Raw genomic sequence first — 105105 nt, 5'->3', positions numbered from 1 at the left:
GCAAAGGTGCTGTACCTAAAACCTGTTCGAAATCGGTTCGACCTGCGAAGGAGAGGCTGTCTTTATTTATAACCAAGCCAGCCCCCGGGAACGTGAATCCAGAAGAAAATAGAGAAACCAGTACTAAGCGTAAAGAGCAAAACCCCAGAGTAATCCCGTCAGAACACCTCTCCCCAATAAAGCAGTGAAATGCTACTAATGCACCGCAGCAACAACGCGCTCATGGGCCGCAGATCGAATCACTAGCAGAAAGGGTGAGAACCGCACCTTCGCCAAAGGTAGACAAGCTGGAAATGATAATCGAGTTTGGTACTATGGTGCAGGCACTTTGCGATCATATTATCGCTGCACATCTATACGACCATCTTGCGAACCCCACTTTGCTGAAAGATTTGGTGGAGAAACTACCTGCCGAGTATCGAATGAGGTGGGCTGGACATCGTAGACAGCAAACGGAGGTAAATTTGAAGACCTTCAGCGATTTCATGGAGGAGATCGTCAGCGATGCCTACAGCGTGTCGAACGTAGCCACTACTTTCGAACGATACAGCAAACAGGATCGCCCGAAGCCACGAGATCGGAATTTAATTCACACCGAAGCGGGGAAGGTGGATTGCTTGGTGTGTAAAAGAGAAGGACATCGCGTAAAGGATTGCAAAATATTCTCCGCCTTACCGGTCGACGACCGCTGGAAGAAGGTGCAAAGTTTGCAATTGTGCCGAACCTGCTTGTCGAATCACGGGCGAAGAGCGTGCCGCAGTACGAAACGCTGTGAGGTCGACGGATGTCAATATCGGCACAATCCACTCTTACATGCTTCCGCTTCGAAGTACAAGGGACAAACCAGCGAGTCGCATGTACAGTATCACCTCAACGAAGCATCCATACCGTCTTTACTTTTCCGCATACTTCCGATCACATTACACAATGGTCTCAAAAGCGTGAAAACGTTTGCCTTTTTAGACGAAGGATCATCCGTAACCATGATCGAAAGCAGTTTGGCAAAGGAATTGGGCGTTACCGGGTACAAAAAGCCACTCTGCTTGAAGTGGACCGGTGACGTGACCAGGGATGAACTTGACTCACAGCGCATCTCGATCCTCATCTCCGACTGCGGAAATTCTAAACGGTACAGAATGAACGACGTTCGCACAATCCAAGCTTTGGATCTTCCTATGCAGAGTCTACCAATCGACAAGCTGATGAATATTTACCCCCACCTCGCTGGACTTCCTGTTCGAGGTTATCACAACGCAGTTCCCAAATTGCTCATCGGTGTCGATAATCTGCGACTGGCGCTTCCGTTAAAAACTCGGGAAGGTGTTACGGGTGGCCCTACGGCCGTCAAGACACGGTTAGGCTGGTGTGTCTACGGAGGTCAGCGTACTCAAGAACATCCAGAATACAGCTATCACATCTGTGAGTGTGGGGGAGAAGAGGCCTTTGACGAAGCCTTGAAGAAGTACTTTTCTTTTGAGGAGGCCGGAATTAAACCAACGGGTGCGGTAATGTCTGAAGAGGACAAACGATGTGCCCGAATATTAGAAACTACTACTAAACGAGTCGGCGAGAGGTTTGAGTCGGGGCTGCTGTGGAAATATGATAACTTTGAGTTCCCAGACAGTTACCCGATGGCGGTCAAACGACTCCAGTGTCTCGAGAGCAGAATGGCTAAGGATCCGTCGCTCAAGCAAAACATCTTGCGGCAGATTGACGAGTATCAGCAGAAGGGCTATGCGCACCGAGCGACAGCGGAAGAATTAGCAGAAACGGACCCTCGTCGCACATGGTATCTCCCCCTCGGAGCGGTGACCAACCCGAACAAGCCAGGGAAAGTTCGATTAATCTGGGACGCGTCCGCAAAAGTGGATGGCATATCCTTAAACTCGGTTCTACTAAAAGGACCCGACATGGTAACTCCACTGTGCTTCGTAGTCTTTCGGTTCCGACAATATACTGTAGCCGTAAGTGCAGACGTGAAAGAGATGTTCCATCAGGTCCGTACGAGAGGTGCGGATCGTTCTGCACAAAGTTTCCTGTTCCGTGACGACCCTTCGGAAGAACCTCAAGTGTTCCGTATGGACGTTGCTACATTTGGTGCGACGTGTTCACCAGCCATCGCACAGTACGTCAAGAACGCTAACGCAAGATCTTTCGAGAAGGAATTACCACGAGCTGTTGAGGGGATAGTTTTCAATCACTATGTTGACGACTATCTGGATAGCTTCTCCACCGAGAATAAGGCGAAACAAGTTGCGTCTGAAGTCCGAGAGATCCACAAACGAGGAGGGTTCGAAATTCGGAATTGGTGTTCGAATAGCCCAACGGTTCTTCAGCATTTGGGGGAGAGTCAACAGCATCCGGTGAAGCAAATGTGTCTCGATGAAAAGGAGCAATCTGAACGCGTCCTGGGAATGCGTTCGATGACAAAGTCCGATGAGTTATGTTTTTCAGCTACGATGCGTGGAGATGTCGCATCCATCATCGAGAACGGCCACAAGCCAACAAAGAGACAGATTCTTCGGTGTGTGATGTCTCTCTTCGACCCACTGGGATTCCTCGCCCCATATTTGGTCTTCGGCAAGGTACTCATTCAAAGCGCTTGGCGTTTAGGAATCGGCTGGGATGAGAAAGTAGACGATCGGTTGTTCGAGCAATGGCGCAAATGGACTGAGATGATCGATCACATCAATAGCGTTCGGATTCCAAGATGCTACTTTCGAAAGACAGGGGCCACAAATTTAGCAAACGTTCAACTACATACCTTCGTCGATGCAGGCCGGGACGCTTGTGCCTGCGTGTCGTACCTTCGAGTTGTCAACGAAGATGGAGAAGTGGAAGTAGCGCTAGTTTCCGCAAAAACGAAGGTTGTTCCGCTAAAACCAGTCACTATTCCGAGATTGGAGCTTCAGGCCTGCGTGATGGGAACGCGTCTCGCAAAATACATTATCGACGGCCATTCCTACTCGATCAAAAAGCGGGTATTTTGGAGCGACTCAAGTGCAGCCCTCAGTTGGATTGGTGCGGATCCTCACAAGTACAGTCCCTATATAGCGTACCGAGTGTCCGAAATATTGGAAGCGACCGACCGCACCGAGTGGCGCTGGGTAGCATCGAAAGATAATCCAGCTGACGAGGCTACGAAGTGGGGAGCTGGACCGTATTTCAATTCCAACAGCATCTGGTACAGCGGACCTGAATTTCTATACTTACCTGAGCGAGATTGGAAGAGAAGTGATCCGGAAAAATCAGGAGAAGAAGAGCTACGAGCTTGTTACGTTCATCGGGAGATACATGTTCCCGAATGTATTGTAGACATCGAACGATTCTCGAAGTGGACGCATTTGCAACGCGTCATGGCATACGTTCACCGTTTCACCAACAACTGTCGCAATGTTCGCCTTAACACCAAGGTTCTTACGAAGAAGGAGCTGAAAATGGCCGAAAACTCAATTTTCCGACTAGTTCAGTGGCAATCCTTTCCTGACGAGATTATCACCCTGTCTACAAATCGTTTCCTCCCGTCAGAGCAACAACGACCGTTAGAGAAATCCAGCACTATCTACCAGGTCACACCAATGCTGGATGAATTTGGAGTTCTACGCGTGAACGGCAGAATCGCGGCAGCGCAATGTGCTTCAACTGATGCCAAATACCCCATCATCCTTCCGAGGAAACATCGACTGGCAGCGCTTCTGGTGGATCACTATCATCGTCAACTCAAGCATGGCAACAAAGAGACCACAGTCAATGAGATTCGTCAACGTTTTCATATTCCGAAGCTTCGCTCTTTCGTGAATTTCGTCACAGCTCGGTGCAATCTTTGCAAGATACGGAAAGCACGACCGAGCATTCCACAGATGGCCCCACTTCCGCAAGCCAGATTATCACCATTCACCCGTCCATTCAGCTACGTTGGACTGGACTATTTTGGTCCCTTTCTTGTGAAAGTTGGGCGTAGTAAAGTGAAAAGGTGGATTGCGCTCTTCACTTGTCTGACGATACGAGCCGTCCACCTGGAAATCGCGAGCAACTTGACAACTGAATCCTGTGTAGCGTGCGTTCGTCGATTCGTGTGCCGTAGAGGATTTCCCGTTGAAATCCACAGCGATAACGGCACCAACTTTCAAGGTGCAGAGCGATTACTACGTGAGCAAATCAATACCAAGCTTGCGACTACGTTCACCAGTTCAACAACAGTTTGGCGATTCATTCCCCCGGGTGCACCTCACATGGGCGGCGCCTGGGAGCGAATGGTCAGATCCGTGAAAACAGCGCTGACGGCAGCCTATAACACGATGATTGTAGAAGCAGAATCCATAGTCAACAGCAGGCCGTTGACCTACCTTCCGCTGGACTCTGCGGAGCAGGAAGCAATCACCCCTAACCATTTCCTTCTAGGGAGCTCAGCTGGCGTCAAGCAACCAGTCGTGCAGTACGAAGATAACAACGCACTCTTGAAGCGATCGTGGGCCATGATCCAAGAACGGCTGAACTCGTTTTGGAAGCGGTGGGTACGGGAGTACTTACCCACACTAACTAGAAGAACGAAATGGTTTGGCTCGGAGAGGAATGTTGCAGCAGGGGACCTAGTAATAATCATAGATGATACCAGAAGGAACGGATGGACGCGTGGTCGCGTTTTGGAAGCCATAACTGCTGCGGATGGCAGAGTTCGGCAGGCGATCGTTCAAACGAATGGAGGTATACTCAGAAGACCGGTCTCCAAGCTTGCAGTTCTTGATGTGGCCAAGGAAGATGGAACCAAGGAGGCTCACTGGTTCCACCGGGGGGAGAATGATGCCACAAAGACAGACCAGCTGGGAGCCCGGCCACGCAACCGAGCATTGAAGCTGCGTTCTTCATGCGTGACGGTAGGACTAACTGTCAACAATGACAAAAGGAACGACGAACAATGATATACGGGCAGACGCCAATGAAACTATTAATATAACGTGTTCTAAGAGAAAATATTGAATTTACTAGTGAAATTTGTTGGATACTGGAATTGAAATATTACCGGTTTATTGCAAATAAATAGAAATTTGGAATAGGTAATATATAGGTATTAACGTAAAAATATTACTCAATTACTGAATATGTTTAGGTCCAGGACCATCTGTAAAGCATAGTTGAAGTGAGCAGTGGATTCGAGTAATTGGGCTACTGAATCGTAAGTAAGGTTATGGAGGAAATTAACAGTTTATTAATTATTGTACACCTATTTTAGTTTTGAAACAACCGATAATAAAGCTGTCGAAAGTCAGAACAAGCTCAAACGGATATCCTGCTCTCTCTGATAACACCGAGCTCGAATCACAAACCAATGCATTAATGAGTGTTTTTTCTAATACACAGAAAATTACATATATTCAAAAAGTACGAACTTAATACATTACTACACAAAATACACGTTTATTCGATAAAAAATAATTGGGTTGTTTAGCTTCGAAAAATATACCGATTTTTATACATCATCTGATAGAGGTTCGTTTTCTGAGCACAACGATATTTTTATCGATCCCGTACACGAAACGAAAATCAATTATTTTATTCATGTGTTTCACTTATACATTTTTGCCAAAACATCAGCCTTATACATTCTATAAGACAAACCACATAGGCCCTATAAGAATGCATAAAAGGTATGTGTGACCGCTTACACATTTCATTTCACACATTAGCTTCATTAATTTTTTGCAAGACGTCTGCTTATTAGTTGACTTATTCATTTTATAAATAATCAGCAATAGAAATTTGCCAAAAAGTATAAGGAGATTTCTATCCGTGTAACATTCATCTCGATTTTTAAATCAAGATTTAAATTTTTGATCGTTGACACTAAATCTATTCGTTGACAGCTCGCTTCGATACAAAGTCCCACCAAGGGGCGCTAAGATGGTGATTTTTGCTAATGTAATCACTCTTATTTAAAATAGTTCCAAGTGTACCAAAATTGATGAAATTTTGGATTTCGGTTCCATTTTTAATAGAGTTCTCTAGCACCGTTAGTATTAGTGAAAAGTTTCACTAATACATGCATTTTACCTGTTGAAAATAAAAAAAAACAAACCGCTGTCGAGTCTAACACTTTAACAGCTGATTTAGTCGTTGAAAATAATAAACAAATCGATTTTACACGAATACACTAGCAAGGTTGTGTTAGTGAGATCTTACGTCGAGAAGGCAATAAGTCAATGCAGATAACGAATATGTATTTACCCCAAGACCCCTAAACAACCCAATTCAATACGTTCATCAATACGTTGGCCTGAATCGAAACACACAAGTGAATAGCCCCTCGGGTAAAATTGAATAGTATTACTCGCTTCGCGTGTCACGTATACACAGAAAAAAAGTTGTTGATTATTACATCCAAACCAGGTCAATCCATCGGTTGTGTAATATAACGTTGTACGATGTACATCGATTTTGCGAACAAAATTACATCCATTGATGTAATATTGTATCTGCTTTTTGCTATTACATCATTATTAAATGAAATTGTCATACAATCATAGAGGTAACTCTAAGACAAGTAGGTCCCGAAGAAACGTGCTCAACTTTTTGGCTCACCTCTGGTACTATCTTCGGTCCCAAGCTTGTCGAATCACCCCTCGAAACATAGGAAAAACCAATAACCCCTCATTTTATCTGTCAAACTTTCATAGCGAATCAAAACACACATTGCGTAGTACTAGAATTTCGACTAGAATAGGGTACGTTAATCGTTTGCTTGGGACCAATAGGCTACTAAAGTGGTGAGCCAATTTAAAATCGTTAGTTTCGTATTGATTGTTGATACAATTGGGTTCTTTAATTTTGAAAAATGTATCGTTTTTTATACATCATCTGAAAGAGCTTCGTTTTCTGAGCAAAGCGATATTTTTTTTCGAACCCACACACTTTCATCTCGATTTTTAAATCAAGATTTGAAGCAAAATAATAACTTCACTGTTTGACGCTAAACTAACAAACTGACAGCTCGCTCCCATACAAAGTGACACCGATGGGCGCTAATAAGGTGATTTTTGCAAATATAATCGTGCTTATTTAAAATACACAGAAAAAAAAGTTGTTGAATATTACATCCAAACTGCTGCAACCAGGTCAATCCATCGGTTGTGTAATATAACGTTGTACCATAGAGGTAACTCTAAGACTAGTAGGTCCCGAAGAAAATCATCATTATTTTTGGCTCACTCAGTACCAGAACAACGGTCCCAAGCAGTCCCAAGCTATTTCACTCACCCCTGCATGTTCTGCATGAATCCACACACCCCTGATGTTATCTGTTAAACTTTCATAGCGAATCAAAACAAACATAGTGTAGCAATAGAATTTCAACTAGAATAGGGTACGTTAATCGTTTGCTTGGGACCAATAGGCTACTAAAGTGGTGAGCCAATTTAAAATCGTTAGTTTCGTATTGATTGTTGGTTGTACGATGTACATCGATTTTGCGAACAAAATTACATCCATTGATGTAATATTGTATCTGCTTTTTGCTATTACATCATTATTTCATACACCAGCTTGAATTACATTGATCGATATAACATTTTTTTTTTGCTGTGTAGTTCTAGTGTACCAAAATTGATGAAATTTTGGGTTGGGGTTCCATTTTTAATGCAGATTACGATTATGAATTTACTTCAATACGCTTAAAGAACCCAATTGAATTACATTGATCGATATTACATTTTTTTTGCTGTGTATGTACTCTGGCCGCTGTCAAAAGCTGGGTTAATTGGTGCGAAGTTTGAATGAAAATTAACTGTGTATACGACAGTGTTTCTGAAGGGTTGTGAGACGTCATCATTTTTGTATAATGAAAAGACGTCAAAAATTACAAAAAGTAAATAAAGGTCGAACATTCGATACTTCAAACACCAGAGGCGTTTTATTTTTGTGGTATTGGTGGTTTCTGGTTTGTGGGGCTCTTGTGGTTTTCGTATTTCGTTTAGTGTTGCTATTTCCATGTTTCATGGATCTGTTTGCACGTCTCATTCGTTTAGATTGGCAGACAACCACCGTGAAAGATTATTACATCTTTTCAATAAAGCCGATCGCACGAGCTGGGGAGACTTTCAGTAAAGTGAATGCATCCGTCTCGATCGGTTCGGATTTCCGTGTGGCTCCAGTCGTTCCGATTAGTTATGGTTTTCGGTATCGGTACGGGGTGAATAACAACCAGTTTCGTTGCCATTCAAGAGTGTCCGTTCCATCGCCGCTGTCTGTGTTTCATGTGCAGTTCATGGTAACAAAATACTTAACAAAAAGTGCACAGTGGGAAAACAAAAGTTGCCTAAATGAAAGTGCAAACGAAAGGAAAATTAATAATAGTGTTCACAGATTGTTTTATAAACAAATTCTAAGATTTTGTTGTGTGTGCCCTTCAAACAGTATTTCAAGAAAGTTCAAGAAGTTCAATAACTTCGTTCATCTGACGATTGAGATATAAAATTAAAATAGTGAAACACTTCGCGTTTGCTAGTGGATATAACAAAATCAATAAGAGCACCATGGAGTGTACTATAATGGGTCACCAAAGGAAATACATGACTCAGTTGGTACAAATGCACTCTTCGACAGCATCTAAGTTGTTCTTTGTAATGTCATTGTTCATCATAATTCAATTGGTGAAAGGAGAACATTTCGCAAAGCATGGACATAGCGACGAACTTCATGCGCTCGACCACAAGCATTGTAAGCATCAACACCCTAAAGCACATGAGGTGAGTACCCTATGGCTAGTACTTTTGCAACTTCTATAAAACTGTCATCCGTTGAAGTATAATGAAGGATAAAATAAAAGTCTCGATAAGTCAATTATAAGGCCAAATTTGAACGAATTTGGTTAGTTGCGATCAAGCTTTGCGGGAGAATTTTAATATTTGTATGGAACACGGATAGAAAACTGATTTTGCTTGCCAAAATCTCACATTGCAATATATTGACCACACCTATACATAAATTGGGCAAATTAGGCAAAACAGTTAACTCCAGTGCGTCTGGGTTCAATCCCAGCCGAGGTCGTTTTGATTTTTCAGAGGCGAAAAAAATCTCTGGTCACGTCTTCTTTTGGAAGGGAAGTAAAGCCGTTGGTCCCGGCCCATGTGTTGATGGGTGCGATATTTACTCAAGTGTGGAAGCCCTCTCCGTTGCCATTCGATTACCGTCAATAAATGGCAATCGATGCTCGTCGGTGATTGGAACTGGACTGCGGAACAGAAACCACGTTAAATCAAGAAATCAAAAAGAAGAAGAAGAAGGCAAACCAGCTTTGTCCGAGACCGCAAATCGATTCTACTTCTGTGCACAAAGTTATTAACCAGTTTGTATTCAGCATTTATCAATTTATCATTAATAACATTTGATCGAAAAGTGGTCTTTTTTAAAGTTGAGTGATATGGTGAATTTGTAGAAAAATATAAACAAAACATGTTTTCCCATAGTAATTTTTATATAAACTTCAAATGGTTTGTGCTAAGTCATTTTCTTACCAAACGAGTTCGAATTTTGGAAGGCTAATTAGGACCCTATTTGGGACCGTTTGAGCACTGTGGAGCGAAAATGTCAAATTTTACATCAGTCTACTGGGCCTCCTTAGCACAAGCCCGATGATCTCATATACACCAGGGTGCACTTGGTCAAAAAGTAATCGTTTAATAACTTTTTGCATTGTATATATTTCTCAACCAAATTCTCTGGTATATATCCAGGATTTTTGAAAATGTCTCTGTATTATGTATATTTAAATAAAAGCACTGAAACTTATGATCGCCGCGAATTATTGACAATGATATTGCTCTCGTACCACCAATCCGTAGTCGCGAGTGAGCTGTGATGCGAAGCTAGGCCGCGGCCAGAGTAGACGCGACGCGACAGATTCAAAAGAATCGTATTATTTATTATTGCGTGAGTCGCGTCGCGTGTCGCGTCTACTCTGGTCTTACACTAGCGAAGGAAGAGGAAAAGTGCTGCCGGCCAAAACTTTGCATCTGGTTAAAGTCGAACAGGCAATATAGCTGTATCATGAGAAAAATCTCAATCTGCCACACCTTACCTAACTAACTAGGATGGAGAATGGCTTCGGCCCCCCGAATCCCTATTCCAAGCAGGAGGTAACAATACATTTTAACGCTAATTTTCTGCAATATGATGCTTCACATCATAGAGCATCTTTAAGAAACATTTATGATGAATTTTCTTCAGAAATACCCCAATAGGAATAGGAGCTTCAGCTGTCCCCAACCCTTCCTATTTTTTTTTAAAATAACTAATCACTAATTTTCTGTTGCTCCTCGATCTGCTGACGATTGCCCCCACAAAGTTGGTGCCGTTATTCGAGTGCATTTCGAACGGAGCTCCCCGTCGTGCAACACATCTCCGAAAAGCCATAATACAAGATTGTGATGAAAGGCTGTGGGTAACTTCAAGGTGAACAGCTCTCTGTAAAAAGGGCTATCCATCTCTTCACCAAACTTCGACCGTCTTTTACTTCCAGTGGACCGAAATAGTCCATTCCGACGTATGTAAACGCTCGTATGAATGGTGTGAGTCGAGCACTAGGCAGCGGAGCCATCATTGGGGGCTTGGAAGCTGCATTCTTGACCTTGCAGATCTGGCATTCTCGCGAAACTTACCGGGTTAAGCCACGAAGTCCGGAAATGTAATACTGTTGTCTCATTTCGTTGTGAATTGTCTCATTGTTCGCGTGCAGAAATTGGTTTTTTCCTTGATTTTGTTTTCCGTCGATCTTGTTTTCCATGCTGAGCACCAATGCTACCGACGCCAGAGAGGCAGCTCCCACACCTGGACCCTACCACCTATCGACTCACCAACTCATGAACCGGGGACCAACGGCTTTACTTCCCTTCCGAAGGAAGGCGTGATCAGAGATGTTATGTCTCAGAACATCCTGGCGGCGCTGACTGGGATTAAACCCAGGCCTGCTGGGGTGAGAGGCAATCACGCTTACCACTACACCACCGGCGCCGTTGTGCAGAAATTGTTGATGAAAGCTGTTAATGATGATGTTTTCTGGGAAATATCACGTGATACTTGATTGGAGTAAGACGAATCTAGAGCCGCTTCTACTTCCCATGCGCTCATCTAAGAAGGGAGCCAGCCGTTTAAGGGAGCTTGATTTGGCAATCGTTCGATGATTTTCCAGAATCGCTAGATCATCCGGGTACGCCTCGGCCTGCGCTTGGCTTCCATTATTCTATTTAGTATTTATTAGTATTCTCGGCTTTCTGGATTTCACAACGTTGTAGAGCAGAACCTCGTTCTTGTACTGGAATCTTTTCTTCAGTACGGCAACCACTCGGTGTATGTAGACCATAGCTCTAACCAGACGATTCCAATTGGAAAAACGGATTTCGTTTATCAATTTCTTCATTACACTGTGACGGTGCAAAAGGGCAGGACGAAGTGCTTCACTTGTGATGGCTCCATTCTCAGCTTCCACGGGTCATTCGAAACCCTCTTTCTTAAGAAACTCCGAGCCCTTGAACCAGTGGCTATCAGGATGATAGGCTGGACCAGATACCCACTTAGTGGCTTCGTCAGCAACATTCAATCCTGATGGCTCGGAGATGAACTAGTCAGTTGGCTAAAAATCTCCCAATAAAGCTGTAAAAAATCCTGATGGCGCCGTATTTCCATTCATCCAAGCTGCTCAGAGCTAGTAAAGGGTGATAGGTCAAAATTTGGTCAAGGGAAAACGCGTGTAAATCGGTGAAATCGTTTATTTAAAAAATCAAATTAAATTTCTTTTTCAAGTTCAATTAGTATAAAATTCAGGAAAAATATTCAGTTAGGCTTCCGCTTTTCCAAATCAGAATTGCCGGGCCTTACGCTTGACCCCTGCCATCAGATTTTGTACAGCCACCTTGTCCACCTTCTTCGCCGCAGAAAGCCAGTTTGCCTTGAACTGCTGCTCGCCCTTAGCAGTTTTTTTGGTCTTCTTTAGGTTCCGCTTGACAATAGCCCAGTATTTCTCAATTGGGCGGAGCTCTGGCGTGTTGGCAGGGTTCTTGTCCTTGGGAACCACCTGCACGTTGTTGGCGGCGTACCACTCCATGGCCTTTTTACCGTAATGGCAAGATGCCAAATTCGGCCAAAACAGTACGGAACAACCGTGTTTCTTCAGGAAAGGCAGCAGACGTTTATTCAAACACTCTTTCACGTAAATTTCTTGGTTGACAGTCCCGGAAGCTATGAAAATGCTGCTTTTCAAGCCACAGGTACAGATGGCTTGCCAAACCAGATATTTCTTTGCGAACTTTGACAGTTTCATGTGCTTGAAAACATCTGCTACCTTTCCCCTTCCTTTTGCCGTATAAAACTCCTGTCCCGGAAGCTGCTTGTAGTCGGCTTTGACGTAGGTTTCGTCGTCCATTACCACGCAGTCAAACTTCGTCAGCATCGTCGTGTACAGCCTCCGGGATCGCGCTTTGGCCGTCGTATTTTGTTTATCATCGCGATTTGGAGTCACTACCTTCTTGTAAGTCGATAGTCCGGCTCGTTTTTTGGCTCGATGCACGGTTGTAGACGATACACCCAGCTTATTTGCGGCATCTCGGAGAGAGAGGTTAGGGTTTCGCTTGAAACTACCGGCAACTCTCTTTGTCGTCTCAGCGGCTTCCGGTTTTCGATTTCCCCCCGATCCAGACTTCCTGGCTGTCGACAAACGTTCCCCAAACACTTTAATTACATTTGAAACGGTTGATTTGGCAACTTTTAGCGATTTTGCCAACTTTGCGTGCGAGTAGCTCGGATTTTCGCGATGCGCGAGCAAAATTTTGATACGCTGCTCTTCTTGCTTGGACGGCATTTTGACAACTGAAGAGTGAATTCCAAAATCAAAATAGGAGCAACATTCTACACACACACACCTTCAAAATGAGGGGTGTTCAGGTTTTTTAAATGCAAAATTTAAAGAAATACGTCAAGTTGATATTGACCAAATTTTGACCGTATCACCCTTTATCTCCCCTACACGGAATCCCACGAATTGGTGATGCACAGTTGTTGAGCCCGTCTATATGAAACGTTTACTGATCGGAAGTGCTAGCGAAGATCAGACTGTTTGCATTAGTCGGGTTCCAATCATCCCGGAAAAAAATAACCATACAATTACCATAAAATAAAATACAGTTACAAGTAAATCTATTGCCAACAATCGATCTTATTGTGTGTATATAGTACACGAAGTTTTAGCATATTGTTATTACAATAGATGTACAATACGTCCCATATAGTAAGAGTTTTCAACAATAGAACAACAATACAATTAATGGTAAATGGTTCAAGTTTGTTCGGGAAAAAGTGATTTTTCGTATGGTTAAGATACATAACGACCCCCTTAATCTATTGTATATTCCCCAATTTACCATAGATTCTATTGTAGAACCAATACATTCTATTGTTATTTTATCGTTGTGGATAATACGATTTATTGTAAATACCATAAACTCTATTGTATGGTTACAATACATTTCATTGTACCTCTACGGTTCTTTTTTTTACGGGATAGCTGCCTGTAGTTCCAGCCTGGGAATCGAAAGCGGTTTCATATTCTTCTGGAACTTCTGCAGAAGAGTCGCTGAGTTTCTTCTGTTGGTTCGGATGTCTCACTACTATCCGCAGCGATATCCTGGTCCACGGAATCCACACAGTATATGGAACTTTCTAAAACTCTGCTTCGCCACATGGCATACCCAAGTAACAATTTGAACAATTTGAAGATCTATCACCAACCACCGGAGAGGGCATGAAAGAGTTACCAGTTGTTGCCAGGTTGAGGGAATCGCTTTTCCTAGAATACGCAATGAAAATATCCATGGAATTCGGAATGCTGTTGAAATATAAACTAATTATGTTTTTATTACTTCATGCGTGATTTTTTTCCTTTGGTTTGTTTTCCGTCGATCTTGTTTTCCGTGCTGAGCACCAATGCTACCGACGCCAGGGAGGCAACTTCCACACCTGGACCCTACCTATAGACCCATTTTCATCACGACAACAACAGGCTTGTTTATCGTTGACATATAACACATATTAAAGTTTGACGGTATTCTGACAACTTGAACCAAAAATTAAACGATGGTAGTGAACGTCAAAAATGTCCCATAGTGATTTTTCAAACAAACTTCAAACCCTTTACGGCGACTTTTAAACATTTCATCATTCTTTTCCATTTTTTGAACTGGCTCATATTGTGGGATTATGAATTAAACTGGAGGATGCCCTATTAGATTGCAAATACTTTTTTCAAAGTGAATCACCGTAGTTTATTGTTTATTGTTTATTAAAAAATTCAACTGACAATTACTGTCTAAATGAATAAAACTTAAACTAAATAGTTTCGGTCAACGGTACGGAAAAGACCAAGTAGCCGATGACGAAACACGTCAGCTGATACATTGAAGTCGAACATATAAAAAAAGTTGTTGAATTTGATTGCTCGAATTGGCTCGTGTTGTGTATAATTCCGGCTCCGTGGTTCCAAAAACAGAAAGTCGCGTTGACGAAGAGACCTCTCAGGGACATACATATTTAGCTGTGACAGCAGTGTTGGGCAGTCAATGTCACCTGTAAGCAGCTTTCCAGCGAACATAGCTTGAGCGACCGTCCGTCTCACCTCTAATGGCTCGATTCCCAGGAGACGGCAACGCTCCTCGTACGGTGGCAAGTTCGTTGGGTCACGCCAGTTGAGGAAACGAAGAGCATATCTCACAAACTTGCGTTGAACGGATTCAATTCTAGTGATCCAGCTAGCATGGAAAGGGCACCAAACAACTGAACTTGACTCCAATAAGGATCGCACAAGCGAGCAGTAAAGTGACCTGAGACATAGCGGGTCACGAAACTCGTCGGCAATTTTGAAAATAAAGCCCAATTGTCGATTAGCTCTGGAGATGATGTCATTGTAGTGGATTCTGAAAGTGAGTCTGCAGTCCAAGGTAACGCCAAGATCCTTCACACTTAGATTTTTTTGCCGAGATGGGCACCACCGAGCAGCTCGGCATTTTATTTTGCTGGAAATTCAGCAAAAAATATGTTTGTTAGCTGAGATCTCGGCAAAATTCCCGTTTGTTAGCTGAATCTCGGCAAGTTTTTCACTGAGATCCAGCAAAATAAAATGCCGAGCTGCTCGGTGGTGCCCATCTCGGCAAAAAAATCTAAGTGTGTTTATGTGCTCTACACGTGCAAGACAGCGTCTGTAGAGAACATAGTCAAACATGATTGGTTCGATTTTTCGGTGATAGGAAATAATGTTACATTTTTCTATGCTTAGACTCATCAAATTTCTTGAGCACCAGTCAGCAAAAATACCTAACATATTCTGGAGATCCCAGCAGTCCGAGAGGCTTTTAAAATTTAAAATTTAGTAGATTTTCGTATCGTCTGCATAGAAAACGCGGCATCCTGATGGTATCAGCAAGGCGACATCGTTTAAAAAGATCAAAAATAGTAGCGGTCCTAGGTTACTGCCTTGCGGGACTCCCGAGTTTTTTGAGAAAACATCCGATTCCGACGCGCCAATCTTGATATGTACATAGCGATTCACCAAGTAAGATCTGAACCAATCCACAGCAGTTGACGAGATGCCAAGTATCTCCAGCTTGGCCAGCAAGATATTATGGTCCACCGTGTCAAATGCAGCTTTTAGATCCATATACGCAGTATCGACTTGCCATCCTGAATCCATGCATCGCAGACAGTTAGAAGTGAACTGCACCAGGTTCGTGGACACGGAGCGCTTCGGGTAGAAACCGTGTTGTTCTGTATCGATATAATTTTTGCAGTGTGTACCAGTTATGGCTATACGTTCCTATTATGGTAATGAGCTATGGGAATTCCGTAGGCCATAATTGAAACACACTTTAATAGGAACGTATATAGCCATAACTGGTATATTCGTCTTATTATTCCTTGTGGTTTTTTTTTTAAATTTCAATTCAGGTCAGAATCACATGAGATCTAATGAATAAGATTAATGGCGCTCATATTAAGTTCCCAGGCCCATATTAGTAACACTCAGATATGTTCCGGGTACCTTCGGCCATAGATGTATCGCTCTTTGGAGCATCGCTCATTACTTTTTTTTTATATAGAAAGCTAATGTTAAGTCCAATTAAATGTTCAGTTAATCCATCTTAAAATAGCAAGATTAATGCTGGTATCCTCCCAATCAAACTTCAAAACATAGTGCACATTATTGCGCATCATTGTGCGACCAGAACAAAAGTAAAACGATTGCGTGTGGGGTTTTCCGGTTAGTAACTGTACCGATAATACTTTAAGATGAATTAACTGAAAATTCAATTGGACTTATCGTTAGCTATCTATATCTGCTTCGGGGAAGCTAAAACCAGATACAACTAAAGCCAGTCATACCCAACCATGTCTCAGGAGTGGTTTAGGGACAAAAGGTCGAAAGACAGAAGATCCAAACGACAAAAAGTTGAACGGCAAACGATAGAGGAAATGAATGTAATGTCGGCCTAAATGCCCCTAATTTGGGCCCATACATAAATTCAGCAATGTGTTAAAATATAAGCAATTATAACGGAATTTAAAGGAAATAAATCAATACTTTCAAAAAGCTCATCATTTATTGGGCAAGTTAAGTTTTCTTTATTAGGGAGGCTTTCAGCCTAGGGCTGGTTTGCCTCCGGAAAATTTATGGGTATTTTATCTTCTCTTAATCATGAGAATTAGTGTAGATACACTTCGAACTTTGGAATATTTGTGAGTTCTAGGATTTGAAAAATTGATGAGAAATCAAAATCTAATATGTTAACAAGATTTTTACTTCTTTTATATATGATCAGTTCTTTTCAGAAACTACGAAAAACTTAGATGAGAAGTAATAATCTCTTATATTTCAGAGATTTTCATTTCATTTATACGCGAGCAGTGCTTTAATGAAAACATATGAATACTCTTCTTTAAAAATGCGCTAATACTTAAAAAAAAAACAGTTTTGGAATTTCGCCTTTTCGTCCCATCGACCTTATATCCCTTTGGATGTCCTTTCGACCTTTCGTCGTTTGAACTTTTGTCATAGACTCCTCGAGCGCCCCTCACACTCAAAAAAATCCACACGTCATCATATCATTTAATTTTGCACTATTGTGAAACACATCCATTTCATATGTGAATATCGTGCTATGAACCATGCCTGTACACTACTGATTTGAATTGTGACACACTTGGATATCAATAGCTTTGTACATCATAGTTCAATGTTCTTCAATATTCTACTTGATCTAATTCTACTTTACCGACACTAAACATGAATCAAAGCTGCCGGAGGGCAGAGCTTACGCATGCCTTTTTTAATGGGTCTGATTTGGGATTAGATCCTGGACTGTTGGGGTGTGCTGCTGTCGTTGTCTTTGTTCGATCTCACTAGGCAACGGTTGTTCTCATATAGCGTAGAGCGCTACTTCGTCGCAATCGCCCATTTCCGTTCTATCGATCAGAAAAGATCAAAAATATCAATGATTTCACCGTACACAAATCAATAATAGGTTTGTATCGATGCGTTAGTTCATTAGCTACAACATAAATCCTATTAGAGCGCATTGTATGAATATTTACGCTCATTGTTCTCAAAACAAAAGAAGCGCTCCTAGCGAATCCTCCTTTTCTACGTTTATCCGTAGGACGAAGAAAATCTAATGGCGTTTCAATGCGTTTGGACGGAATTGAAACTCGGAGGATGAATTTAGAATCAAGAAGCAGTATTAGTTTTTAAAAAATTTCTTAACAATTTGTGACTCTTTATCAAATCCAACGTATGGAAAGGTGAATCTTTGATAGAAATATTCCAATATTCGTTCAAACCCGTTCAAAAAAGAGAGATAAAGCGGGGCTTGTGCTTAGTAGGACGGAAATTAAATCAAAAACCCTATGAGGCTGGGATGAAGTCACAATTCATGTTTTAGATGTTTATAACAAGCAATTCACATCGCATTGAAATGCAAAACACTTCAAATCCATCTGTTGAATTGTTAATTTCAAAGTGTGAAACATTAGAAATCATTGAACCAAGGTAAAATACATTTAAAATAATTGTGATTGTGCATTTTAAAAATTTCGATCAGACGTGTGGATTTTTTAAAATTCAAGTTTTCATTTGCTGTCATTTATGGCGCCGAAAGTCACATTGATGACACCCGGGCACGTTCCGAGTGTTGTGTGGCCAAAATCTGCCATGAGCTAAACTGAAATTAACGCTTCTCTGAATGCGGAATTGAACAATTTTGTCAAAATTTAAATATAGTCAGAAGGGTCAGATCTGTTCTTCTTCTTCTTTGGCTTTATTACATTCCCACTGGGAATTTACGCCGGCTGTCAACTTAGTGTTGTTTTGAGCACTTCCACACTTGTTGGTTGAGAGCTTTCTAAGCCTGTGCCATTTTTGATTTAGTATATATTGTGTGACAAGTGCAATCGAGCAGTGAAACTTTGCATAATTGTTTGTTATAGTCAATCATTCACATTTTTGCTAAAATTTTACCATTTTGAAAAAACTATCGGCGTATTCCAGATTTTTCAACAAATCATAACAGAAACACGTCATTTCCAATCGAAATGTCGTCTGAGACAAAGCTGTAAGAAAAAAATATTACTTTTCATGAAAAATATATACGAGTTTCGTTGGAAAGATTCTGCTAGATCGTTTTATAGCATACTTGGAAACAATCATTTTGTTCATACAAACGTTCCTAGGTATATTATCATAAAATGCTGTATAGAAAAGAAAATCAAACTAACCGTGAAATATTAATATTCAATGTCTGGTAGGAGCATTCCCGCATCTAAAAACTCTGGGGGTAATAATACAATGTACGTGCCAGTTTGTATGATCGTAAATGCATTATGTCCCCAGTTGACGTGTATCGAGCTTGATGCACTTTGGTAGGTATATATTTTATACGTATTATGTCCGCATCAAAAAGATAAACTAGCGATAAGTAAACGAAGAACATGTTGCCTACAATTGCGGAAACGTTCTGTCTCCAAGTTGCATGGTGTAGTGGGTTTAGATGACTGCAACCTCTCTATTTTAGAGAACAATCATCATACACAATGCGATGTAAACTACACAGGGTTAAATCATGAGAACCTGGAAAACTGTTAAGTACCTGGTCTTACTATTGTGGAATGTGAATTAGATAATCAAACCATGCGACAACTTTGAATGGATATGAAGTGATCGACGTAGAGATATAACATGAGTAGTAATTAGCTGGAAATGTCATATGTTAGGGATAGTTCAAGTAAGTCGTCATTGTATTCACACGTTCTTCGCAACCAACATGCTAAACGCAACTTAATGAAATAGTATTGTTGCGTAATTTCAGTCATGTAGTCGTTTTTTCGCGTTCTTTAATAAACAATTACTAAATCTTATCATACATATAGTATGTGCTATGCTGGGAGTATTCAACTTGCTGTGTGCAAAAAATAATCAGTCATCTTTGTCTAGCTATAGTTGTTTTTGATTTTGAAACTGCCATCCTGATTTTTTTTAAGAATCATCATTCGACTGCAGTTGAATGCGGTTTTTCAATCAACCACTTCGATCCGGATCGGTTGCCTTGACTACGCAAAAAAGTATCGTTTGAACAGCTTCGTTAGAGGGTTTGTTTGAGGTGTAGCATAATATGAGCGTGACTTATGATCACGACAGTGTTTTTCCCTTCCCCTTCGCTGACTAGTTGTCTAAATCCAGTCGTTGCATTAGGCCAGTCGTTTGAGCACAGATCTGCTGCTCAGTTGAATTTCAAGCTTTCAAATAATCTCTTCTGAGAACAGTGAATAGTTTACTAAAACGGTAACCACGATCCACCCAAATTTCATAATATGAATCGAATACGCTACAGAAACAACGTGCATGCAACAATGTTGTGTAATGCCGAATCAATTTGAATAGTATGATGATTACCAAGTTAAGTCGCGCACCTCTGGACATGTTAAAGTGGTGTTGTATCGTTATCCGGTTTTGACCAATCCAATGAATAATTAATAGACTTTTCATTCAAGGTGCTCAATGCATAGCTTTGGATCTACTAACCATCATGAGATTGTGTTTGTGCCTTAAATAAATAAAAAATGAATTCGAACATTCTTCCAAGCTTGTGTCAAAGTTTGTCGGAATGAAGTTGGCTGTATTCGACTGACGTTTGCCATAAAAAAATGCATACCATTAGCTTTGTTTGATCACCCTGCTCGAATTCGCTCGTTGTTGCTCGGCAGACCAACTCGCGATTTATTGTTAACAACTGTCAACCTGCTTCGAGCTAGTTTGAAATGAACACCCGTTTTGATCTGATTCTCAGTTTTCTTAATTTTTGTAAGAAAATTCCTACAGAACATTCCATCGTAAGTAGATACGTCTTTTTCTTCTTTTTTCAAAAATGAAACTGGTAAAAACGATAAAATATCAAGCCTGTTCGAACTACTAGAACATGCTCGAACTAAAACTAGCGAACTGTTACTAGCAGTCGCTCATATTTGGCTGAATGAACACCAAGTAAGGCAGCAATTCGGAGTAGCTCAGATCGGCTGAATGAACGTCAAAACCGAGCTCGCAAGTTGTTGCGAAACATTCTTATTCTTTCTTAGATGGCTAGTTGGAATAAATATTGCCCTTCACTACCTCCCTTTTTTATGGATAGTTTACTCTATTGTCTTGCTATCGAGAGCTCGCAATTCAATTTCGGAGTTCACTCATCCTTGGCCCCAACAGTGTGCTTTTGTCTAATAGGCCACTATTGAAATTCGCTGACTTGCCTTCATCGGGTTGTTGATTTTCTAGTTAGGCTTTTGACGATAGTCATTGAAGCACATCGGATAACCGCATCAAACAAATTAACAGCTTGGCAAACATCGTCAAATTAATAACTTTTCGCTCAATCCAATTTGGGGTTTGCAACTAATTTCCTTTGCATTTTTGCACCAGCGCACAGTGGTTTGAAAGCGCTAAAACGTGCGTTTTATTATTTACGCGAAAACTGATCATTTAAGCCATATAGTGTCTTTCGAGAAGCTCGTTCTTTTGAACTCAACTTTTCCATGATTAATCTACTGCATGTCATAAATCATCCTATTTCGCGTAAATAATTAAACGTATGTTTTAGCGCTTTTAAACCACTGTGCAGCCATAGGCTAGCTTTGAGTTGGTGGCTGTGAGACTTTGTGTGGTTCCTCAGCAAACCACAAAATTTTGCAAAGCAACGTGTAAACTAATTCACTTTCTAATCCGCACACTATGGCTGCTGACGTCTGGTTGCTCTAAAGCGGTCCAACGGTCGAAGCAGTAAGCAGTGTGTGAATAAAGTTTACTGAACGCCCTGACATTTGGAAACATGCTCGGTTAATTTGCAAATTTGATGGTGTTTGTGGGGTTTGATCGAAGCCTGTAGACATCATAGGCCGTAGCAAATCGATCGTTTAGCTGTTGAGTTGTGCTGTTCCTAGTGCAACTTAGCAGCACGTTTTAAGGTATGCATGATTGCACTCTCAATCCTCATCGGTTTATAGTGAACTCATTGTTGGTGTTTTGAAGGTAAAGAACACAATCACATACAACTGGGAAGTAATTTTTTAATGGCTTATTACTTTTCTTCAACAAAAGAATTACCTCTCCTTATGGGGGAACGAATATATACAACAGATATAGCAAGGTCAAAATAACCTTGAAACGATTTCAAACCTGACTAGCTTAAAAACACCAAATAGCCAAAAACTGACAAAAATCCTTACACACGTAGGCTTTTTACAAAACGTCAAATGGCCTGAAACTAAGAGTATATGATATAAGATTGTCCATGGCTGATACGAAACAAAACGGAATTTTTATCATCAAACATATTCCGCAAAATAACCGAAACTAAATTTCCCAAAATTGCATCACGAATGGGAAACGGATGGGTCCAGGATGAGATTTGAACTCGTGTCTATCGTGGGTCGTATGGATGTTAACGTAACGTAACAGTAATTTTTTGTACAAACTGATGCAGTTATAGAGAGTATTCTCTGAACTTGTTAATCGTAAAAGTTTTATAAAATCATTCTTTCAGTAGAATTTAAGACTGCACAGTGGTGCCAAGGATATAAAAAAACGCATTTTTAAATAACTCTGAAATTGTTGATTGTCTTCAGAAAAGTTTCTCAGTATACTTAGTAACTCCTTCTTATGGCATAAGCAATTAAACGATAAATCCCCATAACATTGAGCTACAAAATTAATTTTTTGATCAAGATGAGATAGAGAAAAACTTTGTTTGGTAAACCTGAACATTTTAACTTTCTAGCTCTAATTGTTCAAACTTCGTGAACATTAGTTTTTTGTTTGTCACCCCTCTACTTTCTTGTATTTGTTGATGGTTTAGATGTTTGGATTTCAAGTTTAACAGATGTCTCTTCTCAGCTTTAGTTGTTGAGAAAATTTTAATTATTATGTACGGTTCAAGTCCTAGCAGACATGTTTGGAGAGTAACCACCTTGGTGGAATTTGTTTGTTTTAGAAATGTGGAAAAGGAAACTACTTAAAACTAATATTTGCAACCTACAACTAAACTAATCTACTTTATACAAATCAAAGCATTTCTGCATTTCTGTGCAAATCTAGTCTTAATGTCGGCAATTTTAAAACACATTTTTTGAGTGTTCGGTAGACGTCAGATATCCTTGTGTCAAATGAACGATTAAGGATCATCCTCGAGGTTCTGTTCTGCGCTACCTGAAATTTATTCCTATGAGTTTGTGCACATGATTCCCACACTGGAGCTGCGTAGAAGATCGCAGGTGCACTAATTTCGTTAGCGCCCTTCGACCATATGCAATGCATTCAATAGTTTTTGTAAGGGACCTTCGAGTTATAGAATTATCGAGCACAACATCCCATAGGAAATAACAATCACAGTAGCCTTGACGTTTTACTTTGACTCTATAACACGATATCGTTGACTGTATTTTCTTAGAAATTAGCTTTGACTGCTCTGTCATCTAAATTTTTTACTCCGCGTTTTGAAAGAACAAACATAGCTGAGTCCAGATCTAGAATTAGATTTTTTCAGCACGTAAAATTGTTGAGAAAACTGGGATTCAATTCACAAAAGTAGGGGAAAGTAGTCAACAATGAGACAGTTTTTCTTCAACAATTTTTCAAATTTTGTCCATGAATGCTATAAGCAAGCCTTTGACTGCATTCGAAAGGTATAGGTTTCTAGTTGATTTAAAAAAGTGTCAGGCGGATAGGTTGTAATTTAATTTAGTTACAACTACACATTGAGACACATGTTTTAATATGGTTCTAATCATAAAATTATTATTCGACGACACGTTAAATGATATTTGAGAGATCGTATGGTTTATCGAGTATGGGAACGATAATAAATTACGTTACGCTTTTAGTGGGGAGAGGGGAGGATTTGGAAACCGTGACGAACCATACATTTTTTAAAGTCCATACGAAATAACGTGACAAAGGATGAAGATATGCTTGAAAATGACGTAATTAATTGAAGAATACTTTTTATCATTCTTACAAAAATGGTATACATATCACTGACATGTCTCACTAATCTCCAAAGGTATGTTTTCTGAAAAATAGTAAAATAGTGGTACTAAGCAAACAATTTCATTTTCATCACTTATGATAATAAAACCTTATTGCTATGCGATAGTAATTGTTGATTGTTTTAAATAATACTAAATAACACATTAAAAAAAAAGATTGGTATATGTAGTTTCCTTAAGTACGTGTTTAATCTACAGCATACTGATATTAAAAGCAAAATGTTGTAATTGACGATAAACAAATAAATTTACTTAAGGTTTAAGTCTTAACCCAGTCTCATAGGAGAAATTTGTTGTAGGTTCCATGTACTGCCCTTTTCAGCATAGTCGTCTCAGTTCTAAAAACAGTTAGATAAGAAAGACGCAGTTGAAGATATTTTTCTCCATGGGCTCTTATAAATGGGATAGGAAAATTTTCTCAACAAAGTAAAACACTTTTCGTGTACCGTAAGACATTGTGACATTGGGCTAAAATTGTTCATTGATGCAAACATCTTGAATGTACAGAAAATGATGACTAGAATATGTTCCATGAATTTTAACACTTTTATGTGGATAGTCGAGGGTTACACGCGATCTTTAGCCATGCATACAAAACGTTCCTAGGTTCCTACATTGTGATCATAACCAAGTGTATGGAAACTGGGGGTTAGCCCGGCCCCTTAAGCATTAAGACTGTTTTAATCTTTCTCAAGCAGAGTCCATGCCTAGACAGTTTTGAATAGGAATTGTGTGATAGCAAGAGTTAAATAGGGTTATTGGACCCTACCTATTGACCCATCAACTCATGAACCCGGGGACCAACGGCTTTACTTCCCTTCCGAAGGTAGGCGTGATAAGAGATATTATGCCTCAGAACATCCCGGCGGCGCTGACTGGGATTGAACCCAGGCCTGCTGGGGTGACAGGTAATCACGCTTACCACTACACCACCGGCGCCGTTAATGAACGCTAATGATTAAGAAAGCATTAATTAGAAACATTACACTTTAACCTGGTAACCTAATTCATCAATACTCCTCCATCTCTGGCTCGCTATCCTTTTATACGTCTGTATATATGTGGTTCCATGCATGATTCATATTTAGTTAACTTTTTGTACAGTAAAGCTCGATTCACTTAATATCTGGACGCAAGAAATCAGCTCTATATAGGGAGTTCTTTATTGCGTTTGAGGAAAAAAAAATAAGGAAAATTCGGATTTGATGAAATGATGACTTTTCTTGAATACCTGGCATCATCTTTTGGACACTCTGTTCGTCAACTTGAGCGGTCATTTTATTCCACCATCTCTTGATCTCTGTAGCATCCCGAGTAATTTTTCCAGTCATTTTCAGCTTTCGCTTAACAATTGCCTAATATTTCTCGATTGGGCGAAATTGAGGGCAATTGGGTGGGTTGAGGTCTTTTTCGATGAAATCCACTCTGTTGTCACCGTACCACTGAAGTGTCTCTCGATTGTAGTGGTAGCTAGCCAAATCTGGCCAAAACTTCACAGGGCCTTCGTGTGCTTCGATGAATGGAGGAATGTGTTTTTTCAGGCACTCTTCCTTGTAGAGCTTCCCATAAGGTTTTACATTTGCCTATTTCTTATTTAATTTTAGTAAAGTAAGATATCGATTTCAATCAACCATTTCCATGACAGTCATGAATATATCATTAGTGAATATATGCTTAAACTTGTTTTCCTGGTTAAAATGTGAATGTTGTAAGGTAGGGTACGAAAAAAAAATATTTTTGACCCTTACGGGGTGCATTGTAAAGTAATGGTACTTGACAATCGATTCCAACATATCTCATTTTCGTCAAAAATGGTAATGGGACTGTTATGTCGTGTATTAGTGGAAATTTAATCAACATTAATTTAGACGACCAAATTACGTTATCTGTACTAGCGTAAATTTTCCTATATTATGCATATCTTTTATGAAGCAAGAGGAGAACGGATACCAATCCTGTTGATACATGAAGATTGTTAATGATCTTGAAAATATGACAAATCAGTTTTCAACAGCTAAAAGTTCTGTTATAAATTTGCGCGGCTTTTTGAGTTTGATTCGATGAAGCACACGAAATGAAAAAAAAATAAAACCCACACCCATTAATCGCATTCTGTCAACTTCTCAGATAGGTTAGGCAAGCGACAACTGAGGAGAGTTGTTTTATTGCGTCATGGGTCAATAGCCTACGGAAATTAATCATGAAAACGGTAAAATACTACCATTTTGCGCACCATCAGAAGAGCCTTCATTTAAAATATGACTATCGGAAAGCCACGAATTCGATGGAAAAGGTTGCGATCATCTTGTGTTTCGTGAATAGTGAATGCATTCGCTAGAAGAAATCATCTAATAGCGGCTGTTCGAGCCATCCACCATGATTTATGATGAATTGAAATCAAGGTTTTGCATAACGACTCATGATTAGTCAAATTGCCGGAATGGGCCGAAACCTAAAGGTGAGGTGTGAATCGTACGAGGGGTTTGTTTGTTTGAGCGAATTGCAAATTGTACTGTAGTCAGAGATGTTATCGCGCCATAAACTGGTCCATGGGTCTGTTTTGTGTGTCTAAGGCTTCAAACTCTTGGTGGAAGGTCGGAATGGTTTGTATTTAATTTGAGCAGTGTTTGTGTTGGACTTACTATAATGAATAAGGTGTGCTTGCCGTTACTGAATATTCGAATTGCAGAGTTAGTTCTCAGTCTTTTGTCATATTGCGCTAAAGTAATGTTCAACTCGCAATAAAACGGTCCGATATTCGTGAATAGGCGACGACAAAATGAAATTTTGGGACACCCTTTAATGCATATGTGTGAGAAGGTTTAATGTTATTCGTTCGATATAAGATGTGTTACAATTTTGATGCAAACAAATATTTTAAATAAAAATGCTTTGTAATGCAAATAAATTACAAATTTCATTGTTTTATATTTTGTCTAACGTGCAACGCTGGGTTCAATTTTGCGACGCGTGTGTGGCCTTTATTCGTGGAACATTGATTTCTAAAACCCAGGCTCTTTCCATCATCCATCTGACATTGGCCGTAGTTATACAGTATGTATTCAGCACATCGTTTGCCCGAATTTGTCAAAACAACCATACGCCATTCTACATAGTAATCGTATATTCCCTTCTCTCTGTGTGCCTACTGTGAGCTCACATCAAGGGTAAATTCCCATCGGGTACAATTGCATCACAATAGAGCACCCATTGGCGAAGATCACGCATCAGATGGTCAGTCAGCATCATCCGGAAATGGCGCATTTTCGGTGTTTATGTGTTCTCTGGTACGTTGTTTGTTTTGATCGTAGTCAATTTCGTCAATTGAATGCGTTGGTCGGACTTGGTGTAGTTCTCATTACCCAATGCTCTACAAAATTGTTTATGCTAATGTATCGGGCGAACAAATAAGCACCAGCACGCGATGCGATACACCCAGTGCACTAACCTCATATACTGGCTTGATGAAATATTCGCAATTTCCATTCATCCCCACAAACACAGCCATACATTAATGTTAAACTGTAGACCGAAAATGGTTGTCGGTAGAGTAAAAAAGAACGACATGTGCCACTGCAATTGGTTTTACAAATTTCGGTATTTCATTGGCTTAAAAGCGAGGTCGCGGTGGCACGAGTCTCACGATGAACTAATGTGGTGATATTCTACGCTCTAAAAGGGAGTGAATTTCAAGTGTCGATTTAAATGCCGGCAAAGCATTTAGAGACGCGTGTTCTGATGAATATTCATGACCGGTGTTTGAATTTCTAAATCTGGGGCCACATTATGGAACCTAGCCGAAACGACTGTTTTCATAAAACCGTTCATACAATAGATTTTTTGTTTCGACTTCCCCAATGAGGTCCCAGGTAAGATTTCGACACTCGTCTCTACAGTCGATGAGTATTTAGTGTTTACTGTGAGCATGTACAATGTACATCGACTTTATGTTGAAATCGGGAAGGCCCTGTTAGATTCGTGTTATTTTGAACAATAATTTAAAGGAAAAAATCAGCAAATTTAGCAAAAGTATTTCTTTACAGCATTTAAAAAGAAGGCCCTGAATTTATATTTTCATTAAAATTCACACCATGTAGGAAAAAGAAAAGAAGGTATATAACGGGTTAGGATAACAGTAAGTACTCATGTCCCGATTATCAGACGAAAATAGAGTAGGGATTAGATCTGGGCATACTTAGAACAACTCGCACTTTATCCTCTTTTTTCAAGCGAGTAGCTACACAAATTGGAATGTTTCTACTACATTTCCATTGGATTTGATAAAGAGCCACAAATTGTTTATATATTATTAAAAATAAAACACAGCTTCTTGATTCCAAACACTTGCCTCGGATTCTGATTTCGTACAAACACATTGAAACATTTGGATTCACTTTAGCCTACAGATGAAGATAAAAATGGGTGTAAATACAGACTTTGTATAGTAGCTTTTGAACTAAAGTATCATACCAAACGTATAATGGGCTCGTTAACGCTGAAATCATGGATATATTTAATGTTTTCTGCTCGATAAGTCAAAAATGGGCGATTAAACTGAAGAAGTTCTCTACCCTATTATTAAAAAAAGTTGGAAGGGTTGTATACTAGATACGACCGCAGGGTTGGCGTTGGATAACGTCTGTTATGTGTTGTATTTAATTGTGTATATTATATTTTAGGAATATTCCTTAATAACTCTTTTGCGATAGTTTGGTGGCCCTGAAAAGGGCCGTTTTGTTGGGCTGATGTTGTTGGGTTTGCTCTACTCTGTCGCCCTGGAGGAGCTTTGGAATGATGTTGGTAGTTCGAAGACAGACCGCATCTCCCCTTCCAGCGTTCCCACACCCCAGTATAGTCCCCAAATTTAAGTGTAACTGTGATATTCTGGATAGAAATTGTCTTCAAAACTAACTCTTTGTCGAATTATTGGTGGCCCTGAAAAGGGCCGTTTTGGTTGTCGTTTTGGAATGATAGACTGAATAAATGATTATGTTTGAAAAATTTAAGTTTTTGCTCCGATCAACAACCATACGGGGCAATATGAGCACCCTAGTAAAAGTTAAGGTTTTGACAGGTTTTCACTAGAAAATAACATGCAGGAATCAAGTGAAATAGAAACATAAGTTCTTTTAGCAACAGTTACGTGTATTGCTCGCTGTAGAACCAGCGGATCAGTAAAATGTAATATAGTGAATGCGATGCTTGTTTTCTTGACTGCATATCTTATAATATTCTAGAGATTTTGAGCTAATGTTACATTTCCATTATTATCTTAGACATGTAATTGAATTTTGATACGATTTTCATGGAGATGCATATTAGAGCATTTTCAACAAGTTTGTAAAAAAAATAGATTGAGTTAATAGGTATTATGCCCAAACGAACGGTGGCCCATCTCGCCCCGTATGGTCTTCTTGCCCCCATCGCCTCTATTGGACTGAATTCGGAAACGCTCATGTCCAACCGGTTTTCGTTTTGGGCTGGAAATTCTCTAAAGCAACATATTTAAAAAATCTGGGAAAATCCGGAACATAATTAAAAATTCTTGAAATAAACGTAATAACATATAAGTGAATTATATCTGGGTAAGTATCTGGTAAGACGATTGAAAATCTGGAAAATCAAATAAATCAGGAATACTGACAACGCTGTCTCGTTTCATGCCCATAGAGACAACCGACCCATTTTCAGTATTTTGCTACCCTACCAATTTATTGTACCATCCCTGTATTCATAATATGCTACTCGACGCAGGTATAAAACCACCCTCGACGGTCGAAATGTCATCATTACAGTTTCAGCATCGAACTGTTCGTGTCGTTCGTTGCATTATGTCTGGACGTGGAAAAGGAGGCAAAGTCAAGGGAAAGGCAAAGTCCCGTTCGAGCCGCGCTGGATTGCAGTTTCCAGTCGGTCGTGTTCACCGTCTACTCCGAAAGGGCAACTATGCCGAGCGTGTTGGAGCCGGTGCTCTAGTCTACCTGGCTGCCGTGATGGAGTATCTGGCCGCTGAAGTTGTCGAGTTGGCAGGAAATGCCGCTCGTGACAACAAGAAAACCCGAATTATCCCACGTCACCTGCAGTTGGCCATCCGCAACGACGAAGAGCTGAACAAACTTCTTTCCGGAGTGACCATCGCTCAGGGTGGTGTCCTACCAAACATCCAGGCCGTCCTGTTGCCCAAGAAGACCGAAAAGAAGGCCTAAATTCGATCCAAGTTCCCACCCTTTAACAAAATCCGTCCTTTTCAGGACGACCAATTTGATGGTAAAGAGTTTCGTTTTCAAAACAGTTTCCTTCGTGGTGCGCAAGGAGTGATAAAATGAATCCATTAAAAACATGGTTGAATCTTTCTGTCATGATCTCCCTAGTTAATTGATATCCTCATTGAGTAGGTTCGATGATGGTTGATTAGTGTAGCGTGTCTTGAATTCCAAATAATTAACCAGTGCAGTGTTATCATTCCATCCAATCGACTAAATTTTCAATAGCGCCCTAAAATATCCATCAGTACCGTCCCAACGACGCGTTCATATAGATAAGATAGGTAAATAGCAGATTTTTAGCGATGGGCCCAATCTTAGATCCATTTCCCCTACCTTGCAGAGCTGCGGTGGCCCTGGACTTATGGCCAACATTGATGCAGCGGAATGAAATTCATTAGCAAATTACGGTTGAGATTTCAGAAATGATCGTGGTGTGCGTCCAATTTGAAGTGTGGTGTGATTTCTGATAAGGTATTAGCATAGAGGTAACTCTAAGACCACTGGGTCCCGAAGAAAATCATTATTATTTTTGGCTCACTCAGTACCAGAACAACGGTCCCAAGCAGTCCCAAGCTATTTCACTCACCCCTGCATGTTCTGCATGAATCCACACACCCCTGATGTTATCTGTCAAACTTTCATAGCGAATCAAAACAAACATAGTGTAGTACTAGAATTTCGACTAGAATGGGGTACGTTAATCGATTTGCTTGGGACCAATAGGCTACTAAAGTGGTGAGCCAATTTAAAATCGTTAGTTTCGTATTGATTGTTGGTATTAGTACCTCTGGAAGTGAATTAACTACCTACGTGACATCGGTTTACTGGATCCCGATAAATGTACCTTACTCTCCGCTTTGGACGTGAACTGCTTGCCTTCAATAAATTGAGTGATTTGACTATTAACTTCAAAAGAGGTTTTCCTCGGACCGCTGATTCTGAACTGTATTGTTCCTTCATTGCTCAACATTTACCGTTACCGTTGGGACTTCCGGTCTTCTTTGGTTAGCCAACCGGTTAATCGTATTGAAGCGATACTTCTAGATTATTATTACGCCTATACTGTGGGCTCATAGAACAATAAAACCGAGCCTGGTTAGTAGGTGAACACAAAATACTAAAGTAGAACATTCTACCAACATATAGAGTCCAAGAGATTCCTTCAAAAAGGCACAATATATGCGACCGAAACTTCGGATGAAATCCAAACAGATATTTTGAGAGCAACCAGTCGATCACAATCCTCTTATTTAGTTTAACCAGTATTAACAGAGAAATAAGACGCGTTAACCACGAATCCTTGGGAATGATCGTGACACGCTTCATATGGATGACGAATCGTCCTCATCTCATCCTCAGAAAATGGTACCATTATTTTAATCGGCATCCTTTTGAAAAATTCCCCTCACAAAAAGGCTTTTCATGTACTGCCAGAGCCTACCCTAAGGATAGCTAAAAATCCCACCACAAAATCACATGAATATCAGGAGGACGATGAAAGTCATGAAAAAAGTGTCGGAAAGGCATTAGAAAATTAATCGTTAAACTCTTTCTTGATAATGTTGTGGCCCTGAAAAGGGCCATTTTTCCAACGCGCTCGGCGTAGTTGCCCTTGCAGAGCATACGGTGAATACGACCGACTGAGAACTGCAGCAGCTGGGCATTCCATGACGGCGGCCCAGTATACCGGAGCACTGGCACCAACGCACTCGGCGTAGTTGCCCTTTCGCCCCAGGCTCTGCTGCCGCTGCTCTGCTGCCGTTGCTCTGCTTTCGCTGCTCTGGTACTGCTGCTCTGCTGCTCTGCTGCTGGGTCGACGATCGGATAGACAGTGATGGAACGGGCGATCTTGTTGGACGCTTATATAGTAGAACAGAAAATATCAGAGGTGTCAGATACTCGCATCTGATGTCTCGGTTGGAGAAAGTATAAGAATATAAAAAAAATCAATCGTATTTCACCATCTTTAGACAATGGTTTACTTTTAACAATTTTTCAATAGTTTACAGAATGAAATCAATAGTTTTGAAACATTCAGCTAGAAATATTTCCAATCGATTGATGCCATTATCTCGTAAATCTATCGAGATACGGTTGAGTTATTATCGTTCAAAATCTTTTAATTTTTCGTAACTCATCCAAAATGACTGTTTTCAATTTTGTACCCCCGTATGTTGCCGAAAGACGTTATCCAACGTCAAAAAATATTTTAAAAGTCTTCTGACGATCACTTTACTGAATTGAATCGTATATTATGTAGTGCAGATATGATATAATAAGCTTTTGCATATCTTTTATACGAATCTGTAAAAAATATCTTTCGTTTTCTAGTTGGGTACAACTGAATCTTTCTAAAATTACATGAACTCTTTTGAAATTTCCTTGAAAAGCGTTTCTAAAGCTTTTCAAATTTCTCTATATTTGTCGAAATTTTTCTAAAATTTTGAGTAGTACTCTTAACTGCTTTGGAGTTCCATTATTATTATTATTTTTCAAAATTTCATGAACTTCTCTGAAGTTTCCAAACCTTTAAAAAAGTTTTCTAAGTTACTCAGCTGCTTTATAACCTGATCTATCTATTGCATGCACAAAGTATTACTTTCGTAAACAAATAGTGCAGTCATTTTAGAAAGCTAGAACATGAATGCAATGGAGCAGGTTTCTTCAATCCTTAATGGTTGATTAGATGTTTTGAGAAAGCTTCTTGAAAAATCGAAAATTTGCGTAGCAATATAAATCAATGGATCACATCATTTTATCAGTTTAAAATGACGTATCCTACCACTTGAATTTTGCCGTGGAACAATATTTGGTGGTTTTGTCTTCTAGAATCAGGGTAGTCACTGCACTGATAAAACCGGTAAATAACTGGGAATTCGAAAAATAACCGGGAAGCTGGGGATAATCCGTGAATTTAATGGGAGGACCGGGAACAATATGCAAACCTGAAAAATGGCTTTACAACTGACAATTTCCCTCAAAAATGGCTTTTAAACACTACAATGACCTGCAATTAGCTTTTAAAATACGAAAATAGCCCTAAAATCACTAAAAAGGCCTGAAAACAACTTTGGAATGTCAAAATGGTCCAAAAACCCATTTTAACCTTATAATACCAAAAAGACATTTAGTGATAGAACAGCCTTGAAAACGTTAAATCAACCTTAAAAACGGCCAAATCATCGATCACAAAAATGGCTTTGAAATTAATTTATGATATTGAAACGCCAACATATTAAAAGATTTGAAAAATTTAAATTTGTATAAGAAATATTCTATGGCAGTTTGTTTTAAATTCTGCAATTTTTTATAGTTTGGAATACAAGCCATTTTAACTAGGAAAAACAATAGGTAGCTATTGTATAAAATTGACTGCTTAGTAATTGTAACTGTTGTTCAAGGCAGAAACTGTTACCTCACCTCACCCTCTTTCGAAAAAGTGCCGTGAAATTTTTTGAAAGACCAAGTTCAACCATATAATGTTTTTTAATGTACGTATGTCTCCATCTCATCAATCTCCACGGCGCGCACTGTTCGAATTTAAAGGCATTTCCAGTTTGCGTATGTACTGTACCGTATAATGATCGTAATTATAACAACACATGGCCTCCCATAGAAATTGGCCATCTTATTAATTGTTCACTTTCGTCACAGCTCATCGCAAGCTTCGCCAATACGTTTATTTCGAATCATCGCTCCAATAAAGCTATTGAATAAACAATCAATTATATTTTTATGCTGTCCTCTCGTCTACTCTGCACGCTAAGATGCACATACCACAAAGTTGGTAAAGAATACCTAGACGTCGGTGAAAATTACCGATAATCGAAGAAAGTGCCTAAATTATCGGTAATTATGGATTACCAAAAATTAAGATTAAATATGTCCTTATTTATAGTTAAATATAGCCTATTTTAAGTAAACAGTAAAGTAAGTAAAAAATACCGATACTTTTAGGTAATCGTAGCTTAGAGTGTGCTCACTGTGCTAGTACACTGGAGACGCGAGTTGACTTGTGATTGTAAATACAATTGCATTGGTGCACACCGTGAGAAAGTCCCCGTGGCGATAGGGGTTTCTGAGGAAGCATAGAGCCTCAGCATGCGTCTCAACTTGTTGCTCTATCGAATGAATTAGAATTTTCCACGCTGAGATAAATATGCTCTTCTAGGAGTGACTTGAGGCACTCCTTAAAAATAGCTAAGCCAACCGGTTTCTTGGCGGATGCTTGTAGGAAATCTTCGTTCATGCACTGGGAGCAATAAAAAGCTTCGTTGTATCCACTTAATCTCGTTACCGGTATAACCTTCAATATCTCTTTGTTGGAGCATTGGAGAGGCTATTTATAAAACCGATGGTGAAAAGGGAAAGGTAATGTCGCCCGCACATAGATCGTAATAAAAGGGGGCATCAAAGTATTTCGACCAAGTCTGACGTCATTGTCCTGTGCTCGTACAAATTTAGTTGTACGTGTGACTACTTCTCCCATTTTAAAACCAAAGAAAATGTAACTGCTACGTACATCTCCGATGATGGTACTGACAGTAGTATGTTGACGAACGGTAAAATAAATTCCTTACAAGTTTTCAAACCAAAGTTATTTGAATTACAACGTAGAGCTGTATGAATCTTCAGTTATGTTACTTACAACATAACATAAACATACTCTATTTTTTTGATAATATATGCCGGCAAAGGACCTGGTCCTGAGGAAATACTTCATTTTTATGGAAACAATTAGCAACTATTTTTTTTAAACCATTATTTTGGCTTTCAAATTTATCTCTCAAGACAGGTGATTTCATGCATTCCTAAAATTGTTAACCAGAAAATATTTTACCAGGTTAAGCATCGCATTTCAAATAATCAACGTGGTTTTTTTACAGGTCGGTCAACGTGTACTAATCTTTTTGAAATTGTAAATTTTTCTATTGAGGTAATGAATATAGGAAAGGGAAAACGTCCTCGCCAGTTAATGTTACCTCGGGAGTTCCACAAGGATCTCATTTAGGCCCTTTATTATTTATTTTATTTGTAAATAACGTTAAGTTTGTGTTAAACCGCCTAAATGTGCTCATATATGCTGACGATATGAAACTGTACATGTAAATCTTTAACAATTCTGATTTGCTACATTTAAAAAATAAAATGAATGTTTTCTACAATTGGTGCGTTAAAAGTCTGCTAGTTATTAATGTTACAAATGCAATACTATATCTTATTCCAGGTAACACACTACTCTAGATTTAACATGTACTCTAGGAAACCAGCTGGTTGTAAGGTGCAATACAATTAGGGACTTAGGAGTAATTCTTGACTCGAAGTTGACATTTGTAGATCATGTGAATACCACAATTCACAGAGCAAATAATATGTTGGGATTCATAAAAAGTTTAGTTATCATTTTAAGGACTCATATATCATCGAACCACATGATATAGCTTACGTGAGATTCATTCTTGAATATTGCAGTGTGGTTTTTTGATCTCCATACCATGAAACTTATATAAATCGTATATAAACAGTTCAAGCCCCTTTTTTTTTTGCTCTTAGGAAAATATGCTGGACCCCTTTTCCCCTTGCTTCTTATGAGTCCCGTTGCATGTTGATAAACATTGAAACTTTTAAGAAACGAAGATTTTTTTTAAACTTTATTAGGGAGATTTTTAACTTTTGGCTAGTTCATCTCTTGAAGAAACGAAGAGAAATTTCCATGATTTTCTTTGCTAATGATATCTCACAACGCGTAAATTAAAAAAAAATATATTAGCAAGCTTAAGTTTTTACGTACCATGACGCATTTTTAGATTAGAAATTTATTTTAAATGTCACCTCACAGAACTAATTATTGTAAAAATAGATTAATCAATAGAATGATGAGAGTGTATAATAATTATTGCGAGAGTACTGATCTAACTATGTCTAAAGCTACAGCTAGGAGAACACTAAATGTTCTGAGTTTTATCTCGTTAAGCTTAAAACAATTTTTATTTCCTGGATGTATGTATGTGTAGTCTACATTAATTGACAATTTTAAATAAAATTTATTTTTTAAATAGCATGTAAGGCAACAGCACTATTATAAAACGGTCTACACTGATGGATAAATTAATAAATAAATTGGCAAGGTGAGGTAAATTGAGATGTAAGAAAACGGAACGCTCCCCTAAAGGATAAACAGCTATATTTTTACCGTTTTCACTTTTACTGACGGAATAATCACGTATATCTGTTTGGGAATTAGAAATAACCTGTAAGTATTTATTTTTCTTCAGTTGCAGTTAGAAGCAAAGACTTTTTTTTCGTTTTTCTCAAATATGCTGAAGGGTGCTTTTTAGGATTTTTTTTTATTATTTATTTGCGATAATTGACAGCTGTGCAACTTGCACAGACGAGTGATACCATTAAGTACGTGGATTGCTCATCAGTATTGTATTTTAGCCTGAATTTGTAGATGGGGAAAGTGGGGCCTTTATAAATTCCTACCTTAAACAAACGTTTTCTTTCATTATCGCCTGGCGCACTCTACATTGATGGTGCATCAAAGAAGCCTATTGAAGTAAAACGCTAGCACATAGGATTAACATGTCGGCTAATGTCGGCCAGTTAGTCCGTAATATAATTTCGAAGGAAAGCATTTTTTGACAATGTTTCACTAAACACTTAGAAAAACTCATGTGACATTGGGTGCTCTGAGACTGACATATACGAGCGTCAATTGTGACTTTTTTTCTTCTTATATTTGCTGACTTTTTTTCAGAACAATTACACAATTCTTCATGAGAATGATCGCGATTATCAATATTTTTCATATCTTCCGTTGCTAATGACGGATATTACAGTTAATAATTTATCCCTAAAAGAAATCTTACATGCTCTTGAGTCCTTGGATACGTCAAAAGGGGCTGGTCCAGATGGTTTACCACATATTCTTCTAAAAACACTTTCAAAGGAATTAGTAAAGTATTTATTTTGGTTGTTTAGTTCATCATTAAACGACAGCATGCGCCTCCAATTTGGAAGGAATCATTTAAATCCCTATTTTTAAAAATGGGAAAAAATCGGATATCACAAACTATCGCGGGGTTGCTATATTATCTACCATTCCCAAACTTTTCGAGTACATTATTAATGCCAACATATTTTCCTAAGTTAAATCTCTCATACTAGTAAACAACATGGATTTGTTAAAGGTCGATCTACAGCTACAAATTTGATACATTTTGTAACATATGCTTTAAATGTAATGGAAATTACGTAGAAACATTACATACTGATTTTAGTAAAGCGTTCGATAGAGTGCACTGTTGATTTTCAAGTTATTGTTAGGTTAGGTTTTAATACCAGGTACTGCAATGGAGACTTGTCAAGGAGAACGCAGAGAAAAAAAGATTTGAAGGAAAATTGTCGTGTTCGAACCTATAGGTGTATGTGTGTATGTAATACCTATATCTATTTGATAACGGTGATGCATACATGCAGGGTTTATTCAGAGTTGATAATATAAGAGCTACGCAGACTGAAACCAAAATCAGCCTATCGAACTGTCAAACCGTCTACCTATCGAGCATAGTAGACAAACTGACTCTGTTGCCTTAAAAGTATTGTTATCGCAACTATAGGAAACTTTCACAACCCAGGTGAAGTCGTCCGAGGTGTAAACAAAAACAAAGGTTGCAAAAAAAGGTCCATTGATCGACATCAGTGTTGCAAGCTTCACTCTGCGTAAATCTTTTACCACAGACAAACAGACGTAACTCTTTGAAAAAGTTTTTCTTGAAAACATAGTATCTCAAAACATAGGACCTCAGTAACGACATCTCTCGGCCTTCTCGTGGAAAACAAGCTTGCTCGCTAGCTAGCAAACAATATTGCATAAAAGTTCTATAGAATGTATGGAAACGTCAAAGTGATCCGATTCCAGCGCTGCGGCGAGTAGTTCGCGGAACTGATAATATTCAAATCAACCGTTAAATGCGTGAACGAAGATGTACAATGAAGTGTTACGTCTGTTTGTCTGTGCTTTTACTATCAACTCTGGGTTTATTGTGAGTGAAAGTGACATCGGAATGGGCTTGACTCTCCAGACATTCTGAAATGGGTTGCTGGATCTGCAATAGAGCTATCATCTTCTAAGTCCCGGACTAAAACTCTGGAGTGCATTTTGAATAGGTCGTATGTAACAAACGTAAACAAATTGAGATTTTAATGCTACCAGACACTACTTACTTTACGCTTCCTCATCTCTGTTTCATTTTCATCAAAAAACTATTTGTCGTAAGTGCAAACTGATCAAAACATAGCTCAATGTTACATACGACACCTAACTTCTATGGGTGTGTCAATCGTCGGATGTAACAACTTTGACAGAAGCGTAAAAACTGTCCATATGACCTGTTGTTTTTCCTAATAAAAGTGCAATTTCAGCAAATCTTCAATGTAAAACGTTTGTTGTATAAAATGTTAACTACGCTTTCCGTAGAATGTAACACCACGGCATGCAAAAGGACGTATAAGATTGACTGGTTAAAAAACGTTTGTTTTTTAACAGGAACGCTATCAGTACCTTGCAGCACTCCTGAGATGTTAGTTAATGGGAATTTTGAAATAATTATGTATCTAATTGAAAATGGAAACAATTTTTTGTTCACCAAAACAAAACACCTCGTTTCTCTAGTTGACAAAAATGTTTCATACGACCCAATCAAAAAGGACTCCAGAACTGTCTGCAATTACCGCATTTTATCAAAGATGGATTACGTCACGTGTAAAATCAGTAGTTACAAAAAATATCCATTTGTATTGTCCAGATGGCACATTGTTCTAATAGAAATTGAAGATCAGGAGATGTTCATCGATGGGCTCAATCTTTAGATCCATAGGTTAATATTAGATCATTTACCTTATGTGTTTGATGATAACTGATAACAAATAAACGTGCGAAACCAGCCCTTCATACTGTGATGGTGAAGAAATAGGTAAAAAATCGACGATAAATGGAGAAATCACGATAAAATATATGGGTAAATAGTGTGTGTACATGTACGTGCCATCACGCGGTAGCAATCATTGTTGAATTTCTTCAACGTACCTAAGTAGGTACGCTTGCACATTCTTTTTAAGCCTTGGCTAGAGAGCTGCACATAGAAATTAATCATTCCATAGAAGCGTGTCGGCGAAAACCTTTAGTAACAAAAAATGATTTGGATGAAAAGCGACAGCTTCAAGATGCGAGGTTGATAAAGTTGTGGAAACTGGATGATGGAGTGAAGGCATTTTTGAATGATGCTAATCTAAAACATGAACAAATCTCATGGTAACAGATTTCATGAGTACATCAGTGATAGGTGCAGCAATTAAAATATCATCATAGCAGAGCAAATCAATCACGGTCAAAATGTGTTTTGTGAGGTTGCATGATTGACCGCCCACGGTTGCTACTCTGTTATTGCCAGACCAGCTATAATTACACAGAGAACCAATAGACGATGCTTGGGACTAGCAATTATCCTCAATGTGTAAAAACTGGTGATCTCGAATTAGGCAATACCAGCGCCAGCCGCGCCTGAACACAGGTCAAGAAAGGAATGGGTAGGAATGTGTTGACGTGACAATCGCTTTGATGGAAGCCGAGGAGTCCTCTGCACTTCCACGAGGAATCACAGGGATGTTGGGTAAGAGGGTTGGGTTAGCAGCAGGGCAGCGTTTTTGGTAAACGATAAGCTGAATTGATGTCCTAACGATCGTATAACGCGAAGGAGCTTGGGATTGAACCCACGGTCTTCTGCGCAGTAAGCAAAAACGTTTGCCACTAGGCAGACGAGCTCCTTTTTAATCATTGACGAATCTTGAATGTGGATGGGCTTGAGATTAGACTCATGATGTTCTGCTCAGTAAGCAAAAACGGTTGCTCTAAAGCCACCGAGCCTCTCATATCACATTATAGCGTTACTCAAGTTTTTATAACTATTCAAACCCGGCACCGACGACAACGAAAAGTTTTAAAATACACGATAAACAAGCGATATTTTAATATTTTTAATATGAAAGGATCCGGGACCGCGTTTTTCTCCTCAGTAAGCAAGCCACTGCAACCGACGATCTTTGAAATCCTTAAACTAAAAGCTACGAAAGAGTACCTAGGCCTTCATTAAGATCCACTTTCACGTGACGTTCAATGTTTCGATTTTCTCTTTACGCATGGTTCAGGCAATCATAACAAGCTATGACCGACGTGACGATTGTTTAAGACCTAGTTAAACAAGCTATTCAAATGAAATTACGTTCTCGAATTTCACTTGGAATGTAATGAACAACAGAAATACGCGATAATTCATATTTTCAGCGGTACTGCCTACGACTACGACGGCGCATACGACAACGACAACAGAGAATTTGTAACTTACCATTTGTCCCGGCACCTCCACTGGCTCTTCACGTCCGCCATCCGTCACTGTTTGCAAAATATCCAATAGCAATTACCTCTGTTGTGATACTTCCTGTATTGCCATGGTGATCTGGGAGGAGGTTCGCATCTAGTGCTTTCCCCAGGAACCGTTCAAGGCCACCAGCTACCGTCCGTCCAGACTTGGGCATATCCAGCGAGACATCCTTCAGCTAACTCACAATCTCCGACACTCAATGCAAATCGCAGGCACACTTACGCTAGCTACAAAAAAAAAAAAAAAAAAAAAACACCCGTGCAAAGAAACGGATCCAATAAACGTCACTCTTGCGAAAGCACACCCGTCGTCGTCGAACGGCAAAAAAAGGAATCGGTGGGCAATTTTGTGATACGGATTTCCAAAATCAAACGGGAATGCACGAATTTCACCACACCCAACTGCGAAACACGTTCAGAAGCACTTATGGTACACTTTCGTCCGAAAACACTTAATTTTGTCAAAAATAGTTGCGAGTGAACCAACATCATCACCGCGTAAATAAACTAAAATTTAAATTATCACTCGCGATGCCACAAATTTCTGGACCGGGAGAAAAAATCAAACAACGCAGATAGCGTTAAATCTTCTGTTGCTTGCAAACATGATGAATCATGTTTTCTTTCTCGATTCTAAAACTTCTCGGAAAGCGAGAAAACCACCACTCACACACGTATAACCGTCCGGGAGGCAGAGTGCCAGCGCTAATCCGGCAAATGCAGCCAAAACTATGAAAGCGAATGCGCGCACAAAACAGAGAACACACCTAATACACAACCGTATCCAAAGGCGTTCGAAACTCGACTCCTGTGTTTTGTGAGGTTGCTAGGAAAATTAAAAACCATGCATGAAATAAGAACCAACTCTACACTAGAAAAAATTACTAAAATTAGTAATGTCCAAAAAATTGATAAATTGTGCTTTGTACACAGTAAAAAAATAATTTTGATACCACATCAAAGTGGATGCACTTCAATCGTGTCAAAAATATTGTGTAGTATTGTTTGCCAAAAAGGTCAAAATAATCATTAATACAGTGCATGAACTGACATTACGCTGCTTTTACTGCATTTGTTTATTGTTGTGTTGTGGTCATAAAAATTACATGAGATTGTCGATATGATTGAAGTGCATCCTCTTGGATGCAATATTAAAATTTATTGTTTGCTGTGTAGGCAAATGTATTTTAAACCTTCTTACATAACATACTGCTGTGTACACATAACATACTGCTTCTTAAAAAACTGACTTTTGATCCGAAGCCCGCAGCTCAACGAGATCGGAAAATGTTTGTGTTTTTTTTATAAACAGTAAGGATACAAAAAACTTTAGAAGTCTGGCCTGTAGTGTTGTTTTGATGTGCTGTTAACCAGTTTATATCCACGTGTTGTAACCCTAGCACGCACGGTGTGGGATTCTTAAGCCCTAAAAACGATTCCTTAATCTCTGCTATAGCATGGATCCCCTCGGGACTACCAGAATGCACTACCTTGAGGTGGTGCTGTGCTCATGTACTGCTCATACACTCAGCGCTAGCTGGTGTTGCTAGATCGCTGCTCCCTCTCCATTTACGCTGCAGCTCCGACATAATTTGCGTGACTGCTCTGTTGACGGCATTCCAAGTGCCGTCCTCTCGACACATTTCATCAACGACTTCTCCACGTTAAGGACGGGCATATCCCTTCGCACCCAACCTTGGACAGTCGAAGACCACATGCTCCGGCGTTTCGTCCACGTTGCCACACTCCGGACAGGGAGGTGGTATTTCTTGAAGCAGCCGTGGTCAGGCAGGAACTGCGGTAGGTTAAAGTTGACTTCTCCGTGTTTTTGTTCACCCAGGTTGAAAGAATCGGTATTAGTCTATGAGTCTCCCCCACTCCTGTTACCACTTAACCAACGACTCCGCTCACACCACTTTCCGTACTATTTCGGCTTCTCTGCGCTGGTAGCACTCACTGTCCTCCGCCAGGGTGATGGAGATAGGGATCATTCCGGCGATAACACATACTGCTTCCGACGAGATGGCTCTGTACGCACTGACATGGCCATGAGCCGGAACGTACTGCTCAGTTTCCTTTGGTTCTTCTTTGTTTCTTGGCTGGACCTCCATACTCCATATCGACGACGACACACTGGCAAGAAGACGCCTCTTGCTACTGCTGGGTTGTTCGGCATGTTGTTGATGGCATTCGAAACATTCTCACAAGCATTTTCACAGATTTCCGAGTGTATCAGGCAGGCATATAGGCCTGTACAATAAGCTATTTTACGTGACGTCTCGATGACAGCTCCTGGCGGGCCGCTCGAACGCGCTCGAGGCATTGTTATTGTTTACGTCTGATGTTTTTGTTTTGATTTTGGTCGTGGTATGTCAACAAATCGGCCCGCTGATAAACGTCAAAATAGGTAAACAGAAAAAAAACAGCTGACTCGAAACGTCTCGTAAAATGCCTTATGCTGGATCCCCTGGTTTTCCTGGTTTCGGCAGCAACACTAGCTTCTGCATTTTTCACCTGTCAGGGATTTCTGCAGCACCATCCTGAACATGGACGCCTGGATCGCTGCTTTCAACGCCACGTTGGGGATTCCATCCGGACCGGAAGCTTTCTTCACCTTCAATCCTTTCGCCACTGCTACAAGTGGTGACTTCAACGTTATCTCCCTTCCCTCTCCGTACGATGTAGGAGACCAGGTCGTTGGGTCGTGCTTCGGGAATACTCCTTCCACGATGACTGCTAGCTTCCCTGGGCACATTTCAGCGGGCATCGCGAATTTCTTGAAATATGCACTAGAATAGTATCTCTCCCAGTAAATATTCCTCACTCATCAATTTTTGTTTCTTTCTTTTCTTACAGGTATTTCGGGTTCCGTTCAACTATCGCAATGATTATAGGCAAGGCAGATATTTCTACACAAAATATAACAACTGAAATTTTGATGATCTCAGCTTTTATTGGAAAGATGTCTGACGGGTTTTGGAACATGTTTATTAACTCTAATGACATAGGGTGTCGTAAGTCTTCGTCAGTTGCTGTACCTATTCTCGGTAAAATATTTCACTTAACAAAAATGTCTCAATGTTGACCAAAAGATGAAAATAACTAGCGTTCAAAGACATGATACTCTCCGGCAAAAATTGGAATAGAAACTGACGAAGACGTAAGATTGCCTATTAGTGTTTTTGAAAGCTTTTTGGCTCTGAATAAACAAATTCAGTTGTGTGGATTTGGAGCTGTGTATTCTCAGTTAATGTCCATATTTTGGGTTTATCTTTAAATCTTTGGCCTGAACCAAGTTTTGGTCTCGTTTATCAAAACAATTAGCACAGACAAACAGGCATAACACATTGCATATTTTCACTATAAAACATCGTCGCTAAAACACTACCGCCATCTGTTGAGTATACTGTGATGGGCAGTACGCGCGCCACAGGTATGCGTGTCCAATAAAAAACTTGCGAGTGTTATGTCTGTTTGTCTGTGAAATTAGAATTTTTTCCAGGTCTTACAGTGACTTACTAACTTTATTTGCTATGTTATGCATAAAATGTGCTAGAAGGTGTTACAAAAAGTACGGGTTTAGACATGCGAGGTACGATCTTCAAAAAATCCAGCCAGCTCATTTGCTTCACTGACGACGCCGTGGACCTCGTCAGAAAGCGTAAAGTGCCAGGCCGAAGCGTGAAGTAAAAAAAATATGTCCGACTGAAGGTGTATACGTCAAAGAAAAAGTACCGTAATTTGTAATGTATACGTCAAAGACCAAGTACCGTAAATCAGTAGGTATTTATGATGTTTCCATCGTTCTGCATGATTATTTATAAATTGAGTGTTTTGTTTATTTTTAGCAATGCAACATTAAGCAATGACACTGATAATGACCATGCATCAGATCCTTAGTCTTAACCACTTCAAAATAGGGAACAACGAATAGAAAATTAGGAATCACATAGATTAAGACTAACTCACTCAATGTTTCCTTGTTTCAAGATCATCTTCGGTCCAGGCAAGCCGAGGACTTATCACTATTAGATTTAATAAAATATGTTATTTTAAGATTGTTCGGATGCAAAAAAAAGTGCATTTATGCAAGCTACCAAAGGTACATGTTCACACTTTGGGGAAGTTTTAACGAATATTCAATTGCTGAACGTTCGGTAAAACGTTGACTCCCACAAACTTTATAGTTTTTTTTAGATTTTAGATATAGCAAAGCAATAAATCTGTTTTTTGCATGTAGGAAAAATGACGGCTAAAACTTTGACCAAAAGTTCTTGTTCAAAGTAATTGCCCAAAGTTTCGTGTAGACCGGAGAAGGTCAAGTTTTTCCGATTCGTCATTTGGCGTGGAACTGCTCATCATCATCAAAGCCGTAAAGCATGATAGTACTGTTTATCGCCACCGGTCAATCGATGAATACAGACGAAAAAAAAATGCTAAATAGACTCAGTATAAGAACGTACCTATCGCCAAGGGATTTATCTCTCTTTTATATTTTTTTTGCCATTGTCGTAATCCTGTTCTATTGCGAATACAATTAAATTCGACCTATCGGTCATTTTCGACACATACACTATATAATATGTGTTTGTATGTGGTAAGGAAAGTGCTTTGATGTTTCACGCCCATTTGACCCAATACCGATCTAACGAACTAGGGATGGTGTTGCATAATTTGTGAACAATAAAATCAGATCGGCTGTTTGATTGATTCAAAGAGCCTAACACAAGAGCGAGCGTGATACATTTGTAAATCGTGTGAATCAGGCATTTAAAGATAGCTGGAGGTACCCAAATCTTAAGATGTTATGTTTTATGTACCGTGCAAGAGAGTAACTTTTCTTGTTGTGATGAAATTTTGATGAGCGCACCTCCCACGGACGGGAAGCGAAGAATTAAATTACTATCTTCTCAATGCTGAATTTGAAAGCATACTCCAGTGAGAGACGTCTGGTCAATTAATAGGAATCAGCTGTAGATGGGTATCCATTCAGTACGTTTGGCAGATTTACTCCGCTGTGTCAGAAGTGATGAACCATGAAAATGGAACTTGATGTACTTCTATACAATACACTCATTCCAAATTTGAATATGAATATGAATAAGTACCTACCTATTCGACGTTATATGGCTTGCCTGAAAAATAATAGAACGTAGATACGCTCGTTATTCATTCAACCGGCTAGAATTATCCTTCATCCATTGAGTCGTTTTTTTTGCAAGATGTAAATGACACTGGAGAACTGGCCTAATATGTATGTAATGGTTGCACTTATAAATTCGGGGAGCTAGGAAGTGATTAACTACACTTCAGCTGGCAGAAATAATTGAAAAAATAACCGTGTTGGTGTAATGAGTGATGAAGTATAATGACCGTCGTTCCGTTGAATCGGCTGTCGCTAGTATGAAGGTCTCGACAATGGGAATCAGTATATGAATCAATGCCGTTTTACATCAAAATTTGACTAGCAGTTAAGGGGGATTGAAGAGTATCGATTCGCTATGTCTGTCTAATCAAGTAAAAATTGTTTTTGTTTTATAAGCAACAAATGCAACTGAAATTTTATTTGGAAAAGTATCAATACGTCTGCTTCTAATACAGTTAATCCGAGATTCTGAGTCACGTCTTCCTTCGCAAGGGACATAAATAAAATCCATTGGTCGTGACATTGGAGAAACAGCCCTATTGTTGCGGTGCGTTAGCAGCGTTAGAAGCCTATTGTTGTGTATGGAGACTTCCATACACAACAATAGGCTTCTAACGCTGCTAACGTACCGCAACAATAGGGCTGTTTCCCCTACGTGTTGATGGATTCGATCAGTGGAATCTTGGGGACGCTGCCACTTTGGCGTCCATAGTTGTAGTTGAACAGATATCGACGAAAAGTTACTAGGTATTGTGTAATAATAATCCGGTGGAAGATTATAAAAAATGGCTTACATGATTGAATATGTTTGACGAAACAACACATAAACTTCCGAGAATTTTAATTTTCCATTTTGTCTATATTTTTGCCAGGGGAATATGTAACATCCATAGACATTTAGACCATTTTGCATGAAGCGCCATACACCGAAAAAATACAAATATTGATATTCGAAGTTGTTCTGGCCTCGAGATTTCAGGAAATATTTTCATGGCGGGCAACATTTACTTGATACTGTTTCTATTAAAAAGGTGCATTGAAGTTGAAGATTCCAAGTGAAGGCTGTTTGTTTTGTGTTTTACCTTTATAAAAATTGAAAGCACGAACTATTGACTGCCTATATTAGTAATATCAATTAAGCAACATTGAATAGCGGCGCCGATGATGTAGTGGTAAGCGTGACTGCCTCTCACTCCAAAGGGCCTGGGTTCAATCCCAGTTGGCGCCGTCGGGATTTTCTGAGGCATACAATCTCTGATCACGGGAAGTAAACCCGTTGGTCCTCGGTCCATGAGTTGATGGGTCTCTAGGTAGGGTTCAGGTGTGGGAGCTGGTAGTGAATGCAGTTAGTTTCATGTAGTTGAATGTTAATTTATTTTGAACACGTGTGGCGTGACCAACCTGTTGAAAGCGTTTTGTTAGCACTTTTTCATTATTCTCCAAGGTCAGATAGCCGGAGTTCCAGTGTAGTTGGTATATAAAATATGTCTGTCTGTTGTACACAAACCGAATAATAACTGTATTCATTCCACTTTAATGTTACGTCATAATACGATTCAATCCCACCTACCCGACATCAGCTGTGGATATTTTGTGATTTAAATCAGGTCATCTATATAAGCCAGACGCAGGCATGTGACCTGTGAAGTACAGTGCGAGATTGATATCAAGCAACGCGGTTGGGTATAGTCGAGCATGAGTTACCACCTTTTCGAGGAATTTTCGTCCAGCAGAGGATTATGTCAGCTCGTTTAACTTTTATCTGTGTTAACTGTGGATAGAATGTGTAATGAACTAGTGTGAAACATTCAAACTTCCATTCCTCATATCCGATCGATGCGTTCGAACCGACTCGACAGTCGACGTTCGTGCTATAAATCAACAGCTATTGGCATGCTAGGATACTAATTAATATGACTGACGCTTAGCGTCCCACACCTTGTTTGTAAGCGACTGGCAGGACAGGTTACTTCGTTACTTCGAGCTGCAAAAGGCGAACAAACAAAGCTATGGTGTTTTTTTTTCTAGGACATCTCATCGCTGACCGAACGCACCGCCACGCTGACGTGGTTGGACTTGATCTGGCGCAGTCCAAGATGAATTAATTTTATTATGCATAAAGCTTTCGTTTTCACTATGTTATCGGACTTCTACGCATTCAAAGTAGTAGATGCCATAATTTTCTTTGTCCTAGTTTGAATTTAAAGCTGTCTGTGTGCTGACACTGAATCCGCTAAACTGTACCCAGGCCAGGCTAATCTAAACTTTCTGGTCACTTTTTCCGGGAAATAAATTATAAGCAAAACCACAATTATTAATAAAAACAAAAGCTTTTGCGTTAATTCCCGCACCAAAACTCAAATTTCAAAAAAAAAATTCAAGGCATATGCGATGATATTATGTTGGTGAATTACACACAACTGACTGTAAAACATATCTGGTACCTCTATATATGCAATTAGATTATCACCCAAAGTCCATCCATTTTACATATTCTGCACAAAAAAACTTTCTGTCCCACCTCATTCATAAAAAAATGGCGGGAAATCCTGTCAGGTTCGATTGTACATCGTTCTGCTTGAACCTGAAAAGATATTAAACAGCGCTGCTGTCGTGCCACTGCTCATTACCGCTTCGGACGACGTGGCACTTTGGACCAAGTCAGCGGATAAAAAGGTGGATCACGGCATGACCACCAAATTGGAAATTATGTATGAACCCCCCCCCCCCCTTTCTTCCCCGCCCCATTTATAAAAACGGCGGGAAGTCCTGTCAGTTGCGTGGCTTAGAAAGTATGTATTTTTATTATAATTACTTTATTTGTACAGGCTCAATCGAATAAACTTTACAGAGCCGAGTTATCCTTTGCGTTATACATTATTACTGTCTTAAATTTAAAGTTAAAGGAACTGGACCGAGTACTCGCGGTTGTCTCGAGGTTAGTGGAGATTTACAATTTTTTGGATGGGAAAAGGGAAGAAGGAGGTTTGAAATGTGGTTTACGATACAACTATTTAATTAATCCTAAAGCATGAAATTATTTCTATTCATCTTGAAAACAAACATTGAAAAAAAACCCACACGTACAAAATACAAACTAAACACAAGGTTAATCAAACTTACAATCTAAGGTTAATATCCTTAAAGTAAACATATATGAGTTTCATAAACTCCAGATCGCGTCTAGCCAAAATATCCCGAACTGGAACATTAGGTTGTCTACCTCGAGCCCGAAGGGAATCATAAAAATGTGATCTGACTCCACGATACTCCGCACAAGACCAAAGGATGTGATCAGCGTCCTCGTAACCTTGTCCACATTCACAGAGATTGCTGTCTCCCAACCCCACACGGAACAAGTGAGCGTTTAGACAATAGTGATTGGACATGAGACGAGACATCACGCGTATGAAGTCTCGACTCAAGTCCAACCCTTTGAACCATGCAAACTTCGACACCTTAGGGATAATTGAATGTAGCCATCGTCCCAAGCTCCCTTCACTCCATTGATGTTGCCAGCTAACGAGCGACTGCTGACGATAAATAGAGAAAAATTCACTATAGGCGATCTGTCGATCATAAATGTCGCCTTCCATAGCGCCCACCTTCGCAAGTGAATCCGCCTTCTCATTGCCCAAAATTGAGCAATGCGAAGGGACCCACGCGAAGGTGATGATGAAAGAGCGCACGGATAAAGTACTAAGCAGTTCTCGTATTTTCAAGAGAAAATACGAGAAGTGCTTTACCGGCCTAATGGAACGGATAGCCTCGACAGAACTGAGACTATCCGTAAAAATAAAGTAGTGGTCTGGAAGAAGTGAAGCAATAGTTTCCAAAGTGTAGTGAATTGCTGCCAGTTCAGCCACATACACAGAACAAGGAGCTTCAAGTTTTCGAGAGGCGCTATGAAATTCATTAAATACACCAAAACCAGCGGACTCCTCTATTAGAGATCCATCTGTGAAAAACGTTCTTGCAGAATCAATATGGCCAAACTTTGCAGCGTATAATGACGGAGCAATCATAGGACGATGATGCTCTGGAATTCCGCGGATTTCCTGTGTCATAGATAAATCAAAATTCACTGAATTGCCGAAATCGGAGAAGATTACACGATTGGGAATATTTCTTGAAGGGCTGACATCCTGTGTTAAATATAGGTAGTATAAAGTCATAAAACATGTTTGAGGATTTAGCTCCAGAAGCTTCTCAAAATTTTCGATCACCAGTGGGTTCATTACTTCGCAACGGGTGAGGAGCCTCAGAGATAACTCTGAAAAACGGACGGATAGTGGCAACATGCCCGCCAGCACTTCGAGACTCATAGTATGAGTCGAGTGCATGCATCCTAACGCGATACGAAGACAACGATACTGGATCCGTTCCAGCTTGATGATGTGCGTTTTAGCTGCCGACTGGAAGCAAAAACTACCGTACTCTAAAACCGATAAAATCGTTGTCCGGTACAACGTCAGAAGATCTTGTGGATGGGCTCCCCACCACGTTCCGGTAATTGATCGAAGGAAATTGATCCTTAGTTGGCATTTTCGTCTCAGATACTCAATGTGGGATCTCCAGGTGCATTTGGAATCGAACCAGACCCCGAGATATTTAAAAGACATGGAATGAGTGATCGGTTTACCCAAAAGTTGAAGCTTCGGTTGTGCTGGGCTATGCTTCCTAGAAAAAACGACCAACTCAGTTTTCTCCGTGGAGAATTCGATACCTAGCTGAATAGCCCAAGGAGACAAATTGTCCAAGGTATCCTGTAAGGGTCCTTGCAGGTCAACCTCTTTTGGCCCTGTGATAGACACTACGCCGTCATCTGCAAGTTGTCTCAACGTGCAATTGTCACTAAGACAGACATCAATTTCTCTAACGTAGAAATTGTACAAAAGGGGGCTTAAACATGAGCCTTGGGGGAGACCCATGTAGCTAAATCGAAAAGCTGTAGAGTTTCCATGAGAAAAGCTCATATGTTTTTCTGACAGCAAATTGTACAAAAAATTATTCATTAATGGAGACAATCCACAAGCGTGGAGTTTCTCTGAAAGAACTTCAACGGATACTGAATCAAAAGCCCCCTTGATATCCAAGAACACAGAAGCCATTTGCTCTTTCTTAGCAAAAGCCAACTGAATTTCCGAGGAAAGCAACGCGAGACAGTCGTTCGTTCTCTTACCCCTACGGAAACCAAATTGAGTATCTGAAAGAAGGTGGTTCGTCTCAACCCATTTGTCGAGGCGAAAAAGGATCATTTTCTCCATCAATTTCCGAATACACGACAGCATCGCGATGGGCCGATACGAATTGCGATCCGACGCGGGTTTATCAGGCTTTTTAATGGCTATCACCCTTACTCGTCTCCAATCGTCGGGAACAATATTGAGCTCTAAGAACTGATTGTACAAGTTCAACATGCGCCTCTTAGCGACGTCTGGGAGGTTTTTCAGCAAGTTGAACTTGATTCTATCAGATCCCGGGGCAGAATTGCCACACGAAAGGAGAGCGAGTGAAAGTTCGACCATTGAAAAAGGGTGACTGATTTCGTCTACCGAATTCGCGGTTTCGCGAGGAATCAACTGCGACGGCACGGAATCCGGACACACTTTTCGCGCGAATTTAAGAATCCATTGATCCGAGCATTCCTCGCTTTCGTTGTTAGTAGACCGGTTACGCATTCTTCGCGCCGTACTCCAAAGCGTATTCATAGACGTTTCGCGCGACAATCCGTCTACAAACTGCCGCCAGTAACCCCGTTTTTTGGCCTTGATGAGGCTCTTGAGTTCGCGTTCAAGAGATGTGTATGCGTCGAAATGCTCGCGTGTTCCGCGTTTCCGAAAAAGTTTAAACGCGTCGGACTTTTTACGGTAAACCTCCGTGCATTGTTGATCCCACCAGAGCGATGGTGTTTTCTTACGAATAGACGATCGCGGCACCGGTCGTGTTTGAGCTTGAAGTGCGCTGTCGACGATGAGATTAGAGAGGAAATTATATTCCTCCAACGGCGGAAGCTCTTCCACTGACGATACTGTATCGTCTATCGCGGATTGGAACTTAGTCCAATCAATGTTACGGGTTAGATCATACGCGACGTTAACGGATTCTGACGAGTTGAACCCACTGGCAATCGAAATTTTGATCGGCAGATGATCACTACCGTGCGGATCCTGGATTACATGCCAAGTGCAATCCAACGATAGTGAATTAGAGCAAAAGGTGAGGTCTAATCTGCTACCATTCGAGGATGGACCAGCCAAACGTGTTACTTCTCCATTGTTAAGTATTGTCATGTTGAAGTTGTCGCAGAGATCATAAATCAAAGTAGAACGGTTATCATCGTACAGCTCCCCCCAGCCTGTACCGTGGGAGTTAAAATCTCCCATGATCAACCATGGAGCGGGAAGTACCGCACATATGTCGAAAAGTTGTTTGCGATTAACAGAGACTCTAGGAGCAATATATACAGAAGCAATACAAAGGCTCTTACCTTTAATGGTAGCCTGACATGCGACAACTTCAATACCAGGGAATTCGGGAAGATTCACTCTATAGAAGGAATGGCACTTTTTGATCCCCAAAAGTACCCCTCCTCCACGTGAATCCTCACGATCCAATCGAATAATGTTAAAATCAAAAAAAGGGAGATCAATTTCTGAAGAGAGCCATGTTTCACAGAGGGCAAATGCATCGCAATTATTGTTATGGACTAAATACTTGAACGAATCTAATTTCGGAATAAGACTTCGACAATTCCACTGTAGAACAGTGATCAAATCCCCGACCTCGTTTGGAAAATTATCCATCGAAGGAGATGATAGCTGCAAGAAGGGGCCATTTTGAAGTCAATTGCTTCAAGAAGGATTTCACAGTCGGAAGCAATGTGAGGACAATGCTTTTCAGAGGATCAGAAATGTTGAGGTATTTGAGAATACCGTCCACAATGTCATCAAATGAGAACAGCCCAGATGAAGAAGGGGTTTCTGTTCTTAAAATTGGGGCATCAGGGGTTTTGGATGTCCCCGGAAGAGGTGGAAAATCCTGGGTATAATCAGTTCTGCGGAATCCAGGAGGAGTAGAAGTCTCCTTTTTTCCACCACTCCTTGATTTGGGCAAGCTGATTTGGGGTTCTTGGTCTGCAACTTTCCGCGAACGGATGCGTTTTCGTTTCCGGGCAGAACCTTCCGGAAAACTGAAAGAAACTCCCTCCTCAGCCAAGTCAGAGCCAGACTCGTCATCTGACAAAAAAGCGAAGGGATTTGTTTCGTTGGTCGATGGCTTGGCTGTCTTAAGCATTTCTGCAAAAGACCGCCTGGAACGTTCCTTAAGGGAGCGTTTCATTTTGTCCCCGAGCTGTTTGTACGCCAGGCACGACGAGAGAGCATGAGGAGGAGTTCCGTTGCAGTACACGCATTTTGGTGCAGTAGCTGCGCAGGCGCCATCCTCATGCTTCTCCCCGCATGTGGAGCAGCGTGCCTTGTTGCCGCAGTGGGAGGCCGTATGTCCCAACCGCTTACAATTCTGGCAGTTCATGACCCGAGGTACAAACAACCGCACAGGAAGACGAAGTTTTCCCAGCTCGATGTATTGAGGAAGGGCAGATCCAGAAAAGGTCACCCGAAACGAGTCTGTGGGGGTAAAACTCTTTTTACCCTCGCTGAGCGATACTGACTTCATTCTATGAACGGCCAGTATCTTTACCGGAGGAAGCAAGGGGTTCTTAAATCGGCCAACCGCTTGCTTCTCCAGTATCTCGGGGTTCAGGCTCGCCTCAGTGACCACGCCTTCGATCTCCACATCAGAGGCTGGAATGTACACCCTATATTCCAGTGTGAAAAACTGGGAAACAGCAATTTCATTGGCCTGTTTCAGGTTAGCGACGGTCACACGAAGTTTGTTGTGCCTAACCTTCGTTATTTCGGTCACGGCAGAGAATCGCTTTGTCAGATCATCAGATATCTGAACAACATTCAAGGGTTTGTTTTTGGGCTGAAAATAGACAACCCATGGGCCAGTCGAGTCATTCGGGTAGGCCCGCAATCTGGAGTTTTTCTCAGCCTGCCCATTGACAGACTGAGACGACGAACCAAGGATGACATCATCATTTTTCTTAGATGAATGGTCATCCATGTCGTCTTCTGACAAAACATCCATTTTGTTCAACTAGTGGGAGCGCAAAACGCTCTCCCACTGAACGCACAGACACAATACACAGAAAACACTACAAACACAGAAATACAAAATGAAAATTTAACTAATGGGGGAGGAAAAGAAACAAGAAAAAAACAAAAACTTATCTGATAATCCTATACTACTACCACCGAGCGTTATATGTGTAGGCGTTTACACAGATGGCTGGAAGAGACGCGCTGCGTGGATGACCTTCGTTGTGGTGCACTTGATCGAGGCTCGGTACTCAGCGTACACAGGCGCACGATGATTGATGAACGATGTAGATGTAGAAACGGGTGCTCACACTCGATGATGATGATACGGTAGCGGGTATGCGTGAGCGCGTATGCGTGACCACGCAACGATGATGCCCAAATTGGTTTGCGAATTACCAATAGCACGGATTAATCGTTCCGAAAATGACACTTTCTACTTTAAAAAAAACTCACTTTTCGATCAATTTACCGGGAACTATGCCAGGAGTCACTTAGTGAGAAAAAACTGATAATTTATATCAAGCGAATACCGAGAAAACTTCCAAAACAACGGAGCGCGAAACAAGTCGACCGTACTTCTTGCTAGGACGCAGTGTGATGAGAAAGTATGTATTGTGCAAAACATGTAAAAAAGGAGGAAATTTTTTTTTTAATTTTTTTTTTTAGCCGAAAGTTAGTTCATCTCTAACTTCGAATGTATTTTTTTGTGCAAAATATGTAAGAAAGGAGGGACGTCGGATGTTAACCTAAATGCATATATGGTGCAAAATAGATAGAGAAGCTGGTTCTACGTCATATTGCGGTCGTTCTAGGACACAACCCTTTATTTTTTTTGCATTTAAAAATAAAAACAGCATTTAGATGTGTTCAACGTTGCCTGTTGAAATTTCCGACTGCGGTTTGATGCCTTTGTTAAAATAATAAAGGTGGGGTAAGTGAGCCAGTTTGTTTGGTCCTAAATTTAAAATCACATTTTTTATGCTTACTAAATTTATTTCGGTACGAAGTTAGCGCATATATCGGCTTTAGGTTAGCTTAGGTAAACATTGGCTTCGGCACCCATTGACTAAATATTTTCGGTAACCAACATTTAAACGTTAATCTCTTTGTATTTTCCCATCAAAACTTTTCACTCAATGTACTCATACGATTACTTAGTCTTTCAGCTTCAATCTGATTAAAATTTTAAGGCTGAAAAATCCTGTTATGCTGGATTTTTCTTCAAATGAAACTACACTACAAACTGCAGCTGATTTCGAGTTGCCGATAATAGAACAGCTGGTTAACACGTAGTTCAATTGGAAAGGTTGCCGAAAAAGACTGCTGACAATAGTCATACTCACCCAGAGGTGTCTAGCCACTAAAAGTTCTATCTGATCGACAAATTCCATGTTAAAAAATGCGTTCAATCTCGTTTATTGAAAGATTTTTTTTTTCAATCGCAGGACAAAAGCAAGGAAAGTGTACACACATAATTTGTGAATTTATCAAATGATTTGATTTCCTGTATAGTTTCCATCGTACTGCAACATACTGTAACAGGGTGTCTACTACCTGGAATAACCTGGAAAACCGGGAATTTACAGGAAATTTTATTTTTGCTGGAAAAACCTGGAATATTCAGGGAATTTTGGTTCCACTCAGGGAATTTTCCAATTATCACTTCATTCGTAATTCAAAAGAAGTTTTTCGTTCAGTTTCTCGAAACGTTTCTTAAGGACACTGGATTTGACAAGCATCTGACATCTAAGACAACGTGTGCGAACAAGACAAGTTCATTCAGAGAGCCTTGTCACGCTCGCTCTTCGCTGATTTGTATGTGGAGGATCAAAATCGTCGTAAAAAAGAAACAGCCGAAAAAGAGAGACTGGCAAAAGGAAGCATACGAAGCATGTATTGTATAAGAATAAGCATGCCAGACAGCAGGTCTGAGAGCCTACATAGATTTTTTTTTAGCTTCAGAGAGGGTCGGAGATCTACTGAGAAATTTGTTGAGCTTCAGGGTAGCTCGTAGATCTTGAGAACAGAACTACAAACAAATTAAAAGTAATTAACAGAAATTCATAAAAACAACATCACAAGAGAGGTCGTAGATCTTCAAATAAATGTTCAAAGAAATTTTCAAAACTTCAAGCAAGCAAAAATAATTTCAAATCAATTTGTAAAACTATAAGCAAAATTTAGCAAATCTTCAGGGAAATTTGCATAACTTCAGACAAGTCCAAGAATCTACAGTGAAATATAAAGTATTTCACAGAAGTTTGGAGATCCTCGAAACATTATTCAACATCAGAAAAGTTCGTAGATCTTAGGAACAAAGTTACAGAACTTTGAAAAAAAATTACAGAATTTCTGAAAAAAAATCACAAGAATCTCAGAAATGTTAATGGCTCTTCAGTAAAAATTGCAGAACTTCAGGGAAGTTCGGCGGTTAAAAAAAAATATTTACACGATTTCAGGAAAATTTTTAGATCTTGAGAGAGACATTTAAAACTTCAAAGAAGCTCAAATATTTTCAGATAAATGTTGACAACTTGAGGTAATCTTCAACGAAATTTTCAAATCTTCAGGGTAACCCGAGAGGAATTTACAAAACATCAGAGAAGTTTGCAGATCTACTGAGAAATTTATTGAGCCTCAAGTTTTTATTTGTAGATCTTGGGAATAGAGCTACGGAGCTTAAGACAACTTTACAGAACTTTAAAGATATTTGCAGGAATTTGACAGAGAGTTTCACAGTTTCACACAAATGTGAGATCTTCAGAAAAATTCGTTAAATGTCAGAAAAGCACTTCAATTCCAAAAACAAATCGCAGGGAAGTACAAAAGTACAATATTTTGCAGAACTCCATGGAAGTCGGAAATAGATATAGATCTAAAGAACTTCAGAGAAGTCCGTAGACCTTAAAAGAAGTCCGTAGACCTTAAGAGAAGTCTGTAGAACATCAGAAAGTTCGTACGTTTTTAGAAAAAAAATGCAAAACTTCAGCAAAACTCACAGATCTTCGGGAAAGTTCGCCGATCTTTAGATAAAGAATCCACAAAGAAATTTAAAGAACTTTAGAAAAGTTCGGAGATCTACTGTGAAATTTATGGAACTTCAGGGCAGTTCGTAGATTTTTAGAGCAGAAATACAGTACCTCAGAAAACTTTACAGAATTTGAAATAAATTTTACAATCTTCAGAAAAGTTCAGAGGATAGATCGTAAATCTACTGAAAAATTAGCAGATGTTTAAATAAATTTTCAGAATTTTACTGTGGCTCTTGGATTTTGAAAGACATTTACAGAATTTCAGGTAAGTTCGCTGATCCTTAGAGATATTTGCACAGCTTCAGAAAAATTAGAAAAACTTCAGAATACTTCCTAAAATTTCCGGAAAGCTCAAAAATATCTTTTAATTCTTTAGAAAATTGTATAGATGTTCAGAGATATTTGCAGATATTCATTGAATCATGAAAATCTGCAGAGAAAATTACAGAACTGTCAAGAAGTATGTAGATTATTAGAAATTTTGTGAACATCAGAGATAATTGTTGATCTTCAAGGATCTTAAATCTTCAGGGATTCAGGAACTTTGTAGACTTTTAGGAAAATTTGCAGAACTTCTGAAGAACACACAGAACTTCAAAGAAATCTGTAGAACTACCGAGAAATTAGCAGATTGTAAGGAAAGATTGTTGATCTTTAAAGAAATTTTACCGGAGAACAGAAACAAAACTTCAGGGACGTCAGAAGGTTTGAAGACCTTGCAGAATTGAGTTGTTAACAGAAATTTTCAGAACTCAAGGAATCTTGTATATCTAGTGAGAACTTTTCCCACTAGCTTGTCTTAAGTTGGTATCGACATCCTGGCGAAGTTTTGAAATCCATTTTCATCTTCATATCGCAACTCTTGAAGGACAAGATGAGCCAGATCCCTGCCGGTGTTCCTCCTGAGCAACCATTTCCTACTTCACAAAGTTCACCTTCTCCTTCTCATTTTATTTAAAATAATAAAAGCAAATACGTCTGCCGGAACTAGAGCAATTTTCTGGTAATTCATGATGGAAGTATTTACTTTTGATTCCTGATACAGTTTTGTTTTGAAATCTAAATTGACAGTTCTTTCGACATGTGCAAGCAGTGTGAACACCAGCAAACAGGGGGGTTCGACAAAGTGTGTCAAAAGTAAATTCGAGCAGATTGACCGGTCAAAATCAGACCAAGAAATCAGATAGTCTAAACGGACCTTAAGAAATTTTAGACATGTGAAACCATGATTTATTCTGTCTTGATCTTCCAAACAGAGTTGGACTCAAACATATGATCAAAATGATATTTTGTTTTTGAAAGCATATTGTTATCAAATTTTGATATATCGTTTTATCGAAATAGTATAGACAGGGTTCTTAATTGTAGTGGAGGCGAACCAGCCCAAGGCTGAAAGCCTCCCTAATAAAGATAAATAATAATAATAATTCTTAATTGTATTTATATTCTTGAATTTAAAAAATACTACACAAATACCTAAAAAGAATGTAATATTGATTGATGTAATGCATGCTACTGTATGAATAACTAATGTGATTGCAAAAACCAAATACAATATTACACCCATGGATATAATTTCTTTTCGCAAATTATGTGTAGGATAAATGCACCAATAGTGGAGGTACTTTTAAATTGCACTAACGTGCATTTACTAAACATAAATTGTACAAATTAATATCAAACAACCTATGTGCATCTGTTCTGCTGTAATATTCAATACCTTTTTTGCTGTGCCGACTTATAAGTACCAACGCCCAAGTTTGAACAATCGAAAATAACATAAAACAATAAGTACATAAAAGGGATTCCAGATGGATAAATAGATAAAATAATAATGTGTATAATTTGTAGGCACCTGGAATTTTTTTTCATCCGACCTGGAAAAACCTGGAAAACTCAGGGAATTTGATTCCTTGGATTGAGTAGACACCCTGTGTAATGTATTACATCTGCAAGATAATTGTACTGTACAGCTACTGCAGGATGAAGATAAAATTTAAATAGAAAACCCATTTTCTGAGGCAGCGCTTACATGAAATCTTCCATGGAGTTGTGACCGTAACACGCGCGCAAGATATCCACCCTTCCGGAACCAGAGGTCCTAATAGTGTCTACGGGGTTCTTTGTCTGTTTATGTTAACATTTCACATTACAATTATATCAATTTGCATAGGCATGGCCATGGCCATGGCCTATCTGATTGAAATATTTTCAAATAAGGCAATACAAATAAAAACAAATAAAACCAAACAAACATCCAGGTTTTTATGCAACAACATATAATATGCATACATAGTTGAGATAATAATCTGTACCGACCGTGTTTATCGTCACGTCGGTCGGCTTGTTATGATTGCCTGAACCATGTGTAAAGAGAAAATCGAAACATTGAACGTCAAGTGAAAGTGGATCTTAATGAAGGCCTAGGTACTCTTTCGTAGCTTTTAGTTTAAGGATTTCAAAGATCGTCGGTTGCAGTGGCTTGCTTACTGAGCAGAAAAACGCGGTCCCAGGTCCTTTCATATTAAAAATGTATGGTAAGATCGCTTTTTTATCGTGTATTTTGTAAAACTTTTCGTTGTCGTCGGTGCCGGGTTTGAATAGTTATAAAAACTTTAGTAACGCTATAATGTGATATGAGGGGCACGGTGGCCTTAGAGCATCCGGTTTTGCTTACTGAACAGAACATCATGAGTCTAATCTCAAGCCCATCCACATTCAATGTTCGTCAATCGTTTTATTTGTTAACATGACTACATGGTAATAACAGTAACAGGAGCTCGTCTGCCTGGTGGCAAACGTTTTTGCTTACTGAGCATAAGACCGTGGGCTCAATCCCAAGCTCCTTCGCGTTATATGATTGTTAGGACATCAATTCAGCTTATCGTTTACCAAAACGAACCCTGTTGCAAACCCAACCCTATTACCCAATATCCCAGTGATTCCTCGTGGAAGTGCAGATGTGTTCTCGACTTCCATCAAAGCGAGTGTCACGTCAACACATTCCTACCCCTTCCTTTCTTGACCTGTGTTCGGGCGCGGCCGGCGCTGGTATTGCCTAGTTTGAGATCACCAGTTTTTACACATTGAGGATGATTGCTAGTCCCAAGCATCGTCTATTGGTTCTCTGTGTAATTACAGCTGGTCTGGCAATAACAGAGTAGCAACCGTGGGCGGTCAATCATGCTCATGCTCATGCTTATGTACCAACCGTGTTTATCACAAGTACCAAACATCATGAAACAGGGGATATGACCTTTTGAAATGTTCGTCTAGGTCATTGTCATCGTCATGGTGAATCCAAATAAGGTGATAGAGGGCCTAAAAATGTGCTACACCTTACCTCAATTCCTGTTAATAACGGAGATGATTTGGTTTTAATGTTTGTGATCACTCTAATGGTAATTCTAAACCGTTTAGGGATTTAGTGAAAACCAGCTATTAGTTTACCCGAGCAAAGTTCAGCATCAAAATGACAACAAATCAAAATGCAATTTTTATATCAACATCAAACTGAAATCATAATTTAATTTCAGTTTACGCAATGGACAAATTTATAACAGATTTTGATTTCATGTTGCTGTACATTTGCTTTTCAAAAATATATTGTTATGGTTTTGTTTTCATTGTCTTAGCAGAACATCAAATTGAGTAGTTGTTTCGTCAACAGGAAAAATGAACATCAAATTGATATTTTAACGGAAACGACCAAAATGACAGTAGCCTCAGTAATCGTTATCAGCGAAATCACATCATCAAATTTAGTTTTCAATTTGATCTCAGGCTTTGCTCGGGTACGTTATCCACTGAGCAGCTCACAAATATCACCTAAATCGGCAAACATGTGTTTTATCGGTGATGCCTTAAAAACCATATTTTTTTTAGAAATTTTTAAGCATAGCTTTGGCATCAGATTGAACAAACATTTAAATTTCTATATGGTCATGTAGTTCTGGTATTAGGCCACAAAAAAAGTGAAGTAACATCTTTTGCTATCTGCTAACCCCACCAAGTTATAAGCGCATGAACAATGGCAGTTTTTCTCGATTCCCATGGGGAAAAGGATTATAACCCATTTTCATATGGACGACCCGGCGTAGCGCTTACCATCCACACCTCTTATGCCAAACTCATGAGATCAAATCTCATAGCCGGTAAGTCACGAATGACCCAAGTATTAAAATGACTATACTAAATAAGAAAAAATACGAAACGATGCCTCCAAACGTAAATGTTGTGTCATATTTATGAAAATATGCATTTCTGATTCGCCATTTCTATTGAAATCCTAAGGCCTGGTTTTGACAATGTTTTTTAACAAGATTACGAAATTCAAATTTTCACATGTCCATCGAGAATCGATTTAGTAATCCGATTGTAAGTCTGAAAGAAATGGAATGCGAATTAATCGAATGAATAAAAAACATCTCCATAGATATCACACTTTCATTGTCTGTCGGTCTGCACGCCAAACAACATACCAGCCGTGACCTTGAAACATAGAGGTAATGAAAGAAATTCCCGCAAGCTTTCACTGCATACTATCTAAGCATCATTGTTGCCCATTTAACTGCCTTGGATGTTCGCTGTAGGGGAGCCAACATTTGGTGATTTTGTGTTGCATAACCGTATCTCGATAGTTTCTGGCAGTAGGTGGTGCCATCTTTTACTCACTAACGCGGTGAAGTCCGCGTTTAGGAGGAGGTGTGTTGGGATTTCTTTTTTATGCTCCCCCTCACCACGAGGATGATTCAAAATTAATATCGTTTTATCATTGTGTGACCGGTGTTTGTATCCTCGTCTGTATGCTTTATTGCGAAATATAACGATGTGTGCATCAGGCAGCTTCTGTCATACCGAGTTAGCAAATGGTGTTTTATTTGTGCTGACACGTACGCATCAGTGCATCAATCTTTGCTGCACGGAATAACTTGACGATATGTTTTACGTAACTGTTGAAGCGTTTGTAAGGTTCATATGTTGCCAGCAAAAAATCATCTTAGGTGTCAGTGATGTATCTTCCATGCCGATGTGTACGTTATTTGTTTCCATGTGTGGACATAGTTCACGTACTTTTGAGCAATCAAATTACCAGCACTATGCGAAATCATAGATCTATTAATTGTGCACTCTTATGTTGGCTGCTGTTTGAAAGTGTATTTTAGGATGTTCGTATGTTAAATTATTGTGCACATCAGAAGTGATACTTAGCTCTGTAAGATAAACACTATACAGTTCTTGTTAGTCGTAAGTAATTGGTACCGCGTTAGTCATTAGATACTTATAATCCCTTATTATTTACCGGAACCATATTCTAGAAATTATATTGCTAGTAGCTCGTTGTAAGTAAAGTTGTTTCAATTGGTTTACACATTATTTCACCATTTTTATCCTAAGTAGTCTGGAGCCTCCATTATAAAAACAAACAAATAATAAACGCTCAGCATTCAGTGACTATCGTAACACTTGATAATATTTATGGGTTGTTGGAATAATGTTATGTTTGTTTAACATATTTTACAATATTCCACTGAAAGTATTTGTGAGCTCTTTAAAAACGGAGTCTTTTTTGTTATCAAAGTACACACTTTTAAATACTGTCAATGATGGAATTGGAATTTCTAAATAGATTTTATTTAAAATAGTTTTCTATTGATTTGATTGATTGATTTTTCTATCAACGGATTAAAATCATTGTTCCCGAATGAAGTGTTTCCTTATTTAACCTCGGTCTCTGATCCTCAATCAAATGCCAATCACCGACGAGCGTCGATTGCCAATAGTTCATTTTACGAGATGACATGAGCCAGTTTGTCTGAAAAAAGTTATGGTATTGAGGTTGCTTCTCACAGTCATTAGGTAAAGTTTCATTAATGAGTTGAATAAAAAACGTCTCGCAAAATGCTCTATTGGGGATTGATCACTGACAGCAATCAAGTGCCAGGGCCGAGACCAACGGCTTTACTTCCCTTCCGAAAAAGACGTAATCAGAGGTTTTTTTCACCTTATAAAAATTTCAATGACCTCATCTGGAATTGAACCCAGACACACTGGGGTGAGAAAGTAGTCACTGGTATTGCTAAACCGTGTGCGAAATCATTTCTGCTGTGCTGAGTTGCAAACCAGTGCATCCATTGAACATCTAAAATAATTTTTGAGCACACTGTAGCCGTTGCTTGTGCAGGATGCTGTTGATTATGTCCAACTAAAACAATATCACAACTTGAATGTGAAGTGTGGGAGTATAAATCATTCCCATCGTATGTTTTCGTATTGCCTTAGTACGTGTAGAATAAACGTGATGCTTCTCGTGGCAAACGGCAAATGCTGTCGAACCTTTTTTGTATTGCTCGAAAGTGAACGTCTACAAACGGTTGGTAAATTCAATCAGTTTCTAATGAATGCAACGCTTGATTTGCTTCATGCATACTCATCACTTCACTGTTGAAAATGTGCTGCTGGTTGTTAATCTTTGGTAAGTTTGAGAGGTGTTGATCGTTTATCGTATATCGGAACGAGCAACCATTGAAATTTCATGGTCGGAATGATGGTGTTGTAAATAAAAACTTTCATTTAAATTCCACTGTCTGACATAGCAACTATGTGTAATAGCAATTAGAAAATCTTATAATTTAGACATGGATCTGTGGTACGATCAACTTAAAAAAATACGAGAAATGAATCTGCACTACCAACTTAAAAGGGAATCATTCAGCTGGTTGAAGGAGATATCATAAAATATAGATGTAATGAGCACTGAAGAGTGTCGGGCTGAATGGCTAGGCACATGGAAGAAAGTGGTATTTTTCTGCGTCGTTTACGTCCGTCAAACTAGAGGTGGATATGTAAATTAAGCATTTGAAGAGTTTGAAAGCGATGATCATCGTTGTTTGTTTGTTTGTGTATAAAAGATGATTTATTGAACTGCTTTGCACTTGAAGAGATTAAAATACACATTTGATTGAGTATAAGCAGACGAATTTGATAACTAAAATTATAGTGAACTTGTTTTCAACGTTGAATGGACTGGTTAAGTAGGTTATCAGGTTCTTATTCTGTTGACGTATCTAGAAACAAAAAACAATTCAATCCCCCTAGCGCGACACGTGCCTTTTTGGCACATGATCATGAGCATGGTTGACCGACTGTTGTCAATGTGCAAATGCTGGTGAACTCATATATTTTGAGCAATACCGGTGCCGGCCACGTCCGAATGCAAGTCAATTAGAAAAAGTGAAGGAAATTGTTGGTGTGATGCTCCTGGGAGTCTGGGATTGAACCCACGATCTTCTGCTCAGTAAGCAAAAGTGGTTGCTACCTAGGTAACCAAGTCCCTTTTAATACAAAAACAATTAAGTGAGTCTAACCATGACGGCGGTCTCAAAGAATGCAACAACGACTGTCATGATCCCACGAACAAAAGCTTATTCCCTCAAACAAAGCAAAGCTACACCTTGTAACTGGATCGTAACAGTTGAAATAGTTGCACACGGTAGAATTAAACGTATAAGAGTCCTACGTCTGAAAATCTCTTTATAACGGGAGTTCACTAAAAAATGAGAATGAATCGAATACATTTCTAACAGAACAAAAACGTTCGCAGCATAAGTGCAGGAAATATATCGCTTCTTGCACCCATACCCAATGTGGCCTCATAGCATAGTCAGTAAAAGCTCGGTATTACAAAGCCGGAGGCGGCGGATTCGATTCCTGTTCCGGTCGAGGGACTCTATCGGATTGGACATTTTCTCGACCCAAACTGTAGGCACATGATCAACCTTATACGTGAATTTTCGGAAACAAAGTGCAAACTAACAAAAAATAAAAAAAAAAAGGACGACCTCACCAAGTTTGCAACAAGTTGCTAAGCCACTCGTCAGCGTAGCAATTCCAGTTGTAAACGGTCTACTTCTTGATCTGTTTCATCTGTTTGAGATTCTCCGAATAGACTCCTCCTCAGGCTCAGCGCTCCGACACACCTCTTTAACACTATTATGAAGTTCGTTTGAGACTCCACCTTGGTTTCAAAATCGCTTGCAAAAATATTCGCTTCCCGGCGATCAGATGCAGTCACTGCAGTACAGTTCTTATGAAGGCGAGCCACAAAGGAAATATGGAACCAGCCTAGATAAACATCACAGCAGTCTGTTCAATTGTCTTGTCTTGATATCCTCACTTAAAGATAAATTAAATAAAAAAAGCATAAAAAGTATGCAGATTCCCGCTTCACCTTATTGAGTCCGAGCCATGATTACTTCGGCAGTAGTCATGGATGATTAAATTCGCAATAATCTTTCCAGTATTGAATTTTATTCTTTTTGAATATTAATATATAATCAAAAAAGATTAAAATTCAATCGAAAATTATTAAAATAGAATCAAAAAGGATTAAAATTTATTCAAAAAAGATAATTTTCAATCTAATAAACCATGATTAAACTGGGTTTAATATCAGATGATTATTTTTTAGAAAGAGAGTATTAATTTTCAATCATTCGATATAATTAAACTGAGTTTAATGTCAAATTGATTAAACTTCAAGCAAAATGGGAATAATTTAATTTATCAGTGCTCGGAAGTTTTTTACCCGAATCAAGAAAAAATCAAAACAGCAAAAATGCACGTGACTGCTATCCCCTGTGAAATTTGCCTTTTTTCAATTCATTTATTTCTCGCGCATCAAGAGAAAAGGGCCTATCATTGTTTATCGATTCTCTTCATCGATTTTCTCTTTCGTGAATAACCCTACTGCTTATGAATTTCCCATTGAGTGTATTGTTTCAGGCACAATCTAACATTATCTTCTGTCGAACTTTGCTGCGAGCTTAGCGAGAAATGTGGTAAACCAAAAATAAAGTCGATGAAGAGAATCGATCAACCTTTTGAAATGTTAAGCGAGATTTGGAAGGCTCAATAGCGTTAGATTACGCTTACGGAGTCCCTCTTACCCCTTGGTGGGACCAGCAATGCACTGAGGTTTATCGTAAAAAGTCCGACGCGTTTAAGCTTTTCCGGAAACGCGGAATACCCGAGTATTTCGAAGCGTACTCGACTCTTGAACGCGAACTCAAGAGCCTCATCAAAGCCAAGAAACGCGGATACTGGCGGCAATTCGTGGACGGTTTATCGCGCGAAACGTCGATGAATACGCTTTGGAACACGGCGAGAAGGATGCGTAACCGGTCTTCAAACAACGAGAGCGAGGAGTACTCGGATCGGTGGATTCTCAAGTTCGCGCGAAAAGTATGTCCTGATTCCGTGCCGAAACGACGAATTCGGTAGACGAGATCAGCCAGCCTTTTTCAATGCTGGAGCTCTCACTCGCGCTCCTTTCGTGTCGCAATTCGGCTCCGGGGGCTGATAGGATCAAGTTCGACTTGTTGAAGAACCTCCCAGACGTCGCTAAGAGGCGCATGTTGAACTTGTTTTGTCAGTTCCTGGAGTTCAACATTGTTCCAGATGATTGGAGGCGAGTGAGAGTTATAGCCATTAAAAAGCCTGGAAAACCCGCGTCAGATCATAAATCGTATCGTCCCATCGCGATGTTATCGTGCATTCGAAAATTGTTGGAGAAAATGATCCTTTTTCGCCTCGACAAATGGGTTGAGACGAACCACCTACTCTCAGATACTCAATTTGGATTCCGTAGGGGCAAGGGAACGAACGACTGTCGCGCGTTGCTTTCCACAGAAATCCAGTTGGCTTATGCTAAAAAAGAGCAAATGGCTTCTGTGTTCTTGGATATCAAGGGGGCTTTTGATTCAGTATCGGTTGAAGTCCTTTCAGACAAACTCCACGCTTGTGGCCTTTCCCCATTAATTAATAACTTTTTGTACAATTTGCTGTCAGAGAAACATATGAGCTTTTCTCATGGAAACTCTACAGCTTCTCGATTTAGTTACATGGGTCTCCCCCAGGGCTCATGTTTAAGCCCCCTTTTGTACAATTTCTATGTCAGAGAAATTGACAATTGTCTAAGTGACAACTGCACGTTGAGACAACTTGCAGATGATGGCGTAGTGTCTATGACAGGGCCCAAAGGGGTCAACCTGCAAGGACCCTTACAGGATACCTTAGACAATTTGTCTACTTGGGCTATCCAGCTAGGTATCGAATTCTCCACGGAGAAAACTGAGTTGGTCGTTTTTTCTAGGAAGCATAGCCTAGCACAACCGAAGCTTCAACTTTTGGGTAAGCCGATCACTCATTCCATGTCTTTCAAATATCTTGGGGTCTGGTTCGATTCCAAATGCACCTGGAGATCCCACATTGAGTATCTGAGACGAAAATGCCAATAAAGGATCAATTTTCTCCGAACAATTACCGGAACGTGGTGGGGAGCTCATCCGCAAGATCTTCTAACGTTGTACCGGACAACGATTTTATCGGTTTTAGAGTACGGTAGTTTTTGCTTCCAATCGGCGGCTAAAACTCACATCATCAAACTGGAACGTATACAGTATCGTTGTCTTCGTATCGCGTTAGGATGCATGCACTCGACTCATACGATGAGTCTCGAAGTGTTGGCGGGCATGTTGCCACTATCGAATCGGTTTTCGGAATTGTCCCTCAGGCTCCTCACCCGTTGTGAAGTTATGAACCCACTGGTAATCGAAAACTTTGAGAAGCTTCTTGAGCTAAACCCTCAAACTCGTTTTATTTCATTGTACTACGTGTACATAACTCAGGATGTCAGCCCTTCACAGCATAATCTCCATCGTGTATGCTTCCGACTTCGATCACATCCTTTGGTCTTGTGCTGAGCATCGTGGAGTCAGATCTGAGCTGTGCGATTCCCTTCGGGCTCGAGGTAGACAACCTAATGTTCCAGTTCGGGATATTTTGGCTAGACGTGATCTGGAGTTTATGAAACTCATATATGTTTACTTTAAGAATACTAACCTTAGATTGTAAGTTTGATTAACCTTGTGTTTAGTTTGTGTATTGTGCGTGTAGTTTTTTTTAATGTTTGTTTTCAAGATGAATAGTAATAAGTTCATGTTTTAGAATTAATTAAATATTTGTATAATAAATCATATATCAAACCTCCTTCTCCCTTTCCCCATCCAAAAAATTGTAAATCTCCACTAACCTCGAGACGACCGCGAGTAATCGGTTCAATTCCTTTAACTCTAGATTTAAGACATTAATCATGTATAATGCAAATGATAACTCGGCTCTGTAAAGTTTATTCGATTGAGCCTGTACAAATAAATTGATATAAAAAAAAAAAAATTACGGAGCCGGCATATCATTGTTTGATGTTTAACAAGCATTACATAATACTACGTCTAGTAGGAGTGAACCGATTACTCGCGGTTGACTCGTGGTTAGAAAGGGTAACATTTGTTTGGGAAGGGGCTTGGAAATGGGGTATCGTTGTCTCATCAGAGAGTTGTCGCAGGCACTATTGGCAATTTAACGATAGCATAAAGCGTAGTTTGTGTCAAATAGGAGAACTAGAAAAATTATGATGGTATGAATTTTGCACGGCGAGGTATGTGAGAATAATTTTAAAATGCTTTTATTTTACGAAGAACGTATTTTTATAAGTTTGGTCATGTATACGGGGTTAGAAAAGATCTCAACTAAGCATTTCATTTTTTTTTTCAAAACAGAAGTTCATAATTCGGAAAAAAAAAACATTTTTTTTTATAGCGATGTGAATGGAAGCAACGAACAAAAAAAATAATCAACCATGAGTGGACGATGATCAGTATCCTGATAAATGCGGGTGTCGATAGTAGACTACCTATAGAAAGAGAGAACGATTAGCTATTTCCATTCTTCACTACAAGTTGTGTATACTTGACAGATACGCGTATTTCGTCTAGAATGTGCAGGCTTCTTCAGTGTCTTGTACTATATAATATTCGACTAAAAGGAATAATTTTGCTCCCTGTGCGCATCTGGAACATGTTTGAGCGATGTAGTCTACCGAATAATTAATAATAATTAATGTAACTGCCAATTATTGATAGGTTTTCGAATTCTCTTGCTCTCTGGGTTTTGATTCAATATTAGTAGCACACTTTCATCACAATAAGTTGTTTATGACTAAAATAAGTCTCAATAAGTTTCTACAATTGATTTGTGACAAGCGTGCTACTAGGGCTGGAGATACCCAACACATGTCCGGGTGTAGCCATTAATGTGGCCCTCATGCGTATGATGTGCGATTTAAATTCTCACACGATTTGATACGTCGCATGATGGGTTTGTGACGTTTGTGGTCATTTCTAGACCTGTGGTCACCGGAATCTGTTCCAGCGATATGTCCGTATTCGATCCCAAAGATATTAAACTGCAGTTTATGTGACCATTAGGGTGGGTCAACAACTTTACATTCCCCTGCTCCCAACTGATCTTTCAATCTGTATTAAGATCCCCAACAAGTGTGCCAAATTTGAACGCATTTGATCTAGTTTTGCGCTAGAATTTTAATAGTTGTATGGGAAATGGTAAGGACTGTTCTAGTCTATTGGAAGAAAACACATCTTTTATCTAAGAGATTAATCCCAAGTTACTAAATATCAGTATTGGATGGAAGTATGCTGTGATATGCTACCTGTCGTCCAAATATTATGCATCTTAATACAATACAATGTGTGTTGAAAATCTTAAAAACATAACTATGTCTAGAAGGTCGTCAACATTTAGTTAAGTCTGGATAAGCTGGAAACCATTCGGCCCGATGACCATTCGGCCTGATGACCATTCGGCCTAATGATCTTCGGAATAATGACCTAATGACCTTCGGTCTAATGACCATGGCCAGACACCAAGTGCTTTGTGTACTGAAATACTCCGTCAGAATATTAGAAATATCATCGAAATGAGGGGTGAAACGTCGAGATAGCGTTTTAAAATATTCTAGACAAAGTTTAGTCGTGTTCTACAAAAGGTCCTTACACAACAATAAAATGCTTAGGTTGACAGTAAAAGGTTAAACTCGTGAATAATATTCCAATTCGTAAAAAAGAGCAGTACCTAAAAACGTACGTGTTTGGACATAAGTATATTTCAAACTTAGAACCGCAGTATAGCCAAATAACGCTAGATATGTCTCTTATAGAAAAAAAAATCCAGCTTTTCTCACAATGTAAGGGAACATGTATACATTTTGTGGCATTTGAGAGGGGGGAAGGAGAGGATGCTAGAAGCTGTGACCGATCACATATATTTGGTATAGCATAATACGCTACGAAGGGGGGTCTATAATTGGTCAACAATATGCTACGTCATTTATGTAGCCTAATAGTTCTATAGTGGTGCTGTCAACTTTAAATGGATTGCACTTTGAAATATTCTACAAATACTCCCAACGAATCCATACGCGCTGTTTTGTCATATGAAGCCCATTTACATCATGCCTTAAAAACAATGAAAACAAAATGCATACAAGTTTAAACTGAATTGAATCAATTTCTTTTCTGGTTCTAATGACATATAGGGGAAATGGGTCTAATGTTGGCCTATGGATCTAAGATTGGACCCATCGCTAAAAATCTGCTATTTATCAATTGTATCTAGATTGGGACGGTACTAATGGATATTTTTGGTTACTACTGAAAATTTAGTCGATTGCTGAATTTATGTATGGGTCCAAATTAGGGACACTTAGGCCGACATTACATACATTTCCCCTATCAACTAGAACTTTGCGCTTGCTTCAATCTAGTTTTTTTTATCGTTGCCACAGTTGTTAATTAAAAACACTTCGCATAAATATTGTGTGGCAATTGGCAATTATAATAACAATTGCTGGGTATAGATGGGAAGTCTATAAAATGTCCACCTCAAAATATCCTCGACCGGACATAGAATTGACCTGCCGCCTCCAGTCCCAGTAAAACCAATTACAATTAGTGTATTAACATTTGCACTGGATCGGGGCACGACCGGTGCTATACGGTATGCTTTTTCCCCCGATATTTGTTTCTATTTACAGCCAGCTGCTCTATCCTCCAAGACCATGGGTATATTTTGAACTTTAAATCTTAAAGGCTAAAGCAATTTAAGTCTTGTTCTTGTGCAGTGGGAGGTTTTGTCTTGATTTCTCAACTTTGCTCGGTCTTAGCGCTTGGAAAACCGGGCTCGATAAAATTTGGCTGCTTAGTTCACTCGTTTGATACCAAACTTACGCAATAAACGACGGTGGCGGTATGGCGCGGCGTGGTAGTGCAATTCGGCGATGAAGGGCGATAGAGCATCTGGAAAAGAGTGTATCGTGTTCACCGCAAACAACGAAAGTGAATTAACATGTCAACCTGGGAAGCAACTTTTTCAATCTGTTTGCTTGTAAACCACTTTTACTTTCTACCATTCATTGTAGGATCTCTACGTGTGGTTTGAACAATATATAAATCTGCCAACATACACCGCGATAAAGATAATGCATCATTCCGACTCGTTCCACCGCGCAAATAACGGCTCCGACGCCAGAAACAGCTTTGACACTGACTTTGAGAGGCGTACCTACCTACATATCAACTATTTTCTATGGTAGTGTGGTTGCTGTTTTCTCCGGTAGCTTTATCTTATCGATGACGGGCTTTTGCGGTGCAATTATTTTCTCCGGTTGTTCACGTGGGTTTTCATCATCGAATTGGAAATTCGAAACGGCTGATATTGTTGAATTAAATCACCACAGAAAGGGAAATCCGAATAGATAAATTTCATTTGTGATTCTTATTTGCGGTAACGTGGGAGCTTTTCCCGTTTCCTTGTATAAATGTGCTGCACATTTAAATTGAGTTGTGTATATTCTAGAAATTGAACAATACTAGACTCATGTGTGGGAATATAAGTGGTAGTTAACACCTGAGCATTTTTTCTTTAAATACAGGTTTTAGTTTCATACTTTACTCGTAAAGTTGCAAAAAATTCCAATCACTTTTCGATACGGCCTTAGAGTAAAGAACTCTACAATAGAGCCATCACACAACATAAATATGTAATTGTGGTAGTGCTCAAAGAATACCAATTTAAGAGCTGGTGTACAGTTCCACTTCGGTCGTTTAAAAAATTGAAGCAGAGAATGAAGAAGAAGAGATCCTTAACACAAAAATGATTGCATAAACTAAACAATACCTATACATCATACATAGCTGCAACCTGAGGTCTCAGTTCACTGTTGCCATATTTAGACTACGACTGACAATCAGTCAATGTACGCCGAAAATCCAACTAAAACATGACTGGTATAACAATTCTTCAAGTCCGTGCTATATAAATACAAAAAACCGGTTCAGTGTGTCAGGTATTATTTAGCACGAAGTTGCAGCGGCTGCTCTCTTGCTGTACAGCATCGGCAACCTATAAGGTCTAGCTATATTCGTATGTATGTGCCTATGTGAAACAATTGGCCTTACTGCATTTGCAAAATCTTGACCTGCCTTCCTCTGTAGCTGTAGGCCAAAGATAGCCTGCTTACTCACGCTGTCTGCCACTGTTTACTACAAGAACTACGACAATCGGAGCATAGAGCATCGCAGATGCAGCTGATCTCAAAAGGTCCAAAATATATACGTAGGCTTAGGTTTCTGCATTAAATTGTTTGTTTCCAATATAGTGGTTAGGTTATCTTTATTAATTACATAGTTGAAGATGCTAATTTCGAATAACTGACTGAAGTGGTAATTTTTATACGATAGATGAGGAGTAGATGAAAGTATAGAATTGATAGTTCCATTTAGATTACGGCAGTGTGAAAATTGCATATAGAAGAGTAGATAGCGAGCTATGACAACTTTTAAGGATGGTATTAAGTAGCCTTTCAACCATAAGTGTAATGCGTAAGTACACATGTTTTAATAAATTGTATGAAGTACAATGTCTGTAAACTTAACAATTCCCATATCTTAAATCGTCGTTGCTCATATCCTCAATTCAAATGTCTTTACTGTCATGTTATACCTATATTATTCTGGCCATTTTCTTGCTTCGTATAAAGTTACAAGCTCAACGCTACAACTCAAGTAGCTAACTGTGTCCTCAACGAAAAGTTCAAGCGTGCAGAAAAAAACAGCTTATTAATCACCGGTTCAATGAAGGTACACTAGAAGTGGTTGACACCAAATAGGTTGCTCAGTTTGTTGCTCTTCAGCGATGGTAGCCAATAATCATGATCGATCGCAAGATTTCGTTCAAACATGGAAAAAACATTGCTTCTTTTAACTGACGGATATCGTTAGTTAAAATAACATGCTTACAATGAATGCGGCACAAGTTTCTTCAATAAAGAAAACTAACTAACTAGACAAATAATATATTTTTCACTGGAAAACTATTATAAAAAACCTATTTGTGAACCTTGTTTTGTTCGGTATATATATTCAATCGTCATCTATTCGCACAGCATTTCATAAATCCGTACAACTACACCTCAACCTTTTAAACATGCATATACGTTTTGGGAAAATTCGTTTTTCAATAATATGAACACTGTTCCTTTAATTGTGGTTGTTGCTAACTTTTTTTTTGCGATATCGTGCCCTGAAGAACATCTGAAACCTGAACCAAAATGTAAGCGATAAATTCAAATTAATCCACGCTATTTATTTAGATGAATAGACGAACCCGATAAAACCAACTCTTAATAACCAACATCAGTCGAAATGGTATATGTTGCTAACTTTGGTTCCTATAATAGTAGAATCCATTAGTTTCAAATACATTCTACTATCCACCAGCACTATCGTAACTATACAGGAACTTGTATATGGCAGCAACTCTGAAAAACGTGATTGATTACATTTCCAAATACATTTTATTGATTGAGAGTTTTTGCATAACTATCCTTGCTCCAGAAAATCATCAATATCTTAATAACGATCAACAATAGGCATACTCTCGTGGACAAAGTAGTTTGTCATAAAATTCCCCATATTTAACCTGTATTAAATCAACTATAGGTCTAATTTTGATACCCACTTTTGATAATTGAATGTCATTAATATGCACCTAAAAATTCGTGATCTCTGAAAATTGAAAAAAAAAATCATGAAAAAATTGATCATCTAGCAGGCCGTGAAAACTGTTTCTCTACAGCAAGGACCCCAAGGAATGAGTAAAAAATATAAAAGGGTTGCGATGCACTAAATTTAGATGCAATAGAAATATTTGTTCAGCTATGACTGTGAACAATGGACTTTTTTAATAACATCGGGGCTATCACGTTTTTCAGAGTTGCCGCCATACAATTTTTTTTTCTAACATCCTTGGTTATCATTTGGAGGGTGAGTCCCCCGGTTTCCAGACATAGTGTTATTTTGGGCCACCTTAATATACATACAGTTATAAGATTTTAAATAGGATGGAGGGAATCTCAGATCAATTTTTTTTTTAAATCACAAAATCCGAGCGGTATGAAAAAGGGCCCTTACCTTCTGATAATCTGTCTCTTTACTGTAGTTAAAGTTATTAAAACCTTCAAAAAAAATGACCAAGCCCACAAAGAACTGGTTGTAATCTTCATTGAAAATCGGGAACCAAAGACTTAAGAACAAACTACGCGTTTTGTAAAGCTTTGTCGAAATTGGTGACATCGAATGCTGGTGATGTATACACTTGATTGAACTGAATTGACCGATATAGGTATGTGTATCGACCAGGATATCTGACCCTACGTTGTGTAGCGATGATTCTGACGACGATTGTGGAAATTGGTGTAAGTGGAGGATTACGTTCGGATCTGAAATAAACTGATCACTTTAAATTGGTTTATTACCTACGACAGGCAATATTTCATGCTCTTAGGTAGTACGAATAATTTAACATGATTACAAAATTATTTCTTCTCTTATAAGCTAATACTGAACAGTTAATTGTCAATTACAATTAATTTCTACATAAAACGTAAGTATAACATGACTGAACATTCAAAACATCACATTTAGTTGGTAGAACCATCATAGTAGATGGATTCGATGGGAATTTATTGTTGCAGCTTTCTATATTCAAATCGGGTAACAAACCAACGGCAGCCCTAAATATGCACCTTTAGAATTGATAAAACGATCCATAAAATATAGAAAAATGTTTTTTAAAAAACATCCAAATGATCCATAAAACACCGTAGGAAATCTCTTAAAAAGTGTGAATGATCCTTTAAAAATATCAATATGATCCATATTTTCAGTAATATTTAGTAACATAATTGTAAAAATGTACCGCTAAATTTCTAAAGAATGAGCATTGAAATTGCACGAATTGCCCATAAACATATTGCAAATGATCCATAACACATTCAGCAATGAACCTTAAACTAATGAAAGTGATCCATAGAAAATCAAGTTTGTGCACTTAAAAATATAGACACGATCCATAAATTAGACATATATTGTTCATCTTTTGGCCACTATTTTTTTTTTAATTTGGAAAATTGCCCCATTACTGCGTAGCTACTCTGATTTACTGTTCTGCCCGTGTTTTTTGTTGTTGTCAGAAGAGCAGAGCGATGGGCGAGCATCTAGAATAAACATCTAAAAGAAGCTTCTAAAAAAGAATCCCTATGATGCTTCTTAACACTCCGATCGCTTTCATTAGTTTAAGGTTCATTGCTGAATGTTTTATGGATCAGTTGCAATATGGTTATGGGCAATTCTTACAATTTCAATGCTCATTCATTAGTTATTTAGCGGTACATTTTTACAATTGTGTTCCTAAATTTTACTGAAAATATGGATCATATTGATATTTTTTATTGATCATTCACACATTTTAAGGGATGTTCACTGGGGTTTTATGGATCATTTGGGTGGTTTTTAAGGAGCGTTTTTAAATTTGTTATGGACCATGTATTGGTTTTTATATTCAGAAGTATGTTTGCCCAAACCAACCTATGTGATTTTAACTTATCACAATCATGCTTGGCATACACATTTTTGGTCACGAACTGCTCATTTGCTAATAACTTTGCACACAGTTTACGAAACATTATTATTTAGCTTTATTTAGGAGGCTTTCAGCCTTAGGCTGGTTCGCCTCCAAACTACGAAACATAGTTTTTTTTAAAGCAGTAGATAGAATAGAGTTTAAGATTGTTATATATACGTCAAGTTCTGTCCAGTTAGAATCCGGAATCACTTATTGTGTTGCAGCGGCACGGAAAGTGACCGCTGCAAGAATTATTTTACAGCGGTTTGTTTACCTAGGCGCCCACTTTCTGTGGTATAAATTTCACGGTTTTTCGTGCAGTGAGTCAAAAATTATTCCAGATGGAAGCCGAGAGGAGAGAAAAATCGCCAAATCAACCGTGTATGATGTGCTCAAACGTTTCAGGGAGCGAAAGAGCGTGGATCGAGTATCTCAAGGTAAGCGACGTAGTGGAACATATGACCGCAAGCTGAAACAGAAGGTGTTGAGAACCGTCAGAGCAAACCCTGGACTATCAGATATTGAAACTGCACAAAAATACGCTGCTGCTCGCAGTACCGTTCGAAGAATTCGTTTGCGAGCAGGATATCGTTCTTATCGAGCCAGCAAGCAACCAAACAGAACGTTTCGTCACCAAAACTCGAGCTCGGAAATTTTACCAGCAGGCTTTGACGAAGTACCAAGGATGCCTGCTCATCGACGATGAAACCTACGTCAAAATGGATTTCGGACAGCTTCCTGGCGAAAAACTCTACATGGCGACAGCACGAGGAGATGTTCCTGCAAATTTTAAGTTTGCTTTTATGGACAAATTTGCCAAAAAAAACTGATGATTTGGCAAGGGATATGCAACTGCGGAGCAAAGACCAAAGTGTTCGTGACGAATAAGATGATGGACTCGAAGCTGTACAAGGAAGAATGCCTCAAAAACCGCGTACTACCTTTCATTAAAGCTCATAAAGGTCCCGTGAAGTTTTGGCCAGATTTGGCGAGTTGCCACTACAGCCGGGAAGTCATAATAACATAATAATTTTTTTTCATCGATAAAAACATAAATCCACCCAACTGCCCGCAGTTCCGGCCCATCGAGAGATTTTGGGCAATAATGAAGCGGAAGCTTAAGAAAAGTGGAAAAACGGCTCGGGACGCGATTAAGATGACCAAAATGTAGAACAAATGTGCCAAGGAAGTTGACTCCGGAGGTGTGCAGCGTTTAAAGAAGAAAGTGCGAATTTTCATTAGAAACGAAGAGAAATGATTTGTATTGATATTTTAACCTTATTTGTACGTCAATCCGTTACCGAGATACAGATGATTTATAAATGGACCTAGCTTTAAAAAAAAATTGATTTTAATTCTAGTAATAAACTATATTTGCTTTTGCTTTGTAAACATTAAGTGAGAAATGCTCGCTGCTCATCTTGGACTTTAAGTGCAAAAATTCATTGGTGTCTATTCAAATGTTAATATTTACCAACTCTTTGCATATCTATAGTAAACTAGGGTCCTAATCTATCAATTACTTTAAAGAAAAACAAATTTCAACAATTGACTAAAAAGTTATTAACAAATGAGCAGTTGGTGTGTACTACTGTGCATGCCAAGCATGATCACAATGTTTATATTGCTCAACATAGATCATTTGTAACCTAGACATACGCATCGATATTTACACGATATATCCAACTTAGGAAAATGACCAAGAACATTATTACAAAATTTGAAGAGAATATATGCCCTAGAAGCATTCCAACAACATAATATTCGTCAGCACAGCCCATTAATTTCAGACACATTATCATCAATAGCAAGAATACCACCGTCGCAACGACGACGGTGACAAACTGTGCAGCAACGAACTGTAATCCGATTTAACAACGGGTACCCAGAAACAGCAACAGATTAGTATACCTTTTAGCAACATTCAATTCATTCAAATTGTGAGCCTTGCAAAATTGTACTTCTCTTCCGATAAATGCCATTTGTAAAATTAATTCTAGTTTTAGCAGTGGAGGAGGTAATGCGTAGTCAAGTTCTTTTTAAAAACATCACTATGGGCTCTTAACTAGTATATTTATACAATATACTTTCGTGGATGGGCCCGGCGTAGTAGTTAGCATACATGCATCTCACGCTAATGGTCACGAGTTCAAATCACGTCCCGGACAAGTCACGAAAAACCTAAAATGTGTGAAAGTGACTATATTAATAAAAAAACTGAATTTATCCATAAATGGTGAGATCTGACCGAAGGGAAGTTACTTAAACATACCGAACGAAGAAGTTATTAAAACATAGTAAATTGAGCAACTTGTGGTCCTGGGTTCTTGAAGTGCAATTTTTTTTTTCTTGAATTTGTTTTCCGTCGATCTTGTTTTCCGTGCTGAGCACCAATGCTACCGACGCCAAGGAGGCAGCTGCCACACCTGGATCCTACCTATCGACCCATCAACTCATGAACCGGGGACCAACGGCTTTACTTCCCATCCGAAGGAAGGCGTGATCAGAGATGTTATGCCTCAGAACATCCCGGCAGCGCCGACTGGGATTGAACCCAGGCCTGCTGGGGTGAGAGGTAATCACGCTTACCACTACACCACCGGCGCCGCTATTGAAGTGCAATAAGCTTGTTTTAGTGCAATAAGCTTGTTTTAAAGTTCTCGTGTAGCTTAATATCGCACGATGGGTTTTGGCTCTAGTTTGAAACTGGCCGTTGTCCCATTTAGACAAGGATATTGTTTTCCAATTCTGATGTAATTTGATATGTTGTATGATTCATAAACTGGTCACTTCCTCGGGATACCAGAATGATAACCGGATGCGACCAATATGGTGTAAGGTACTCGGTTTGGCTGGCATTGATTTCTTGAGTTCTGTTGTAATCTGATGTGTCGTGTGATGTGTTTTGGTTCTAGTCAGGAACTGGCCGCTTCCCCAGGGGCAGTCTTCACGGTACCGTATGTGTGTAAAGTACTCGAAAGTTGTGCACTCACATGTTCACCGCATGCAATGTTCGAATATGTACAATCCCATTTGTACACAAGTTTGTACTCAAGTACAATGAACAAGTTTACATCCATGTACAAACTCATGTGCTTGTACTCATATGTGAGACGGCTTACAGAAAGGGTAGACGAATTAATTACAGTACCTACTTAAATAGACGAGTGGTCAAGACGCCGGCCTGATAATCACAAGATTCATGGTACAAGCCCGATCTGCTACGTTTTTTTGTTATGTTATAATTTTATAATTTTGCTCAGTGCACAAACCCGTGTACAATTATCCGCGAATACACTTGTGAACATCGATACACCCGAGTGTATTGTATGAAATGTACCTGTGTACAAGATTCAGACTGAACATTCGCTTTGATTTTTGCATACAAGCTAAACATGGTACATGTTTTCGTGAAGACTGCCCGGGGGTACCCGTGAAATGTCCTGATGTGACCAATGTGGTCCTTGGCAATCAACTTTCATGTGATTTGAGGTGTCGCATGAAGGGTTTGGCATGTTTTAGGGAACCTCCATACTCGTAACCCATACTCGCCGGACCATATTCCGACCATATTTTCGGAACCAGTTGACCGATTCTAAAAATATTCAAAAGCAATATATGGGACCATACTCGATTGTAGTTGCGTTAAACTCAGCTCAGTGGTTGCTGAGAAACACGAGTCACAATTCTTTGTTACACACTCACACACACATACACATACATTTTCATATCTCATCGAGCTGAGTCGAATGTAATATGAATCATGGCCCTCTGGGCCTCGGATCGGCAATCAGTTTTCAAGTGATATGCATACCCTTCTCTGTAAAGAAGAGTAAAAACATTATATTTAACACACACAAAAGTAAAACGATGAATATTGAGTTGTTTTTTTTTTATTTATTTTCATCAGCTTTCAACTACTGTGCCACAGATCAATAATTACGACTAGAGCATGGCACAGTTCGTTGAATGCAGGACAAGAATCAAAACTGGTGATATTTATCATTTTTAACCATTGTAATGGGAAAAGTTGTTAGTCCTGATGAAAACTGCTATGTTATATATAATCGCAAAAGTGTTCGAAAATATGGTGTTTTAGAGAACGCTTCTCATGCTGGACAAGATCGCCATTTGTATATCATTCATATATTATGCGTAATCCTTAAAGTGCTTAAATGCCAACTTATTTGAGAATCCGTGAAATATTTTTTTTACAAATTAAAAATAATTTTAACAGTTGCTTTTAAAATATACTTAGTGCACTGAGTGGAAAAAGCTTTGTTTTTTATAAGAGATGAACCACTTTTCTAAAAATATCGAGTGAGGAGAAGCGGAGGAGCAATCGACATGAAGCCACGTTTACTTAAAAAACTTACAGAGTTTCAAATACTTGCAGCTACATTGTGTACGACTCTTAAAATGACACTTTTAGCAACACTTTTGTGCATATTTTTTAATCTATCATCAACGTCTGAGGCCTTTTCTTCAAGATTAATTTCTATGCACATTCAACGTTCCGATTGCCACCGACTAAGATCGAAATTTATTCAATGCTCTATGGAAATGTGGTCTTCTTACCTGCATTTTCAATCCCTATTTTACTTGACTTGATTGCACGTATGGTAAAAGTGCCAGTTTTTGGCCCTAGTGGTTCCCTAATCTTAAATTTTACATTTTTTTCAGTTTTTAACACATTTAATTCGATACATGGTTAGAACTTAGATTTTGCCATATATCTACGGAAACTTTTCCGAATTTTGATTAATGCCAAAACTGTTTCACATACCCTAGTGTAAACGTTTTGTTAGTATGTTGGAAAACAGTGCAAAAACAAGAAATTCCAAATAAAAATCCGCCCTAGACTCTGTCAGTTGCTACGCGTGTAGCAGTACTTGTGATGCATTCAAAAGTTTACCAAAGCCGGCGCCGGTGGTGTAGTGGTAAGCGTGACTGCTTTCTAATACCCCAATGGGTCTGGGTTCAATCCCAGCCGAGGTCGGTGGGATTTTTCTGAGGCATAAAAATCTCTGGTCACGTCTTCCTTCGGAAGGGAAGTAAAGCCGTTGGTCCCGGCCCATGTGTTGTTGAATGGGTGCGATATCCTACGCAGGTGTGGAAGCTGCCTTCCTGCACATTCGATTGCCGTCAATGGATGGCAATCGATGTCCGTCGGTGATTGGCACTAGATTGCGGAACAGAGACCGACGTTAAATAAAGGACAGAAAAAGTTTACCAATAGGGGAAATGTATGTAGTGTCGGCGTAAGTGTCCCTAATTTGGGCCCACACATAAATTCAGCAATCGACTAAATTTTCAATAGCAACCAAAAATATCCATTAGTACCATCCCAATGTACAATTGATAAATAGCAGATTTTTAGCGATGGGCCCAATCTTAGGTCCATAGGCCAACATTAGGGCCATTTCCCCTACTTGTTTACATTGTAAGCATCTACAAACATTCCTGAGTAGCCAGTATACTTGAATACAAATACTAAAAAATGAACTTTGTCTATGGGTCAATGCACTGCGCTATCTAAATTGTGCCCTTTGGTTTGGATAACCAATCAGCACGAGTTTGATTTATTAGGTTAGAAATAATGTATGTGATCATAACATGAATTTTGAAATCAATCTCGTGAATTTAATCAACATTACACATAATAATAAATAACAGTTATTTCAATAGTAGCATCATTTAAGGCCATAAAACCTATTCACTGTGCTTTGCTTATTCAGTGGAACACATTGAACACCTTTTCATGGCCAGAATTTAAACTACTATTTTTTTTTAATAAACCGTGCACTCTTACAGTTTAAGTACATCCAATAACATCAAATTGATGTGCAACGAAGATCGATGAGCAAAAGTTTGTGAATGTATTAAGTTCCTTTATGTAACCGCTTATCCCTACATTCGTGCAGCGCATAATCATTGGATAACATCGTTGACAACCATCTTTGCAACATACAGAGATTTTTATCTTGCCGTAAAACCCTTTTACGTCCACATTTCAAATATCTAAGATACAATGTTATAGTGGTGAGCGCATAAGGAAGTCAATCTGTCTGGAAAACCTATATCCAACCAAAGTGTTAAACACGAATTTGACAGATTATAGCACGATATTGTTTTTTAGCCGGGTCGTCTAGCTACTTTACTCAACGATTATCGTCCCATGAATCACGATTGAATAGCAATGCTCGAACAAGGGAAGCGAGAAAAGGGAATCTACTATTAAATGATGCTAATTCGAAAATGAGACAACCATTTAATTATGTAATCACGAGCCACAAACAAACCAGCCAACAGCTGTTGAACACTGAACGAAAGGGAAAATGACTAGGTATGCGGAAAATATGGCGCTTCATGGAGAAAGAGGAGATGAGACCAGCCGTAAGTAGTATGGTCGGTCTTCGTTGGATGCTTCTACCAAGTCGCGTTGACGATGACAGACAGCACCGTCTTCGTAATTATTTACCATCTCGGATAGAGATACGAAGTCGAGACGATTGACCCCCTTGACCGATTTTCTATTATGTCATCCGAACACTTGTTATCGATAGGATATCGGTCAGAAATGTAGATGCATTTGCATTCGATTATAGGTTAGTGGTTGCGCTTGGTCGTTGAAATGCTCGTGTGATGACTCACCAGTATCTACATAGTTTTTGGATTTTTAGGAAATGCTTATTTTATTAACTAACAGATTCTTCGAATATTTGAATACCTAGGGCACATTTACAAATTTATGAAATTTGAACAATTGAAACTTCCACGTGATACACCTAAAAAATAATCTTTTACGTAATCGCCTTAATGGAGATAGAGTAGCAAAACTTATTTACAATTATAATTTGAAGCTGTTGCCTGTCGTTTGGCTCGGCTAACACCATCATGGTCCAATATTGAGTTTTTGACAGTTGCACAGCATTGCTGCAACGAAATATAGTTACGTTTTTTAAATAATCTAATAGGGGCTCAAGCCGGAGGCGGGCGGGTTCGATTCCCGGTCCGGTCGAAACATTCTTTCAGATTAAAAATTTTCTCGCCCTACCTGAACATAGAGTGTCATTGTCCTTGCCACACAATCTATCTAATTCATGCATAGAAAGCTCTCAATTAATAACTGTGGAAGTGTATCTAGAACGTTACCCCTCACCATCCCTCTCCAACGGGGGAGTTTGGTGAAGAGAGATGATCATCCCGATTTGTACCTTCCTAAAAGTTGTCCTTGCTCGCTTTCTACTCTCTATATACAATTTTAACACTGCCGTACTCTAACGGAACTATCAACTCTATACTTTCATCTCCTCATCTATCGTATAAAAAATTACCACTTTAGTCTGTTATTTTAAATTAGCATCTTCAACTATGTAAATCGTTAACTTCACGCAAAAGTAATACAAACAAATAGTTAAAGGTCAATTTTATGTTGACGCCACATTTCAGATATTTTTGTGCAACATTTGCAAGTTTACGGATCTTTGGTATTGGGTAAATACATTTGCACTTCGAACATTTGTCGAGAAAAAACTCTTCCGTGATGTGCTTATTAATACTTACTTTGGTGCTTGAAAGTAATTATCCTGAACTATAGGAAATGGTTAGGCCCAGCGGAGTAGAGTCCCCTCTTCGCACAGTGTACACTGACCAACCCCAAGCTCCACAAGCGTTCAGATTGATTATATCTTTACGCACTGAACCGTTACACATCTCTCTTTCACTTTGATTCGCTGTTTGTTGATGTTACTTCGGTTGGAATAAATGAGTTAGAGCAGAGCCAGCAATGATCGTTTGGTTCTGCGCTACGCTCTTGACGGCACATTGGTCAAGTTCGAGGCCGATTAACATCTCTCATAGACTCCAGCTCATTCGGTATCGGATCGATCCGCTCCATAAAAAATGTCGTGGTTGGTAAGCGTAACGAGGAAGCTTAACATTTAATGAAGTTTATATCGGAGTGTACTTTCGTTCACAACGATGATCAGTTTTAGTACAGATATAGGAAACGCGTTTAAAATATTGGAGCGACAAACTAATATCTTATAAAAAGTTGAAGCACAAAGCAGTACCAAATTTAACATTGTTGTTTTGTGTTGTAACGGCGAAAAGCACACGTAAGCACTGTGTATCTCCATTTAGTTACATCATAAATCTCATCACAACAAAAATTCGCACGTGGTTGAAAAGTCATACCGGAAGATTTTAGTCCGAGGTCTGTACTCTGTAAAAACCGTAGCAACAAGCACCTCTTTTCGGGTGGTTACAACTTATCACTGCAATGCTCTTTTCGTCTTGCACTGAATTTTACAGCTGATGAATTTACCGGCTGCGCAACAGCTTACCGGACGATGGGTTGTTGATGCTCGCTTCTTGGGTTAAGGGGAAACTACATGCTGCTATGTTAGGCAGCGTGTTGGCGGTGGTGAGTGATTGTGGTGGTGATTAATGATCTGGTACTTCATTATGAGATTGGAAAAGTTCAGTTATTATGATGCCCAAGAGAAATGAAACCATTTATGTCGATAATTGGACCCATTCTGTCCAATTGATTTCGTAACCAGAAGCGGCCGTTTTTTTTCTCTCTAAAATTAACATACATATTGTAGTTTGAATGATGACGTAAAACTTCATGTTTTTAAATAGATGGTCTTATCTTAAATTTATGATATTTTGATCACTTAATTATAATCCCAAATCTAAGATTATTTTTTTTTTATCTAGTTCGTTTATTTGTAAGGCTCAATCGCGTTAGCTTTACGGAGCCGATAATTCATTGTTCTTTGTTTGTAACAAAATTCACTTAATTCTATGTCTAGTAGGAGTTGGGCCGGATACTCGCGGCTTACTCGAGGTTAGAGGGGTACATTGTCGAAGGATAGGAAAAGGGGAGGAGCTTGGGAGTAGGGTATCGTTGCCTCATCAGAGCGTTGTCGCCAGTGTGAACGGTAGTGTGGTTCTAGATTCGTCTGGAGTTCGACCGGCTATGGTGACCAGTGGGCGACGATGAGGCTCATCGAGATGGGGGACAAGACAAACAAAAACTAATAAAGAGATACAAAAGACAAACGAATTAAATTCTTATACTAGACATTTGCAAAAACACATAAATCGACTAAATCTAAGATTATTCGTGTAACTTGGGTGCTCATGTTACTACAGCTACTTACAAAATTGAAATCAAATTAAGAGTTGTTGTATGCCTCTGGAGGATCCCTTAGGTCAGTCTGCCAAGCCGCAGCTACAAATCGTCTCCCATATTTTCCCTCGAGTTTACATAGCTGTCATGTTAACCACGAGGTAAATATCTAGTACCTCAGCTTTCAATTATTTATTTTTTACTGATTATCATAATATTTTGCATAAATCACATGAAAAGTCAGCAAAAACCATAAAACCTACCAAACTTTAAAACAAATCGAATATCACGTAAACTAGTAGCTAGATAGCTAGTCTCAAGCATCATCTGTTGGTTATCTGTGTAATTACAGATGATTAGGCAAAAACGAAGTAGCTACCGCGGGCAGTCAATCAAGCTCATGCTCATGCTCTTATTTGACTGCCCTTTTTTCAAACTGTTACTTCTTAAAGTACAATGAACTAAATCATTGAAATTTTACACATTTTTAGTCAACATATTGATTTTGATGTATATCCTGAATAACTAAAGCTCACTGAACCTTTTTTGAGAGTAAAATAAAATTGTGATGATATATACTTTTGTTCGAAAAAAAAAACAAAAATGTTTACGGTAGAATACAAAAAGATCGAAGAGGAACACGATCCTACTGGTAAGAATACAAAAGCAATTGATTTATTCCAATTTTGAACAACAAAACTTATTTAATAAAAATGATGTGGGGAATCCATTTTTGGTATTATTTTTTTAATTTTTTTTTAAATTGAATGTGTTATAAAATGCTATGAAAACAAACAAAAAATAAGACAATATTTTTAGGCACCATCTGACTTTTTCCAGCAGTATTTAGCAGCAAAAACAAATTTTAAAATCTAAGGACGTTCCCCTTAACGAAATTTAATGTTCAAATTGTTTAACATATATTTGCAGTGTTTTTTTCTCCAAGTGTATTTTTTTAAAGTTGATAATACTTATACAACTTCTTATTAGGTGTGTCCTGTTAATCAAATTAGGCACTTCCAAATTATGATTTCTTTTTGAAAAAAAAAAAGAAAAAAAAACATTTGTTTTAATACGCCTTTTTAGAAACCAACTCTAAAAAAAGCGGACATATTTTTATGCAATCTTGGGTAGCAACCAACATATGTGCAAAGTTTCATTCAAATAGGAGAAGAACCGGTTTGCTATTTGTAAAGTAAGAAATTCACTTCCAAACTAATGACAACAGTCGTTGAAGCTCTATAATTGTTGGTTTTAACGATGATATTGAAGGGCTATTGAAAGCAAGTAAAATAAAATTGAAATTTATGCAGTAATATATACTACTTTTCTGTTCAGGAAAAATCATCATCCTGGTCATCAATTTGCCTCTGGATTACGGTACCTACAACAGTACGATTCATACAAAAAAAAAAAAAAACCCCTCGTTTTTTGTCTCTCCATGAATGTTTAAAACGATATTATTTTTCAGTATGCGCATCAAATTTCAGATATTTTGGCTGTTAGTTCAATAAATATTTTGGGTTTATTAGTAAAGTTTGTGACTTGATTGGCCAAGTCTGAAAGAAGATAAAGAAATTTTGGTGGAATGCCTTTTATTTGACTACCAATTTTCTGTTATTTCTTTAAGTACCCTCAATTCTGTTTTCACGCGATATTTTTTCCTTCCGTAGTTTTGAACGTGGTGCCTCAAGTTGCTACCAAATTTTGTGCAAATGTCAGGGCTGGTAGCAGGTCACTTTTTAGTGACTTGGTCACTTTTTTAAAGCCAGTCACTTTTTACACCAAAAAGTCACTAAAGTCACTATTTGCCTAAAAATAGTCACTTTAGTCACTTTTTCACTACTAAAATAGAGTGAAATTTAAAAATATCAACAAAATGTTTAAATTGAGTACTTGGCACTAAGAAAGTATACAGCAGTTTAACAAAATATACATATCTGTTAAAAAATTGATAATTTTAACCAGGGTGACCAGTGAACCGCAAAATTTTTGAACACCAGTAAATCTATTGGGAAATGCCTACAATTTCGATTAAAAATCCGGAAAAATATACCTCCTTTCCCAGAAAATAAATTGTAACTTTCCAAAGGTATTTGTCTGTGATGGATTTCAAAAGTCTTTCAAGGATGATTAAGAACTTTAAAAAATCCAAAGTAAATTTTAAGAGAATTTAAAAGGATTCTAGGATATATCGGAGAAGAATACCAAAGTACAGACTACGAAAGTCTCATGTAAAATTAAGCGCTCTGAGGACCGATTTCTTCTTCTCCGCTTAAATCTTAAGCCAGGTTTACCTATATAGTTAAACTTGGCTTAACACATACGAGCGTCGCTTTTGATTATTGTTTAAATTATTAGAGACGCAAAATTCAGCTCCGAAACAATTTTGGAAATAATTCTAATATAATTGAGAGTGCATTTTATCTAGAGATCTGAGAAGAATTCTATGATGATTGGATGAGGATTCTAATTCTAATAAGAATTCAAAATTATTTCTGAAATGTTGCTTAAGTGGACTCTGATGAAAATTCCATGAAAATCCCGTGAACTCCAAAGATGGTCTCTGTGGATAATTCTAAAATAATTCTTGGGTGATTTCTGACGATACTTCAAAGAGAATTTTAAAGAGTTCGAAATAAATTACGAGAAGAATTTCAATTGAATCGAATTTTGAGGGTTCAATACCAACGGAATTCTGAGAAGAGTTTCAAAGCTTGTGATGGATTTTTGTTTTGAGAATTCTGAGGATTCTTAGGAGAATATGAATTGAATTTACAATTGAATGCAAGGGAGAAGTCCAAGATTATTCTAAGCAAAAATTTGTGAAATTTCTGAGGTTAATTGCATGGAAATTCTAAGGATGGATTTATGGAAGGAGCCTTCAGGGAGTTCCTAGAAGAATCAATAAAAAATCGAAAATAATCTACTTTACTTTCATCTCCTCATTTGTCGTTTACAAAGTCCATTTTAATTCTGATATTTATTAAGCATTTCCAACTTCGAAAATAATCTATTCTACGAAAATAATTTCAAGAATGCAATATTATGTTTGCAAATGCTTATTTGCCTCTAAGTTTAAGAGAACGTAAATTATTCTAAAAAAGTTCTAGAGATCATTCTGAAGAAATTCTGCGAAAAGTTCATAGCAAATTATTAAAGTTATCTACTTAGATATATCAAATATTTAAAGATTTCGAACGCAGAATCAAATTCAAGATCATAAAAAATGGGAATTACTATTTGCTAGTCATCATGTATAACGTAAGCAAAAGTAAATTATTCAAATCACTTCAAATGCTCTTCACAGGAGATTCCGTTGTGAGATTCGATTAAATTAGAGAAATGTATGAAATTTGATTTTGAGTTCCATGACATACCAAGTTTATTTCAATATCAAACCGTATTTGAATTTCTAAGTTACCATATAAATGGTTACTTATTTAGTATTTACAAGTCACTATTTGGTCACTATTTCCGTAATTTTAGTCACAAAAGTCACTACTATTATATCGCATCAGCACTACCAGCCCTGAAATGTTTAAAAAAATAATAAAAAAATCAAAGAAAAATATTGTGGTAGGTATTGAACTTTCTATACTAATCCTCAATGAGCAAAATGGGGTAAAAGCAGATTTGAGTGTATCCAAATTAGCTAAAATTTTTATCGTTTGTAGCTGCTTAAAATTTGCATAAATCTGTTCGCGACAAAAAACGTTACATTTTTTTTCAAAATAAAAAAAATATGGTAAAATTTAACATTATTTTGGAATCCAAGCTAATGACTGGCTTTCAACAAGCCTAAAGTACACTTCGATATGGGTATATATATTTTTTACATTCTGGTGATAGTAGCCCCGTTGGGAATAGTTAAACAATGAATAGTTATGCCATACTGTTTTTTTTTCTTAATCATGTTTTTTTTTTATTTATTTCAGGTGGTGCATGGTGTGCAACTAGAACCACTACATGTGATACGAAAACGAAGCCTAGATCAGCCGCTTCGAATATTACTAGTCTACGATGAGTCCGTGTATCGGTTAGATTCGGATAAATTTGCTCTTATCAATGTAAGTAGATAACCTGATGCCTGGAAGAGTTTCATTGGAAGCTATATCAAATTATCATTTCGTATCTTCATTTCTAGGATACAATCTTGCCGGAGGCCGTCCGATTCTGGGAACAAGCACTGATGGTTCGCCAAACAAAAGAGATAATAAGACTGAATCGAAAGTGTGAAAGCAGCCAGGTATTTGTGAAAAATTCGCTCACCTACTGTATCGATTCCTGTAAACCCGTGACACTTTGCGGTGAAGTTCAAGTACCGGAGGACCATTTGGATGTAACTGACGGTTATTGTATTGCTTTTTTATTCAGTATTAATAATTATACCATTAATTTTAGGTATGCCGCGTTTGCAATTCTACAGGTCAAGATTGTCGTGAAGATAGCAGAACAGTTGCCGGGCTGGGAATTTCAAATGCAGATTTCGTATTTTATGTATCCGCTCGGCAATCGGACAGATGTCACAAGGGTTTAACAGTGGCATATGCAGCTCATTGTCAACAAGAAGCTGCGCTTGATCGGCCTATAGCAGGACATGCCAATCTTTGTCCTGAAAGTATAAGCACAAAGCCTCAAGAACTGCAAACGCTTCTTTCAACCGTAAAACATGAAATTCTTCATGCCTTGGGGTTTTCAGTAAGTCTGTACGCCTTTTTTCGAGATGATGAGGGAAATCCCCGAACGCCACGTAAACCCGATACTGGAAAGCCATATTTAAATGAAAAGTAAGATATATTTTGAAGTAAATATTCTTTTATTCCTTTCTCAACACGTTTTTGCTACAGATTACAAATTCACCAGTGGAGCGAAGACACCATTAAAAAAATAGTTCGTGATCAATGGGCGGTACGTGGAGGATACACCAAAAGGACAATTGATATGTTGGTAACTCCTCGCGTCACGCAGGAGGTCCGGGATCATTTCAGTTGTCAGCAGCTTGAAGGCGCTGAATTAGAAGATCAAGGTGGAGAAGGTACAGCATTGACACACTGGGAAAAGCGAGTGCTAGAGGTATTTGTTTTCATTTGCTTTGAGATTTCCACTAACAATCAACTTTATTTTTAGAATGAAGCTATGACTGGAACCCACACGCAAAGCTCGGCTTTTTCGCGAATTACGTTAGCACTGATGGAAGATTCAGGTTGGTACAAAGCAAACTACAGCATGGCCTCACCTCTCTCCTGGGGCCGAGGGCTAGGGTGTAACTTTGCGATGAAAAGTTGCAAAGATTGGATAACAGCCAACAATGCAAGGTGGGTACAGTAGGTAATAAATTGGATATTGATTATTTTAAGTGAAATTACAATATGTGAAGTGGTTAATCATGTTGGGTAGCACATCTGTGACGTAAAACGATGTTTTTTTTTTTTAATTATCGGACAAAATGGGCCGAAGGGTCTCTGAATGTTGTGAAATTTTGCGTACGGGTAGAGTTTATGTTTACTAGGGTGCCGGTGCCGTTGGCCTAGTGGTAAACGTGATTGGCTTTCACCCTAAAGGGTCTGGGTTTTATCCTAGTAGGCGCCGCCGGGTTTTTCTGAGGCATGAAATATCGGATCACGTCTTTCTTCGGGAAGTAAAGTCGTTGGTCCCCGGTCCATGAGTTGATGGGTCGATATGGTAGGGTCTAGGTGTGGGAGCTGCCTCCCTGGCATCAGTAGCAATGATAATCAGTACGTTAAACAAATCAAGGAAAAAAACAAATATATTGCTAGCCGGCACCGGTGCACAGTGGTTACCCGTAGAACAAAAGTTGGCCAAAACCTCGAAATTGTTGCAAATAGGCAAAACAAACAAAAAAACAGTTGAAATAGATGTTTTTTAGCTGTACGGAGAAAACTTGACAATCAAGACGTCACAAAAAGGAGTATAGTAGAACCAAAACCAATGCACAATGGTCCCAAAGACGTATTTAGGAAAACAAAAATGTTTGCGCCCAAACCGTCAGTTTTAGGTATATGGTTTCTTAGGAAAAGTTGCTTCATATTTATTGTTCAATCTTTTTATGTTCGTAAAATTAGGGTGGTCTATAAAATTGATGAATTGAAAATACAAACTTTTTATCATTTGAGATAGACCAAAGCAGTGTTCTAAACAGTTGTAGAACAATAAATTCAAAGCAACTTTGTTGAAGACACAACGTTTTTTCCTCTTATGGTTCATGACTTATGATTTTTTCAAACAAGCAGTTTAGGGTGGCCACTGAAATCGGTTTTCTTTGAATATCTTTTCATGGGTTAATTTTTCGTAAAAAACATTGTCCTGATTACTTTTAGAACTTTTGATGACGCATATTTTTGCTCAAGCAACTAGGTTACTATCTTTTTCGATTAGAAAGTTAAAGGCTATTTTCTTCGAAAAAATGGCTCTTTTCAATTGTCAATATCTCAAACTGAAGCATTGAAAGCATCGTTTTTTCTTCATTGTTGGTTAAAAAAACTGCAAGAGCTTTTTCTGTTCAAAGTATTTAATTTAATTTATAAAAAAGTAATATTTTTCAGCAAAACCTAGCCATACATTTTCAAATAAAAGAGATAAAAACTTAGCAAAAATATGCGTCATAAAAAGTTCTTAGAGTTTTTTTAATAATGCGTTTATTTTTCCAGGCTCATTTGCTGTAGCTTAAGGGAGCCGATATTCATTGTTTAAATAACAAAATTACTTAAAACTAACGTTAGTAAAGCGGTGCCGATTACTCGCGACTATCTCGAGGTTAGGAGTAACAAATTGTAACAAATAGGTGGCAGTGTAGGGATTGAGAACACAAGGTTTGTAGCAGTTCTTAAAGTGTCTAGCATAAAAATTTCACGAGAAATGAACGTATAAAAAGATATTTAAAGAATGCCGATTATCTAGGGGCCACCCTAACCTGCATGTTTAAAAAAAAATCAAAGCTCATGAAGCATAAGAGATAGATATATGGTGCGTGTGAGTATGTGTGTGCTTTGAAAAAGGCATTGTGAAGCTTGCTACAGTATACACCACAGATTATAAAACTAAAAAACGGATATTTTCCAAAGAACACTTTACTTGTTATTCCTAATTTCAACATCTTTCGCAAAAAATCGCAAGACACATTAAAGCCTATCTGAAAGCTAACTTTTCTAGCTATCTTTTGGCTACTAAAAAAATAGTGGTGGATGTGTCCGTCATATGTTTTGCTTAGTCTAAATGTGAAAAAAGTATATTTTTGCTAATTTTTTAATAGAAACTGTCACTTAAAACAGTGCAGACACTCTTTTTTACCATGCATTTGATGTGAAATAAACCGAGGAATATTTCTTCTGAAGCAACCAAGTTGATAAACACTTAATTTTTTGCTATATTTTTAGCAAAACAGTAACAAGAAAAAATACGATTTTTTTTTCAAAAAAAAATGTGATATGGCTACTCTATAACAACCATAAAAAATATGTAATCAACAAAACTGCACAAATCATTCAATTTAAGATACTCTTAATATGTAAAAATGATCAAAAAATATTGAAATTAAAAAATGACAACTATAATTTTTAAGGTTTTGGCCAGCCAAGAACCACTGTGCGGTGGTGTAGCGGTAAGCGTGACTGCTTTCTCACGCCAATGGGCCTGGGTTCAATCCCAGCCGAGGTTGGTGGGATTTTTCTGACGCATTAAAATCTCTGGTCACGTCTTCCTTCGGAAGGGGAAGTAAAGTCGTTGGTCCCGGCCCATGTGAGTTGAATGTTGAATGAGTGCGATATCCTACGCAGGTTTGGAAGATGCCTTCCTGCACATTCGACTGCCGTCAATGGGTGGCAATCGCTGTCCGTCGGTGATTGGCACTAGATTGCGGAACAGAGACCGACGTTAAAAAAATATATATTGCTCATGTTGCTCTAGTTGCCATTCTTTTAAGGGTTTCTCCTATAGCATCGCAAGGGCCTTTGTCGTGTGAAGCAGCAAACAAATGCCATTCAATTTTTACGTTGTGTCTGTCCTTGATCCCACAAATAGACATGTGCAAGGATCAACGGAAGTTCACGCACTAAAAAAAATGACACAACTGCGGGGCCATTTTTACTAAAAATGCTCGCGTATCATTTGAAAAGGGCATATCAACGTTTATAAACAACTTGCTAAGCCCTTTTTCACGCGAACCCTAGTACGCCATTTTAAGTGCATCAATGGCAAATTTTTCGTGGCATTTTAATATTAAACGACATTAACATATAAGGGGTCCTGAAAACTTGTTTTATTTAGCGGAATTTCAGTTGAAGGATATTCGGCTTACAATCCTTCACTAGTCAGATTTTGAATGCACCTCTTGTTGCAATATTGCCCATAATTAGCCGAAACGAAATTTAAAGGAAGCAACTTTTATTTCGTTTACGGCACAATATATTAAACTTCGAGGTTATAAACAATCGATATGTTTTAATTCTTTTTGTATTTCAAATTCAAATCAATTTACATTCATGTTTTAACTAGGTACTCCAGCTACAAAAGTAACGTACGGATATATGTACCTATGTTTTTTTTTCGTTACTAACATGAAAGTTCATTTATCGTGTTGGCTCAAGAGTAATATTTAAAAAGGGTATATTTGTTTTCACATACACTAACTTAAAAATTTGGTTCTCAGAAGAAGCTGTAAAGAATGTATTGAGATTTGTAGAAAAATATAAACTGCTAAAGCTTACAACGTTGGATTTTTTATTTATGACTTAGTCATAACTAGCATGTTGCTCTAGTTATTCTAGGATGAACTAACTTTAGATAAAGATGTCCTAGCTCAACGTCCTAGCTCTTCGGTATTTTGCACAAGGATTTTAGCATCTGATTTGGATTCAGGGAGCCCAAATTTAATAAAATCAGTAACTAGATTTTTCTCGAAAGTAATTTGAGGAGTTTGTCAATTTTACCCCTTACCTATATTTTCAAATTAAAGATTTCAAAACTGTCCTAAAAGTAATCAAAATACTCAATAAGATAAATAATCATTCAGAACGGTTGTTTTTTTTTTTTTTTTATAGTCACTTTAACACTCTTGGGTCATTCGTGACTTGTCCGGGGGTGAGATTTGAACTCGTGACTTTGGCGTGAGAGGTATGGATGTTAACCACTATGCCGGGGTCGCCCCCGCAGAACGGTATACATGACTACTAGTTTGATTACTATAAGTTTGTCAATTTCGTTAAATATATTTATATTTGAAGTGTTAAGGTTTAAGACCGATTTTTTTTTTCATTTCCTCGAGGGCTGCGTAATATATCTGAATTTTAATGGTGATGTAATCATTTATGCATGCAAACTTCCTTTTCCCGTAACTAGCAAGTTGCTAGCAGTGGAAAACAGGAGGTTGTAAAGCTGATCCACCCTAATGTACATACTTGTAAAAACGGTCATGAAAACATGAAAACTTAACAAAACATTTAGGTACTTTATTTGAAAATGTATTAGGTATTCCTTTGGATCTCCCTATGAATTATATATTAACAGTAGGGTATAAGTTTCTGAACGAAATGACGTTGAGATTAGCTGCTAATATCTGGTAACCTGCAAGACAGTATTAAAAAATTATAAAAACGGACGTAAATCCTAAAACAAAGTGATAGCGATTTTCTTCCTTCTGTAAAAATGTGCATTTTCAAAGGATTTACACCTTTGTGGAACATTGAAAAAATACAAAAATCCAAACAGAATGTATGGCAAAAAAAAACGCTTTTTAAGGGGATACCGTTCGTACTTCATTTTCACCCTTTAACTTCGTCTTCAACAAAGTTTCTTAAAATGACTTAGTCTACATCAGTGGTGCTCATGCCCATTCTTTCAATAGCTGTCTCTTTGCTTATGCAAAATAAAGTACTTAAAAATGAAGAAACAGTATAGAAGACATCAAAATCGCTCACGGCGGTGCGTTGACACACAGTAGATTGGGAACATTGTGCAGAACAACTTCATAGGGCTCATAGGGCTAGGTCACCAGCGAAAATCACTGTCCGGCCATACTGCTGCAGGGTTGAGATATAGATTTGGTTTCACAAAACAATAACCAAATTATTAAAATGCCGGATAGTTAGAAAGTTATTGAATACTTAGAGGATATGGGTATCCATTTCATCATAAAAATCATATTTTATTTTAATGGTATAAATATATTCATGTCTGTATTAAGCATACATATCTAAATTGATTGTTTTCTCTACATGCAGCCTAATAGCAGGATTTTCCGATATTGCAAAGTAAATAAAATAAGCGTATTCGAAATTGGGATGTTTTTAAAAAGATTATAATAAACCGTCTTTATATTTTCAGAGGTCGTTCTATTCATCCGTTCTGTGCAAAGGTGAAACGTGATCCGCTGCAAACGGAGTGTACTGACGATCGTAGCTCGGTGGCACTGTGCAATCTTATCCGCCATGAAAGCCCATTGCCTAAACAGTATCAAAATTTCGATTCCCTGGCACATGTTCCCACTGGTGAGGAGGCTTACTATGGAGGATCCGTATCGCTTGCAGACCATTGTCCGTATATTCAAGAGTTTACGTGGCGAAGTAGAAACGTCGTTGTTCGAGGATCACAGTGTCAGTTTGAGGATAACAATCCTAGTAAGTACCAATATTAGTATTCATCGTCCATCCTCAGTAAGAAAATTATGTCTGGTTGAAAAATATAATACATTCGAAAATAGCCAGTACAAGTGCAAGTAGGTACCGTGCAAGTGGTGGTGCTATTTGGTCAGGAACTGCTGCCTACCTGCTTAACTTATATTCGGATTTTGTTTTTTTTTTCAATCAAATAGGGGAATTTACGTATTCTCGGCAACCTAAGCAGCGACCTTCTTTCTATAGCCTTTTTCTCTAAGGAACGCACACATATGCAGTATTGGTTTGTTTACAATCTTTTGCTGCCAGCTGCTCTAACAATTTCAGTCGAAAGAATTGTCAAAAACTGTTTTGAAACGCTTTTACAAAGCTCCAACCTTCTCTAGTGAGAGCGAGTATTGTCGGCAACCAGTTTTTCTTCGGCAACCGTTCCATTTGAACTGCATGTAAATCTGCTGTTCTATTATCGGCAACTTGAAATCAGCTACAATTTGTAGTGCGTGTGTTGCATTTCAAGAAAACCTTGCTAGATTGCTTTTTCTCAGTGGTAAAAATATAGTCAAATTGAAGCTGAAAGCATAAAGAATCGTTTGCATGCATTCAGCGAAGTGTTTTCGTAAGAAAATCCAGTGAAAATAGTGTTTCAATTTGTGTTGTTGAAAATAGTCTGTCATGCCAAAGCCGTCATTTCCCCTATGAAAGAACAGCTATGATCAAAAGAAAAAAATCATACTCGAAGCGCAAGTGCAAGTACTATTTTATAACGCTTAACGATTATTTTGCCATCTTTTTGCATGAGCTGTTGTATTCGAATAACCTAATATTCGAAGATGTTGGTTCTTTCAATAAAATACGAACGAACAGCTCACGTTCAAATGAAATGAAAATAATCATTTATCCTTTAAGTCTCACAAGGTGTTTCTTAATTTAAAAATATCATTCGGTAGAACAAAATATGTTACTTTCTACTCAAATTTATGGATCCAGCTGAAAACAAGAAACACATAATTTTAGGTAGCTCACAGATTTATTGGTAAGATGACTGCACTAAGGGTAATAAATGTAAAAATATTAACTTTTATTTATCACTTTATTTGCTTTAAATACACACATTTTCATTGAACATCGTATCAGTAATTCGTATGACATCAAAGAGTCTCCTGCAAAAAATTAGCATGCATGATGTTTTGGTATGTCGGAAAAAGCATATATCAATACCTGAACAGGAGAAACGCAGCATTAAAAGTTCTTCAAATCTTACAGGATTTTAGATCTTTTTTGAAGTTCTATAAGCCAAACAACATTTTGTGGGATATGTACAAAGATATGTTAAAAACATATTTATCGCTAGCCAAATTGTCCTGGAGATATTTTATAGGTCAACAAAATTTTGCTCGATTTACACTCATAATTTTTGAGCATTTTGTGCTTCACGTAGACTCATAACATCATTTAAATTATAAATTTTGTTTAAAAATAACATTGTTGGATTTTGATCCAAATCATCCAAATCATCCAAATCATCTAGTGAAAGAAAATAATAGACTTTGTGTAATTTTGAGCATTTTTGATACTTTACCACAGTGAAAGATATAATATGAAAATAGTAAACAGATGTGTAAACAAGAGAATATAATTATGTTTATGATATAAACTTGATTGATTCCAACATTGCAAGTTTTATAACGGTTTAAAAGATTCTTCAAAACTAAATTATAGCCTACAAGACTATGATAAATCCAAAATTGTGCAATTTGGGTATTCTCGCATTTTTCCCTTTTTTCCCGGGAAATCAGAATTCCCAGATTTAAAACGAAATCTACTACGAGCTACTTTTAAACGAAATTTCATCTACAATTACAAAATTCCGATGAATGTGGGCGTCTTAGTGAAATACCTGTATAAAGAAAGAGAGTAGGATTAATAATTTCCATTGAATTTCACCAGGGTTGCTTCCACTCACTTGCTATAAAAAGATGTTTTTCGCTATTGTGCAATCAGTAGATGTTATAATGGTATATTGTACTTTTAAGTAACAGGAAGAGGGTGTAAAGTATGTGTATGACTCATAAAACCTGTCAATTTCGCTTTCAGAGCGTCACAATCGGCGATCTTATGATTCGTGAGCGTTCACTCTGAGTGAGCGCTCACGAGTCGTAAAATCGCTGATTGTGACGCACTGGAAGCAATATTGACAGATTTTATGTGTCAAACATATACTTCATGACCTCTTCTTGTAACTTACAAGTACTAATGGGCATTAAACTATTTCATGATTTCATAATTCCCAAAAACATATTATTATAGCAAGTGAGTGGAAGCAACCTTGAATTTCACTACTTTATTTGCTTATCCTGGCCAGATATGCGTATTTCATCTACAATGTGCAGACTTCTTCGATGTGTTGTACTAACCTCGACCCGAAACCAAGTTAGTCCAGCGACGCTTGTTAGAACACTGCGATGAAAACCAAATAAGAAACATGCATTCCTTGACTCATCGCATCAACGGATTCAACAGACCAAAAAGTTTCTCAAAGAGGAACAAAATGTGGTTTCCTTAGTTTGTTGTTACGTTGAGGAAGCCATCCGAATAGCCGTCCTCAGTTTTATAGAGGAAAGTCGATGCAAAGCGGAGGAAGAGCGCACGGCATTGAAAACTGAGTGAAGTTGGAATTTTACTTTTCTCTTTTTCTACTTTATATTGATATAAAATATATCTCTATTTATCAACCTGCTAAACATTCGTTTATGGGTTATGTCAGGAAAATGGTACTTTTTGAATAATTTTACTATAAGTATTTTTTTGTCGGGGAAATGGGACATTCGGGGAAATGGCATTTAGGAAAATGGGGTATTCGTGGTAATGGTGTTCCGGTTTCTGGCGTTCTGGGAAACGATATTGGGGGAAATTACATTCGGGGTAATTCGGACACATTCTAATTTCATCCATATTAATATCCTTTGCTATAAATTTAATTTCAGAACCAGAGAAGAATTTTGCGTTGGAATCATACGGATCGGATTCAAAATGTTTCGACCATAGTGAACATATGTGGGAAGAACGATCCTGTCGGCAGACCCGTGAATGGCAGCACTGGGGATCTGGATGCTATCGATACAAATGTGAACGAGGTCGTCTACATATCATAATTGCGAATTATTCATACGAGTGCTTCTACGCTGGACAAGAACTTACCGTACAGCTGATGGCTGGTGGTTGGTTACATAAGGGGGCGGTAGTATGTCCATCTTGCAAAGAAGTGTGCAATTATGAGTTTGAACAACGCGGAGAACGATGTAAAACTAGCGAAGAAGCACCTCCATCTAGTTATTATCCGAAGAATGAGCTGAAATGTAGCGCAGCTAGTATTGTACGTCCAACGCATAAATTTAATGCATTGATTTCGTTGTTAGCCGTTGGAGTATCAGTTGTAATGCGATTAAGAAGATAACTTTTCATTCCGTACTAGAAAATGTAGAAATCGTACTATTTTAAGTTCATAATTTATGTGAGTCTAACATCATGTGATAGTATTCATCTGTGTTTTTTTGTTTTAAACGCACAAGAGAAGCTTTTATTTAGTTGTAAACTTATTAGTCACTGATTGTAAATATTCGACTATTCTGTAAATAACATTTTTTCATAACAATGAAATAAATTTTAAAGAACAGAGTTTTGTACATAGTTAGGTACTAAAAAGACATCAGCCGTTATTGATAAAGACAGCCAGATGGATCTCACTCTAAATAAATTCCACAACGGTAAGCAAGCGATTTGCCAGAATAAAAAGTTTAGGATATAAGTAGAAAATTTTCTAATTAATGTGCGATGACTTCAATCAGATAAAGTCAAATATACAGAACTGCAATTTTGTTCTATTTGTGCAGGCCTCATTAAATCGGTGCCGTTATAGTTTGACTTTGAAAAGTGAGAAAGTTAGGGATTGAATGTTAAACTGCCAAAGTTTTGTTGATCGAACAATGTAAATAAGGTGTATAAGAATGAATATAGAGATTTCCAATATAATTATAAAATAATTTCTATTTATTCTCGATGCGATTTGCTATTTGGTGACAGGCAGACTCTGTATGCCGTGTTTTGATTCGAAACATATTAGTTTCCGTTGTTGCCTGATGACGATGATAGACAAATCGGCTACCTATCGTTTCCAGATCGACTGGAGTAAGTCATCAGAGTACTAATTGAAAGGGTTATTCGATTATTCGGTGGATCGCGGATATCCGCATAATATTGTTCTGGATAGCCGATTTGTTTTACTGTTTACTGTAGCACGGCTTTATAACATTGACAAATTTTACAAATAAACAATTATATTTTAACATGAATGTTTCAATCAAGAAGTTAAGCAGTAATTCTAGCGAATATTTATCATTTTATCAATACAAATATTTCAACATACTAAACTGGGAGAAAGATTACCATATATCCACGTATGTCATTCTTTGTATCTGTAACGTTGTGTGCTAGCTCCACCCAATAATACCCGACATTATACTAATTGATCATTGTGAATTTGGTAGTACATACTTAAGTTCTAGTGGGGCAAGAGTACCACGTTAACGTTCGTTCTATACATGCCAAATTGTGGATAATTATAGAAGTTTGTATACCGTATTGCAAGTTCATAAATCAGCAATGTAGTTTAAATTAAATCTCGTCAAAAGTTGTTTACGAATTTTTCAAAATGTCTTAAATCTTTTTTTGAAACTGCAATGGGGTAAGAGTGTCCTAAGGGGCAAAAGGGCCAAGTGAAATCGATTAATGCTTGTTTATAAACATAGCCTTTGGAATATTAATTATGCTAAGCTGTTATTGTTTACTCAATTTATCTATTAAATTTTACAATATTATTCAATACATAACAAATGAACCATGTTTACCAATGAAAACGAATGATAAGCATTGTTTGTGATATTTTAGTAAGCTGGTTAAGCCAAATTTGTTGAAAACAAGCTTACAGAAGAGTTAAATCCACAATGCTGCAATTTATTTGACAATTTTGTATAATTTTATTCATAAATGGGGTGGCATTCTTGTCCCGTGTGAAGTTCGTTTTAAAGAAAGTGATTTTTGACCATTTATAGAAAATATTTAGCTATTCCTTGCTATTATTGTTTCAATTAATCGTTAATAGAGATGCCTCAATGCAGGAATTCTTGAAAAAATATGTGGAAATTCGAAAATCCTTATCTTATTATGTCTAATTATTACAAATAATTTCGATTTTCGACCCATCAGCACAACATGAATTTTTGTAAGACTTCATTTTGGACAGAACTTTCTATAATGCTGCATAGGAAAACTAATCATAGTTTCTTGGAGGAGCTAGCATTGCAAATATGTTTATTTTCAAAATTAGTGGGATGACCGAGGGGGTGGCACTCTTGCCCCATATTGCTATCTTACCCCACCTGACCATACTGGCAACTGACTGCAGGGAACAAGCGACTTTTTTTCAAAAAACAATATTACCTAAATAGATTAGAATTAACAATAAAGAGTTAAAAAAAAGGGCGTAACAGCTTTTGTAAACAATGACTTCTAGAAAGTCAAGGCTCGCCCATGTAAATTAACATTACCATCGGGTAGGGAAAGACCTCGCATAATAGGAATGAGGATGATGTTCCAATGTATCTCCAGATACATACAGCTGGAATTAGGTCGTAATGGTATTTGTAAACAATGACTTCTCTTGATGATTTCTAGGAATTCAACACACGTCAACGCAAACCAACATCTGGGTGATGCGGAGTGTTTTTTGTTCAACGTTGGCTGCGCTGAAATAATCGATTAAGCGCCATCAGTTTGCAGGAAAAACTGCCAAACTGCATTTTATGTAAAGCTCACAATGGCAAGTGTAACTAGGCGTCGATGCTGAGGTATGGAGGTCCTGCATGGGTTACAGCGCTGGCAACCAAGCAGAATTTAACAAAACTGAACAGTACGCACCGGCTCATGGCTATGCGAGTCGTGAGTGCGTACAGAACCATCTCGTCGGAGGCAGTATATGTTATCGTCGGAATGATCCCTATCGGTATCACCCTGGCGGAGGACAGCGAATGCTAAAAGCGGAGATTTGAACTCGTGACTTTGGCGTGAGAGGTATGGATGTTAACCACTATGCCGGGGTCGCCCCCGCAGAACGGTATACATGACTACTAGTTTGATTACTATAAGTTTGTCAATTTCGTTAAATATATTTATATTTGAAGTGTTAAGGTTTAAGACCGATTTTTTTTTTCATTTCCTCGAGGGCTGCGTAATATATCTGAATTTTAATGGTGATGTAATCATTTATGCATGCAAACTTCCTTTTCCCGTAACTAGCAAGTTGCTAGCAGTGGAAAACAGGAGGTTGTAAAGCTGATCCACCCTAATGTACATACTTGTAAAAACGGTCATGAAAACATGAAAACTTAACAAAACATTTAGGTACTTTATTTGAAAATGTATTAGGTATTCCTTTGGATCTCCCTATGAATTATATATTAACAGTAGGGTATAAGTTTCTGAACGAAATGACGTTGAGATTAGCTGCTAATATCTGGTAACCTGCAAGACAGTATTAAAAAATTATAAAAACGGACGTAAATCCTAAAACAAAGTGATAGCGATTTTCTTCCTTCTGTAAAAATGTGCATTTTCAAAGGATTTACACCTTTGTGGAACATTGAAAAAATACAAAAATCCAAACAGAATGTATGGCAAAAAAAAACGCTTTTTAAGGGGATACCGTTCGTACTTCATTTTCACCCTTTAACTTCGTCTTCAACAAAGTTTCTTAAAATGACTTAGTCTACATCAGTGGTGCTCATGCCCATTCTTTCAATAGCTGTCTCTTTGCTTATGCAAAATAAAGTACTTAAAAATGAAGAAACAGTATAGAAGACATCAAAATCGCTCACGGCGGTGCGTTGACACACAGTAGATTGGGAACATTGTGCAGAACAACTTCATAGGGCTCATAGGGCTAGGTCACCAGCGAAAATCACTGTCCGGCCATACTGCTGCAGGGTTGAGATATAGATTTGGTTTCACAAAACAATAACCAAATTATTAAAATGCCGGATAGTTAGAAAGTTATTGAATACTTAGAGGATATGGGTATCCATTTCATCATAAAAATCATATTTTATTTTAATGGTATAAATATATTCATGTCTGTATTAAGCATACATATCTAAATTGATTGTTTTCTCTACATGCAGCCTAATAGCAGGATTTTCCGATATTGCAAAGTAAATAAAATAAGCGTATTCGAAATTGGGATGTTTTTAAAAAGATTATAATAAACCGTCTTTATATTTTCAGAGGTCGTTCTATTCATCCGTTCTGTGCAAAGGTGAAACGTGATCCGCTGCAAACGGAGTGTACTGACGATCGTAGCTCGGTGGCACTGTGCAATCTTATCCGCCATGAAAGCCCATTGCCTAAACAGTATCAAAATTTCGATTCCCTGGCACATGTTCCCACTGGTGAGGAGGCTTACTATGGAGGATCCGTATCGCTTGCAGACCATTGTCCGTATATTCAAGAGTTTACGTGGCGAAGTAGAAACGTCGTTGTTCGAGGATCACAGTGTCAGTTTGAGGATAACAATCCTAGTAAGTACCAATATTAGTATTCATCGTCCATCCTCAGTAAGAAAATTATGTCTGGTTGAAAAATATAATACATTCGAAAATAGCCAGTACAAGTGCAAGTAGGTACCGTGCAAGTGGTGGTGCTATTTGGTCAGGAACTGCTGCCTACCTGCTTAACTTATATTCGGATTTTGTTTTTTTTTTCAATCAAATAGGGGAATTTACGTATTCTCGGCAACCTAAGCAGCGACCTTCTTTCTATAGCCTTTTTCTCTAAGGAACGCACACATATGCAGTATTGGTTTGTTTACAATCTTTTGCTGCCAGCTGCTCTAACAATTTCAGTCGAAAGAATTGTCAAAAACTGTTTTGAAACGCTTTTACAAAGCTCCAACCTTCTCTAGTGAGAGCGAGTATTGTCGGCAACCAGTTTTTCTTCGGCAACCGTTCCATTTGAACTGCATGTAAATCTGCTGTTCTATTATCGGCAACTTGAAATCAGCTACAATTTGTAGTGCGTGTGTTGCATTTCAAGAAAACCTTGCTAGATTGCTTTTTCTCAGTGGTAAAAATATAGTCAAATTGAAGCTGAAAGCATAAAGAATCGTTTGCATGCATTCAGCGAAGTGTTTTCGTAAGAAAATCCAGTGAAAATAGTGTTTCAATTTGTGTTGTTGAAAATAGTCTGTCATGCCAAAGCCGTCATTTCCCCTATGAAAGAACAGCTATGATCAAAAGAAAAAAATCATACTCGAAGCGCAAGTGCAAGTACTATTTTATAACGCTTAACGATTATTTTGCCATCTTTTTGCATGAGCTGTTGTATTCGAATAACCTAATATTCGAAGATGTTGGTTCTTTCAATAAAATACGAACGAACAGCTCACGTTCAAATGAAATGAAAATAATCATTTATCCTTTAAGTCTCACAAGGTGTTTCTTAATTTAAAAATATCATTCGGTAGAACAAAATATGTTACTTTCTACTCAAATTTATGGATCCAGCTGAAAACAAGAAACACATAATTTTAGGTAGCTCACAGATTTATTGGTAAGATGACTGCACTAAGGGTAATAAATGTAAAAATATTAACTTTTATTTATCACTTTATTTGCTTTAAATACACACATTTTCATTGAACATCGTATCAGTAATTCGTATGACATCAAAGAGTCTCCTGCAAAAAATTAGCATGCATGATGTTTTGGTATGTCGGAAAAAGCATATATCAATACCTGAACAGGAGAAACGCAGCATTAAAAGTTCTTCAAATCTTACAGGATTTTAGATCTTTTTTGAAGTTCTATAAGCCAAACAACATTTTGTGGGATATGTACAAAGATATGTTAAAAACATATTTATCGCTAGCCAAATTGTCCTGGAGATATTTTATAGGTCAACAAAATTTTGCTCGATTTACACTCATAATTTTTGAGCATTTTGTGCTTCACGTAGACTCATAACATCATTTAAATTATAAATTTTGTTTAAAAATAACATTGTTGGATTTTGATCCAAATCATCCAAATCATCCAAATCATCTAGTGAAAGAAAATAATAGACTTTGTGTAATTTTGAGCATTTTTGATACTTTACCACAGTGAAAGATATAATATGAAAATAGTAAACAGATGTGTAAACAAGAGAATATAATTATGTTTATGATATAAACTTGATTGATTCCAACATTGCAAGTTTTATAACGGTTTAAAAGATTCTTCAAAACTAAATTATAGCCTACAAGACTATGATAAATCCAAAATTGTGCAATTTGGGTATTCTCGCATTTTTCCCTTTTTTCCCGGGAAATCAGAATTCCCAGATTTAAAACGAAATCTACTACGAGCTACTTTTAAACGAAATTTCATCTACAATTACAAAATTCCGATGAATGTGGGCGTCTTAGTGAAATACCTGTATAAAGAAAGAGAGTAGGATTAATAATTTCCATTGAATTTCACCAGGGTTGCTTCCACTCACTTGCTATAAAAAGATGTTTTTCGCTATTGTGCAATCAGTAGATGTTATAATGGTATATTGTACTTTTAAGTAACAGGAAGAGGGTGTAAAGTATGTGTATGACTCATAAAACCTGTCAATTTCGCTTTCAGAGCGTCACAATCGGCGATCTTATGATTCGTGAGCGTTCACTCTGAGTGAGCGCTCACGAGTCGTAAAA

At 38.4% G+C, this 105105-nt stretch overlaps 1 protein-coding gene across 1 annotated transcript; it reads left to right on the top strand.

Annotated features, from left to right (window-relative positions):
• The first annotated feature begins 7953 nt into the window (after positions 1-7953).
• Positions 7954-99352, top strand: Invadolysin (leishmanolysin-like peptidase, invadolysin). The gene is made up of 8 exons (XM_065232203.1): positions 7954-8738; positions 88626-88757; positions 88835-89029; positions 89092-89477; positions 89538-89763; positions 89818-90005; positions 95029-95321; positions 98303-99352. Exons 1-8 carry the CDS (start codon positions 8526-8528, stop codon positions 98770-98772), a joined length of 2103 nt encoding a protein of 700 aa, XP_065088275.1. The 5' UTR covers positions 7954-8525; the 3' UTR covers positions 98773-99352.
• The last annotated feature ends 5753 nt before the right edge of the window (positions 99353-105105 follow it).

Source organism: Ochlerotatus camptorhynchus, unplaced genomic scaffold (genome assembly GCF_037179485.1).
Source record: "Ochlerotatus camptorhynchus isolate MF236.1 unplaced genomic scaffold, CSIRO-AGI_Acam_v1.1 ptg000365l, whole genome shotgun sequence".
NCBI lineage: Eukaryota > Metazoa > Arthropoda > Insecta > Diptera > Culicidae > Ochlerotatus > Ochlerotatus camptorhynchus.
Note: the sequence above shows the minus strand (reverse complement) of the source record. Positions and strands in the feature narration are given on the sequence as shown.

Coding starts and splice junctions, on each gene's coding strand:
- Invadolysin (XM_065232203.1), top strand. CDS start 8,526: ATGGAGTGTACTATAATGGGTCACCAAAGGAAATACATGACTCAGTTG. Junction 89,030..89,091: donor TACCGGAGGACCATTTGGAT/GTAACTGACGGT, acceptor CATTAATTTTAG/GTATGCCGCGTTTGCAATTC. Junction 89,478..89,537: donor AAGCCATATTTAAATGAAAA/GTAAGATATATT, acceptor TTTTTGCTACAG/ATTACAAATTCACCAGTGGA.